At 41.3% G+C, this 135,216-nt stretch overlaps 3 protein-coding genes across 4 annotated transcripts; 2 read left to right on the top strand and 1 right to left on the bottom strand.

Moving 5' to 3' along the window:
* Positions 1–21,293: 21,293 nt before the first annotated feature.
* cahz (carbonic anhydrase) lies at positions 21,294–29,749 on the bottom strand. The gene is made up of 7 exons (XM_069684895.1): positions 29,315–29,749; positions 28,685–28,882; positions 27,493–27,611; positions 26,936–27,028; positions 26,697–26,759; positions 26,365–26,520; positions 21,294–23,495 (listed from the first exon to the last, which is right to left on the bottom strand). The coding sequence occupies exons 1-7, from the start codon at positions 29,346–29,348 to the stop codon at positions 23,376–23,378; spliced, it is 783 nt and encodes a 260-aa protein (XP_069540996.1). The 5' UTR covers positions 29,349–29,749; the 3' UTR covers positions 21,294–23,375.
* A 7,523-nt stretch (positions 29,750–37,272) lies between these two features.
* LOC138611065 (disks large-associated protein 1-like) lies at positions 37,273–120,158 on the top strand. 2 transcript variants are annotated; one of them, XM_069683966.1, is made up of 16 exons: positions 37,273–37,482; positions 57,413–57,497; positions 73,223–74,600; positions 87,266–87,480; positions 89,378–89,573; positions 92,414–92,696; positions 100,157–100,281; positions 102,190–102,315; positions 102,488–102,643; positions 103,016–103,098; positions 104,694–104,739; positions 106,211–106,489; positions 107,440–107,572; positions 108,882–108,973; positions 109,339–109,491; positions 112,805–120,158. In XM_069683966.1, exons 3-16 carry the CDS (start codon positions 73,338–73,340, stop codon positions 113,027–113,029), a joined length of 3,375 nt encoding a protein of 1,124 aa, XP_069540067.1. In that variant the 5' UTR covers positions 37,273–37,482; positions 57,413–57,497; positions 73,223–73,337; the 3' UTR covers positions 113,030–120,158. The 2 variants fall into 2 exon arrangements, with proteins under 2 accessions (XP_069540067.1, XP_069540066.1); XM_069683965.1 differs by having other exon boundaries at positions 73,223–74,747.
* An 11,181-nt stretch (positions 120,159–131,339) lies between these two features.
* ptf1a (pancreas associated transcription factor 1a) lies at positions 131,340–132,341 on the top strand. The gene is made up of 2 exons (XM_069685550.1): positions 131,340–131,949; positions 132,139–132,341. Exons 1-2 carry the CDS (start codon positions 131,340–131,342, stop codon positions 132,339–132,341), a joined length of 813 nt encoding a protein of 270 aa, XP_069541651.1.
* Positions 132,342–135,216: the final 2,875 nt, after the last annotated feature.

Below are 135,216 nucleotides of genomic sequence, written 5' to 3'. Positions count from 1 at the left end.
GAGGAGCTCAGAAAGCGATGAGGCGCATTATTTAAAGCACCATCAGACACAGCAAGAGTTTCACACACATTTTCGCTAACTGATAAGTTATTACATATCTAATGTTTCCAGAGGAATGAAGTAAACTAAACCAGTAAACATTTTGCTATGTATGCTTGTTTCTTGAAGTAGTTTTTTCCTTGTATGTTTTAGTATGTTTGTAGGATGAGGGTTACGTTGTTAAGGTCAACTAATGCAAATTTATATTAAAATGTTTGAGTCTTATTTTTGCCTTTTAGATGTAATCGATCATTTTAATGGATCGTCTGGAAAATTGTTTCCTGATTTCTTCCGATTAACGTCCATCCCTTTCACTGAAGCATGTTTATATGGTTCAACACAAGTTTTCTTCTCCTCTTGAGGACAGACCTGACAAAGCTTGAATTTTTACTTCTTACAAATCTGCATCATGATGTTGAAATTTCAGCAAATGTAAGACCCGCCGATGGGAAGTCTATTATCTCTTACCGCCCGGCACATTCACCGGTGTCCCCAGAGGCTATATCGTCTCAGACTGTAGCCGATGGGATCTGAGAGAGTGATACCAGACTCACCACTCCTGACATTGAGACATCTGGTCAGAGACCTTTCAGGTAACATGGTTTTACGAATCTATTCAGTTTGCAGACTCTTCTGGGTTGGCTTCATAATTACAATCAGCTTTTATTTAAGAACTTTAAATCTGCATGTCTTCATTGGTACTTTCCAAGCAGAACAGCCAATCAGAAGCCTACAGGTCACAAAGCCGCTGATGCAATTTATTGTCAGCAGATGAGTTAATGTCTCCAATTCTCACAGAAGTAAAGACAAAATGCGAAGATGTACATTGTGTTGTGCCAAACATTTTTTCAAACAGACATGTTAAGCCTCCTGCTTTTGTTTCAAACTGCAAAGCATCACTACAGTATTTGTTATACTCCATTTTCTGTACATCAGCTTTCCAGTGACATCGTACAAGATCACATTAGATTGTACGTTTCTCTCTCAAGCATATGTGATGACCTTAAAAAGGTATCGTGTGGTGACTGATGCATCTTTTTCTTATCCTGTAGTGTGTGCTTGTTTTAGATTAGAGACTCAAGTTTTCCCTTACGTTTGTGAAGCAGCCACATTTCAAAATGTACAAGGGTTTTAAAACTCCTGTAGTCTGAGCTCAGTCTTAATCTGTCTCTCTGGAAAAACAGAAGACAGGAAACCTGGAGAACATTTTAAAATGTATTTATTAATTTATGATTTTAAACTTGACAATTTTTTGACTTTTAAAACTTCAAGAAAGTCTTGATATTGAAGACGGATACAAACATTTATTATTTAATAGTTTAATTTTAAATTTATTTAATATTAAATTGACTTAAAAACAAGTGTTTTCTTGTAGAATGTGATCAGTGCTCAGTACCGCGGATTCCTTCCATTTCCTCCTGCAAGAAGCAACAAACTGTATTAAGAACATATCTAATGCATCAGAACGAGTCTGCTTTCATCCGTTAAGTCACTCATACATTGTGCAACATCAGAAACCAACATTTTAATCTGGAGGCATTTTCACGATAAAGCTGCTGTGTGGGATCTGAACGTGTGTAGAGTCATTCATAGATTAAACAAGCATGTTGTTTAGACAAATACATGGCTCTGCTTTTTAACACTTTTAACAATTAATTCCTTGATTTAGCAGCCAAAACTTTGCAATTAATGTCTATGCATTTGACATTGAGGCTTTACAATGAACTAATATGCCCCACTAGATCACCCCCCCTCCTGAGACAAGTATGGATGAAGTTCTCACCTCTGGATCTCCCAGGTTTGCTGTAGTATCCGTTGTAGGTGTCCCGCTGGCCGTTCTGCTTTTCTGTATTCAGAAGACAACATTTAGAGGAGAGGGTGGATACACATCGCTACACCTTTATCCTGGTTCACAGGTCAGCATTGTAGTGATTTGTTTACAACAGGTAGCCACGCTCATAAGCATACTCTGCTTTATGGTCTTTGTGACGCTAAGAGGGCGCATCATTTATAACTGAACATCATGCTGTTTTGAAGAAGACTTGAAACTAGGGATTGAGACCATACACTCATTAGGAAAATGGTAATTCAAGTGAGCAGTAGTGTTATTTCCTCATAAGATTCCTTTTTGCAACCAGTGGTGTCGCCCCTGCTGGCCATTAGAAATAATGCAGGTGCAAAGAGCCTCTTCAACTTTCTCAGTTTTAGACCAGAAACTACAAACAATCAGTGATTTTTCTGTGCTCCTCAGAGCGGTTTAAGTGTGCGGGTTCAGGTGGAAAAAAGTTGTACTTGTTGCAAAATTCTGACCGATGCACTATTTGAATCAAAAGGTTTACTTTGTCACCATTTTGAGAACTGGTGTCCCAAAGCAAAGGTCATTGCATTATAAAACGAGTAAAATAAACAATTCTCTGGTCATTTCTCAAAGTTTCTAGTTTCCAGCTGTGCACAAAAAATGAGTAGATGAAAGAAGTTCAAGGGTCATTTTTGTATTTTAATTATGCTTGTTTTTACCATCTTTAAAAACAGGTGAACAAAAGTGTTTCATTATCACAGTAGTGTTCAGACAAAAAGAACAACTTAGCTGTTTCACAGATGGAAAAGAGGAAGGGTATGAGGGCAATAACTTCTTATTTCACCTCTTTAGACAAAACTTTTTCCTCACTTGCATGCATTTTTTCATAAAAACAATTAAAAATTTGGATTGCATGTTGTATTGCCTACATCAATGTTAGATAACATGGATTACCTTGACCTCTGTTCCTCCACGGGAAATTTCTTCTCTGGTGTTTTTGCATCTGTCCATCCGGACAGAATCCTTCCGCCTTGCAATCGTTTCCTTTTTTCACATCTATGGAGATAAACAGTTAAAGGACATCACATTCTAGTCTAAAGAGGTAAAAAGTTACAGTGAGTCCGTTAATGAAGTAGCAGACCACCTGAATATTTAAAAGGCCTTTTCTCTGGTCCCATGCTGCTTTTCGCCCCACAGTCACACCCGTGTTCCTGTAATACAGTACACTGGACGCCACAATCAACTCCTTGTCTCCTTGATGGAGACACGTCAGCCATCGTCTGGTCAGCCACTGGGACACACAGCTGCTCATTTCTTAGGTGACTGATGTCATTATTCCTACATGCTCCCTCATCTGCCTCCATTGCCACTCCATCGTGGAGAATCAGTGGGCACAGAGGGGAAATTTTCTCCTTTTCTGCAGATTTGGAGAGAGGAGTTTCTTCCCTCTCAGGGGAGCAGGGGCTTTTCTCCTTTTGCTCATTTACAATAAAAGATTCCTGGTTTGGGCTTTGATGAGCCTCTGGTTCAGAAGACCTGTGTTCATCTGCATTCTCTTTAGTAGGGGGGGATACATTACCACTCTGCCACTGAGTTGGGGAAGCTAAAGGAACTTTCTCTGAAGCAGTCATGCTCTGGCCTTGCTCTGGTTCCCTCATTTCAGAAACCACAATTTCACTCTCCATTTCTGGCTTCTTTGAGCGACTTAGCTTTGCAGCAGGAGTGCTGAAAACGAGCCAGCTGTCTGACATTGGCATAGAGTCAGAGGAGGAAAACCTGCAACTCTGCCTCCTTTCTTTACAGGTTTTGGCAATCAAGTTGTCATTTTGGGAGACCAGTCCACCATTTTCATCTTGTTCCATCATCTCAATGATTACTTCAGGCTCAGAGATGGCGTTCTGCTGCAGCCACTCCTTAGGTATGTATGGGGCGAGAGACTCCACAGACCAAACAGACTCATTCATTTTTTTCTTCATCTGAAAGCTATTTAAGGACATTTGATAGGGAATGATCTCTGTAGTTTCTGCATGCGAATTTGTCTCATTGCCCTTTTCTTGCTCATTGTCAGGGAGCCTCTGGGATTCATCAAGGGAATGCAGCAGTTCATCTGTGGAGGGCAGACCGACCAATCCTGAAGGATCACTTTCTCTTTTAGACTCTGAGAGAAGCTCATGAAGAGTGGAGGGCAGTTTGAGGACCTCAAGCTGCCCTTTGTCAATGTCCTTTGACCTTAGGATGCCCTCAATATCAACATTATTATCGGCCACCACTGGACCATTCTTGCTCCCAGCTGGACTCTGGTAAACTGACTTTTCATTTTCTGCTTCAGTTTCAGACGACAGCATCTTGTGGTCTTTCTTAGGTAGCACCTTGTCAGCCATTTTCAGCATCATTGCCTGTGGCGTGCCACCTCCCCAACTCATGAGAATGTCCGGAACTGAGACACGTCTCTCTTTGATCACTTCATCCTCTTGTTGAGAGGAGCTGCACACAGGAACCATGCTGTCTGGAGAGTCCACGGACCACATATTGCAGTGACCGTTTCTGCAGAGGGGAACGTTCTCCTGACCAACACTTTTTCTGTGGCTCTTCTGTGTTTCTGGAGTTGCTCCGATGCATGATCGGACCGTCTTTGTTCCTGCAGGATGAGGAATGTTAAAGCCGTGTGTGACTGTGGCACTCTCACAGCTCCTTTTAACCTGGGATTCTTTGCTACAGTTCTCTGCCTGTGATGAGCCTTGTTTTTGGGAGCTGGTGCTGGAGGAGGATGGAGAGTTTGAGGTGGTTCCATGCCCAGAATCTGAGCTGATGAGTGGGCTTCCATCACCATAACCACCTACGCCTCTCTGTGTGGGTTCTGTTTGGACCTCTGAATTCACAGTTTCTCTAACAGGGACGGTATGAGGAGGACGGACTCTGCGAGTTTGGTTTGGGTGCTGGTAGGGTGCGCTAGGAGCGTGGACCAGGGGTTGGAGCAAGCGTCTGTAGTCTACTGGTTGGATGTGGGGGTGGGGCAAAACGTAGGCTGGAGCCTCCATGTAGGGGGGGGGGAGGGGGGAATGGGGGCATGACCATACCATAGCCTGGGGGGTAAAAAATAAATTGTCCAATTGAACAGAAATTATGATTCAGGTTTAACATTGTATGTACAAATGCTAGAATGCCTAAACAGTTACCACAGCAACAGCGTCATCATATAAATCACCCACAATTAACTTCACGCCCTACATCTACATTTATTACCAACATTCACTGAATTTATCAGAACATGACAAATCAAACTCAATATTAATAAATTATTTCTAAACATGAGAATGTTTTCTATCCAACAAGAACATAAAGCCAGCAACAGCACAAAGACTCGAAAATACTGAAAATTTCAATAGAAAAACTAAATCCACCATATTTGCAGTGGCCATTTTCCTCTGACATACCGAGAGTGGGAGGCTCAAAGGCTGTTATATTGTTGTACTGCTGCTTCTGTTTTGCAAAACCAAAAAATGTGAAACTCAAAACATTTCACCAGTTCTAGAATGACAAGCAACCGACAGGACAGATAACGGCTCACTGGGTACTCACAGCTAACTGAACTTTGCTTACGTTAGCCTTTAAGGCTAGCTTACATGCTAACATGTCCATTAGTTAGCCAACATGACCATATCTAGGAACAAACAGCATATCGTTTAACTCACTGTTTTGCTAATTGGGAGTGGTAGCAAGCTAAGGGGAGATAATGGCTTATGGTGCATGTTTAAACTTAAATATGGCCCAGTGTCTCCAGATTTTCACTGCCAATTAATTTTTTTAGTTAGTGATCAATCAGAAAGCTATAAACGAAAATCTAAGATTCCCTCAGTTTATACCATTGACAAACCTTGAACTAAGCAGTACATTAGAGCATTAGATCTTCTTAGCATCAAAAGACATGGCTACCGCTAGAGTATGGTGAATTCTACCATCATACAATAGATACATGTGACAGCATTTATTTTGTTCAAATTCCTGTAAACCACTCTTTAGTTTTGTTGAATTGAATGTGTGCAGAGACTCTGAAACTTAAAGACTTATCTTTACATTTAATGTGTAGGAGCAGAAACTGAAGGGGACAGAACTGCTGCAGTAAAACTGCTGCTAGTGATCAACAAACAATCCAACATGGCCTCTGGTTCAAATGTGGACCAAGTACATACACATGGATGGTGTATTTTACATAACTTCAGTCAACTGTTCAATATTTCAAAACTGCTCAGCTTTAAATTTGATTTAGAGGCTTTATCTATTTACAGTTTAAGGTTTCAGTTCTTAAGCATTTGTAAATAAAGGATCCATCATTTTGCCATTTGGTAAACTGGTAGGTAAATCAGAGTGAAGCATTCAGTAAAGCTTTATTTGGCAGCTTATAGAGGACAAACATGACTTGTGTTAATTTGCATCCACAGCAGACGGATGATGTGCTGATGTCTTTAGACTTGAAAATGTTTCCACACATGGCCATCAGTCAATGTGCCTTACAATATAAACACCCACATTCATACAGGAATTGTAAAGAGTTTCACATTTTGAATATTTAAGGGCTTCTGTATTGGACCAAATGTTGATCTCGTTCAGTGCACCTCAGCAGTAGATGTCATTTAGCCCTCACTTTAGGGTTGTAGAAAAAAAAAAAAAAGAGAATCGATGTCTACAGCCTGAATTGAACAAATCACCTTCAACATTTCAAAAGGAAAAGACTCACCCATGCCTGGGAAGCCAGTGAAGGGGTTATAGGAGAAGGGCATGGGCCACTGGTAGTGAAGGAAAGGAGGTGGAGGTGGAACAGGGACGTAGAAGACGGGCCGAGCAGAAACGTGGGGGTGTTGGGGTCCTGGGTCCTGGCTGGTGCCATGCAGTCCTTGATCCTGTAGTCCAGAGTTTGGTATCCCACTGTTGGGGTGCGAGTTGAGGTTCCCAATGATTGGTCCTGGATGAGCTGGTGGAGGTCTGTTAACAGCTGCTGTAGCTGCCATATTCAATCTACAGAGGTGGAGAAAGAACTGTTTAACATTTAAACAGCAGTGCGGATGCAAGAAACTTTGTTGTAGGCGAGATTCTGGGACGTTTTGTGTCATCAGAATGTTTGGATTGTGCCGATGTTTGCTCTGAGCGAGAACTACTGCTGGAGTTTTGGTCTAACCAACGTGTATCGTGCGACATGTATGAAGAGTTTTGGAGGCGAGATTCACAGTTTTGCAAGATGCATGATGAAGCAGACAGTAATAAGACTTTTAAAAAGGTGGCATCAATATGGACTGTTGGTTCTTGGAATCTTCTGACAATATCGTCTCTGGGAGGACAGCCCATCTTTTAGGCTTCCAGTGCAGCCAGCGTTTACATTCGGTAAGCAGTAACACATTTCTGGGCCAAAACTTCCTTTTCCGTGTGCTCGTCATTACTGACAGTCTGACCAGCACTTTGAGAAGTGGAGAGATGACTAATCGTCAGCTGCACATATAAGATGATGTCAGTTTACAGATTCAGAAAAATAAACTAAATATTTCAGACGATAACATACGTCAGATAACAGCTGATGGGTTCCAGAACTACATCAAGGACAATTCGTTCTGCCTCTTTTGGTCTCCACACAGGCAGTTTTCCTACTTACAACCAAAGCCCACGGAAACACTGTTGGACAAACTACTTGTACTACAAATGGAAACAAGAATGCTTCTAACACTAACTATCTTCTCCCTGATATACAGATTCTGTATTCACATGCAACATTTATTGAAAGGATTTAACTGATGCTTGATGGCAATTAAAAACTAAACCTCCGGCCTCCTTCATAAACCCAGAGAAGGGACTGAATACAGTAATGGCTGCGGTCTGCATTTCCCACTTCAAAGTCCTCGCAGTGCCTCGTTCCCTTTTCCCTTATAAAAGAGCAAAGACAACAAAAGAGCCTCATTCCTCGTCTAACTGCTGTGACAAATCTAAACATGTCGCATACATAAATCTTATTAGGCTTATGTGGCCGGTGACTTGCAGCTACATGCTTGGATTCAAAAGACCCATTTTTATCATTCTTTGTCTTTAATAACATCACAAAACTTTTCTACCAGAAGCAGCTGAAATGAACACCAAACAGGAGTCCAAGCATGTACATTATTCATTAATGGTGCAACAACATTTCACCATGCATTTGTCTAACCCTCTCATGTCCTGTTCAATAGTTCTGTTAATATAGTTTAGGTTTTAACTGTCGCTGTGAACTTTAAGCAGATGATTGATTCCCAAACTCATATATAAACTGCATGAAGCTGTGATCTAACTTTAGGAGCAAACACAAAAACATCTAACCCAATGACAACTATGGAGTAAAGCATGTGACATTTAACAAACTCAGCTGAATCACTAAAGAGGCAATCTACATTAAAATAGCATCAAAAAAGCTCAGAATCCACTGCCACCACCCAGAAACAAAGCTTACATATCGTTCACAGGAATGAGCCTGTTGTGTTGGAGACAAAGTCTTTACCTTGCAGAGACACAGAGCAGCACACAAAGTGATTAAAAGTGTGCTGTACACACACCTGAGCTTAAGTAGCTGCTGATCAGACAAGTGTGTGCTCCACCAGCTCATTGTGAAGCACTGAGCAGCACTGAGGCCTCCTGCTGGACTGTACTTCACTGTGACTTCACATCACTCAACACCAGATGGAGCCAAAGTACAGTGAGACCATGATGTCACTACTTCCCTTCTCTCAGAGATTGATCTAGATATGTGTGAAGTTTTTTGATTGCCATCAGCTTCTCTATCTGTTTGTTAAATGTACCTACTCCTGAAACTCTCCAGTCTCTTTCTGTTTCGCCAGGCAGAGAGTTTTAAAGCAAACTTACAGGAGAATATTATAATTAACACCTAACAGAGGTTTGCATGGGGTCAGGAAAGAAACAATATCCCATTTTGTTACCTTTGTAGTCATAACTTCATGAATTAAATCAAGATTTAATCAAGTGTCCAGCAAAGAATAAAAGGAAGGAAAGGTCATCACCTTATCTGTATTTTTTCGTTGGTGCCACTCTTATTTAAATGAATGGCTCAGATTACCCATCATGCTGTTTCATGTTTGACCTCAATATACCTCCACAAATCAATAAATGTTGAGGGATGTTTCTCATCTGAATGTTTCTCCAAACAGATCATTGCTCCGTCCAACAGATGCCAATATGAAACATAACTGTCAGACCTATTATTACTGACCAGACCGCAATAACAATCAGATCATTTTACCAAACACTCACTAATCTGCCTGCCTGTCATATTCTGTCCTACATTTCAGGTGTTTCCTCCGTTAAGAGATTTGGCTACGGTGATCAATTCAATGTTAAAGTGGAACCTACATTTAAGTAACTTCTCCCCCAGGGTGAGCCTTACTCTACTCACTGCATTATTTTGAATATGCTTTAAAAATGGTAGAGAGGCTACACAATTAAACACTAAACAATTCAACAACTACAAAACACTTGTTGCTTGTGCACACAAGAATTTAATCTTTTAACCCGCAAACATTAATTTGAGATGTTCCGAGCCTGCCCTGCAGAGCTTCCATTCAGAGGGCAAATCTATATTTTCACTACAGATTTACAGTCCGCGAGTCTTGTGATGACATGTATGTTTGTGTTTGCTGTGCTATCTAAGAATAAATATTGGCACTATAAACACATCCATAAGGCAAAAAGATTACAGCATCAGTTTGACCTTTGGCAGTGAGCGTGAGCCATGACAGAAACAAAACACCTGAGGACACATCAGCACTCATCCGAGCACAAAGCGGTGGAAGTGACGTACTGCAGGTAAGGTGGCACGTGCTTTTGGCTTATCTGTTTCCAACCAGGAAAAAGCTCTGTGTCGAAAAGCAACAGTCGGATCCAACACCTCTGTTACTGCTGTCACCGCACCATCTGCTTGATATCACACTCCCTTTAACCCTCACTAGTGAACAAAACTGAGATACTTGAACCCCTTCATATTGGACAACAACTTACTCACAACGTGGAGAAAGAAATCCATCATTTTCCACCAGTCTTAAAAACAGACTCAAAGACACTGACTGTCATCCCAACCCCTTTACACTTAATATCCCAGCAAACACAACGAAGGTCAGATGAAGCAAGCAGAGCCACATTAGACCAGAGAGGCATTTCTGAGTCCTGTAAAAGATACACTCTCTTCCCCGTGACTGTGTTTTTAATTATTCCGATAAAAGACATAAATTGAATCAGGGACAAGGAAGCCACGCTTCATACAGGTGCCCAGATGTCACATCTGTTTTCTTCCTGTCATACACATGGTTCACGTAAAATGGTCTGGTTAGGTTTTAGTTTAAAAATCTACATGGTTAAGGTTAAGGACAACATTATGGGGTTGATTAAATAACACTTCACACAGGGCTGAAACTCGACAACAAGTCTTTATATGAAGCCTTTGAAATGAGAATAATCCGGACACCCTGATGATCAGAGAACACCCTCCTGTTCCTCTGTACCAAAATGCCATCAAAAGGCTTGAAGACCACAATATACCAACATTGTCCAGTGCTTTTAGATGCTAAGAGCGAATCTCATCCACACCTGGATGAGATTCGTAATGACTTCAGAGACCTCTGCCAGGGGTATGGGGGAGGCTTCCCCCGAGCCTGTAGGTAGAGTTCAGGGTCAGGGTCTCCTCCCTGCCTGAGCCCAGCCCAGCTCTCCCGTTCTGTCTATAGCACTGTTTGCTCAGTTTGGAATGATGGCCCCGACAACGGGGGAGAGTTATCTAAAAGTAGCGCTAGCTGCACTGCTAACAGAAGCTACACATAGCAGCGGGTACTTTAGCAAAGCCTGTGTCGATCAGGAGCCATTTCTTAACAAAAGCTGGGATTTCTTTGCTCATGTTATAAAGTTGTGTTCTTGCACAGCAGTCAGTGGCACATGAACAAAGACATTCTGCTCCAGCAGCATCTTAGGCTACATTCAACGTAAATTCACTGTCTCGTCTTCCTCTCTCTCTCTCTCTCCCATCAATAATAAACCTGCTGCTGGCCACCGGAAATGCACACGCTAGAATCAGTTGCGACCTGATTGGACAGTGCAGCTTCCTCTGACTGGATGGTCAGTGGATAACGTGGAGGCATTTGTTTACATAATTCCATTTGAAATGATCTTAAATGAAACCATAATAGCTAAACCATTAATCACATCATGTTGTACAGATTTTAGGCACATGAACCGTAAGAAGACATCACAATAACCAAAAATACAGTATTTCTACTGCAGATGAAACATCTTTACACTTAAAAAATCTGAAAACCTAAAAAGACGTAAGCAGTTTAACTAACTTATGACGTGCTCAGATATATTCTGATAATTCAGAATAGTTTTGGATCATGATGTTTTGTGTGTTTAGTTGGCAAAATTTGATGTAAAAAGTCTCTGACATTTGTATATTTTTAATAAATGATACAATTTAACAGAAATAGTGGTAATCTTTTGCTTGTCTTCTCGTGTGATTGGTCAGTCTCAGAACAGGTCCAAGCTAAAAGGTTGCAACGCCAACACGACAGCTAAGAGAGGCCAGACATAACAGATCCACCCAGGAAAATCATATATGAATGTGACTTCACAAATTCTAAACATTAAAAATTGACAGCCATGCCTTTCCCAGCAGCAGGTGTATGAATGCAGCTGAGGAGACAAAAGGACTGTACTGTGTGAAGTGTAAAACTGCCTGCTGATTTACAGCCACTCTGTGACTCCTCTTAGTTTGCATAAATGGTTGCAGCAGTGAGGATCACTCCTTAGTACCTGGATGTCCTTTTTTCATTCTTTGAAGAGGGAGTGGGTGGAGGTCACGCTCAGTTTTAGAGCAGTACTAAGGCAGACAGAGAGAAACCCCTGTCCATTACTGATATACAAACACTGGTTTGTGTTGGTGTTTGTTGTGAGATAGTTTCGCAATAAAAAGGTAGGGCCCTTTAAGGAATCAATCTGCCATCTAGTGTTGGTGCTGGGATAATGTTTGCTCTCATTGTGCCTTGACCTCTGCAAATATCAAGCTTTTGTAACTTACCGGTGAGGTTATTCAACAGATGAGAAATGACATGCTGCCTGCCTTGTTGATGCTATACCTGAGGAACACCTGGAGGGAGTGTCTTTAAATCTGTCACAAACATCCTCTTGTGCTCAAGGTTGAGCTTATGAGGTTTTAGTGGTCAAAGGTCAAGTACATTACTGATCGTTATTATGGCACATTTTCACACTAAAGTCTAATAGGATAAAATGATAAGCAATCACATTTTGTACCCAAAATGTCAAAGGTCAACTTCACTGAGACATCATAATCCATCAATTCATCCATTATCTATACTGCTTATCCTGTTAAGGGTCGCGGGACGCTGGAGCCGATCCCAGCTTTCATTAAGTGTAAGACTTATCATGGACTGATCAGGCAGCCAATGACAAACCTGCATGTCTTTGGACTGGGGGGGAAGCAAGAGTTTTTATATTATTATTTCTCTCATTTGTCAGAGAGAGCACAACCATCCACCATCCACAATTACTGATTGATGTTAGCTGAGACTTGGCTGGTTGGCAGAGGCCTAAAACAATGAGGCGGTAATTCTAGTTGCATACTCAGTAATGTTTTCATATTCTGTCAAGCTAAATCTTGGCCCATTGTATTCTGACCAAGTATTTATTCTTGAACACATTACTGTTTTGTTCAAAATTTCTCTGTAGTTCAGAGAAAGTGTCATTTGAGCCAACAAAACTGCCAAACGTATTTGTTCCAAAGAGTTTTGTCAGCTTTATAGATTCCATAACTGTGCTGTACATGTCCTCCACTTTGGGCAACTTTGGTGCACATTTGAAAATGATATCTCATAAAACAATTTTGAATGAACTCTTGCAGAATAATACACATAACGCAGGTCAGCCTGAAAACGGTTCCAGTGAAAAGCTGTTTCTACACCCCCCCCCACCTTTTCTATATTTTATGATATGAGCGTGCAGTTGCCATGGTTACTTATGTCACTCAGTCGTGGGGAAAGTAGCATTGTACATAACCGTGTGATGGGGGAGGGTTGGTTTAGAAACAGAGAGAAAGTTGGTGGGGGGATCCTTTCATTATGTAATATTTGGAGTAAACACAGAGGATTAGTCATGCATCTCTCCATCAAGGCAGAACAGAATCTGCAGAGCAGCAGATTAACAAAAAACCTGTTTATAATCACAACACAACCTTCACATTCATACAGTCCATCCTCAGTGAGTATCCCATCTTTGTCTCTCTTTCTAAAACCGTGTGCTCGTGAAGCAGAGAGCCCTTTGAGATTCATCAAAGCGTCTTTCATATCCTAACAGCCACACACACACAAACACACACACACACACACACACACACACACACACACACACACACACACACATAAACAAGAAAGCTCTCCAGTTTGCCTTTGATGTGGACATAGCATTGTTAGCCATTATTTGGGCTCCATGGTGCTGCTGCCAAGTCCGGGTCATCTTCCCTCTCATTAATATCCTTCCATATTTATCAGGCCAGAGACAGAGGACAAGGACATGAAGGGCTGCAGAGGATTGACCATGACCAGGGCCAAAAAGAAGAGTATTAAATATTAAAGGATAATTCCAGTAAAAGTATTTCAGTTTCTTCATTACTTCTCCATCATAATAGGGGTTTTTCCAGGTCTGGGACCAGCAAACATGGCTGTTAAAGGAGTTGACGTGTAACTTTAAATTTTTGTCTTTCCTATGGGTAATGCCAGCATAAAGCGCAAGAAAGCAGCTCTGTCCCTGTGTCCTTCCAAGCATCTGCCAGTGTGGTGGCTGCATCTATTGAAGGAGGAACTTATCACTACTCTGACATTTTTGTCTGCTGGCCACCAGCCTTCACTCTATTCTGCTAGCCTTCATCCCTCCAGCCTCAGTATGTTTTTCAGCCAACTCGCATCCAGTTCCCAGCTTCCAGTCTGCATCTTTGCCAGCTAGCCATCAGCCTTATTCCTGGCTTGCTAGTTTTTAGCATGCTAGTTTCCAGCCTTTATCCAAGCAGGATTACCTCTGACCAGCCTGTCTGGCTACCTGCATGTTCCCCTGCTCAATACCACTCAACACCTGCTACCTCCAGTAAACCATGACAGTCTTTCTCTTTGCAACCCTCCCCAGCCAGCTCAGCTATTGCTCTCTGAGATCCTGTCTAACCTTAACCCATGCCTTGTATTATCACAGCTTCCTCCTGCAATAAATCTTCTTCATTCACCAGAGTTTGTCCATGTGGTAGCGGTGGTGCAAGACTGTCCATCGGTTGCACCTGGTGACTAAAAAAATTGGGGAAGACATGTGGCAAATCTAACCACAGCATCATGTGATGTTACACTAGCTGGTGACTCATCACTACTTCCTTTTATTCAATGAAAAATTAAGCAGTAAAGTGATTGTGTACAATTTTAGTTTAAAACAAAACTTAATCTGGTTGTTTCCAGATGACTCATATGTGCCTTCTGCAGAAGATGGGGTATTTATCAAGGCTGTGAGTTGTAACAAGAAGCAGCCTGATGTTAACACCTGTGAAGGAGAGTGTGGTGACTGATGACGAACACTTGTTAGTATAATCCAAGCTGGCCTGATTTTCCATGAGACATAAAAGATTCCATTTCAGATTTTTAATACTAAACGATGCATTCTCACAAGTTGAGGTTCACAAGGGCGTGTTTCAGGCAGTCGGTGAAAAACAAACAGCTATCAATCAACCTACTATTCATACCCACCAGCACTTCTTTAAGGTTACAAAGGAAGTAAAAAAAACCATCAAATGTCGCAGTAACTCAACCAGGAATGTAATGCTGTCCAGTTTAATCTCTCTTTTGTGAGAAATATATAATCCTATTTTATATTACAACACAAAGGATGGATATATAACAGGGATAAGGTAAGTTACACACTCTGCTTCCATCTGGAGAAAAACCTCTGGAAGTAACGGCCGTTTCTGCAGGGCTTTCAGTGTGGCCAGAAGATATCCAGATAATTAATAAGGGATATTGTGGTCATGTCTAGCCCAAGACTTCCTCAACAGTGGGCTGGCCGTCGTTTACAGTGTAACCTGCAACTTGAGACAAGAGGAAATTGATTCTTATCTGCTTTCAAATGGAGAGTGTTACACCCAATGGAATGACTGGTGACTGAAATGCACAACTCACAAAAAGCAGGCAGAGTTAAAAAACAGGCAAAGGTCTATAATGACTCAGGAGCACAAGGAACAAGAAAGGACGAGTGACACGAAAGAACACACAACAAACGACACAGACAGGATATCCAAAAACAATCAGGGGAAGATGAGACACAGGTGGAGCCAATTAGGGCGGGGTGGTGGGAAACACAGGGGAAAAAGCTCCTCCATACTACATACTACCGCCGAACACAGTATGCAGTATATAGCATGTAGTATGTAGTATATAGTACGCAGTATGCAGTATATAGCACTTAGTATGTAGTATATAGTATGGCATTTCGAACACAGTTAGAGACACAGGTCGGTTTCAAAATAAAACAGGAAATGACTAAATGAAAATATATGAGACAAAGACATGACCTTAGGTAGCTTGACGAGAAGTGTTAGAGACATCCTAATCCGGTTTCTAATCAGGTGTCTTTCATGTTTCATTAAAAGATAGTGACAGTCAGAGTCTCTGTGTCTGTGTCTGATAAAAGTTCAGTGTATAGGGTTCTGAGAAAATGTCCTCCCTCTGCACACCAGTCTGTGGCTGTAGCCTGATAACAATGAGCAGACCCACCTGCCCATCCTAACCCATTTCAAGTGCACACGTTTACAAGTGGACAGACTCACGAAGGACAATACACAAAGTTGGTGAAAATAGTGGTAGCTGTGTGGTCCAAACAATTGATGCTACAACCTTAAAACTAAGAGCTCACCACTTACACTGTAAACAGTTACCTTGCATATTAACAGTGATGTACTGGCAGCACGGTCGCCAGCCAGCTACTGTATCTCAATTTACAGCAACTACTGTAATTATAATGTAATACATTTAACAGCATGTGAAATCTGAATTAACACAACACTCTGTTTCTTCAGTTCATTAAGACCCCCTTTCTTGCTCTTATTTTACCTCACATCCCTGTTGCAACTACAGCAGTGATCTTACACTGAGGGCTCTCTAAGTCAACTCTGTGTGTCGTATTTGTGTGTCTCCTTTTAACATGTATTCTCATTTTCCCTTTGCTGTGCTCCAGATCACCTCTCACCAGCTTGTCTGTCTCCCTGCATGTTCCCTTGTTCAAAACCACTCACCACCTGCTACATCTAGCACACCACAGCAGTCTTCCTCGTCCTGCTACACTGCCATCCTGTCCTCCGCTCAGCCAGCAACCTCCTCTCTCATCCCATCTCCATGTTTTGCTCATCTCCCAAAATTATCCTCTTAATTTACCCAGATTTATTATTATTATTATACAATACAATCCTACACTGTTTTGTTTAATTATTTTTTTTTTGGCATTTGCCTTGATCTGATAGGACAGTGAAGAGAGACCGGAAATATGGGGAAGAGAGAGTGGGGATCACGAGCAAAGGGCTGACGAGGGCTTGAGTACAAGCCTCTGTATATGAGGCACATGCTCTACCAACTGAGGCACCTAGAGCTCTATTGATCTGACAAAGTTTAAACTCATTCAGCATTTTATATAGGGCTGAGACAAAATATCAATACAGCAATATATCGTCGTCCTGACTTACGCAATACAATTATCGTTCGGCTAGCAATTTACAAATATAAACAGATTTCTCTGCGATTTTGACTCACCGCATCACTACTTCATGACTCCTCGCACTGGCGCTTATGAGTAGATAATCAGATATCGTGATGTATCATTATATGATGTGCAATATATTAATTATTACAGAATCGCTGTATCGTGATATTCATTTGGTATGCACCAAGTTAGTTAGTTAGTTTTTTTTCATCGCACATTTTTATGCCTCTCTGCGATTACAGCTATGGTCACTCCCATACTTGAGCAGGAGCATGATATCTCAGGGATTTTTTAAATTTGGCCATATCTAGGTCCACTTCAACTCAAGGATCTACCAATTGAATTTGGAGTTCAAAGGGTAAGGTAACTGTCATCTCTCAAATAAAAATATCTGTTTTTGCTATGATTCAAACAGTCATAAGATCATTATGATGATCTTGTGTAAAATAATGAAGGCATATTTGTACCAAAAAAGTCAAAGGTCAACTTCACTATGACATCACAATGTCTTAGATAAAGTTTTCTGGTCATTATTCCTGTCCCATTCCTGTGAACAAGATATCTCTGGAACCCCTGGAGAGAATTTCTTCAAATTGAGCCCAGTCATCCATTTGACCTTAATGTTTGAACTGATAAGAATTTGGTGTTCAAAGGTCAATGGTCACCATGACCTCAAACAGACAACAATCACATGGTCTGCAGAGAAACAGAAAGACACTCTCTGGTCAAATTTCCCTCCTGTGAATGACTGTGGTGTGACCGTTTCATGTATGTCTACTTATCCTGTTGTTTGCTTTTAGGATAATGTAGTCTTTCAGATAATTTCAATATGCAAGTATATATCCCGTCCTGGCCACAGTTACACTGTCAGTCTGTGGGAAACACTGATGGAGGTTAACTGCACCTTGACTGGTTGGCTGAGGGATACAACTGTGAGGCTGTAAATGTAGTTTAACTTGTTTCTGTCTTTGAATTTCTCTCTTTTCTTTCGCTCATCAATCAACCCTCACATCCATCACTCCAGCTGAGACACTGAGGGAGACAGACAGAGTGGTTGTTTAATGGCCAAATGACCGACAAAGACCATCCAGCTAATGGTTTGTGATGATGACAAAGGACTGTTGGTGGAGATGCCAACAAACAGCCAAACAGTGTTATGTAATGCAATCACTAGCCAACATCAATCAGCCCCTGCCAAATGCAGCAGCACTGTTTGTGCTTCTATTTGTATAAAAAACTACACTTCGTAAAGTCTTAATGTGAAAAATGTATCATTTATCTAAATTAGAACATAACATCCAGTACACGTAAAATCAAGTCAAATTTGAGTCTCAGGTCTGAACACTTGCAATAGCTTCATGGCAATCCATTTAATGGTTGTTGAGATATTCAATATATGATATGAATGACGGACAAGCAGACAGACCACTATAGCTAAATGCTACGCTGCTAGCATGACTAAAAATACAATTTCTGTGGGAAACATATGACACAGTTGGCCAAAGTGCTGTACACACACATAAAAACACAAAAACAGTTAAAACAATAGAAGACAATAAAAGCCAGCATCTCAAACAAAGCCAAAGAGAAAAAATGTGTTTTAAGCGAGGATTTAAACACAGGAAGTGAGTCCACCTGCCTAATGTGCAAAGACAACTCATTCCAGAGTTTTGGGCCAGCAACTGAAAAGGCTCGGTCCCCTCTCGACTTCCTCTTTGTCTTTGGGACGACAACAATGACTGATCTGCTGACCTGAGGGAGCGTGAGGGGGTGTGAGGGAGCGTACGGCAGAAGCAGGTCAGACATATACTGAGGGGCAATTTACACTGAACAAAAACATAAATGCAAAATTGGTAACACTTTACATTAAGGGTACAATTTATATACTTAAGTAATGCTTAACTAATGCATGACTCATGATGATTAAATGCATGAATTCATGCATCATGAATTCCAGTTGCTCACCATTAAGAAATGATGAAGTCACTGTGACTTTATGTGATTAGTTTACACTGAATAGATCAATTAAGGAATGTTAACGCACAGTTACTTCATACATTGATTGATATGCAACCACTTACAAAGATGTATTACGACGTCACTTTACTTGGGGGGGCACAAGTCAAGGAAGTAATGGGGACCTCGTGTGAAGTGATGATTTAGTTACAATGAACTCAATTAGCAAATACTGCCTTTTAGTGAATGTTCATGGAGAAATCATTTACAATGAGTATTAATCCATGAGCAATTCAACAGCATCCACCACAGACAGAACTTTATTTTCTAACTTGCACATTTTCTAACATGCTACCCAATGTTAGCATGCAATGCTAGCTAACGTTAACCCACAATAGGCTTTGCTGGGTTAGCCTATGTATTGTGTCATTTGTGTCATATTTGCAGTAGAACAAGTGTGAGTTTATTTGTCATATGCTTCACAACACAACAAGTGTCCACCGCAAATACAACAAAAATGACACGATACATTGGCTAACCCAGCAAAGCTAATCTGTACTGGGATAATGTTAGCTAGCTTTACATGCTAACATTGGATAGCACGTTAGAAAACGAGAAAGTTAGAAAACAAACTTACCGAGTTCTGTCTGTGGTGGATGCTGTTGCATTGCTCAAAGCCTGAATTAAAGCCAAAACAGCCCTTCCAGTGTTTTGGGATAATTAGCTGGCAACAGATTGAGGAACGCGAGTAATACAGGCTTCAGTCATTGTTGGTTAGAGGCGGCTTGGGCTAGAGCTTTTATTTTGGTGTACTTCTAACCGGCAGTGTGATTTGCATATTAGCTAAATATTTAGTTTTATCAAGCACATTTATATATAACATTCTAAATATTATATCTAAATCTAAATGTTAAATGTTACTTGTTGTGTAAGCATTTGACAAATAAACTCAAACTTCTACTACCTATTCTTTTATATGACACAAATAACACAATACATAGTGTAACCCATCAAAGCTTGAGTTAACGTTAGCTACCGAGCAACTCACGCCTTAATACTCATTTGAAAATGATTACTTCATGAACATCACTAAAAGGCAGTATTTGCTAATTGAGTTCATTGTCACTAAATCATTACTTCAAAAACTCCAAGTAAAGTGACGTCGTAATACATCTTTGTAAATGGTTGCATATCAATCAATGTATGAAGTAACTGTGAGTTAACATTCCTTAATTGATGATCTATTCAGTGTAAACTAATCACATAAAGTCACAGAGACTTAATAATTTCTTAATGATGAGCAACAGGAATTCATGATGCATTAATTCATGCATTAAATCATCATGAGTCATGCATTAGTTAAGCATTACTTAAGTATATAAATTGTACCCTTAATGTAAAATGTTACCCAAAATTGTTTTTGCTCCTTTTTCATTAGTTTAAATAAAAGATCTCAAACTTTTTCTGAAAGCGCTGCTGACAAATAACTTTGAATCTGTTTAAGGAATTCTTCTTTGCTAAGATAATCCATCAATCAGATAATCTTGTTACTGCAAGATGGCGGCGCCCGTACTCAGCACTCCTCGAGTTGGTGTCCATTTATCAGTTGTCTTCCTCTTCTTCGGCCGTCACGAGGTGGAGAGGACAGAGTATGTAATGACCACTGCTCCAGCCTCAGCTTCCAACAGCCAGGCATTCATCATACAGACAGCTGAGGTCACACACGCACTCTGTAACATCAATGTACAGAAAGCAGCTGGCCCTGTTCCAGGTCGAGTTCTCAGGGACTGCTGAGTTAACTGAGGTATTCACAAACAAGTATAACCAATACAGCAATAACCAGTCTAAACACAGGCCAATAGCATGGACACCTGGTATCATTAATAGCCTTGAGAGACCAGTCTTCTAGCACACCAAGGCTGCTCTCCCACCCACCCTGGACCCACACCAATATGCTTACAGAGCCAACAGGTAAATGACTGTCGCCATCTCCACTGCCCTCCACACTGTACTGCTCCAGTTAGTACAACAAGAAGCATAGCATAGCACACGGCTGCTCTTTGTGGGATAAAGTTCTGTATTTAACACAATCATCCCCAGCAGACTGGTCTCCAAGCAGTCTGATCTATAGGCTTCAACAACATCTGCCTTTAGATAAAGGACTTCCTTACAGAGCGGCTGCAGGCAGTCAGGATGGGCCCCATCACTCTTCCCTCTGTCACTCAGCACAGGGGCCCCACACGGCTGTGTGCTGAGCCCCCGTCCGATACTCTCTGTATACTTATGACTGTGCACCAACCCATCACATAAACACAGTCATAAAATTTCCAGACGACACGACAGTGGTGGGGCTAGGAGATAGAGCATGATTATGAAACAGGTTTTCCATGGGCAAAAAACGGATGTGCACTTTTATGGGAAAACGTGAAAAAAATCGAAATTGTACAGAATGTTTTTGTTCGCCCTCGTCCTAGAGTTGAAATCTAAAATGCGTTGGTGTCTGAAAACAAACCCCATGGTTTACAGAAACACTACAGAAAGCTTCATGCTCGAGTCATAAAATGCACATTACCTTTCATGTATGATCTGCTCTGCTCCTTTTCAGTTCTCCACCCTCTTATAATTGTTCATGTGTGATGAGGAGTTGTAAGAAAGAAGGAACATTTTACACATAATGAATTTATGAGCCCCCTAATGAGTTTTTATTGACAAAATGATTTATTGATTAATGGCATATTTTCACACAAAACATTTTTTCATCTGTAATGTGACTATGAGTTGTGACACACACTTTAAAGGGTTACTGCTGTTTTCACAATAGCCACAATCTGAGAGCCGTTTTTCATAGCATCTGTATGACATTGATATAAAAGCTAAAAAGTAGCATTGCAGTAGTCTCTTATGAATACATCATCATACATTATTTTCATTCTTTCCAACATTTAAATTCTTTCTAACATGAGTCAACATCGTTTAATGCACTGTGGTGGTAGGCAGGTCTTGTTTTCATAAAAACAGTGACACTTGTACTGTAGGGCCACTGGAAAATGGAGTACATGACAAAAGCAAGAAACATCTCAGTTGACTCAGAATTGATGAAGCCCAGCGCAGAGAAAAAAAGTTCCCACTCACAACTTGACAAATACACAGCTTGGTCAGCTGTGCTTCAAACAGCCCCGAGCATCCATTTTGCAGGTGCAGGTTGAAGTCAGCACTAATAAAAATGCAACGTCCCATTAGACATTATTGAAGCTAGCGATAATAATGAAGCAACATGAGTCTGGATGTGCAACAATAATGAATAAGTGGTTCATATTGGAAAATGGGGGCAGTTTGGTGATGTTTAGGTTCCAATTATTTGCAGATAACGATCATGGTTTGGGTTTACAAAAGGACTAACATATGTGTAAGTAATGTAACTAACATCTGTACGTTAAAAACATACAATTAATGTATGCTTATATAAGAAATCTTACTTACCTAACTCATGTAACTAACACACTACGTTATAAGATTAATATTCCATGTCATGTAAATTACAACGAAGGCGCCTTTGATAAAGAAGTCAACATTAACTATTGGTTTCACGAGGGAAACTAACCCCGGTCTCCTTTGTTAGTTTGACCCATCCATCACCCCTGACCGCCAACCCAAAGTGGACATTCAAGTGCTTCATTCTGTCACCTGATTTCAACATCAAGACCATAAGCTAGAGGACAGCGGCATGAAATGACAGCATCATCTGGCAGTTTGGGGCCTCTGACGAAGCTGCTATATTTGACGTGTTGGGAGTGAGAACAGACTGAAAAAAACAAACAAACCTTCTACTGGACACTAGTGTGGACACCGCTTCAGGTAAGATTGTCCTTCACAACATACTGGAACCTTCCATAGCATTGCCATCATGAGGTGATTTTAATTCCAACAATCTACTTGCATAGGAGTGCCAGCTGCTGGGTGGTGGCCACAGTGGACGACTCAACAGCCACCACTGTAAAATGTCCAATCTCAGTAAGATCACTTTGTTTCAAACTAAAAGAACGAGGCATCAATGAAACATGAGCTTACACAATCTGAGCAGCTGTCTGGTGCACAATGTACAATACAATTAAATGCATAGAAGAAGCTTCAGGAGGTCGATCAAGGCATTCAGTGTCAAACACAGTAAAACCTATTTATGTTTTTATATGGATTCATAAACTATTATTATTAGAAATATTCCTGTTGACTGAAAGTCCTTATTTTCATTTACTCTCTGCAACTTTTGCAATAGATTAAACAAACAAAAAAACATTTCCAAGGAGACTAATGGTGTCAGGTTGAGCTGTAGCTTGGGTTGGAAATAAAGTATAAGATAAGAGCATGGATATGTGTGGTTGAGGGAGCACCATGGAGAGCTGAGAAAACCATAAAACACTGCCATACTCATAGTTCAAAGAGAAGAGTTTCTGTGTGAATGAAATTGTCAATTGTATCATCAAGACTTGATATGAATGGTTATTTAGTCACTGGATATGAGACAGACTCTGCACAGGGCCTATGTCTCAATAGTGTCAAAGCTTAAAAATCACTTTTGAACTGTTTATGTATAAAGATACATCCATGTTGTCTATGTCGCAGAAAGCTTAAGCAGGTGGGTGTTTTCCTTCCACTTTAAAGGTGTACGTTTTTGCTAAGGAAACACTGCATATGGAGAATAATTAAAGTAAGAAGGTCTGGGAAATGAGGGACGGATAAGTAAAGGCGCAAGTAAGCTTTGAAGGTTAGGCTGGGTTTATTTGAAGGAGGCACGGACCTGTCGGCCCTTCAGAGGCTGAGGAGGCCGGTAGTTGTCCACCATGCAGCATGGAGTTTCTCCATCTCCACTGAACAGGAGGCCGCGGAACTTGGCCATCTAATGTGGAGGAAAGGACAAGAGAAGGATAATTAAAGTCTCATTCTCTGTGATGAAATGCATTTGCACTAACTGAAATATGATATGTTGTTTAACTCCATTATCACCTTTGTTTCCATCACCACCTGCACCGACTGTTTACTGAGGTTCACTTAAGTTGCTGTTCGTCAGCCCTGAACAACTGATCTCTTAATAAAGCCGTTAAGTGCTTTCATTTATTTAGATATTCGTAGGAGGAGGGCCTCAATTAGCCAGTGTTCTGCTTTTATACTGGGCTCAGAAGCTGCTATCACAGTTTTTGTGGTCACATGCAGGCTACCTGGAGAGCATAGCTTTGCAAGCTACCAATTATTTCTCACTGAAGTCGAGCTAAATCAAAACTACCAAAGGGGGAACTCTGGTTAAGTAACTAAAGCAACAAAGAAAATAAGATCAATCTAGTTAGATCTTTACAAGGATGTGCCTTACCAGTATCTTGTTTGTGGTGCTGAACCAAAGACATACTGTACAATACAACTGTAGAATACCTAAAGGTAAACGCACACACACTCTGTACTGAACTGGGACAAACGCTGTTCACGCAGGCGGCTCCCTCTTCTTGGAATAGTCGCTAAATTATCTGAATCTGTGAAGCTGGTCTCACTGGACACATTTAAAGCGATTCTTATTGCCTCTGATGCCAGGACGTAGACGTAGACATCTGGCTGTAGATGTTTTTAATGCTGATCTTTGTGTTATTTCTAAATTTTTTGTTTTTAAATTGTTAAATGTTGCGATTTATGTCTGAAGCTGTGTATTTGTCGTGCTGCCTGTTTTGGTAAAATATTTTGAATCTTAATTAAACGTTGCTCCTGTTTAATTAAAAGTTTTGTAACATGAGAAACAAATAATTTGTGTGGCTGGAGAAGAAATGTCAAATGTCAAACAGAGTGCTTGTTGCCAAGAAACATTCCCATGAGCTCTTGTATCCCCAGAAGACATCAAGTGCATAGGAGGAAACAGGCACGCAACAGTACAGTAGTGTTCGCTTTACCGCTGCACAGTCCCTGACACTGAGATTAACATCAACTTCAATGTTTGCCGACCATCAGCAATTTGATTTTTAATTAAATTAGCTGCTTCACTTTGTCAAGTTCATCTTCAGTCCAGTGTTGTACAGGGCAGCAGCACCCCCTCCCTGAGGTGGTTATCTCCCATGTGCATATGGTGATACAGAACACAGCCTTCCTAGTTCCATAATGCCCACAGCAGCATTACCCCTCTCATACATTGCCATTTGATCTTATTGTAATGTCATATCTTGGATTATTTTAATTTCCCTAAAGGTTAACTAAGTCAATACACAATAATAACTAATCAAAATAAAAATCTGACATATTGTATTATAAAATTAAGCTAAATTAACATTAATTAATTAAACATATTGACCCAAGACAATCCAAAAAGTACAAACTTAATCTCAACGCTTCACCCCAAAAACTATGTGCATCTTTTAATTCTGAGATATGCTCATTTTTAAGAGTTGACTGCAAAGGTCTTTCGTTTGCTAAAGAAATACACTGTCTACATTGGTATGTGTGCTTTTTGTGATGTTGATTGCTTGAGTATCTTCAATGCTTGAAATCCCAAAAATGGTTTTGTAAGTTATGCTCGATCTACTATTGGATATAATTATACAACACTTATGTGGTGTCACATTTTAGCCCACACGTTACAAAATGTACTGAAGTAATCAAGTGTGTGTGTGTGTGTGTGTGTGTGTATGTGTGTGTGTGTATGTGTGAGTGTGTGTGTGTGTGTGTGTGTGTGTGTGTGTGTGTGTGTGTGTGTGTGTGTGTGTGTGTCTGTGTGTGTGTGTGAAACCATAAAAGAAGCAGTGTAGCATAAACAACATCTCCTCTGGGAGCCGATTAGCCTTTAACCAGCTGATGAATTTCTAGCTCCCACTCAGCTGTCCTTGCAGTTCTCTGTCACAACAAAGGATGTGTCGCACTGTTTGAAATGCATTGATTTATTCATTTCTACATTGAAGATCGAAAAATATCCTCTATATAATCACATCTTATTCATACCCAGGCTTTTTGCAGGGAGAGAAAACTAAGCCTTAAAGCTTAAGAGGGAAAAGCTCATCACCTACTCCATCTACGTCATATGAAGATACAGTGCAGTAACGTAAATTATGTACAGAGATAGTGAGCAAACTGGCCACAGGAGATACAGGCAGTCAGAGTAATCTGAGTGGAACATAAGGCACTCCGGGCTCAGACACGCCCTGCTCTACAGCTTCATCTGTCTTCTTACATTCTTGACCTTGACGATTATTAGACGGACATTCTTACAGAAACCCTACATGAGATGGTCGACAGGTTGAAGACTACAGAGTGTATAAGTCTTCATTAAAGCAATGTAAGACACAGACAGCTCTCTTGATTCTGCAGTAACTGCCTTTCCTTTTTTATTTCTCAGAGTTTCTGAGGCTGAACTATTTTCTTTTCTCATTTTTCAGCTTCCACTGGAGAATTCAGCAGCTCACACAGCTCAGTCAACATAATTGAAAAACTGTACTAAAGCAACATGGTCAACCCACAACAGATGGGCTGCCAAGACAAATGTCTGTATTTAGGACTGCCACAAATACACACATGCTATTGTGAGCACATTCAAGTACACAGACACTTTGCTACATACTTACACTGAAGCACCCATATGACCCACATACCTATATTTAAATTTGATAGAGCTGTGGCTTTGGTTCAGTAGCAGTGTGACCTTCCAAGTAAAGTTCAGCGATACATGTATTTGCTACTTTGTACTGTGTTGCCCAAAAAATCTCCCTTTCTCTATCTAAAGCTTTGTCACGTTTCGGTACCTGTGCAGGGCTGACACTGATCGGCTCCTTGAGGACGATCCAGGTGACACTCTCAAACAGGGGGGGCGTGGTCAGAGAGCCATCATAGGTCCAATAATCCAGAGAACCAGGAAGAAGAGTCTTCGAGTCAAAGTTTGCAAAATTGGTCTGCTTCCCCTGCAGGCACCAAGGAAGGAAGGAAGGAGAGAAGGGAGGGAGTGGCAAAGGAAAGAAGGACGGAAAGAAAGACATTGTTGCTCATTGTTAACAATAACAGAAGAGATGTTAATATTTCCAATGTATCTCTGACAGTATGAACACATGTGTCTTTACATGTGTCTATGTGTTTTTACCTTGGACTTAATGGCATCTAAGGCATCCAGAACTTTCTGCAGCCTGGGGTTGGCAGCACCAATCTGCAGCACAACACAGATACACACAATTAGACCACTAACACTTTTTTCAATAGCATGTTCATTATTTGGCTTTTCACTTACTCTTACGTATAGTCCCACGCAGGGCATGAATACTTAAAGCATGCTCCCTCCTCTTGTCTGTAATACAGTGACAGATACATTTTCTGGTGACTCACCTTGAGGAAGACCCCGACCACAGCGAGTCCATCAGGCTGGCTGGCTGCCTCTCCAAAGCTCGGGTACTTTGTGTTCCAGTGCACCAGGTGAAGCTAACAAGAAAACAGGCCATGTTTGATTTCGAAGGCACAGGATACAGACAGTGTGTCATCCAAAGGCTAATGTGACAATGATGACATTGCATTTTTTCCAAGCCTGTGTGTGTTCAGAAAGTCTTTGTGAAAAATCATACAAAAACATAGGCTGGTAACTTTGATGGGTAGCTGCCTCCATGACTTACTGTCCTCGTCCTAATCTGCTGTGATACTGAAAAATACTTACCATACATGAAAGTAATAAAAACTATTATAAACAGCTTCAACTACTTTTCAAAAACTCCTACCTCAACCAAAGTTTTCCTCCTCCCCAATACAGACATTTATACATTTATTTCCTTCACTCAACGTATTATCAAATCATAAAGGCATTTACTCAATAAAACACACTGAGGATCTGTTACTGTATGTGACTGTGCCAAGTGTAAATGTCCAGTGAGAAGCTCCAGCAGCTTTAGTACCTCACAGGGGAACTTGATGCCGTTGACAGTGTGCTCGGAGCCTCTGTCATCACTGGCTCCCCAGTGGAAATGAAACTGCTTCAGACGGTATGTTCCAGAAATAGGACCTCCAGTCAAGGCTGGAAGGAAGAAAGCAACAGAACAGAAGAAGAAATAAATCATCCACATAAGTTAAGCTGCATATGTAGCCTGTACACTATCCTACAGATTCTTCTTTGTTGTCCAATCTCATTTTTTATCCAACACTAACTGTTTTGTTGCTGTCGTCCTGCCCCTTTACACAGTTCTCTCAGACAGTGTCCAGTTTGAACAACAGACCAAATATATGGAGGTGTATTAGGGTGAAGCAAACGTTCAAGTTATTAGAGGAGGATCATTTTTCTTTTATTATTATGCAATTCTTGAGTAAAGTCCAAATGTCAAGAATAAAATAATTAAAATGTTAAGGATGTAGATACCGACTTTATTCTCAACATTTCAACTTAATTCTCAGAATTAAAAAAATATCTTCCTCTTCTGATATCTCGTCTTATTACCGGCAGCATACTTAGAGTTGAACTTTTCTTTCAGGCTTCCTGTAAAGCCTTATGCCTCTAATACTGACAACCCCAATACTCTTCTGTAGTTCTGTTAAGCATTGTTTTCCACCTCTGTCAGTGAAACTATTACCACAACCTCTGTGCCATAAGAAGTGTAAAGAGGCACTTCACAAAATGAACACAGTCAGTCGTCACAACAGTCATGGTCAGCACTCCTGTGAAAACAATGTTTTCAATGCAATGATAAACTCATAAAGCGTGTATCGTATGCATTAAGAATTATTTGGATTTATGATGGATTTAATTCACATTGATATGTTTTGTTTTTTATCAGTTGCCCTGCTGGATTCATGCAGAGGACACCGCGTGCCGCACAGTGAGGTTAACTGAGCGCTGACATGATCAGATGCTCTTATCTGCATTAAACAGACAGCATGGGTGGAGGCATAAACAACAGACAGATAAAGCTTACTAATACTATTACTTACTGAAACCTATATGTGTTATTTTATTAGACATCATATTTTACTGTTGCATCATAAATAAACGTTGTTGCAGAGATTGTCCAGCTGTACAAAGAGAGTACAAATGTTACTAAGATTACAGCTGAGCTAATATTTATGTAACAACAGAAGGAGCCGAGCTGAGCTTACTGGAACTGTCTGTGTCATCCACAAAGTCCACCATGAAGGAGTGTCCGTTGTTGAGGATGCCCTTGGCGTTGGACGGGTCATACCGGAGTTTCAAAGCCTTCAGAGAGGAGTCATACTGGGCCTCCCTCGGGACGATGTTGATGGGAGACTGTCTTGACCCGTTTCCTACAGGATATTCTTCTCCCCATGTGTCAGGTCCTACAAATAATAATCAAAGAATAAGTAAGATCTGTCAGTGTTAAGTCCTGTTCTAGTATGTTCTTTGATTGGATTAGACACTACAGAAAATCATTATCAATTTCTCTCCCTTTAGAAATACACTACCGGTCAAAGGTTTGGACACAAAGTTAAAGAAGTTGAATTTCATATTATCACTTGTATTCGCCTACTTTTTAAGCAGTTATTTCCATCTAAATCTCCATATTGAATTTAAATACTAAAATAGGCTGTTGAGAACTATTTTTTATGCAATGACATTGTTATTAAAGCATGACAGTTTGGTTAACTGTAATTAAGTGTCTGCACTTCTGCAAACAAAATAGAGGTGAGTGTGGCAGCATGTTCTTAACCTGTTACAGGGAAACCTGAACATCCAGCACCTGGAAGCCGGCTGGATGCTGTGAGCCTCACCGTTAGTTGGTCCGTATCCCCATCCATGAGACATGGCTGCTCCCTCTGTTTGCTATCCTGGTAACACAACACAATGGTTAATCCAAGTCAGTGCAGGTCTTAGAGCGCCAGAAAAGGCGGATGATGCTGATCTGCTAACAGAGTCGCGCTGAAACGCCGCCCCGGGCTTTATAGCTGTCACACCGGTGGGTTTGGCTTGCCGGTGCCTCAGCGGGCCGGTCGGCAGGAGGACGCTGCAGCCATACACAGATGCGATGGCGTCCTCTCCTTGACCTTCCGCTCCTCTTTTTATTCAGAATATTCAGAGGCAGGTTGTTGAATTGTATCCCTGAGTCTCTCCTCTCCTAGCAGGTGATCCGCGCAAATCACCCACACACATCCATCATCCCCACGCTTCAGCCCGCGCTGCTCTGTGTTACATGAGCACAGGTTCAGTGTTCGCGCTGTGAAGATCATTCAGTCCGGCGGATTTTACCGCAATATCCTGAGGTCGACATTTTCTTGCCATCTCTTGCCAGCATTAGCTGATCTTGGTAATCCAGCTCCTGATGTGCTGCTCTATGAAAGATGCATGCGGGGATGTGCATGCCTGTGGCTCTCTGCAGGGCCGGACGGAGCCTTTTTGGGGGCTTTAAGAAGAATCTTTTAACCCAGCCCCCAACCCCCCATTTTCAAGCCATGTTCCTCCAAAAGCAAATTGATTGTTAAGTGATGACACAGCACCTCCGCATTGAGCTGTTTCCTGGTCCAAGCTGCTACAGCGTCACAATAAGCCGCCGTGCTGTTTTCCTCGCAGCTTTAACTATCTGAGTTTTAAAAAGACGTTCAAGTGTCTTTTTATTTATTCCCATGTGTGTGTTACCTGTCTCTGACCTGTATGTTATCCCTGGCCCTCACAGCCAGAAGCTCCCTCATCTCGTCATCTCTCCAATTTGCATGATCCTGTGAATGTTCCTGGGCTATTACCTGCTGCGTTCACACATCAGCTCACCCCGTGAATAGCCATAGCTAGCAAAAAAGATCAGGTACGTCCTCACCCCCGTACACAACAAGACCGATTTCTGTTTGTTCCTCACCCATGTTTACTCTGCGCCATACGGGACACACTACGAGATGCAGGGGTTTTCTACCCTGAGGTGATTTAAACAAACATTGTGATTCATACCATATCCATTTTACAGGTTTACTGTCAAATATTGCACGGCTACTTTCAAGTATTATCAAAGTGGTCAAAACACAATAAAGGCAACAATTAGACAGTTACTGGAAGATCACTACTTACTCTTTGTCCTCAGATGTCTCTTGTGAACAAACACACAAAAACACACTGAAATATCATAAGAAACAGGCTACTTATAACATAAACTGTTGTATCAGAGACAAAATGAAACCTTTCTTTAGTAGTCAGAAATCTGGTTGACGGTATCCATGGCAACAGAAGAGGAACTACAAAAGTTGACAGACTGTGGCATCACCAACATCTAACAAATGAAGACATAACACAGATGTGGCAGGTTGTAAAAGAGTTAAAGAAAAAGAAAAGGTCCAGTTTTTTTTATCTCACACTACACACATCAATTATGTGACAGTTCTGGGACAAAGAATCTTTAATCATACAGATACAGACATCTGCCTGTACCTGTCGTAGAATAGTTTATAGAACCAATTTTAAACCAAATCGTGACATGTCTGAGTTGCAGTCTTGAAAACTCATAGTCATCATAGAATAGCTGAAAATATAATTTCAACATCATTTACAAAGAACCTTTTTGTGTCACTTATTAACATGCCTGCAGCCTTCCGGGCTTTCTGCCAGAGAGCTCTGTCTCTACAGAACAGTCCATAATGATGTATTACCAAGATATTTTCCCAAACCTGACCAAGTAGTAATATCTGATGTTTAGGCACCAAAACAACTTGGTAAGAAAAAAGAAAAGAAAAGCAGGAAGTTAATTCACTTAACATGCATTAGTTTACTTATCTCAGTAAAAACATTTCAACTTCAACTTTTGGTCTTGCACAGGACAGGTGTGATCAGGACGCTGTCTGTCATATATCCAAAACAATCAGAAGAGCCTCGTGAAGCAGGCTGCATCATAGTTCCTCAGACATCTCGGAAAACTATGAGCATGTCTGTTGTTCAGATAGCTTAATAAGCATTAAGACTAGTTATGTTTTTGTAGTGTGAAGCTAATCCGCTACATTTAGAAGGCAAGGAGCCATCAGCGTTATGGCCCCCTTAGCTTGCTGACTCTTTTACTTTTTAAAGTATCGGAAATGTAAAAATGACATTAGATTTTTATAGATAGTAATACATTATACATTATGAGTGTTCTTGGTTTCATTTGTCCCCATTAATGCAGGGCAGGGTGAGGAGCATTTGCCACTTTTCAGGTAACATCTGGTTAAATGATGGGTACGATGTAACATTGGCTTTCCTATGCCAGGTCCACAGTCGCCAAAGATCATGTCACAGTTTTTCCTCTGAAGATGTTTCATGGTATCCCAACCCTCCCTCTAAAGAGGCAACAGATTCAGTTGTCCAATTTAACTCTAATAATTAAGCTGCATGTCCAGAATAACACAAAACCTGGTACATGGAACAAACTCCAGAGGAGGTTTAGGTTTATCCATCAATTATCTATACCACTTATCCTGTAGAGGGGGGTTTACAGTCAATCAAAGCTGACACAACTTCACGCTCACATTCACACCTACGGGCAATTTAGAGTCACCAATGAACCTAACGAGCATGTCTTTGGACTGTGGGAGGAAGCCGGAGTACCCGGAGGGAACCCACGCATGCACGGGGAGAACATGCAAACTCTACATAGAAAGGCCCACTACGTCTGAACCGGGATTCAAACCAGGAACCTTCCAGCTATGAGGCAGCGCGCTAACCACTGAACCACTGTGCAGGTGTTTAGGTTTATTGTGTAGACCAGTGGTTTTGTGTTAGGTGCACCTCCCCTAGGGGGCGCCAGAGTACTTAAGGGGAGGCATGAGAAAAAAAAAAGCAGAAAAAATAACTTTAAACATCTTTAAACATTCACATGATGTGTGGGGAAAAGTATATCGATTTATAGTAACTACAGATAGAGAGAGAGAGAGAGAGAGAGTTTCATCATAGAGCCTGCACCCCTCATCTTACTGGGTACTTACAGAGTAGGTACAGGGGAACAGTGGAGATACTTAAAGTAACGACTTTCTCCTTTCCTCTAAAGTAACCCGTGAGTACCTGTACTTACAAAATAATGGGTATAAATAATTTCTCATTTCTTTAAATTACACTGTCAGTACTCAGTACTGACAAAATACTTAGAGTGTACTGTTTTTCTCCATGCCTCTAAAATTCCTAATTGTTGCTCCCTTATTCCACTATAACACAGGCAATCGCAGTTAATCGCTTTGTTTGACACCCCCCCGCCAGCAGTTCCAGGCATTCAAAATAACTATATAGAAATAATCAGCCTTTGTAGGTCATAAAGAGTCATCAGAATTAATTTCAATCTGTTTCATAACCAGTGAAAAACTCCTCACAGGAGCTTTAACTTTGTTAATACATGTTTGTAATCCCACTTTGTAATGTATTGAAACCCTGATGATGGACATGTGGAAGGAGGAGTGTGGTTACATTCGGTGTTCTCATCTTTTTTTTCATTTTTATGATGGAAAATCTACATTAATAATTTTGGTGTCATAGGGATGATTTGTTAAACATTAGAAGCATAAAACACACTAACGTTTATCTTGAGTTTCTAATATATTTAGGTGTGAATGGAAAACACTGACATCAACACAGCTGTTGTTTGCTGCCATCTTGTGGCTCAGTCAGAGAAAGCTGTGACACACACTGCTTCACATTTCGGATCATGGATCACATACACAGAAGGTGTTGTAAGCCAGGAATGAATTTAAAAAAAAAATCTGAATCAGCCAAATGAGGTTAACTGACTGATTATTCATTTTTTATTGGCTCAAATGTCCAATAAGTTTGTTTCGTTGGCTGTTTGTCTTTGTCTTGTCTCCGCTTTGTATTAACATAGGAACCCAAATGGAGGAGAAGTCATGAACCTTTTAAGTATTATAACACATAAAACAAATGTTGCAATTTTTAATCCATATGACAGCAAATCTAATAAAAACATATGAGAGAGTATTCATACCCAGCAGTCCCAGTGCTGGGACAGTGGTCACATGACCACAAACACCACTTCCTGCTGGTCCTCGCTCAGTCAGAGGTGTCTGTCCTGGGTTTAAGTTTCATCATCCACTCTGTGGCCCTGAGTGCTCCTCAAACATTGTGCAGTTCACCCTCCTCCGTTTATTCACTCGGAATCTTTAGAAACTTGTAGGTTTGATTATTTTGCTGCAAAACCTTTTTTTTCCCACTGTTCATTTAATCTGTTGTGTGATGGCCCCACCTGCTGCCACACAGCTGGCCTTTTTATAATCCCACCTGCAACCGTCCTGCCTTACCATTCACTGAGGCCGACTCAGGCTACAGGGGGTTTGGACTGGTTTTGGCCAGTATTGATGTTCGGCCATAAATATCTGGTAAAGCGAGAGCTTCACAAATCCAGTCTTTTTCTCCCAAACTGCCCCAATAACTTTGATAAATAGGGTTTAAAATGGATGAATATTTACTTTACAAACTGGATCTCAAAAGCTGCAATATAATAAGAGAACAACTTTACAAGGAGCCCTGAGGCTCATGTCAGCGTTCACTATCGTGTTAACAGATGTTAAAACTAACGCTTACCATCTCATCTGCATTTCTCACTGAAGTATTAAGTTGACAGCATTGGTCACATCGCTCTGACCAGTTTCTCATCCACAAAGTCTTCAGTTTGTTGGATGGCCTCAGTCTGCTTTACATCTGCTCTCCCATGAGGTCACATGAGATCATACAAGATCCCAAGAGCTCATACACAGTTTCCTTTTGTGCATGATGCTACCCATTTCAAAATGGTTTGAGATTTAAAACTCCTGAGCCTGCTCTCACACTCACAACTCATCACTCACACTTCTGCCTTGCTCGGATGGTTTAAGGCTTCCACTGCAAATACTGCAAAGATCTCAGTAATCCCACTGATCCCTCACTAGCAGAATTCAGAGCATGATGGGAAATTCCTTTACAAGCATTAAACAAACTTGAACAAATGTGCATATGTGTGCACTGTGGTAGGACATGCTGACAACTGAGGAGCTTCTGGCACAGCAGCCAATGGATGGACTGATTTCAGGGGAGAAAAATGTGACATTTTTTCTAGTGAAGTGAAGTGAATCAATACGCTAAACCTTCTGAGCCATATGATATATAAGCATGTATATTATATAAAAAACATAGACAGAGATTACAGAACAACGTTCAAATAAAAACAAAACATGAAATGACATTTCATACAATCCAAATTTCATTTTAACACTGTGTTGTGCAAATTGAACATTTTAGAGCATTTGTTATCAGAATGCAACAATAAAAAAAACTTTGATAAACAAATAAGAAAGTGCGAGCAGAGGAAGTAGTCAGAAGTAGGCGATAAGTAAACAACTGTCAATAAAAGTGCTGGATTTAAATCATTGATCAATCATTCATCATTGACTATATACTTCTATAGGTAGGCCTACGCTTTTTTGATCTCTGTAACTTTACTGTTGTCTTGGCTGCAACTAGACCTCTTGCAGATTTACGAACAAAACATGCTGAAAAAAGTTGAAACACATGTATTAAAAAATGTGCTGCAAATACAGAAACAATTCAAAGTCGAAAACACACAAACCCAGAAAACACATGCAAAAGAAAAACGCTGTAAATACAGGCATCACAGCGGAAGTGCTCCAGGCCTGTAGGGGGCGCTCTGTGTAACAGATTTATTATTGATGGGCGCAAGAGGGAGACGAGGCAGTGACTTTTATAATGATCAGACTCTGTAATGTTAAAGGCCAGAGCAGAGTGTCTCTGTAGTCTATGTACGTCTGAGTGCTGTGCAAAAACATAACTTTTAACATGAGCAAAGAAATCACAGCTTTTGTTGAGAAAAGGCTCCTGATAGACAGATAGCTTTGCTAACTCAATAGTGCTTGAATGCATTAGCATTTAAATAAACTAAATATAAAGAAAAAACGCTTTGATGGAGTTCAGCTCACGCTAACGTGCCCTGATACGTCGAGTCCAAGCTTGTAACATGGCTGAGGGCACAAGGAGAGGAGTCTGTATTATTATCATTATTATTATTATTAAGGAGAGGCGTCTGTATCGTTACAGATAATCATTGCAACAACTTGTAGAGTTTGAACATCTGAGATTTATGTACATGTCATATCACTTCAAAACCAGAGGTAGGGTCAAAGGCAGAATCTGGACTGGGCCTTTGACTTGAGATTATTTAAAAAAAAAACCCCAACAACAACTGGAAAGACTTTTCATGTCCCCGAAAGGTTTTTTTATTTAATGAATTTATTTTTAAAAGCATTTATTAATTGTATTTATATAGTGTCTGTCACTCAAAGCTCTTTACTGACATGTCAGCATTCACAGTTTCACATGCCGATGTCGCAGCCTTTTGGAGAAATATTTGGGTTCAGTATCTTCTCCATGGAGCCCTTTAGCTGGAGGAGCTGGGTACTGAACTGATAACTGATTAGTGGGCAATCCACTTTACCTCCTTACCCACAGATGCCCCAATCAGAAAAAAACATGCCTTTAATAATGCAGTCACACCACAGCACTGAGAAGTTAGGAGGATAAAACCTGAATGCAGGGAGGAGCAGGCATTGAGAAGCATTACACTCTACAATACATCAAATCACAGAGATATTGTTGCATGTTTTGATTCTTGTTCCCTCCTCCTGGAGACAGCATTATGCCAGGAGGATAAATGTGCCCCTTGCTGCAAATTGTGCAAGTTAATGGTGGGATTTTATGATTTACAGTTTGTCTCAAATACTTGTCATTTGGATTTTCCCCCGTCTATCCTACTCATGCAAATGTATGCATGAAATCATAAGATGATTCCATGTCTCGTCGAGCAAGCGACACGTAGATGAAGCGTCGTTTCGTCTCTCTACCTCTCTCTGTCAGTTGTATGAATCAGCTACAGTGAAGTCCTAGGCAGTAACACAATTACACAGTTGTCAGTTCTTCAAAATAAAGGCATGAATCAGTACTGTATATATTGATAGAGTGAACCACGACACACCTTACAGGGCGGAGGGTCAGTGCGTGATATGTGACCATTTAATTTTCCTTTATTTGCAAATGTGTTTTGTAATCTCATTCTGAAGGACGATATTGTAATTTCAAATGTTATTGTTCTCTGATGGAAACATACAGTACCCTGATACTTGGCTTACACGGTGTACAGTAACCTTGTGAAACCACTTTCAATGCTGTGTAAAGGTTTGGAAAAAAGTCTTGTTGTTTATATGCTCTTGGGAATATATATACATCAAACAAATAAATCTGCACTTGGTACTGTTAAAAGGTTAGCCTACATGAAGATATCTCATGCATGTTAGAGGACTGACTCTGCAGAGAGCAGCAGGGAGGCAGGCAGGTAGACAATCAGGTCATTAATCCAGTCTTGTTACAGCCCATCGACCATGTTTCTGGCTGTTTCACTATGGATGTCTGCATGCTAAATAAATTGCCTTTCCTAACTCACTGAACTCGAGCTGTGGTAATCCATGCTATCCTACATGAAGCAAATGTGATATGTGGGAGGATTTGTCTTGCAGAACCACACCCTTGTCAACACTAGACTATATCAGATGACCACTTTTATTTTTCATCCCTTGTTTCGTTTTTTGTTTCGTACAACAAACGCTCGTGGGCTTTTATTTTTTAGAAAATAATTGACTGTCTTCCGGTGTCATTGTAGCTAACTTGGCGCAATTCACGGACCGCAGGCTTGCGCCACTTGATGCCCCCACATTCACTCACGCGCACACACAACCACGCTCACACACACAGTCACAGACACACACACACACACACACACACACACAAACATACACACGCACACAAACATACACACGCACACACACACTCACACACACATTCCACCAGTGACTCTGTTGTGGTCGCCTCGCCTCCAGTAACGGACGTGCTTTTGGATTTAGCAGCCGGTGCCTCCGTTCAGCGATGGAGTGATGAGCTGCTAGAGGTAAGCGGGGCTTCCAGCCGTGTATTGATAAGATTCAGGTTCGAGCGCGTGACGGGCTCGGGATTCAACAGCTTATCAGAACCACCGCTGCTTGTTTGGAGAATGACTCACACCGGTAAGACCGAGCACGGGGTGACATGTCTGTGTGAAACGGTGCGTTCTGGAACGGTACAGCTTTCATTAACGGTCGTCTGCTTCATGTTGCTCTCAGCTGCATTGGCGTTAATGGAAGCTCCAACAGCAGCTCTCATACGTGCCACTCTCGCGCGTGGGGGGATTCACGCTGCTGTCGCCTTTCAAATTTCTGTCAATCCAATGTGTCCGTGTTAAATGAATAAACCAAGTGTAACGACAGGTATTGTCCGTAAAATGTATCGGAAAACCGAAGCGTGCATTCTGGGAAATTCGTTATTATCATTTTCTGTTTATTTCAATACAAGTCAAAGTTTGTGGAATGATTGGCACCGCGACAGCAGAACATTTTGTATTGAATAAATGTGTCGTCAAGCAGCCAAAGCACCATCACGGTGCGCTGCTCGTGGTAAGGAGACATTAGGACCAAGGACTAACAGAATCACCTAGGAGACGGGTTTGGGTGAGAAGCTTAAAAAGCGTAAATGGTCAGAAATGTGACGTGACATTCGCTCCGTGTGATGCAGACAGTGACAGGGGGTCCCAGCGCATGCGGTAATGCCTCCTTCATGCTGCCGGTTGAGAGGTGCATGCAGACGGTGCGAGCACAGCTGGATGCTGGGTTGCTATGGAGGCAAGAAGACTCTGAAGCTCATGCGGGTGCTTTACTGGCCGATTATCTGCCGAGCTCAAGCTGAGATAGGCGCGTGTGATGTCAGAAGTGCTGTGTGGTGCAGAAATGTTCGGTGGGGGTGAGCGCTCGGTATCTTCCGCCTCAGTGAGAACTTTTGCGCTCAGAGGAAGCAGCGTCAGCTGTCGCCTGTGGCTGAGGATGAGAGGACGAGCAGACCCCGCGTGTCTCTTACATTCAACAAGACCGACCAGTGAGGATGATAAAAAGAGATGATTTAATTCACACTTGGAAGGTGAAAAAGTTCAAAGTGCACCACTTCAAAAATAGTTTTACTCACAGGACGGACGGTCCCGTATAATGCTTTTTATTTTCAATATTCATTCAATGAAATACAATGTTAATCCACTTCTATGCAGTGATGTCATATTTATCAAGCCTCTGAGCTCTGCGGTGGAGAAGGTCTACCAGTGCCTTCTTCTGTGTTAATGCTTATTTAAAAATGCTTCATAAGCATCTGTACAACCTACGCTACAAGCCCGTGTCAATAAAGTCAAAAAAACATAATTTTTAATGAAAGTAATATTGCTCATAATTTAAAAACTACTAAAGTCCATTCATTATTTTCCCACTAAATTTAGCAAAATAAACACAAAACACTTCTGAATATAGTAACATAACGAAAACATTCAATTTGGTACATTTCTTTAGATATCCTCAGTGTTAAAAGCAGAGTGCAATGACTTTGAAAGAAAGTGCCTACATTGTTTTGTTGTTGTTGTTTTGAGATGATGTTATTTTTTGTTATAAATCAGAGCCTGAAGAGCAATGAACCTATGTCCTCTACAGTTAGGTAACAACGATATATTTCTATAACAATATAATGTATATCTATGTATACTTCTCTGTTATAGAAATTAATGTTGTAGATCAGTGTTGCCCAAAGTGTGAGCCGTGGCCCCATGATGGGCCCTTAAAGTACTGTGGTGGGTCATCTATAATTTTTACAATTGACACTTATCTTGTTGCTTATGAATTGTTTGGATGGATGTGTTTTTGCACTGTATTGCTGTTGGCCAACTCTGACACAGAGTGTTTCTGTTTATGACATAAAATATTTTGGGTAATACTTCCCTTTAGTCTCAGGGGTTGAGCTGCTTGATTAAACGTTTGGGTAGGCCCCACAATGTTTGAACATTTCAAGTTGTGCCTCTGCATTCTTGGGTTTGGAACTGACTGTTGTCGATCATATTTCATTGTCTCTCTGATCCTTCAAATAACTCCGCTTTAATAAGTGAGTTCTGGCCTGAAGGTGAGGATATCCCACGTGAGAGCTTGTATGTGTGACAGAACAAAAGCAAATGGAAGAGTACATGTTTTTTTGAGTCAAACATAAAAACCTGCTCTCTGTACCGTGTCGGGGCTGGACTGGAGTCAGAGTGTTTGTTCAATTAGAAACTGTTTCTTCCTCTTTTTTAATTTTGGGGGGTGGGGGGTTGGTGTGGCATTAATCCGACAGAGTAGTAACACAGACAAATCGTCGTCTGTGTCGGGGGGTGGGGGGGTTGGTTGGTAACTTTGGGGTTAAACTATACCTAACAATATTACATCAGCATATGTAGGGTTAAACTTGAACACCTTGCTTCAGTCTCAGGGTCTGAAGCATTTATTTCTTATATTATTATTTCTTATTGTAACGATCTGAGCCTGTCAGTAGCAAAAACAAGCGCTTTTAGTGGCTGTATATGGGCGTACGCGCAGTGCCCCGTTTAGTTACAGTGCATCTCATTTGGCGGCTGCCGGCCGGTGCTCCCTCCCTGAATACTGGATCGATTTCAATAGTCGTTGTGTCTACTAGTCACTTACACACAGACACGTGGGAAAATAGGGTCCAGGTTGAAAAATCCCGAAGTTATCCTTTAAAGTTGTGTTGTTTGGTTGCACATTGTCATTCTACACAACAGCAGAAACAGTTTCAGTGACAAAGTGAGATGATGAAGAAACTTGATGCTTTTAAAACAAAGTGATGAAAATCAACCATGTCTAAAAATAGGTCATTAAAAATATCAATATCCACTGGAAGTGAATTTTTCTTACCCTGATTCATTTTTCATTTTTCCATCAGCCAGCCGTTATCGCTAAATGTTGTTAAATGTTGGTTATCAGAAGCAGCTCTTAAGTCACAGCACTGACTGTCAGGCTTGTTATGTTCCTCAGCATTCTGCCTTTATAGCTGTGTTTCTGTCATTACGAAAGAAGATAAAGTCACAGATGCTTTTAAGGACTTGTGCATGAAGGAAAAGGTTGAGAGGAAATAGACGTGCTGATTAATCTGCTCTGTGTTTGAGCCTTTTGGCTGTTTTTTTCTTTCGCTGCTTCCTGGAGTGCAGCTTGAGGGAACAGTTTGTCTCTTTCTTCAAACTATTTCAATACATTAGCTAGTTGGTGAGTCACTCATAGTGTCGGAGTCAATCCATGTTTGTACTTTCACAGGTCCTGCTTCTGATGTGCTGCCTAGACAACACATCTCGTGTGAACACAATGCTTGACACTTAGAAGATGACATGACAAGTTCTGTCTGCACGGCCTGTTACTCCTCCACTGTTAGTTTGACTCAGTGTGTGATGTTCACTGCACTTCCCAACTTCCCAGGAAGCTTTTCACTTCTCCCTACTTCAACTTCAGACGGCTGGAGAGGCAGAGACACATTAAGCTAATGGCTAATACTTTATTCAGGATGAACATGCATTATCGAAAGGTTGGAAAATTGTGGATAGTGAAATTTTAGAGTAAGTCTGAAAAACACCGGACAGAAAAAGTTCTTCAATTCTACAACAGCCACCTACTGAGCGGACTGCACACGGGAAAGGTCATTGGTTGTTTTATGAGTGAGAATCTTTGAAAGAGAGGGAGATCATTGTGAATGGACTACAGTGCTGCGTTGCATTCCAGGTTCCTTTATTGTAGGGGCAGGACTCAGCTAAAACATTGGATGATAGGTTTCATTGATATATGGAAAGAACACCATGAAAGGTGAATAAGATATTTTTTTCATTTTGAATGTCAGTTACTGTTAATAGTTGTCAGTTGCAGAGGTGTGTGTGTGTGTGTGTGTGTGTGTGTGTGTGTGTGTGTGTGTTTTGGGAGAACACATTTTCCTCCATTGAACATTGTGAGACATGGTAGTAGGCAGTATACAGTCATTGACAAAAGTCTTGTCGCATAAGGATATAGTAACTTAAAATGGCATATAATTGATTTTCAATCAATCAATTGTTACAATAAATGGTTCATTTTAATGTCAAGGGCTTTCACATTAATAACTGGGTGCAAAATTAAACTGTTAAAAAGTGTCCTGATGTTCACAGCTTGGTAAAGCCCATAACATCCGTTTTTCCAAGGACAAAAGTCTTGTTGTGTCTTTAAATGATTCAACCAATCACAGATTAGAGCTTCACCTGTGACAAATACTGTAATTAACACATTCCCAGTTGTGTATAAAAAGAACCCCAGCACACCAGACCTTCATGTGAAGTGCAACCTTACCTCTGACAACATGCCAAAGATTCAACCACTGACCAAAGTGCTGATCATCAAGAGCCTGAAGACCAAGTCTGCTGCTGAGGTGGCAGACACCTTTAATGTATCCAAACGTCAAGCGGAGAGGATAAGAAAAAGATTAGAAGAAGCTGGTGGCGTTCATGACAAGCCCAGGTTAGGCAGACCACGTAAGACAACTGTTTGAGAGGACTGTTTGTTGCTTGGACAGTCCAGGGCCAGCCCTTTTTCAACTGCAGCGGAGCTACATGGGAAATGGTCAACAGAAACCCCTGTATCAACAAGAACAGTTTGTCGAATTCTCTCACGCAGTGGTCTTCATGGAAGAATTAGTGCTCAGAAACCAGCATTAAACAGAAGACAACAAAAAAATCGTGTTGCATTTGCCAAGGTCCACAGCTTGCAGAAAGGATGGACAGTGGAAAAGTGGCAGAAGGTTGATTTTTCTGATGAATTATCTGTTGAACTGCATCCCAATCGCCGCAAATACTGCAGAAGACCTGTTGGAACCCGCATGGACCCAAGATTCACCCAGAAAACAGTCAAGTTTGGTGGAGGAAAAATCATGGTTTGGGGCTACATGCAGTATGGGGGTGTGCGAGAGATCCGCAGAGTGGATGGCAACATCAACAACCTGAAATATCAAGACATTCTTGCTGCCCATTACATTCCCAACCACCAGAGAGGGCAAACTCTACAGCAGGATGGCGCTCCTTCTCATACTTCAGCCTCCACATTGACGTTCCTGAAAGCGAAGAAGGTCAAGGTGCTCCAGGATTGGCCAGCCCAGTCACCAGACATGAACATTATTGAGCATGTCTGGGGTAAGATGAGGGAGGAGGTTTGGAAGATGAAACCTAAGAATCTTGATGAACTCTGGGAGTCCTGCAAGACTGCTTTCTTTGCCATGCCAGAGGACTTTGTTAATAACTTATTTGAGTCAGTGCCGAGACGTATGGATGCAGTCCTCCAAGCTCACGGGAGTCATACAAGATATTAATTCTTTTTCCCAAGGCACCATGACTTTATGTTCTGATGTTATTGTAGCATGTTTGTGTATTCAAAATAAAGTATATGTTTAATTTCTACATTATTTTAGTATGCGACAAGACTTTTGTCCAAGCAAAATCTGACCTTTCTGTCCTAATTAAATGAAAAAACTCAATGAATGATAAAAAACTTTATTCTGGTATAATAAGCATAATTTAGAGGGCTTTGCCTTTCATATAAGCCATTTCTGATTCCAATTGATCAACTACAATTAAAGTTGCTATTTGTTGTTCCTACAACTTGGATAAGCGACAAGACTTTTGTCAGGGACTGTACAGTGTACCTACTATATCTTACAATGTTTGACACCACACCAGACTGATTTCCTGAAAGAGTGGGAATTTTTGATTGGTTCTTCATCAATAAGTGTTTAAGTGATGAAGCTTTGCAATTACTTGGATGAATGGATTTGGAGTTAATGTTAATAATATGAGTTTCACCTTTCACAGGCTGAAATGAAAAGTCACCATGACACAGACGGAAAAGTAAAGAAAAAATTCTGCTTCTGTTTTTCATGATTCAGGTTGTCACAGCTCTAATATTAATTTCATGATGTATATTGTTTAAGTTTCAGGGCTAACAAACAATGAGAAAAGCAAATAATGAAGTCAAATTTCATCAGTAAAAATAAACCGCAAGCAGACTGAACATTTAACACTGTTACAACATAACATCGCCCCTCCCCTGCCCCTTCCAACTTTGCACGAGTGGTGCTAGCACCAAATAGGCAAGATACAGTCAATCCTCCCTGATACTAAGAGCTCTGTAACCTGGCCTGGGTAGTTGAAAGACCTGTGGTTCTTCTTTAGCCTAGCTCGTACCTGGAAACTAAGTAGCTCATTAACTAACAAGTGAGGAAATTGCAATGTGCAAAAGCCTGCTGCTATCAGGACCCCGCTGGGTACAGGGAACTAAATGGATGGATGGATGGATGTATATTCAAACAATGGATTGTGACTATATTTTGATATTGTATAAGTAAATCATGAATAATAAAAATAAAATTCGACCCAAACAAAAATAGACTCTCAGGATCGATTAACAAAACTACTTAAATACTTAAACAATCAACAGGTAAGTGTCAGGCAGGTTAATGGGTGTTACACTGTATTTTGTGACCGGTGGGATTCTGTCACTGATTAGGAATCTCCTCTGTAAGTCATGTTCTGAAATGGCTAAAATCCCAAATGTTCCCACACCGGAGCTGTGGAGAGCTGTGGAGTGCATCTACTAAACCTATTTCTGTATTTTCCAAAGTTTCTGCCTGGAACAGAAAAAACACCTATAAGCCTCGAGTAACGTGTTATCTTCACTTCACCTGCTTCACTGCTGTGTGTGTGTGTGTGTGTGTGTGTGTGTGTGTGTGGAGCTGCCTGAACTGTGAAGCTCTGACACAAAGCGGCACCACCAAAAAAAACCGTTAAACTTGTTTCACCACAGTTTTTTCTGTTGGTATGGCTTGAACTTAAACTGAAAAGAGCATAAAAGGACTTTAAGAGAAAAAGTTTGACTTCCTCGAACATCTGAAGACATCAGACATCCAAGTCACAGACTATGACAATGAAAAGGATGAAGAGGAATCTCTTTGTGTCTTTTGTGGATCTTAAAGCTCAATCGAGGAGTGTTTACATTTCGCATTTTCCACATCTTATTGTCTTGTCTTGGACTCATTACACTCTGGTCCTAGTCAAGGTTGACCACCACACCAGGTTCATTATGGTGCAGTTATGAGTGTGTGGTTGTTCCGTGTCTTTGGATGATGGTTTCCCGACACATTACACAGACTTCTAAAGAAAAAAACAGGTGGACTCATGATCACTCTCGAGTATGAATGGATTTCCTTTCATCCTTATTCAAGACTTCACTTGTTTTCTATAATAAGCACAGTAGTAAAAGCACAGAGGCTTTTACATCAGAAGAGTTTCACACTGTCTTGTTCTAATGTCACAATGCATTAGCTGCACAGTGAACACCAGAGATGTTCCTAGAAGTGCCGAGCATGCAGGGGAAGTGTAATGACTCCCATGTCATTATGTGAAACAGTTGGTTACCATCATTGTCTTTTTCAGAATGCTTCAACTGTGGAATCTGAGTGAAAAGAAAAGCAATAAGTGATCTTATCTACTTCCTTCCAACTAACAGAGGTTTCTGTTGTCCATTGAAACACAGTCGGCTGGTAAAATGTCGTTCCCACTGTTCTTGAATCATCGTTAAAGCCCAGACAAACAGTCAAACTCACACCAATCCGTTGTACTGTAGCACTCAAGAAAATCCCTGACTGCTGCCTCACTGTTCGTCTGTAGCCACCTCCCCTGTGCCACCCTGTGTCCTAGCTTAAGTGGGAATATTTGAACGTATTTGGACAAATTATACATAAAATCTGGCTGTGTGGACCTGCATTTTATATTCCTGCCATGAGATGGACTCTTCTGCCCTCTCTGCTGCCCTGCTCTCTGCTGCACTGGAGCCTCCACCCTCTTTTCCCAGCTGGTTGTGATACGTGAAGTATAAAAGCTGGAGCTTCACCAATTCTATTTGACAGCTCTCTCGGATTCAGTTTTGGGAGCTTTGAAGCTGTAGTGAGAATTAAGACAACAGCCAAAATGATTAGTGACACTGCCCTGGCACCCAAATCAATCTAACTGGCTACACCAGGCATGGAAGCAGCGTGTCTATGTGACACAACGATCCCCTCTACAGATGTGAATATAAGAACATTACAAAAACTGAACACACATCACTGATTGTCTATCTATGGCACCAGTGTAGCCAGTAAACAGATGGAACAAATGGTCCGAATATGTCACATGCACTATTGCCAAAGAAAGTCAGCTTAGAAAAATAGGGTTAATCGACATCCTGACAATTCAACTCAGGAGGTTGATGAGTGCAACAGTAGTCAGCAACAAAACACGGTCCACAAAAAGCTACATTTGAGAATCTGGTGTTTTCTCTCCATTAGGCCCATTGAGACATTAGCACAGTGTGACGACAAAGCTTCCTCACCTCCAATTTCAGTTGGATTAAAATTCAGTCAAATTTAATGTTTTCTTCCCAGCCATAAAATTCATTATAATGACCACCGTATTAGTCATCTGTGAATGATCCCACTCTAATATCAGTATTGTATCAGTCTTAATATCCCATATCAGCTTGTCTCTACTCTAAATATTTGCAGAGCAAAGTTGTATGTAGCATGTGTCTACAAGGGTCTTTGCTGATGGAGAAGCAGTGAGTGAGTGACAGTGATATTAAACACGTGGGATGAGTAGCACAAGTTGTACAGACGCATTAGGCTGCTGCTCTACCTGAAGGGTGCTGGAGCTCACCTGTAAATCTGAGATGGATGCAGTCGGGTTTCTGTTGGTGATGAAAGGTGCATTTGTATGTTATTATTTCAATTTATACAGTTTTATCTGGAAACATTAAAGTTGGCATAGTCCATGATGTATTTATGTTTTGTTGTAGTTCTGTATTGATTTCTGCATAACTGTACTCACTGAATTACCTTGTGCAATTTTTGAAATGCTTTGTTTGTGTGTGTGTGTGTGTGTGTGTGTGTGTGTGTGTGTGTGTGTGTGCCTGTGTGTTTGGTGTGTTTGTGCAGGGTAAACAATGAGCTAATCCTGCTTTAAACTGATTATTGGAAAAGTGCCTACTATGGAAAGTGGGACAAGTGAATCGTGGGGATAGCCCAGCCAGATGGAATCACTTTGATGGATGATAGTGTATTCTGTGTGTGTGTGTGTGTGAGAGAGAGGCAGAGAGAGAGAGAGGGAGGATTCCCCATTTCCCAGCTGGTGCTTGTGTTGCCTGCTGACCTTGGGGAAAGGAGGAGTACCCTGTCTGAAGAGCAGCCTGTCGCAGCGACAAACAGTTGTACATGAACCTGTGAAGACGTCAAGATCTCCTCTAATGCAAGAGTAAATTTTTTAACAACCACACTAAGGCCTGCTGAATACACCAAATAACATCAGATAGATGATGCGTTTCTTAGAGGAAGTATTTTTCAGACCAGCATGGGATGAGATGAGAAGGATATTTTAAGGGAGGTGAGAGTAGTGCTGATGTTTCATGCTGTTTGTGTTTAAATGAGCTCGGCTGCACCTGAGTGAAGACACAACACACGACAAACTGTTGGTCCCACTGGGAGGACTGAGCCAGCAGAAGACAGGAGATACAGGAAGTTGTTCCTCTGGGAGTCATTTTCTGTGTGTGTGTGTGTGTGTGTTAGCAACATTTAGTTAAAGCAGACAGGCTTAAAGGAATCACTGTGAAGAAATTGCCGTGGTCACTGCTGTAGATCAGAATGAATCAAGCACATGGTGATGAGTGTTTAAATGTAGGACATGGTTGATCTTTGATCTGTATGCAGGCCAGGCACAACATTTTTGGCGTTGGAAGAGATCTGGATCTCATTTGTAGTCTGAAGTAGTATTGACCAGTGGCATCGTTAGAGGCAAACATCCGGGGCTTTAGCCCCGAATGTTTTGATCCTAGCCCCGAAGGTTTTTGGTCCGGAGTTGATTTTAATGCACTGCAGTGGAACGGAACTTTAGTTGTAGTTTCAATTGTTATGGGGGCGCGATAGAGCTCGTCGACAGCGTTGTCATGACAATGGTTGTTTTCAGTGCTGACGACGATACATCCTCTGGTGAACAGGTGAACAGTGAACATGCCTTGCGTGTAGCCAGTGGTTAGCGATAAACTACTTCTCATCAAGACTTCCTTGTTTACAGAAAAAGAACCGGTTTTTCTTGTGATTGACTTTAATTAACGGGTCTTAACTTTGCTAAAATTTCTACATCATGACGCAGATTTGTAAAAAGTAAAATTTCAAGCTTTGTCAGGTCTGTCTTCAAGAGGAGAAGAAAGCTACTTTTAAAATACTCACCTGTTGAACGGAATCAATCACTTCTGATGCATTCAAGGGAGTCTGGAAATCTGAATACTGAACAGCTGTTGCAAACTAATGTTGTTTCTGTCCGTTTTGGCTCTTGTTTGTGGTGTTCTCATGTGTTTTGCACTTCAATCTGGCCTAAGACCGCAGCTCTCTGGGCCATGCCCATAGTCGTCATTTAATGATAATCACTTGCTATTTGACTTCTGCAAGATGTCTGCAATGGAATACTATGAATACAGTAGTGATACAGCCTTGAGGTAATGAGAGGCAATACATCTTGTCGAGCTCTTTCTTCTGAGTTTTTATCTCTTGATGTACATCAAAGGAAACATGTCTTTATCTCCCTGATTTAACCGTGCTCAGATTAATCCTGGGTGAGTTTAACCCTGGCTCATCTCTAAAATCCCCCATAATGATTCTGTTTCATCCCGGGCTTTAACTGAACCTTAGTTACTGTGTGGTGGAGCTGTCCAGCCTGTCATGGTGCTGATTCTTGTTACAGCTGCCTTCTTTGCTTCTAGCACTAAACATGCATTCTCAGGTTTTGTAAAGGGTTATATTGTAAGTGTATGCTTTGCTCCAGTTTTTGTGGATGTTACACATGTAATCCAGATGTTTACAGTGGTTTGTTGTAACCACTAAAAATGTACTTTTTTGTTGCAGGATGTTTCAGTCAAGACGCCTTCACCGAGTAGTCTGGTCTGATTTCAAAATGACACGCTGAAGAGGGCGTGTATGAGCCGTAGTATGGATACACACCTCCAGTGCTGTTCAGTATACAGCCTAGTTGAGTTGTGATTTCCATGGATGGAGTCTGATGTCAGCCAATCTCACAGCCTACAAGGCTTCACTTCAATGCTGTAGTTGACCACAGTACTGTTGACGCTGACAACATCAGTGTATGAAGGTTGTGAAGTCACAGTGGAGGGCTGCAGCACAACTCGTAATTACAGACAACATTTGAATGTTGCACATGTGGGTAATATTCACTCTCATGGATGTGATGAGCACATGGAATTCATCTATAGGGGTAAAACATGTTTTCATGAAAAGTTAAGATTGTATCTATTTACACAAAAGGAATAGGGTGGAACACGTTAGATTATACTTTAGATGATGTGGAAGATATGAAATGGACCTTTCTTTTCTCTACCATCAAAGACATGAATTATTCTGGAGAGCTGCTGTATGTATAAGACCGTGTTTGAGCTTGTGTTGATTGTTGTGTGATGTAGTTATTTTTGTTGTACAGTAAGTATGGACGTTGTGGATTTATGTTTATGTTTTTGTTGTGTCTTTGTTGTATTGTGAGCATGTTATGAATGTATGTAATCCAACTAATGAAATGTGTTGATGAAATAATGCAGAACCCAGGAAGAGAAGCTGTTTAAGACAGAAGCTGTTGGACATCTTAATAAATAAACAAATAAACATCCAACATGAAAATTTGAGGTAAAGGGCAAAGCACAGTGCTGCAAAACTTTGTGTGGTATTTATCTTTCCTGAGTGGATCACCAGGGTGCATACGCATCCTGCTCTTAAGCCACCAACCAGTTTATGTTGCTGACTTTTCTTACAGTTGGTATGTGAATGCTTTACCTACCAATTTCTCGCCCCTCTGTTTCACAGATTAATTTGTTAATCGTCTCAAATTTGTCCCACAGCTCATGATGGGAAATGACACCCGGGGGCCCTATTAAGGTTGTTTTTTTCTCTGGTGGAAACCTGATGAAGTTGTTGCCTGGAAACAGGCTCATTAAAAACATGCAGCTTTTGCAGAGCGACAGAGTCTGAATGGCAGCCGTGTGTTGAGCCTATCTGAGCCTATACTCTGTGTGATAAAAGCATCAGAGGGGCTGCTGCATTTCAAATAGCTGTCTGTTAGCAAGCAGCACCATACACTGCTTATTTACATATCAAAGCCAAGCTTTGCTATTTAAAAATACATTGTGGTTTTCTAAAGACTTCATTTACTGCAATGTAGGCTACAAATGTGACCCACAATCTGCCGGAAAAAACTAAATATCTGCATCTCTGCACAGAGGTGCAGTGGTTAGCGGTGCTACCTCACAGCTCGAAGGTTTCTGGGTCAAATCCTGGTTTGGACCTGTGTGGAGTTTGCATGTTCTCCTCTTGTCTGCGTCGGTCTATTCCGGCTTCCTCCCACAGTCCAAAGACATGCTTGTAAGGTTAACTGGTGACTCTAAATTGCCCGTAGGTGTGAAAGTGAGTGTGAATGGTTGTGTGTCTACGTGTCAGTGATTGACTGATGATCAGACCAGGGTGTACCCACCCCTCACACAAAGCTTCAGCCCCCCGCGACCTTGAACAGCATAAGCGGTATAGATACTGGACCTAAGCATCTTTGCGAGGGAGTATCCTGTCCCACCACCGAAGCGGGCTCTGTCTGAGAGCCTTGTCCTCCTGGTGGACAACAGCTCCTGTGCTAAAGATGTGAACACCAGGCAGTCAGCTGATGAGACATGGCTAACTGAGCAATGGAGCTACAGCAGCTGTTACTCTGACAGAGCTTAAGCTGTCCATGTTGGAACTCACAGAGAGTTTCCGCTCGCTGATACTGTTTACCTCATATCACATGCATTTGCCTGGTTTATGTGTGGCAGTATACAGAATACTCCCAGCTCATAGGTCAGAATACTTGTTTACTTGTGTTTTATGCTTCAAAAGGCTGATAACATTTTAATGATATTTATTATCAGCTTTCATGAACTGGAGGGGGGGCTTTAACTTGTAGACTTGATGAATGGTTTGTGTTAGAACTATGTCAGAGATACGAGCTCCACTCATGAGAAGAATGAACAGTTTAGAGTCTCTCCATCTGGACTGACAGCTCTGTTTTAGCTTTGCACTCTCTTTATGGAATATGCTGTGTGAAGTTACGTCTGTGGTGCATCATCTCTCCGCTGTGTGTATCTCACAAGACTCGAAGAGCAACCAACACATTAGACAGAGAAGCATAACCTCAGATGTTATACAAGATGCAGTAGGTCTGAGTTACCTGAAGCACCAAAACAAGCCGTCAAAACTCTGATTCATTTAGCTGTTAGCTAGCTTCACACTTACAGTGGAGGACATTCTTATGGTACATGTTATGTGGAAGAAAGAGTGGAGGTAACGTGAAGCTTCAGTTGTCACCTTTTAGCGTAAAATCTGAAAAGGAAATAATTTTTTTATTTATACACTACCAGTCAAAAGTTTGGACACACATTTTTGACTGTCACTTGTATGAGAAAATGTGTCCAAACTTTTGACTTGTTGTGTATGTGCAATTATATAAGACAATTCTTAATATGGATTGAAGAAAAATGACAAACTACTACTGCTATGACCTGGTGACTATGTCTAAACCTCATGCGATTGTTGGAGCTGCTTTTATACAAATACAGCTTGTTGAGTGAAACGTGGCAGAAAGTCTGCACAATGTTTCTGATATTTTTAAGTTGATTTCTGTTCCATGTTATTTATGAGTAGGTGAGGGCTGCTGCACTTCTGAGAGCTAATCATTTCAGTGCTTTAAATGATAATCCATTAAAACCATTTTAATCCCTGCCCTCAGCCAAAACCACTCAACACACACCAGAGCTCATCCTGAAACAGACAAAACAGTGTCAGCCTCTAAAAGAAGTCTTCACTGTGTAGACCAAAACAATCATTCAAGGACTGAAGTGGCCTGCAGGTTACGCAAGATCATACACATTCTCCTGCCGTGCTTCTAATAAGAGGCTTTAATGGAATCCTGACTGAGGATGCACACAAGCACAAACACACATTATTGAACATTGCAGTCATTTTCTGCTTGTTGCTTTCTGTGACCTCAGCCTGCAGTTATATTCAGTCACAAAACTGTGAACTGTTATGACTTTTTTACATGAGACCTTTGCATTGATGATTAAATGAAATATAAATAGGGCAGAGGATTCAACTGCAGTATTTTATTGGGAGGCTGCCGACCGATGTTTCTGACTTTCACAGACTCTGGAGAAAGATTCCTTGATGCTTGTTTTAAACGATTGGACAGATTTTTCTCGGCTTCAATTTGGTTTTCCCCTACAAATAGATCATTGCCAACCACAAAAGAATTGTTTTCAAGCACAGTGTGCAACCAAAGAGTGCAAACTACTGTATCATATTTTTTACCCCTGCTGATAATCAATCAAATGTTACAAATCCACAAGTTGAAACACACCAAGCGCAGTAGAGATTTCTTTGATGCCTCAGCAGGAGAACATTGCTGGTAAACACTGAAGAAAATATTGGTTCATTGTTTTACACATGTAGACATCACTGATATTAAAGCCTATTCGTTTTTATTAAAGACTTCACAACTCAAGGATCAAGAGGAATCCAGATGGATTCTAAACGTTTAAAACTCTGAGGAGTTTTGTCTGGTTATGAAACAGACTGAAATTCATTCTGATGCCTCAGTATGTGCTACAAAAGCAAACAAGACTGTTAGCCAGAAGATCGGTGTCAGCCGAGGAGATTAACAGCATGCTGCGGCTTTGTTTAACACTTTCCACGATGAGTGATATGTTCGACTGTTAAAAGGAGGCAGGTCTGGGATTTTCAACAGAACACATGTGCAGGACAAGATCAGCAAAAACATGTACAGCTTTGTCCCAGGGTTTGCCAAGATCGAAAGAAAGAAAGTTCCACACAGTAGCTTTAACTGAGGCAGCTAACGGTAATGTTACCATGGCAACTAGCAACGACAAGGTGGCTGAGAATGTTAGCTGGCGTTAGTGAACGCTTGCGCACTATACATTATTCGTGAACCCTCATCTACCAGCATATGAAACATCCAAGGACTACCAGCTGGGGTCCTGAGAATACAAAGAACTAAATAGTGTCTCTTATTTCCTCTCAAAGCATTATTTTTTAGTTGAAGTTATCTAAAAACATTTTTATTTAAGAAGATGGCCCCTGTCCCACAAGAGTGTCTCATACATTAAAATAGAAAAGAAATGCATGAGTGCTTTGGTCTAATCACTGTTTTCTGTCTCTCATCTGTAAGCAGTGACACGAGCTTGGCTCAGACATTCTGTCTTTCTGAACTTTCTTTACCGTGTTAGAGATGTGTCATGAGCTCCTCTGTGATTCAGGTTCTCAGAACCCTAAAAGTGTTCACCTGCTCCTCCTCAGCCTCACTGATGTAGACACATTTGTTACATTTGGGAGATCTTCTCTCATGTAGGTGTTGTTATTTTAGTGTGTGAACACTGAGTGGAGGATAGTGAAGAAAGCATCCTTTCTGGATCTGCTGCCTTTCACTGCAAGCTGTTCCAGGATGGCTGGGATGTTGTGTTGGATTATTTTTTACTGGTGATGGCTTTAAATGCTGTTTTTTTAGCCTGATTAAATCCCTGTTGTAGTTCAACTTTTACACAGTTGTGTTTATTCAAAAAGATTTAATGCAGAGTGCAGTCAACTCTCTGTCTCTCCTCCACTCCGCTGAGCTCCATCTGTGTAAGAGCAGGGGCTATAGTTGCAGAGTGTGGGACTGTTTATGTATGTGATTTACCTTATTCATGTTCAACATTTTTACATCTGGCTTGTATGAGTTTTACCTGAGTTTTGCTAATGAGAGCCACACACCGCAACTGCACACACTGCAAATACAACATAGACATAGACATATTCAGATTGAAGCTGGAAAAGATGGGGCGGGTATGTCAACAAGAGGAAGTCGTAAGGTGTATTAAGGCTGTGGCTCAGGCTAAGCAGGGACAGGGGATGAACTGGGAAAGTGTTGAGAAGAGGAAGCTTAGCTGGAGGGACCTGTGGAGTATGGAGGATAGTCATATCAAATCCCTGATAGGGGCTACTTACGATGTGCTGCCATCACCCCGGAACCTAAAACGTTAGGTAGAGGGGGACCCATTGTGCCCGTTGTGTTCAGAGACAGCCACCTTGAGGCATATTCTGTCAGGTTGTAAGATTAGTCTGCTGAAAGATCGGTAAACATGGCGACTTAACCAGGTTTTGAAAAGTTTAGGAATTGAAAGTAGAAGACGACAGGTGAACTCAGGATGTGATCAGGAAAAGAGTGCAGCCATTTGTCCTTGGGGGGGAGAAATGTAGAGGAGGTAGGGGTTTAAGCAGGCAAGAGTCAGGACAGCTAAAAGGTGCTAATGATGGAGATGCAGGTAGACTTGGGAGGAAAACTTGTTGTCCCACAGGAAATAGTTTGCTCTAACCTGAGGCCTGACATGGTGTTATGATCTGTGAGTCAGAAGAACGTTTTTTTTTTACAGTAGAACTGACGGTGCCCTGGGAGGACTCAGTGGAGGAAGCGTATTATTAGTTCTGTGCTCATTGTTCTACACCAAAACACCAGAACAAATTCCTTGTATGTGTAAACCTACTTGGCAATTAACCCCGATTCTGATTCTGGTATGAAAGAAAAAAGCTTAGATTTGGCAGCAGAAGCTGGATGTAGAGGGTTCATAGCACAATCAACAATCTCATAACACTAGCAACAGGAACTGTTGTGTTTTAAGGATATGATAGCATAAAGAAGTTCTCATGTGGGTGTGACAGGCTGTGGGAGCTAGCATGGAGGGGGTGGTTCTGGGACGCCATAGCTAACTTTTGAGCCTCCCTGTGGTGTTGTGGGCCTGCTTGACCATCTAACTACAAGTTTGGGTTGTGGGGGGCAATTGGGGCCATGTGGTTGGGTAGGTAGTATCGGCGTTGTCAATAACTGGAGCTCGCATGAACAGAGCCTGGGTCTGTTGAAGGTGAGGTGGGGCAAGGGCACTGAGTTCTTATCCTTTTCATTGTGTTTAACTAAAAAATACAATTATAAACGTGCCAGGTCGAGAAACTTCGCAATATTAATCCAAAAATGTTGAATCATTTATGTTGGAGGAAAGAAGTACAAGTATGTGAAATCAGTGTGTGGCACAGTGTAAAGTTCCTCACACATGATTAAACACAATCAGATGTGCAGAACTGATCTGATCACTACCATTCATATCCTCTTCAAGCAAATTGGAAGGATCCTCATGTTAGTGACCTTTATGCTCTTCAGTAAAGGTCGTTGTGTTTGAAGTTCAGCACAAGTCAACACTGAGAGAGGAGATCTCACAGAGTTCAAAGCTCTGTGTTCATCCTTCATTAGTAGCCATCCTTCATTAGTGCCTAGTGACTGAACTGATTAACAATTACAAAATAACAGAAAATAGGGAAAAATAAAAAACCCATCAGCTATAGTCTGATGGTAATATCGCCTCTGGGAGTGTCGGTGAGCTTTTCGGGCATTCCCGTGCGGCGTTTAGTGATAAGGACTTTCCCGTGCGCTGCATTGTTCACAGTCCAGTTAGCGACTTGAGAAGCGACCGGGTGTTCAGATCAAAGTGAAGGTAAATTCTCCCTCCAGATGTGTCTGCTAAATAAACGCTGTCATCTCTTGGTTCGTCCCATCCCCCAGAGGAGCGCCCGTTCATCTGTCTGTGCTGAGTCTCAGTCTCACTGTAAACAGTAAGTTACACAGAGGCTGCACTCTGGCTTACTGCAGCGGGATGAAGCCCAAACAGAAACAGATTTTCTTGTGAGTGACTTTAATTAACGGCTCTTCAGTTTGCTGAAATAACAACATCATGATGCAGATTAGGAACAAGTCAACATGAAGCTTTGTCAGGTCTGTCCTCAAGAGGAGAAGGAAACGACTTTAACATGAGACGGAGGGCGGAGCCATCATTTATGATGCATTCAGGGAAGGCAGATTGTTAGCTGAATTTACATGCAGATGCCTGTTTATAGATATTAATAAACGGTCGTCAGATGACCGCTGATAGGAGCTGGGAAGTCATCATGGAGGATGACATTCTGCCTGCTTTCTCTCTCCACAAACTGTTTTTCCGGCATACACTAAATACTAATACTACTCGGACTACAAGTGTACTACAAACGGAAACCAGAACACTTCCCGTGCTAAAATCCAGTCCCACGCCAACATTACTATGCAGAATCTGTAAATAGAGATTACCACCACTGAAAATATGTATGATAGGATGCAGCGAAATGTTGCTTCCAAGTTAATATTGATTTGTTCTTGTGACCTGCCGCTTCAGTCACATAAGGTCTATTTCCAAAGATCTCACAGCTCTTCATATGGAGATGAAAACTTTATACACTTTATAAAATGAGTTCTGATCTCAGATAAAATATTGTGCGTCAGAAATGAATGTCATTACCCAGTAAGAACCGCTGAACAGAGATGCCAGTGTGCTCCACAAGTACAGAAACCATCCTACGTCTGCTAGAATGACGCAGAAAATCCCAAAATTCCAAACTGAGAGTCTCGTCTCGGTTGACTTGATAGCTTCTGTTGAGAGGGATATTTGAATGGCTTACCATGTATGCATGAAGATGAATGAATGAATGAAGAGCGTTTTCTTTCAGCTGTCAGAGTAATTCATCAGGAAACACAGGTCTTGGAATACAGCAGGATTTAATGTATGCACATGCAGTTGTGGGCGGTATGATAGCATATATTAAACAACAGTACAAATGTGATTATTTTTCAATGTTTGTATTCTACACAGGAAGCTATTATAATACATTCACTGTTTATAGAAGTTGATGAAGCCAGTTTGTTGTATCCCATTGTTTTCTGAACCCTGTGTCAAAGTTTGCCATTTGGCCGTCGCCATCTTGATTTTTGGATAAAAATGACCATATTTGGAAGACAATCAAGATAATCATTGATATGTCTCTATCCAGGTTGATGGGCCAACGTGTTTGCAATTTTCATTAACATGTCACGGCCGAAAGCTTGCCCTGCTTTATCCTTGATGTTGCCCTAAATTTGATCATAGTTTATCATACATCATCATACAGTTTAAACTAATTAGAAAAAAGTTAACTGAGATCATAAATCCATTAAAAAGTAGTCTCATATTCAACTATCATACTTCTTTTGCACACAGTGGAGTCGCCCCCTGCTGGCCCTTAATTTGAATGCAGGTTTAAGGTGCTTCTGCTTTGGCTTTACTTTGTTAACTACAAGGCCACGTCCTTATATAGTGGCGTCAGACCATCATCTCTCTCAACTCCAACTCAGCAGTTTTGTTTTTTTTTTAAGATAATTTTTTTGGCCTTTCATGCCTTTAATGAGAGAGGACAGTGGATAGTGTTGGAAACAGGAAGAGAGAGAGAATCCAGGACCGCCGCATCAAAGTCTAGCCTCTGCACATGGCTGTCGATTTAACCGCTTAGCTAAACCGGCGCCCTGACTCAGCAGTTTTAGTGACATAAACTTAACCACAGCTCAGACAAATTGAGTTGTGTATACTGTAAGTAAAATGCCCATTTAATTTCTGAAAGAGACACATGGGTTGCTTTAAACAACTGATTTTGTCTATAACCAGGTTGTGTTCAGAGGCCCCACAGGGACATTGTTTATGTAAGTGGATGATATTTTCTAAAGTCATCACCAGTCAAACGGTCGCCAAAGACACTCCATGTTTCTGTAACCTGATATTTATGTGATCATGCGCGGGCCAGAGTAAGGGACTGGACTGCAAGTAACTGTTTATGTTTCTTTGTGTGTGTGTGTCTGTGTGTCTGTGTGTGTGTGTGTGTGTGTGTGTGTGTGTGTGTCTGTGCACATTGTGTCTTTTTCTACACAGCTGGAGTTAATGTGAGACCAGTTAAACAGAGATGTCTATCCCTTCCAGTTAGCGACAACTCTACAATGATGGGGATTTAAAGGAGGTGAGTGATGATGGTTCTAACTTGCATATTACTACATTTTATTTAATTGTTTCTGTCATCATGTGGCTTTGACCCACTCCATTTACTTAGACACTACCCACATTTGACTCGAACCCAGAAATAAAACACACTCTTGGTTTTGTTAATTACATGCGGGGCAGAGCAGTGCATATTAAACAGCACATGGGCTTAAACTTAATATTACAGCACAAGTCTCTGTCTTTGATAAAGCGATACATTTATTTATAGGAAAATAGCAGAAATGTCAGCTCAGGTTTTGTATACAGCGTGCATCAGTCAGACACCCGCCCTCCAGAGAGACAAATGCAGGTATGGGGGTTGCAAGCATGACCTTTCATAGTCAGGATGGAGGAGAAAGGGCCGGGCTTCAACTACAATAGAGTAGCATTAGTAAAATAAAAACATTAAAAATATATATTCCTTTCCTTATATGGCCAAATGTCTGAGTTTTACTTGTCATCCCCGACTCCACGAGGGCAACTGTCTACTTGCAGCGGAGGACGTTTTTTGCCTCCATGTCGGAGGGCATTATTGTGAACTAATTCCACATTTACTGTTGGCCGCAGCCTGAAGCAGAGAGTTAAACAGTGAATGGGATGTGAGTTAATCATTAATGTGATTGATAGTATTAGTTCAGAGGGGAAACTTGTGTGTTGCAGGCGCCATCCTGTGGTGTTGAGAGGAGGAGGTGTTAAAGGTCTGCACTCACTCAAAACGTTGCATCCTCTGTACCTCAGTTTGTCCTCGATCACAACTCTCTGTCATGCAGTGTGTTTGTGAAGGTTCGTCCCACCACAATCCTCCAGAGAACTCTGCTTTAAGTATTCTACTGTTTTATGTTTCCACACTCTATTATATGTTTGTTTTCCCCCTTACATTTTTCCCCAGTACTTACAGGGGTCAGTGCTGGCTTACAACTGCTCCTTTAAAGCCAGAACTGGTGAAACAGACTAGTTCACCAACCCTCAGCTGCAGAACTCGACTTTCTTAGTTGACTGTTGATTTAACGTTTAATGTCATTGGTTATACTGATGCCGGTAAAATAACCAACCGTCTAAAGTAATCTGTCTAATATATTTTGTGAGGAATATGACAGCAGAAGATAGGCGTTAGAGATATGATTCACGCTTCTCTCACAGTCAGTTGGTCGTTTCGGTCCCCACCTCCTTCACACATCCCACTACTGAGCTGTTCCTTTCTATCTGTCTGTATATTTTAGGCTTCACAGGCATGCACAAGCCCAGGATTTAATTTCTGAGTAAAAGAGAGCAGCTCTGCAGCTCTGTGCAGAGGAGAGAAGCAGGTACTAAGATAGAGAGAGAGAGAGAGAGAGAGAGAGAGAGAGAGAGAGGGAGAAGCAGGGTAAGCCCACGCTCTTCTCTTCTCTTCTCAACCTTGCTCTAAAGGCTGAGTTGAATCATAACTGTCAGTGGGCGAAAAGAAAGAGAAAAAAAATCCTTTCCACGCAGATTCTGACGTACATCTCTAGTCGACTGGGGGTCGTATGGAAAGGATGAAGCTAGAAAAGGGGAAAAGAAGGAGTTGTTGACAGCCTCCAGCAGTGCTTAGTCTCTCAATCTCTCTCTCTCTATGAGATTTTAATCGTTGTTTAGTGCCTTCATAACATTTAATCCAGCTGGACGACTTTCATTAGCACAGAAGTAGAGTCAGTCACAAATACTGGCGTTGAGTAATTAACTGTTTGTAGCAAATAGATTTGTCAGTAATGTGAGTTTAAATGAAAGGAACCTCTCAAGGGATCCAATCAGCAAGAGACACAAACGTCACTGAACGCCCAACAACAACTGTACTTCTCCAAGAAAAACTAATGTGAATAGCTCACAACTGTTTTCTACTGTTCCTCGTACTTTGATTATCTCTCTACATTTACCCAGTGGCTATACTTCATTCCATCAGCACTGCAAACCAGCCTGCTCCAAAACCAGCAGTTTAGCTTTGCTATGACAAACTCTTAAAGTGAACCTCTGCTGTGATCTGCTGTCATGGTTGTTAACTTTGAACGCAACTTTAGATGTAAAATATCTCAGCAACTTAGAAACTAAAACCTTTAGCTGAAGCTGGTATACTTAACTCTAGGTCCTGTCATATGTTGACAGGAGCACGGGTTGAACAGTATGCACAAAGCTTATTCATTAGCCAGCTATTAGGATAGTTAACAACAGCATTTCCCACAGAATGAGATTGTATCGGTGGTAGCTGGCTCGAGTTATTTTGACTGGAGGAACTCGGCGGGAGAGTGAGGTAACCAAAACTAACTGGGTTTTGCCGATCTGTCTGTACAATTAGCCACTTAGCAGGTCTAATAATAACTATATATCTAAAATATCTAAAAATTATATCCGTCCGATATGTGCATGAATAATCTGAAAGGCAACAACTTGGCAAACATGTGACTTTCTGGCGCTAACGAGTTGTCACTTAGCAGGACAGACAAGGGAACCCCCTTGTCACTGAAAACAGCCACATCCATAACTCTAAGCCTGACTATAATCTGAACAGGTGAGTTATACCCTGTATACAGGTGTCATTAATAGACAATCAAGCTTTAGAAGGCCATATTCTTCTTTTTCCAGGTTGTTTATTTCTGCTGTAGAGTTAATATGGGGCTCTATGAGGATAGACTCTTTTTTGGAGCGAGCCTCAAGTGGCTTTTTTAGGGACTGCAGTTTTTGGCACTTCTGCATTGATATCATTCTCAGCCCCCGAGGTTGACACTTGATGACTGTCAGTGCTTTTCCATCATGCAAGTTCTCAGGTAAAGGTTTTCTGACTAGATTGAACATTACAGAACTGTCAACTGCTTTTGTCCTCCATTAAGTCTGACACAAGTCACACAGAAAAGCTCAATAATGTATCTGTCAAACAATCTTAACTAAGCTCCGCTCAATATTTATCATCCTATAAAGGGAATAAAGTAGAATTAAAAGGCCTACTTACAGTAGATCAAGTAAAGTCATGCCAAGCCTTCTCAGTTGAAGGTTACATGTTTTTTTTTATGTCCAAAGGTTCTCCAGAGAGTTTTTCACGCAGAGACATCTGAGTCAGGCTGAGTCAAACAGGAATCCTGCGGGAGGGTAGATGAGTGTACAGTGGAGTGAAGTGCTGACACCGAAGATGCAATCAGACCTAAATTCCTTCCCAAGTCATTTCAAAGAGTACAGTAAAAGAGATCTTCACTGTCAATTAAAAATGACCCTGCCTTTTCCCAGGGTTCAGTCTGGATATGTGCTCATAATGGAACAAAAGCAATCCCCAAAGTTACATCAGATCCCAGATGGTAAATGAAAAACCACAGAACCATTGACAGAGCGCTAAGACACCAGAAGAATGCCAGAGACCGACTGAAATGGAGGAACTTTGGCCCTGTTTACACCTGGCATTTGAATGCGTCTCCACATGCATCCGGAGTGATCGCTTGTAATCGGATCTCACTTCCTCGCTCTTAACGGCTACATCATGACGGTGACACAGACCTGGAGCAGTGAAGAGAGAGGGAGCAGGTGATTATTCAGAGAGGTTTCAAAGTGACACAAAAACTTGAAGCCTAGCGTGACTCTACAGTTGTGTTTACTGGTGAATGTAACTACACTGCAGACAGGAGTCTGTGTAAGCAGTGACAAGCAGACAGATAGATCAGTGTTATATAAAGATCTGTTTCTTCACAGCACTGCATTATTATAAACTATGATGACCTGCTCATGGGTCATATTTCTCTTTCACTGTGCCATCCTCTTCTCTGTATTGGATTGTCCAGCTTTGAAAAATAAAATGCACTGTCCCTGTCTGAGTCATTTCTTGCACCCCCTAGGCTTGCTCAGTAGTTGTGTTACCAGTGTTGCAGTGTTTGGACATATAAGGAAAACATTTCTTGCCCACCATCATTTTGCTTTTTTAAACCATTTAAAAATATTTTAGCATAAAAGAGATGCTACAATTATAGACTTAAAGTTTCTGCTCCATACAGCAGCTGCTGCACAGAGAAGCAGGAGTCAGATTTCACTTACCACATGATGAAAGTAAGGAAAGTTGATCAGAGCAACGTAAACAGGCAGTTCATTTAGAAATATTGTGGTCAAGTATCTTTCAATAAAGATCAAAGTCATGGCACATTTACCTAAACATAGGACGATTGCAACACTTTCTGGATGGCACGACAAAAATGAACAGTCCAACAGAAAGGCAGGTTGACAAAATGATGAGCTTCTCGTTGTCTAGATTTGATCTAGAAATGTTCTCACCATGGCATCCCTAGCATCTCAAATACATTTTTAATTTGCTTGGAATGAGATATAAAATAGACAACCTCCAAATGTGGTCCGAACAACAGGATTTCATGCGTCAAGGTGTCTGTACTTACGATCAGATCACCCTGGAAGCATGTTGAAGTTGTCATTCACAGGACTGACTGCTGTATCTGAAAATGCCAGACACAGAGCTGTAACGTTGCATGCATTGTCAATACACAGCCTGTTTGAGAGAGGGTATGGGACCTACCTCATTCAGAAAATATGTATGTGTTTTGTATGCTGAGCAGGAGCCCAGAAAGAGGCCAAGGAAGTGAAGAGTGATATAAGAACACTGCCAAATTATTTATGGCTGTAGGCATGAATGTTCCAGCCTTTTGTCTGGGTTCATCAAACACTCTCACTGGCCACTGCTCGTTAACGCAAATATCTAATCAGCCATCACATGGCAGCAACTCATTGTATTTAGGCATGTAGACAAGGTCAAAACGATCTGCAGAAGTTCAAACAGAGCATCAGGATGGGGAAGAGAGTTGATTTCAGTGACTTTGATGGTTGTTGGTGCCAGACGGGCTGGTCTGAGTATTTTAGAAACTGGTGATCTTCTGGGATTTTCACGCGCAACCATCTCAAGGGTTTACAGAGAATGGTCCGAAAAAGAGAAAATATCCAGTGAGCGGCAGTTCTCTGAGCAAAAATGCCTTGTTGATGGCAGAGGGGAATGGCCAGACTGGTTCGAGCTGATAGAAAGGCAACAGTTACTCAAATAACTACTCGATACAACCAAGGCATGCAGAAGAGCATCTCTGAATGCACGTCGAACCTTGAAGCAGATGGGCTACAGCAGCACAAGACCACGCCGATGCCACTCCTGTCAGCTAAGAACAGGAAACTGAGACAATTCTCACAGGCTCACCAAAGATGGACAATAGAAACGTTGCCTGGTCTGATTCGTCTCGATTTCTGCTGCGACATTCGGATGGTAGGGTCACAATTTGGTTTAAACAACATGAAAGCATTGATCCATCCTGCCTTGTATCAACGGTTCAGGCTGCTGGTGGTGTAATGGTGTGGGGGATATTTTCCTTGGCATCTCAAACTGGTTTCTTGAACATGACAATGGGTTAACCGTACTCAAATTGCCGCCATAGTCCCCAGATCTCCAACAGAGCACCTTTGGGATGTGGGGGAACGGGAGATTCGTATCATGTATGTGCAGCTGATAAATCTGCAGCAACTGCGTGATGCTATCATGTCAATATGGACCAAAATCTTTAAGAAATGTTTCCAGCACCGTGTCGAATATGCCATGAAGAATTAAGGCAGTTCTGAAGGCAAAAGGGGGTCCAACCCAGTACTAGCAAGGTGTACCCACAAAAGTGGCCGGTGAGTGTATATCTCAAAAGGCAAATAATGGTCCATCCAATGGAACGATGAATCTACAGCAATTTTTATATGACTCAGGACATGTGCTGTTAGGTGTACACATCTAATAATAGTAACTTTGTGAGGTGCAACAGGAACATCTTATTTTGTTTTTGCATCTGAGCTTTGATTGTCTGGCAGCAGAGCTCAGCATGCTTCCATCTCCTAATCCAAAGAGTGGTAAATAACCAATTAACTCAAGCCAGGTTTCAATCCCTGCAAGCAGTTTTTCACACTGAAATGAACGTAAAACAAAAAATCAGATTTCATGCTGTGTAAAACTGTAAGCAGTAGATTATGTAAGGCAGTAATTTAAAGTGAATGTTATTTGTAGGACAAGAACATAAAAGCAGCACTACTGGATTTGATCCTTATCATTACTGTAAAAACACAGTATCAATCTGTGGGGACAAAAAGTGGAACAGTAAAATTCTCTAGAGGATGACAGTATTCATACTTAATCTGTTTAGCTTGTGAGTGTCCTGTCCGTATGATACAACATTATATGCATTAGCTTCATCTCAGCCATTGGCAATGTCTTACTGATCTTAATCTGGTGTTAAATGCAAAATGACTGAACTCGTGCAACAAAAAGGTGCATGTGTAGTTCTCCAATCTGGCAGCTGGGTAATACCTTGGTCCATCTAAACTTTATGAACAGACATCTGCATGTGTCTGTCAAATCTGTAGGCTAAGGACAATATATTTTCTACTTGTGTTTCAGTGGGCTTTGATTGCATGCAGGAAAATATTTATATATAATATTAACATAAAATATAATAGTTTGTGCTGATAGCAAAAGAGGCTGAACACAATAACTATAATGCATTTCTGGAACCCCTTAAGCTATAGTCTGACAACAATTTTGCACTTTATTAATATATATTACTATATAAACAAACTTCATATAAGCATAGATAACGACCTGGTCGTAGATGTGGTCTCTCCCTCCAACTTTATACTTGGAACTTCATGTTTTAAGTTGCGAGCTGAAAAATGGCCTTCACATAGAAAAGGAAGTCTTGGCCTGGATATCCTTTATTGCTTATTTGATCTGCTGGCTGCACCTGAAGTCGCTCCCAGAGGCTATATCATCCTGAGACCATAGCCAGTATTAGGGCTGAATGGTAGTGCCAGTTATCTGCAGAAGTTTCTTACTAACTGAAAAAATGAGCACATACTGTAAATTCTGAGTGTGAGGAATGGACTTGTTTTCAGCTAGCGACAGAGAGAAAGTGAGTAAACCCAGTGAGATATGCATCTCTCCACAGTATTTAAAAGCTGTATGACATAAGTATCATGAATCAGTGTCATGGCTCATATTCAAACACATTCTGGCTGTGGTAGGAAAAAGCCTCCTGCCTTTGCTGTTTATAGACAGCAGTTTCTATGGTGCTGACTGAATATATATTTATAGCATCCAAAGTACAATACATTGTGTGTGTGTGTGTGTGTGTGTGTGTGTGAGTGAGCGTGTGGTTATGTAGGTCTTACTTGAAGGAGAGTGCTAAATGATGTGGAATGCAGCAGATTTCTGTTCACTTATGTCTGTTTCACATAATGCTGCGGTTACCATGGTGACACATCCTTTCTCTTTTTAATAATGTGTGAGTCAAGGAGAGCCAGAGAAAGAGAGACAAGTGAAAGGGAGAGAAAATCTCTCTCTCTCTCTCTCTCTCTTACACACACACACACACACACACACACACACACTTATATGTTTAAGTGACATTAGCTTTTTATGTTTTCCCTCCAAGAAGGGTTTGTTAAATGTTGCAACTGGTGTGGGAAACCCTGAAATCAACTCAAACTGAGATGGTGTGATAAAACCATAGGCTGTATATAAGAAGTGATTTGTGAAATATTGTTTTTAGGCTGGACTGGTTGTTTGTTTTGGTCAGAAATGACCATATTTGGACAAGAGGGTGGAGCCAAAGAGCGTGGATACGAAACTGGGCGACTTAAAGTTATCAGCTAACTCCAGTGCTGTCATGGTAGTAAGGTGCATCTGTACTTTACTGTAACTGACTGATAATATTTAGGATGTCAATTTTAGGCAAAAACTATTTACTTAAAAAAAGAAAAGGCAACTCCTCAATGGGTCTTTTACTACAACTGAACCCTGAGCGAGGCATTTGTCAGGTGGCTGTGGTTGCGACTTGTCAATCAAAATGTATTTTTCTCCAAATGGAATCATAATTTGTAGTGCTGTACATAAGGCTGTATTGAAGAAGACTTAAAACTAGCAATTAAGACCATTGACTCTTCAGGAAATGTTAGTGAGGTAATAACTCATTAAGAAAGAGAATCATAGTCTTTCATACAATCAGACTCTTCCTTGCCACACAAAAAACTATCCAATAAAGGCAGACGTACACCTGTCAGTTCAGTTTGGCAAAGAGAGTGAAGTAACAGCTACTCACATTGGCTTTGCCATACTTGCTGATGACATAAATAAAGTAGGACTGCATGCAGGTAAAGCATAACTCTCCATTGTTCAGAGATAAGCACTGAAGCACAGGACAATCACAATACTTCAAGGTAGGGTTTAGGAAAAAGAAAGGAAACATCAGAAGGATAGAGGAGAAGAATATCAATATGTTGCATCAGGCTCCCATCTGATCTTTACAATGGCTTCTGGTCCCATTTTGGTATTGATTGTTCTCCGCATGCTGTCTAAGCAGTGACTGGTGACAGTCCTCCAAGTGTAGTCCAAGTCTGGAGATCATTATGTCACACAGGCATGTGACACCAGACATTTTACTTTTATCTTCAATTTCACATCGTTTTGGACCTTTGTTACCATATCTATCAAAAGTTGAAAAGCTAGAGCAGATAATAATTAAACACCTAAAAAGCTTCAAGACAAAACTCTCTGAAGAAGTCCCCTGGGGACCAAATACAATAAGACCAGTAACAAAGTACTATTACTTTGTTACATTACACCATGGATAATAGCCATAAAGAATTGAAAGTTTTATTTAGTTTTAATATATATATGTTTGTATATAATAAGTGGACACAAGCATTTTTAGTAACATATTCTATCCATAAAGACATTGAAACGTCCCCTCTGTGGAACCTCCTCTATGGAACAACTATAGTGGGATGTGACATGGCTGGAAACATAAACCTGTAAAGATTTTGAGCCCAAGTTCCCATTTGCCTTCCTTTCAGAGGACGGATGAGTTGGAGGAGAGAGGGAGGACCATAGACTGTATATATAATGGACGGTGGTTTCTGGAGCCTCAAGTGGCTTGTGCAGTTTTTTGCACTTCCACATTTGCTTCAACACCGGAGGTTGCCTCTTGAAAAATACCCAATGACAGTTTTCCTGTCAGTTGGGTAGCAGCCAGGTGACCACCATAGATGAGCTGGTTAAAATTGGGCAGAAACTGGGAAAGGATTGGGAAAAACAGTTACATCTACAGCAGCAGAAAAAGTACCTTCCTGTCACCAACAAGCCCCCAGCATCTGACACGCCCAGTCTACCCTCAACCACCCTCCAGCCAGGTTTCAGCAAAACCCCCTCCGGCTTTCTGCGAGAGATGTAAGGGCTCCCAGACACCCTCCGTCCACAATGTAAGAGCGAGGTACCTACAGGAAGCATTTCTACATTTCTACAACTTCAAACTAAAAATTGTTAGTTGTAACACCGGCTGATATGTTTAAACTGCTACAATCTTATATGATGTTAGCATTTCTATCCACATACCACTTTCAGAGTTGATTTATAACACTGCCACAGTGCGAGCAACACTGCTGAGGCGCAGCTCACACAGGCTGTGTGACTGCTCTAACCTGTAACATAGATTTTCTGCAATGCAAGCATGCTGCTTAGGCACGTGTCCAGGCATTAGGTTGTACAGATTTTAGGCATATGAAGCATTTGAAGTTACAAGATGTAATTACATCACAATAAGCAAAAACACTAATTGAGATGGAACTCTTCAAACACCCTGCATTCTGCTCCTAAAAATGAGCATATCTACTGTTAAAAAAATGTATTGGTGGAATATATGAATTGTTTTGCAGTATGTTTTCTTGTGTCTGGTGTGTGAAGCATTTGACAGAAACTGTACATTTACATGGTAGGCACCATTTCTGTATGTTGCCAAATATCAAACGTTTTCATGGTTCTTATCCTCGTATCACCTTCATCATAAAAATGCCTGGCTAATATGTGGAGCTGTATGAAAAGTCAAAGTCCTCTGAGTACAAACAGTACTGGATGCTTTCAGAATACAGCCATTCTTTAAGAAGCGCAAAATTGGTACTGAATTTGATATTGAGGTATATCCCATGTGTGTGTAATAGTGTGCGTGGGTGTGCCCTGGTATGGAAGAAATTACCAATGGAGCTATATGAAATGAGTATCCTGTCTGCCTGCGGTGCTGGTATCCACCCTCAGAGCATGACTCAAAGCCTTTTTGTTTGCCTGCTTCCATTTAGCCCAAAATAACTTGATCTCAGCCCTATTTTCATTTCTCCTTCCGCCTACACACACAGCATTAACCCAGCCTGCTTGGCACATATGGCTCTTTGAAAAATGCAGTAGGAGGTGGTGGTAAGAGACGGGTGGGGGTCTCTTCTATATAATCTTGAGATGTTTGTTTCCGTCAGCTTCCTCCACTCCTCTTCTCGCATAACTTCTCTTTTTCACATCTTCTAGAATTGTTTTTTCAGGTATCAGTTGTACAACTCGGCAAAACTCAGTGAAGAGACAGCTGTGTTCGTGCTCTTCCTGATGTTAAGAAAAAAAATAAAAAAATCTGAGTTGACTCTTAGCTATTAAAACAGCTGACCAACAATAAGGTGGTGGCAAATTTAATTTAAATACTGAATTCATGCTGCATTCACAGTGATTCAGGCATATGGCACTCGAACGACACTTTCTGGATGGCTCCGGATAAGCAAACGGTCTGACAGAATGGCCACAAAAAATGATTAGCTTTTCCTGGATCACCAGTGTGTGAGGGCGCTTTGTAACATTCAGTTGTACATTTTGTCATGGATGACAGTTTATGTAAATCACCCAAGATATTGATGCTGTCTGCCAAGACTCTTGCACGTATTCTCTGCTGGCCACTACTATCATCGTGCTGTAGCCACTAAATTGATATCTGGTTTGCTGTCTGCCTTTATCCACGTAAATGAAACCCATACAGTGAAAGGTATTTTGAAGTTGTTGCTTCCTCACTATGGCATGACATCCCAGCTACAAATGATTTGTTTTAATGTTAACATTGAGCAAATGTTTTATAAAAGGCATTCTGACATCCCAGGCCTCAAAAATATCCTGAAAATATCTTTAGAATGTTGCAGTTATAACGTTTTGTCTTTGTTTAAGTTTTAACCATAGACTGTATCAATAATGGACGTGGTCTCAGTGATGTCACCCATTGGTTTCTGAAGAAGCGTTTGGAAGCCTGAATTGCGCCGGCGCTTGGGGTCGCCATATTGGAAATGCAAGAGCCGGCTAATCCAGAGAGACGGGCAAAGAGGCGGAGCGCGACCGAGCTACAGCCTATGACTGAGAACTATGGGCGGGCCGCATGAATCAACCAGCTACGGCTATGAAGCTAGGCTATATGCTCCTCAGCGTAGCTAGCGGTTATTAGCCATAGACTGTATAAATAATGAATGAGCTAGTTTGACTTTGCCAGAAGGAGATTCTGTCGGTGACTGACTGCAGGTGTTTAGTTATCAGAGTAAAGAAGTAGCGGACTCGCTGCTCGCTCGCCCGTTGAGAGAGGGGCGAGCCGACACGTAAAGGGAAACGTAAAATAACCGATCTTCTCATCACTGCAGCCCGCTGTAATCTTTCCTGGGAAAAGCCAACAACTCCTGACTCCTATTTACTGGCCGACGATTAAATAAATAAACACTGCACAGGCTAACAAGCAGCTAAAGGGAGCACAGTATACCTGCTACTTAGTGCTAAAAATATTTCAGTACAGTAACACTATCATTTAACTCACCGTAAAGCTGGAGCTCAGACTTCTTGCGCAGCCATAAAGTTCCATAAATCCCACAGAGAGATTATTTGTCCAAACTTTGAATGAAAAAATCCCCAAAAGTCTCCAACAACACAAACAGGTGAAGTTAAGCTCAGTGTCTGTGTCTGTGTTGACGTCTAGCAGACAGCCAGCAGGATCCACCTGTCAATCAAGTGATCCGGCCCCTATAATTTAAGGCTTAATAAAATTAAAACGGATGTGTTCTAAAAACATTCACCCCCCGTACAGTTATCTTGAACAATAAAATAAGCTATTTATAACAAAACCAATTTTTGTAAAGGCTGTAAACATGTTTATTTCTGCTGTAAAAATGGCAATTTTCTTTTTTTCTGGAGCCAGCCTCAAGTGGCCACTCGAGGAACTGCAGTTTTTTGCACTTCCGCATTGGCTTCATTTTTCAACACCGGAGGTTACTGCTTGGTTTTAACGTTACAAGAAGTTTATTTGAAATGATAAACATCCTTAAAACGTTCTTTGAATATCAGATTAAAATGTTTTCTTTCAAACATAATTAGAACATGTAGGTAATGTTAGCCAATGTTATGGGAAAGTTCCATGCTACCTGAGATCCAGGCACCCTGCCAGCATTATTCTTGTCTATTTGATGTGTTTGATGTTCTTTTGAGGTCAGGTGACCTAGTATGAAGAGCATAAAACTCTGCATTGGGTGACTAATGTAGACAATGAATGGGTCAAACACACGTCTGACTTTCATCGAGGAGACGGAGGTTTGATTTCAATGTTAAACAGTCATCGTGTACCTCTTTTAGAAGCCAGCTTTATATCAAGCCCGACGTTGACTCTACTTGACAGCAGAGCCCTGCATATGCAGAACTTATTCTAGAAGGGTACCTAGATCGTCATATTTTGCAGCCGTTATTTGATAAGCTGGGAGTGAGAATGCGTTTCCAGGAACCTACAGTGTTTGGACTGCAGATAACTAAAGGAGAAGAAACAAACTCTGACTGTTGGGCGAAAAATTGTTCTTTCCGGAATGTAATGATTTGGACAAAAACATAAAAGTTAGTTTAAGTCAAGGCCAGAAGGATTTTCATTCAGTTCATAACATCTACGTAAAACTTATGACTTATTGTGCTGCCCACAAACATGTTATATAAATCTCAAGTCTGTGCTCACCTGTCCGGGCCTCTTCATGCAAGTTGCGGACCAAGACAACAAGACAATGTCACAGCAGTTTAAAGTTTAATCCGAAAGTCAACTGGACTTGGTTGAAGTTTTGTGGTTGAAGACGTTTTGCCTCTCATCCGAAAGACTTCTTCAGTAAGAACAACAACAAAGGAGATCCAGCTCGTCAGGTCAGGACTTAACTGTCCACCTACATCTAAAGCACAAAGACACTCCTTTGAAGGTTCACATCCTGGCCAGAGAAGATCGCTGGTTTGAAAAAGGTGTCAAGAAAGCCATCTATGTTAAGCCTGAACAACCATCCCCTAACAGAGGTGGTGGCCTATCACCCACTTACAATGCAGTGTTTAATTCTCTGCCCACAACAGCTGAGATCACACTCACACTTTAGACCATGTGAACCCAACGTACCAGGGTGCTAACGACTCTCAGGGAGAGTAGGTCAACAGCCCAGGTTAACGACTCTTACTTGATTACACATTTTTATAGCATACTAATGACCTACAGAGGCTTATATCTCTGGCCCCGTCCACCAGTCAGTTTAGAACTGCAGAAGCCTTTTGGATAAGAGGTGAAACGTCTTCAAGAACTTCAACCAAGTCCACTTGCCTTTTGGATTAGGCTTCAATTGATGACTGAGAACCTTCAAAGACATCGCAGCAGCTCACATCACAACAGCAACTACATATATGCTAATAGGATAAAATAAATAAAAATAACCTTCAACTACATCATTATACATTGTACACATGGTAATATGTGTACGAACAGCAGGTTTTATCCAACATAAAGAACTCATGTCCTGATATAGATACTGTATCTGTTTCCATGGTTATGGTACATAAATATCTGATATTTATATATAGATTATATATTTAGTCTATGTTACATATTGTGTTGTTTATAAGTTAAAGTTTAACATCACAGTATGTTGTATTTTACAGATTTTATGTGATCAGAATGATCTTGGAAATAATGAAAAATAGCTGGAGCCTTCGTTCTTTTATGCTGCCCATCGTTTGTGTCACTTTGAACGTTCACTCAAGGGGGGAGACTATATCAGTTGTTGATTTGGCTGCACACCATCAGTAATAATAATGATTTAATTTAGAAAGACATTTTTCAAAGAAGGTACAGAATCTCAAAGTTTTTCTGTGATATCAGAAACATTTATTCTGATGGAAGTCCAGAGAGAGAGAGAGTGGGGGATTTGCAGCTCTCGGTGTGTGTATGTGCGTGGCTTATCCCAGCTCACTGCGAGTTACTGTAGCTTGTTAGCAGTCCTTCTACCAGTGGAGCTGTCAGGTCGTATTAAGCAGTTTTGTCATGGGCCAAGTAGGACAGAGGAATCAAATGCACACGCACACACATACCTATCCCACAAGTCCACCACAAATGCATGAGTGCAAGTACACACACATGCCCTGCCCTGCATTGAGCACACACACCCACACTGTGGCCCTGCATGGCTGTTCATCTGTGATGAAACTGCCTTGTGAGCAGTCTGATCCCTGGAGCCTTTTTCCCAGAGTCGCCTCGGATGCGAACTCACTGTTATGTAAGGTCAGAGAGAGAGGACTTCTTACAATGCTGTTACCTGCACTAATAAGTGCCGGCTGAAGTGATGTGTTTGTGTTAGTACACTGAGTACAAATGAAATAGACATGCCCGAAATGGAAAAAATGAATCCACTTTTTATCCTTTGCATCTCTGCTGCTTGTGTTTGAATTAATAGGATTGATGCGTTTGTATAGACGCGGCTTTACTTGGCCGCTTCCAGTCCTGAATTAACCACCCGCTTTTTCAATTTCATCCATTGATTTTGAGCTTTGGTGTTGCCTCAAGCTAAAGCTTGTTCTTGCCCCTGTTAAGAACAACTTTACACTATAATACTACAGTTGACTTCAGTTGAGTTTCAATGATACATAGATTTTATTGGGTCTGTACCGTGACCATGAGTAAATATCTCATTATCCTTTTTTTCCTTTTGAAGAAAGTCAGATTTTACATAAAAATGAGTTGGTTTTTTTTACAAATGTAAAAAGTACATAGATACATGTTAATTCATATTTATTAGGATGGTCTCCTTTGGAACACAACTACACAAGTCACATAAAAACATATTTAACAGTATTTTCATGTGGTAATATAATGCAACATAGCTATTGTAGTTTAACTTACAGTAAAAGAAGGGTAGCCCCAAAGTAAGCACTGTGACTGGATATGTCCCTCACCCCCCTGTCAGGAGTTTGTCATTTCTCCATGTTTATATGGGCTCCTTGTGGGTGTTCTGGTTTCTTCCTACAGGCTACAGATGTGCAGGTTATATTAATGCTAAATTTCAAGTGTGAGTGTGGAAAGATTAATTAGTGCATGTCTGAAAGTCTGGCAACCTGTTTTCAGTGTACCTGCCTCTAACTGAATGTATTCTCGTAAATGCAGCAGCCCCCAGATGCTACATAGCTCAAATAACTAAACTATGTTCAGAAATATTTAGTTGTCTTCATCCAGTTTACTTGCTATTAATGTTTAGTGTGTTTTTTCAGGAAAATTTGATTCAAAGAAAGATGTCTAATTATTGTGTTAATTTTATTTATGACACGATTTCAATAATTAGATCAATCTGTGTCATTGACTTACATAACCTCTCAGCTTAGGTTTGACAAACAATGGATGTTAAGCATTTAAAGATACTCCTCAAAATTGCATAAATAAAGCATAAATACCAATGTAGGCACTGGTTAACCATTTTTGATAAATGCATTTATGGTAATTTCATTGTAAGGCTTGTTTTTTCTCTTGCACTGACTTTTTGCCTTATTGCTTCCTCTCTCTTCCTGTTTTCCAGAGTCTGCAGCTCTCCTCTCAGGGACCGTCTTCTGCAGCCCTTCTCTGGTCAAGGGCTTGCCTGGCATCTCTCATCCATATCATTCCTCTTGCCATCCACCCATCCTTCCCCTGTCATGAAAGGCCTGTCCAGTAGTCGGAGTCACCATCACGTGATCTCCTATGAGCCATCATATGATCCACTCGGTCACCATGTTGACCGCAAGCCATATTTGATCAGTCAGAATGACATGCATGTGCCCATTCCCATGCCGCATCCAGCTGAGCTGTCCTACTACAACGCTCAGCGAACCTCATACCCCTCTGACAGCAACAGCATCGTCCCATACGGAACCTTCCCAAGGAGGTGCCACTCCACTTCCTCATCTCACCATCCTGAGGTAAAGGATGAGTGTATGGCCATGGTACCATATATAGGAGGAGGAGGTGGAGGAGGAGGAGGAGGTGGAGGAGGCTATGGAGGTAAAACGCCCACCCGGGTACCAGCAAACTTTGCGGACCCGTTTGAGCGTCAGCCATCATTTTCCAGAGATGGCTACCATACTCTGCAGTACAAACGAGGAGTGCTGGCCCACAGTGGGGGGGCGGGGGCCAACAACAACAACAATGACAGTCCAGGGAGAATTCGCCACCTGGTCCACTCAGTCCAGAAACTCTTCACCAAGTCACATTCACTGGAGGGGCCACACACACAGTCCTCCAAGGGGGCCAATAATGGAAGCGTTAATGGTGGTGGTGGTGGTGGAGCAGGTGGTGGTGGTGGTTCAAGGGCCAGCCCAGAAGGTGAAACTCCACCTGGAGTGCGCCACCGGAAGCGCAGCAAGAGCCGTGAGCGCTGTCGATCAGCAGAGCCCAAACATCGTAGCCACCACCACCACCACCACCAGCTTCACGGCTCAGCATCTGCTCCGGGCTCCGGATACTGGAGCTCAGATGACAACCTGGAACGGGAGCTGTGTCTCTACCACCCTCATCACCACCAACCTCCACCCTCACCCTCACCCTCCATTTCCCCCTCGCCCATCGCCATGACAATGGGCCGGTACCCCGGCAACAACCCCGACAAGTTCCCCCAGACTCCCATCCCAGTACTCTCCTCCTCGCAGTCCCAGCAGTACTTCATGATGGACCCTTACGGCACACTCAATGAGCACACACACACCCATGCACACCATGGCCACACACACCACCATTCTGCACTCAAAGTCTCCCGGAGCAACAACGATGTGAAGTATGCAGCGTCGTCAGCATGTGTGCCAGTTAGTGGCAGCAGCAATAACAGCGGTGGCGGTATCGTTGGAGGAAGTGGCCCCTTGCTACCAATGGGGCTAGTGGACGGGCCCGTTGTGAAGAAAGGGGCATGGTCGTCGAGCCTAACGGTGAGCAGGGCCCGAGAGGTCTACACCAACAACAGCAGCCACAACCAGCTACGAGCCAGCGCAGGATCCGGTAACCTAAACCTAGATAGAGCTCTAGTCAAATCTAAGGGCAGTCAGCAGCAGGAGCGCTCTTGCCATTTCTTACAGGTAAATAATTTCTCCCTGACTCCCATCCAAAGCCAGTCGATTCACCCTTCTCCCCTTTGTTGCCTCCCTTTTCTCCACAACTTACTTTCCTCACCAATGTTTCCACTAAGTCAGTAGTGTCCAGTCCTGTTAAACATCAGGTTTTCAGTCCTATCAAACACTGTCACCCTCTCTGACCATGCTGAAGAACAACTTTGGTTATAGAAAGACAAACCCATCACTATTTGAGTGTGGCCTTTCCAAAGTTTTCCAGCAATGAGTTCTAAAAGGTGCACAGCTGTTGTCCTTACACATTCTGTTTGTTTTAGTCACATTGGTCATGAAGTACTAGTTTAGCAGGAATGATTTGTAAAAGATGAAGGTCTGCCAATGCCAAACGCATTTCAGAACCCTGGATGTTAGCTCCTGTGAAAGTTTCCATAATGATTTGTAGTTTACAGTGACGATCACTTCTTCTGGTAATTACACCAAATGCAGCACTCATCTAAAAAGAAAAATAATACCAGACATAAAATACCAGTAGAGCAGAAATGTGTGTGATCTAATCTATTTATATAATTGATTGATGGTCTTTAGAAGTAAAAGTAGAAGTCAATGGTACTCAAATGCACTTTTTGCTGCTTGTCAGCTAAAGTGAGACATCACACTGCACATGGGCATTTAAAATGTATGCATCTGGAAAACAGTACATTGTGGTTAAAAAGAAATATCTTGAGTGTGCAATCTTTGAACTTCGATCAGACTAGAGCTTCTTTTCTGTGTTCATCAAATGCTTAAAGGTTTCTGTCTCAGTACAAAGATAACAATAGATTTACAAGGGTGGTGACTGCATTCAAGGCATCTCATGTTTTTCTACATCAGCATTTTTAGTAAATGAAGCTTTACCTGACAGCCCTGCCCGGGAACAGTGGATCTGCATCCCAGTCTGGCGGGCTGCTCTAGGTCAGAGTCCATGTTCTGTTCTAACAAACTCATTGCTGAAGTGTTTGGTAGGAATGATAACAACAGATTTCCAGTAGCTGGATAGTGCTGACTAAGGCTGGGGACACACTAGAGCTGGTAGAATAATTGCTGTTAGCATGACAGAGAGATAAAAAAAAAATCCTATATTAAAAACATCTTCAGGGTCCAATCCGTCCCTGTTCTGTGTGTGCTTTGATCACTGACCACAAATGGCTGCTTGGATCTACTAAATGTTTAAACAGATATATTTAAATTCTTGGCATGATTTTGCATTAGGGATAAAACAATTGTTTCTATTATTGATTATTCGTTTTGTTTCCAAAATGTCAGAACACATTTAAACATTGTCCATCACACCCCACCTGTCAAAGGCCAAGATGATGTCATCAGAATCCCAACAAACAATCCAAAACTCAAAGTTTGTCCATTTATAATCAAAGTAAAAGAAAAGCAACAAATACTTCAGAAAAAGGGAATGTTTTAGTCATTCACCAACTTTTAAAATAGTTGATCTTTTTTGTTGACCTACCTTAACAATTAATCAACTTTTTTCCCCCCAGCAGATTTGCATAACCGTGAATTAAATTAGTTTAACAGACATATTGGAGTTACAATGGATGGCTAGCTCTCTGATTTTGTTTTGATTTCCAGTTTTGTCTTTAAAAAGAGCTCTTGCTTTATTCTTTAATTCTTTAAACAGGCTCAGATTGTGATTGTAAGTGTCTGACAACAGGAAGGATCCCTACAGAGATAGACCTTTTTCTGAGGTTAAGAAGCAGCTAAAACAAACTTGTAGAGAAGAAAATAACCAGAATCAGCCTCTAAATTAACCCTTAGTTGAGGTTTTTGGTTTCACTACATCCACCAAAGATGTTGGAGTAAAAAGATGATCTTTGGCTCAAAGTCACCTCTGGCTTTCAGTAACTTATAACTACTACAACTAGCTTACACAACAAGTAAAGCTTACAGCTGTCAAACCATCTCATGAATGCCCTCCAGTAAAAGGAATTTTACACTCCAGTGGTTAATATGTGGAGTTTAAGTTTAAAAACGGTTCTCAGCATAGAGATGTTGTAGTGTGTCCCCAGCCTTAGTGGGAACATTGATCCCTACCACCAGTATATTATTCTGATCTCCTAAAACCCCACGCCACTCCCTCCCTCTTTTCCACCACTCCTTCCGTCCTGCCTTTCCTCCACTCACCCGACTCACCCCCACGCTTCTTACCCACAACCCACCTCCACCTCCTTTACTTCCTCTTCGTTTGGAGAGCCTTCCTCTTCCTTCTCCTCTTCCTCCTCTTTCCTCCTTTTGAGTTGACGAGAGAAGTAAGTGCAGAGCCAGTAGCAGCCTTACTCTCTGAATGCTAGGCAATGACATGAACTCATGAAGACCGACATCCTTTCCTGCTTGTAGAGCTCATTTTTAATTTAGTAGTTCTTCCCTTCCTGCTTCTCTGCTAGTTATCTTGCCTTTCCTCACTGTTGTTGTCGTGTTGTGGTGTGCCGTTCTTTGATGTGCTGTACTGTGTTGAGCTGTGCTGGGGAGGTGTTCAACTACATATAGACAGTAGAAGAGTTATAAAATACCATAATGATCTTTTAGGTGCTAGAAGGCTTTCAATCTGAGCATCTGAACAGGATGTGTAGACTTTTATTGACAGGACCTTAATTCTGCTATTTTTTTACCAATTTTTGGGGCCCAGTTTGGGAAGCGTAGTGCTGCGTAAGTCAGCAGCCACACACACAGGCTAGAGTTGGCCCTCTAAAAGTGCTTATTTTTTCCACTGACAGGCTTAGGGTGTAATTGTGTGTCTGACAGCATTACAGACATAGCAGTGTTAGATCAGGAACTCTGGTGTTCGACAAGGTCAAATTGTACAACAATTTATTTTTTGTGAAAATCAATTTGCAAAACAATACCAAAAGCAGAAGAGCCAATTACTCATTGATTATTGTGATAATGCAGGTAGCGTATGTAAAAAAACAAGGCTATAGATATCTCAGTTTACACTCTAAATATGAGCTATAATGTTTTTAAACCATCAATTATAATCAAAAGCTTTATGGGATGCATTAGGTGCTAAAAAATGAATATTTGTACATTTACAGTTACCTGCTGTATCGAATCTGATACACACATTCTCGACACCATAATCCACTACATATTCCTCTTGATCAAAAACCATTGTGGGACAAACTGGCGACCTCCATTCTTGATGTCTCATCCAAAGGTCTTCTGGGTCTGATATTTTCCCCACTCACTACATGTGTCTGGTTGTATTAAACAGGTTTTTCAGGGAAAAGATGATCACACTGATGATGTAGAGGTCTCAAAAACGTATCACATGTGATATGCTTGGTCACATCAGGTTGCGTGAATGCACTGTGATCAGGCTCATTTCCCTTAAGGATTACACTGCAGCCATGACAGCCTGTTTCATAGCTAAAGCTGAAGCAATTTACCTGAGCAACTCTAAAAGTTTTTACACCCGACAGTGACTTGGACCAAAAATTACATAAAATAGGACCCAGGATTAGTACCACAATTACCCTTGTAGTCAAATAATTACTCACGATAATTACTCACGATCTGCTCATGTAGTGCACATGTAAGTTCATGTTTGTCCCAACATTTACCCAATACTGCTGGGCTGTGATTGGCTGCAACTCAGGAAGCTCTTTCACCCAGGAGTACAGGAAGCGGCTGCTCATGTAACGTGTAAAGGTGCATGTTGACTTATTGTTTAAGCCAGCGACCTAACCAAACAGGCACCGTTCGATCATCGTATGAGTTGAAATATTAAGTCAAATTTGTCATTAAGAGCGGAAACAGTGGATTCATATAAATGTCCTGTGGTGAGCTTTGTCATTTTCACTAGCCAATCACAGCACAGTATGGCGGGAACAGGCCAAACTCTAGTTGGAAAATAATAAAGCTTCCTCCACTGTGTCACTGCCTTGTTCTCACTCCTTCAACATTCCTCTCAATGCAGAAAAATCTCAAACTAACTGTCAATGTAAAATGGCAACCATCACCAGCAGCAGATTATGTCGGCTGTGGCTAATTTACATTAATTCCACCAGTAACGTGTCGTAAAGTTCTACATGGAGTCTGCCAAAGATTGTTTGTTAGACGAGGAGACGGCCTGCTTCTATAATTGAGAGTGGACTGTCGTTTTTGTATTTTAGACAAACTAATTGTAACTACTCTTTAGTGAAATGCTCAGCTTGTTAACCCAATCCAAGCTTATCTTCCATCCTCACTTTGCAATGTAATAAAAAGTTATGGTCTTTATAGTTCTGACTGCCACTATCTGAATCTGGATTAGTATAGTATGTAGTATGTAATAAACTTTTGATAGCTTTTGTTTCTCATCTCATAAGGTAGTGAGAATAACCGAGCTGCTCCTCGAACGCTGTTTCTCCCATCTCAGTGAACAAAATGTTGTTACAAGTCTCAGCTGAACCTTTGACTTCAGTTATTTTTAGCTGATCTTGCAAATGTTGAAAACAGAAGTGAGATGGATTCAGTTGGGGATTGGAAAGGATTTGGATTTAAGACACAGATTTAATACTCGGTTCACATCAGATAAAATGAACCTGAACTCACAGAATAAAGGAAAGAATTAAAAAGGATCTCAAATCTAAAGGATTTCACTTTCCTGTAGCTTTTTAGCAGCAACAATAACAGACCAACATTTCTACACTGACAGTTTAAACAGTACCTGCTTCAGTGGCCACCTTAAACAGTTATGTATGTGGGCAACAATAAGAAGGATGTTTGTAGTTCTACTTGTTTATGTGTAGCAACCTGTAACTGCCTCCCCAGCAGCTGCTGCTGTGTCTTGTGTGTGGACTGTGCTGTGCTGTGTGGGATAATCTGGTGCTGAATGTGTGTTAGGAACTGTTGGGAATTCTTGTGTGGTTGGTGGATGCTTACTGCACTACACATGTAAGACATTCATTGTAAAACAAGTGTGAGCATTCACATGAACAACATAAACACTGAAACACTTCAGGGCCTTTTGTTAAGCACAGCTGCAGGGAGAAGCTGGTTTATATTAGTGTCAGGTAATTAACCTCACTTTTCTCTGATATCTTCATCTGCCTGATCTGCACCCATTCACTGAGTTCACGGTTTGCTCTGAATGCACACTAACTCTGCACACTTTCCTCCATGTTTACCTGCTGTCTTGATTAAATGTCATACTCTCCACTCTGCACATTCACCGATGGAGACTTTTGTGACCCAAGTGTATTCTAATACATGAGATGCCTAAACTTGGGCTACTGTGACGCCAGCTCCCGGGAGGAATCACAGGAAGGGCAGTGTATTTCGGAACCCATGAGACCTGAGAGGGCAGGACACAGAAAGATCATGTCTGAGACTTTCACATCCACCCTCTGCTCTTTCTCTTTGCCGTCTATCGGTCTCAACAAGCTGAAGTGTGACTCATATAAAAATACAGCAGCAAGGAAGAAAAGCCCAGATTCAGGTGGTCAACACTTTCACCTGAAGACGACCGCTGAGTCGAAACAGTGAGATCAGCCTATTAAATGTTTTGTGGGACGTGTGCGGGCTTTTCTTCTGTTCCTTGCTGCTGTTTTTTTAATTGACCTGCACCTTCATATAAACACACACAATACTGTAAGAGGGATAAGACTGTTTTAGTTCTCAGTTCTCAATGTCTTTTAGAATCAGATATTTTGTATAGCACTTTTGATACAACAGTAATGTAACACAAGGTGCTTCTCATGAAGAGAAAATAAAGACAATATGATCACGACCCCACCCCACAATCCATGCACAAGGTAAGAAAAAAAAAGGATTTATAATGATATGATAAACTGATGACTTGAGGAAACACAGGAGGTAGCATAAAAATGTTAAAAGTCAAGACAGCAACATAAGACAAATATAAAGAGGAAGAAATAAATAAGCTAATGAAACACTAAAAGGTAATCCAGAAATATAAAATAGAATAACACAATACATAAAAATCAATAAAGCGGACTAAAATGTAAATTAAATAAGTAAATAAATAAAGTTTCATAGGTTTAAAAATGAAAAAAGGTAGGTCTTGAGTTTGCTTTTAATAACCCTGACAACGCCATAGGCCCACTGTTCGTGGTAAATATGAGAAAATTCCACCTTTATAAGAGGAATTCCAATATTTCAAGCCTTGGCCCAATTTTAGATATTATATTTTATTATAATGTTAAAGAGGTGCAAAGTAACAAACAGGCTGTAATAGCTGAAACATTATCATTTAGGAAATGTGCCTAATCTTTGTTGTGCCGGATCAAAGTCTACCGACAGGCTCACATTGTTACTCTACCTGTCTGACTTCATGGAAAGGATCGCTACAGAGACAGATTGTTTTTGTAAACCAGAAAGCTGTTATTTTGCAGCTGTTAAATCGCTGTTTCTGTCAATAAAGTCTGGTGGCTTTGAAGAGAGCAACAGCTGTTTCTGGTTCAATAAAAGGATCTTACCTGACCTACTCTCTCTGATGGGATTGTTTCTGTCATGCTGTTTGACACTTAGAATAACAATCTGAGTCTTTAATCTCAGAAGATGAGAGTATTTCCCATTTATCTGACATGCACTTCAATCTGTTTTAGCGTCCTTAATTGTGGATAATGCACAGACGAGTGTATGTGATAAGATATACACATTTTGTTATCATAAAGTACAAAAAAGAAACTGAAATAGTCTTCTTATTTACAGTGGACAAAAAGAACAGAGTCCTTTCAGATATCAGTGTAATCAAAGCAGCAGCTATCACTCTTTATTTAGACGAAGTTTAAACTCCAACACGGAAAGAAAAAAACACAATTACATGATAATATCCATGAGTCAACCAACTGGCTCTCGTAGATCATTACGTGACAGTTAGTACTGCGATGTGCTACTGTTCCATTATGTTATTTTCACAGCGACCGCTGTCCAGGAAACATTAGCCTTTTTAAAGAAAACATTGTAGATTAAATTTAGTAAAGATGGAGATCATGAAAAACACACCGCTGACTGTTGGAAGGAGATGGGATGAGAAAAAGTCCAGTTACACTCTCTGTGTCCCAGACGTCCTCTTAGAGGTCCTTATACACCGAAGTGGACACCGATCGGGCAACGTTTTTTTTCTTGCTTTTTGTTTTTTGGCTTTTGGCGGTGGAATGTGAAAACCCCTTTAAACTCTGGTTTAAATGCCAAACAGAGAATTATTTTGAAGCGATTGTTGCCTGAACTGTAGATTATAACATGTCCATATTCGTCTTTAGTAAACAGCACAAGTATCCATTCAGAGAGCTGCAGGATTGTCTTAAAGACCTGAGGCACAAAGACAAGTCTAAAACAAGATAAAAAAGGAAACAAATTCAAAAGCTGAGCATGAAAAAGGCAGCAGAGGAAAACATTTAAGCATTCTTTGATTGTGGCAAAAAATCTGCTGCAAGCAGCACAGCTGAGCTTCTGCATCGAGTGTGTAAAGAGAAAACATTAAAGCTCCCCTCGGCTATGTATGTGTTCAATCTGCAAATTATCATCTTCAGCATCTCAACAGCACGGCTGCTGGCTGCACTCTTACACTGCCTGTTACTTCCAATGCTGCTGCCTTAAGCCTTTAAAATAGCTTAGTGTTGCCACGGAAACAATCTACAGGCTATAATATAAAATACACAGTAAATATCTGTGCATAGTGTGAATGTCACATAGAGTCTTTAAGCATTGACACACAGATAGAGTAATAGAGAAAGAAACAGCAGCAGCAGCTCTAATGACAGTGTGCAGCATAGAAAGTGGTGTTCACTGCTGCTCGGCCATTACAGGAGAGAGACGATGGAGCTGCAGTGGAAGTGAGGCCTGTGCGTGGGTGAGAGGCGCTGCTGATGCTACTGCAGCTGGTCCTTTCCTCGCTTTCTCTTTTTATAGCCAAACTGCTCATTTGTGTCTCTTTGACGTCACACACACACGCACAGACACACACACTTACACACACAAATACAGTACATTTAGCCCAGCAGATCTCTTGTGCCTCTTTCCCTCAGTGATTCATATATAATTAGTCAGAGGAGCGGTGCTGTCTGTCTCTGTTGTTGTCTGTCAAATTCTCAATCTGGCCTGTAGTCTGAAGGCGGTAAATGCTCACAAGTTCGACAAACAGTGCTTCAATTGCTCCAGCTGGCACAAAAAAGGCGTGGCTAATTAAAAATAATGAGCTGTGTGTGTATATGGACTACATTTACAGACATTATGAAGCTTAATCACAGCTTAACACACTATTATTGTCATGAATGTTTCAGGTCAGCTGCCTTCAGCAGACAGACAAAAGAGATTACATGTATCGAAGGCTAAAGGCTTCATGAAGGTCTGAGCCTAAACAGGATTGGTCTTGCGTATTAATCCACTTCTTAGAGCAACGTAACTCTGCATTAGACGGCCACTGACATGCTCACTTCACATATCAGAAAAGCCCAGGGTTTAAACACACAGGACTTGCACCCAGGAGACCAGAGTCCCATGCAAGCCCAAAAGTCAACAAAAGTTATGAAAGAAATGAAACGTGACTTAACTTTAAGCTTTTATAGTTTCCTTGATGTCTTGTATTTCTACCGTTACCACATTATCAAAGTAGTTTTGAAGTCCTTCCTTCCATCCATCCATCCATCCATTATCTTCCGCTTATCCGGGGCCAGGTCACGGTGGCAACTTACTCAGTAAAGTGACCCAGACATCCCTCTCCCCAGCAACATTTTCCAGTTCCTCCTGGGGGATTCCTAGGCATTCCCAGTCCAGATGGGATATATAATCCTTCCAGCGAGCTGTGGGTCTGCTCCGGGGTCTCCTCCCAGTTGGATGTGCCCGGAAAACCTCCAAAGGGAGGCGCCCAGGAGGCATCCTAAGCAGATGCCCAAACCACCTCAATTGGCTCCTTTTGATGCGAAGGAGAAGCAGCTCTACTCTGAGCTCCCCCCGGATCTCTGAGCTCCTCACCCTATCTCTAAGGCTGAGCCCAGACACCCTCTGAAGGAAACTCATTTCGGCCCGCTATCTCATTCTTTCGGTCACTACCCAAAGCTTGTGACCATAGGTGAGGTTTGGACCGTAGATCGACTGGTAGACAGAAAGCTTTGCCTTCAGGCTCAGCTCCCTCTTCACCACCACAGTCCGGTACAACGCCTGCATTACTGCTGATGCTGCACCAATCCGCCTGTCAATCTCACAATCCATTTTACCCTCACTCGTGAACAAGACCCCGAGATACTTAAACTCTTTCGCTTGAGGCAAAGACTCACTCCCCACCCAGAGGGGGCAATCCTTCGGTTTCCGGCCTCAGACTTGGAGGTGATGACTCTCATCCCAACCGCGTCACACTTGGCTGAAAACTGCCCCAATGCCTGCTGGAGGTCCCAGCTTCATGAAGCCAACAGGACATCATCTGCAAAAAGCAGAGATGAAATCCTGAGGTCCCCAAACTGGAAACCCTCCCCCCCCCAGCTGCGCCTTGAGATCCTGTCCATGAAAATCACAAACAGCATCGGTGACAAGGGACAGCCCTGGCGGAGGCCAACACGCACTGGGAACGTGTTTGACTTTGTGCCAAGGATGCGACACGGCTCTCACTTTGGTTATACAGCGACCGGGTGGCCGGTACCCCATACTCCCGCAGTACCCCCCACAGGACCATCTGGGGGACACGATCATAGGCCTTCTCCAAGTCCACAAAGCACATGTAGACCCCCTTATGCAGCCCTGCCAGGGTAAAGAGCTGGTCCACTGTTCCACGGCCAGGTCGGAATCTGCATTGTTCCTCCTGTATCCGAGGTTCAATAATCAGCTGGAGCCTCCTTTCAAGCACCCTGGAATAAACTTTACCCAGGAGCTGAGTAGTGTTATAGTCCGATAGTTGGGACACACCCTCCGGTCCCCCTTTTTAAAAATGGGAACCACCACCCCGGTCTACCATTCCACAGGTACAGTCCCAGACCTGCACACGACATTGAAGAGGCGTCCCAGCCACGACAGCCCAACAATGTCCAGAGCCTTTAGCATCTCTGGGCGAATCTCATCTACACCTCAGCGACCTCTGCCACGGATATAGACAAGACTAACCCTGGACTTTCTGATCTGCTTCCTCATCAGAGGACATTTTGGCTGGGTTCAGGAGTTCCTCAAGGTGTTCCTTCCACCACCCAACAATATCCTCAGTCCGGGTCAGCAGTTCTCCACCCCTGCTGAAAACAGCTTCAGCCAATCCCTGCTTCCCCTTCCTGAGTCGTCCAACGGTTTGCCAGAACTTCTTTGAGGCCAACCAAAAGTCCTTCTCCATAGCCTCCCCGAACTCCTCCCACACCCGGGTTTTTGCTTCCACAACCACAGAAGCTGCAGCCCTTTTGGCCACTCGGTACCCGTCTGCTGCCTCTGGAGACCCCTGGGCTAACCAAGTCCGAAAGGCCTCCTTCTTCAGCCTGACGGCTTCCCTCACCGTCGGTGTCCACCAACGGGTTCTCAGGTTGCCGCCACGACAAATTTGGAAGTCTGTTCAAGACTAAATTGCTGTTTAGACATCAAAACTACGCAAAAGGATTAGGTTAGAGTACAGATCATTGTTTGGGCTTGCAATCAACTAGTTCAATTGTTAACTGTGAACATGTGCCAGGAGAAGAGTCAAAGAACTGCTGTTACACATGAACCAGAATCAATCAATATTATAGGAGAGTGAGTATAACTACTGAATGTGTTACACACAGGTGTCAGCACAGTAACAATATTTATTAATGCTGTATTAAAATGAAGGGCGGCACAGTGTAGCAGTGGTTAGCCCTGTTGGCTCACAGGAGGAAGGTTCTGGTTCTAAGAGGTTCAATGCCCGTGTACGTTTCCTCCAGGTACTGATTCCTCACACCGTCCTGACATGCAGGTTAGGTTAAATGGCGATTCTATAAGTTGCCTAAATATGAGCGTGAATAGTTGCCCATCTCCCTGCCCCTGTTTATCATGGCATTAACATGCAACCTGGCTGATCTGATCACTCGAGGACAGCTCTAATTACGGCAGTTCACACCTGGAATTAACATGGGTCTCCACATGCGTCTCCAATAACCACCACCATAACACTTTCTGCTTTGTATGCAAACACATACAGCATTCTTATTTTAATAACCATCAATTGATAAAAAGTATGTTACAAACTACAGGCAGTGAGAGAGAGAGACAGAGCGAAAGAGAGAGAGAGAGAGAAAGTGAGTGTGTGAAAATAGACAGACTTTTGATTATTAATCTCAACATTTTGGTGTTTCCTGTCACGGTTTCAGTTGAACAAAAAGGTGTGGACCCAGAAGCAGACTTCGATAATGGTTTTAATTAAATAAAAGGCAAAAATCAAACAAAATCTAACTCCAACAAAAGACAAAAAGGAAAATCAAAAGGCACAGCAATAAACTCAAACAAAACCAGGAACAGATAATCCAAGAGACACGAGGGGTCAGGGGAAGCACAAAGAATATCCAGGGAAAGGTCATGGACATAGACTAACACACGTTGGATGACATAGACTCACGTACGATGGATGACAATGAACAGGCAACAAGACAGGGGAGCACAAAGACTAAATAAACTTAGGAGGTGAGGCTAATCAGACACAGGTGAGACAATCAAGGGGCAGGTGAAAACAATCAGGGCAGAGCACACAATCAAACAGGCGGGAAAACACACAAAGGCAGGAAGTGGACCAACACGAGAGACAAGGTGACAAAGTAAAACAGGAAATGATCTAACCAAAGAGACACAAGTGAAATACTTAACTAAACAAGACTAAACACTGACAAGAACACAGAATAAACTAAATACAAAACTAAACGATGAAAACTCATGACATTTCCCACCTATTAGAGACAGACACCTGAAATTGTGCTGTTGAACCTATAAACATCTGACATGATATCTTTAGAGGGTACGTTAGAAAAAAAGTGAAACCTTTAACACCTTATTTAACTCTTTGTGTCTAATTTTTTTGTATTTATCTTTCTGCAGTTGTTGTCAGTAAAACATAAGTCGACCCATATAACAAGACTCTCTCAGATAACAAGCAGAGCCTCAGGTCAGATCAGTGTAGACACGTACAAACACACACGAGTGCACATACATCAAACACTCTCCTATGCTCAAGTAATGACACAGTTCCGTGCTGGTGAACTGAGCCGACTCCTGGAAAGCAGATGTATGAGTTAGTGAGAAACTAATTAGACAGCAGTGTCAGCTGTGTGCATGAATGCATGTGTGTAAGAGAAATATGTCAGCCATCAGATTAGTCCAGTTTGTGTGAGTGTGTGTGTGTGTGTGTGTGTGTGTGTGTGTGTGTGTGTGTGTGTGTGTGTGTGTGATAGATCTTCCTCTGTATGCTGATAATTGTTGTACTGCATGTCAGCTTGGTGTTTAACGGTTCCATGTACCATCAGCACGGTTTAGTTTGCCAGGTCGGTGGCTGGGACTCAGACAGCAGCAGGGTGGATCCTCCTGACTGTGTCTCTGTGTCCTCTCTGCCCGGTCATCAGGTACCTCAGGATGAGTGGAGCGGCTTCTCTCCTCTGGGGAAGGAGGACGACATTCCCTGTCGGAGGATGAGGAGCGGCAGCTATGTCAAAGCCATGGCGGAGGATGACAGTGGAGACTCTGATGGGAGTCCCAAACCCTCGCCAAAGATCCAGGCACGCCGGGCCAGCTACCTGAAAGCCACACAGCCATCACTGACTGAGATGACCACTTTACAGTAAGCTGTCATGATCTCTGACCTTCTGTTTCTTACAGTTTAGATTTACCACATCCTGGTTCCTGTCCACTCACAAGATTACTTTTTCTATTTTAGTTTATTCTTACTCTAACCCCAGTTATAAACCAGTTACAACAGACCTCCTGCTGCGGCCACCTGAGATCGTTGTTTGCATCAGTTTTTGAGCATAGAAACTACAGACGCTTGGGCCTTTATCGTTTTTGCAGCAGAAAGCAAAAAGTTCTGTCTTTCACTCCATTATGTTGTATGTCCAGTGATTGGGTCAGTACATTCTGTAATGTCCTTGTCGAACTAGATGAAAATGGACTTGCACACATGAATTGGTCATATGAGATCATGTTTGCATAAACCTGTTTAAGTTGATTTAAAATGAAACTATAATTGTTATTTTTGCTTTAGAAAGCTACGGCTTTGGTCATTTGCATCATTGCATTGTTTGTGTGTTGATGACATAATTATGTCACGTTATGCTGGTGTTAAATTTGGTGAACACGTGCAGACGGCAGAGGCAGTCGTGATCTGGCTGGAGGAGATCAGTTTGATCTAAAACATAAAACAAGATAGCGAGAGAACAATTTACAGAACTTATTAACTTATGGCTGCATGGCTTTTAGGAAACTGAAGCAAGTCTTACACAAAACGCAGACAGTGTATGATGTCACAGCCTCTAACAGCCGCCCTACTGGGCAGGTAAAAACATCTTATTCTCCTTCCTGCCAGAATTTTACTTTTACTGACTGCTGAGGTTCACAGAAGATAGTTTAATCAAAGAAATGCTCCACTGTGACAAACAACAGTGTGTACAAAGAACTACAGTAAGTGGCAAACAGAGTTGAGTTTTTGAATATGTTAAGATGTTTACAACCAGAGGAAGTGGTGTTTGCCCGCACATTACACTGAGTAGCTCATTGAGAAACAGATGGGGCTCGATGAACCTGAACATATACCAGTAATTACCAGAAGAGAACATGACACTGTAAACAGAATATATTCTACTTGATGGATGAAATATAAAGAAATTAAACATTTTTAGCACAACTCAGTGGATGCAGCCCTGACACAGCTGCTCAAGGTATGCTCGGTTAGTCTGTCCCTGAGAGAGGTGTAATCTTTAGTCTGATCGACAGCAGGAAGCCAGAAATATCAGCTTTGTATAATTAAGCTTTCACAGCTCTGGAAATAGAAAGAGAGTAATTACAGTGAGTAGTTGAGGGAGTCAGACTGCTGCTCTGCTTCTTCTGTGTCTTTTCACTGTACACATCCTCTCTCTCTGTCTGTTCATGAATGGACTAGCCGCCATTGTCTTTACATTGGCAGGCATATAGCTAAATATAGACAATTTCTAGGAGCAGGTCTTTTTTTCTATAAACAACTCAGTTTACAGTGTGGGATTCGATTTAAATTATAGTTATATATGTATATATGTCAGGTTTTTGGATTCATTCATTTTGTAAGCAGATTTTTGGGGCTCTCACATGAAACATTCCTCTGATTGAGACTTAAATTTAGGAGGATTTGATTTGATGTATTTTAAAGGACCATCTAGGGACGGGCCTTGTGTGGCATTGGTTTACTTGCTTTACGCTGCTCCCTATACAGATACACATTCAATCTTTGCAGCCTTGAAACATGATGTTGTAAAAACACTTAGTTTTTGCTTAAAAATGGCTTGTTTATTAAGAAAACTTGACAGCCACATTAATCTAAATTAATAATAAACCATCCAGTGAAAACACTTAATGGAAGACTTTTTTTTCACTGTACAACAACATATATATTCGTATATGGTTGATCACTGCTCTGTCTGAGTATAAAATGTGGACCATGCTCAGAGATAAACTTGTTTGTAACTCTACATCTCTGTCCTCCATGTCAGGATTTCCACAGAGCACTCCCCCAAGCTGCAGATCAGGAGCCACAGTTACCTGCGTGCGGTGAGTGAGGTTTCAATCAATAGAAGCCTGGATACCCTGGACCCCAAAACCCTCCTCGACCCCAAATCGCTGCTGTCCTCACCCCAATACCGCTCACGCAATGAAAGCTACATGCGGGCCATGAGCACCATCAGTCAGGTTGGTTGCCAGCACTGCTGCCTTTACATTCACAGTGTGCCCCTCTGAATGATTTCAGCACAGATACACAGAGGCTTAAGACAGACGTGATAGGGTTTGAACTCTGGGGCTCAGGTGGGGCTTGGAGGTGCAGTAAACAAACTTAACAAACAGAGAAGATTTAGCCACGAAGATGAGGAGGGGGAATGAGGTCACTGAGGACGAGTTGAAAGCTTACACTCTGAAATGTAGTTTTGTACTTCAGTCTGTACATGACCAAGTATTACACTGAGGTTTAGTTATTTGCGTAGCTAGCTGAAGTTAGTAGCAACAGTAGTAACAATAAGTAAGTAAATGTAGAGTAGCTACACTACACTGTCTACGTAGCACAAATTTAGCTAACATTGGAATAAATCTTATTTTACTTAATAACCGCACGGCAGCAGTTGTTAAAGGGTTATTCTATTATTTTTAAAAACCTGCCCCTAATTTGACATATTTTGGGGTCTAAATGACAAACACGAGGAAACATTTTTAGAAAGGATGGACCTTTTTATGGTCCTTTTTGTTAACAGCCTTTACAATGCTCTCTTCAAAGCCACCATTGATAAAAACACATGTTATGGTCTTTTTAGCTCTAAAACTATGGGAGTTGGTGGTCTACCACTGACTCCAACAGTTAGGGTTAGGGTTGTGTTTTTATCTAATGTTGCTGTTTTTTAAAAGTTAGTTAGTTCAGCTCCCGTACAATATGGCTGACAAACAACACCACAAAAACCCATTTGTCAGTGGAGGTTGGTTTCTTTAGAGAGAGCGATGTAACGTCTGTTTCCGTCATCAATCATCTTCCTCAAAAAAGTCTGTCTCTGTAGGGATCCTTTCTGTAATGCTGTCACAATCTGAGCCTGTCAATGGCAAACAAGAACTTTAAATGGACATACTACAGACTCCAAATTATGTCAAAATACGATTTAAAAATACAGACTTTCCCTTTTATGGCTCCTCCCTACTGTGCATATCATGATTTTGCTCTACGTCTCCTGCTGGCCTGCTGTTAAAGCTCTAATTGAAGCTACAGCACATGAAACAAAGCTGTGCCCAATAAGCCTTCATTTGTCCCACCTTAACCTTACCTTGAACCTCCACTTGCATTACTCCCCCTGAACCTAGCCCTAATTACCATTAACAGACCAAATTGCCCTATTAACTCCTCTAAGAGCAGTTTTAATGTCCTCCTCTGCATGAATGTAACCATAAACCCCCCTTCAAATACCTCTGACAGTATTGTCTTTTTTTGGTCTTGCCACTGAGATCCATTTAATTACTCTCTTCTTGGTTGACAGGTCACCATCACCATGGTAGCAAATCACAGATAGCCCTGCCCTAAACCATACTCAATGTTCTATTTGACTCTAAATGGGGTCATTATTAACTAAATGAACTGCTGTTGAAAAAACTTGGTTTCCTAGAGAAATAAAGAGTCTGAATATTATATTCAGAATCTCTTTTTGCAACCAGTGGAGTCGTTCCCCGCTGCCTATGAATGCAGGTTCAAAGCACTGCCGTATTGGCTTCACTACTGAAATGAAAAGGGTAAATCCACTTCTTATATACTGTCTATGTCAAGGTTTCGATGTTCACAAAAAGGTGAGGACCAAGATGCAGACTTAGATTAATATATATATACATATATATATATATATATATGATTTAATTAACAAAAGGCAAAAACAAAGTAATAAGACCAACAAAAGATAAAAGGGAACCAAAGTCAGAGCAAAGTCAGAGCAAAAAGCTTACTTCCACAGAACCCCGGAAAACAAAAGTCCAACTGAAAAATCCAACAAAAACAGGGAGCCGGGTATTCCAAAATCCAAAATAATACACAGGCAAACACGGGTATCCAAACTGAAGACGTACCTAGAGTTTTACAGACAAAGACCAAGACAATGGACTGGCAACGAGACCGGGGAGCACAAAGACTAAATAAACTTAGGAGGTGAGGCTAATCAGACACAGGTGAGACAATCAAGGGCAGGTGAAAACAATCAGGGCAGAGCACACAATCAAACAAGCGGGAAACACAAAGGCAGGAAGTGGATCAACACAAGAGTCAGGTGACAAAGTAAAACAGGAAATTATCTAACCAATGAGACGCAAATGAAATACGAAACAAGACTAAATTGTGACCCGAACATGGAATACACTATACACAAAACAAAACAATGAGAGCTCATGACAGGGAGACAAAGCGACAAGGTAAAACAAGAAATATTATCTGAGCCCCGAAATACAAGTCAAAAACATAACTAAACTAGAAGAACTCATTACAGTCTATGGTGTGGTTGCATTCTGTGATTTCTGGTTAGGAGGAAGCTGCTCAAAGTCAGTGTGTGTCAATGACACACAAGTCAACAGTTTTAAAAGGAGAACTCTTATCGACCAAAAAAACATCTATGAATGTGAGCTGCAAAGTTATGACCAAACCCTCCTCCGGTCTGCAGCAGTGTTCGCGTTAGTCTTTAGACGAAAATGCTCATCAGGTCCCATCACATTTTAGTCATTTTAAGTTCTAGGCAGCAACAACTGAAAACATTTAAGTCCAGTTTTAATCAATAAAAAGTCGTTACATTTTATTCAAAAAGTTTTTTCTCTTGAGAAAATATGCCACATAGTCCCACAGGCCGCTAGCAAGCAAACCCTTATTAAACAAATCTTTTGCATCTTCAACTCTGACAAACAATTGTGTGCCTTTTTTAAAAATGAACTATTTTGACATTTTCAGCAGCACCCACCTCCTGTTTTCCCCTCCTCTCTCTCTGTCTGATCTTCCTCTGATGTCCTCACCTGTCCTCCTGCAGCTGAGTGAGCTGGAGCTCAACGGGCAGATCGAGCAGGTGTGTGAGCAGGTCTACAGTGCGTTGCAATCCCAGGCCATGGAGGCTGCCATGGACAGCATGGAAACCATGGACACACTGCCTATGCCGGGATGCTTCCGGATGCGAAGCCACAGCTATGTGAGGGCGATCGACCAGGGCTGTGCGGGGGAGGAGGAAGGAGAGGGAGGGAGACCACTGCTCCTGCTGCCATCCTCCCCACCACGCACATCTGCCACCACCGTGAGAACCATCCAGAGCAGCACAGGTAGGGCACCACAAAACGAGGATGGATGCTCAATCTGAGTGTTTTATTTCTTATTCACTTTAGGTGGGGCAAAACTTTCCTGCCACGAGCCACATAGAGGGCTTCTACCAAAGAGATTATGTGAAAGGGATGTTCAGATTTTTGGTGCAAAACAGCCAGTTTGTTTGTCTCATGTGGCGTAAAAGAGTCTTCTGGATATCATCAGGGTGACACTGATATGCGATACCTTTATACTGAGTACAGCACTGCTGTGTGCTCGGGGGCAGTTTGACAGTCCAACACAACGTCATGCAGAAAGAATTATGAAACGCTTCGGGTCACAGTTACATGCTTAACTGCACTCTGCTGTGTACTGTGACAATGAAGCAGAAATCTCATAAAGATAATCTTGTAAAAACCAAAAAAGGCGGCCTTTCTTCATGATACTGAGACGAGAACATGCCAGAGAGGATGCCGTAGGGGGACTGGCTGCTTACTGTAGAGTGTTGGCGGTCTGGTATTAGGATTGTCTCTCTTTTTAAAAGTGCTCAGCTGCTGATGACCTACATTTTCTGCTCCTCCGAGGATTCTTATATGGTTAGTCAAGAGGATACATGGAGGCACACATAAGAACAAATGTGTATGTATATTTTACAGTCATGCACACTGCACTCACAAAGTACAGTAAATGGTTAGCTCCACATGATTGAAAATAGCGCTGGTAGATATTTGTCCAATGCCCAATGAACTGAATTATCCACTCATGCCTATTGTGCATCTCTACCACCACAGGACTGTCACAGTACATTTGCACACATGTTTATTTAATTGGTTTATCCAATAAAATCTAAGACACACGGCTCAAAAACACAAAGGAAAAAATGACCTGAAAAGTGTCATTACTGTTCTGGTTCTTGTTGCTACCAAGAGCAAATGTTATTGACCGAGCCCCATCGAGCCCCTGCAGTTAAATCATGTACTGTGGATTGACGTCCGCCGGTTATTCATAAAATCATGCAGTTATGTTTTACCAAAAAAAGGGGTCTTGGAAGAGTCTTGTGTTTACTCATCTTAGACGTATTTATGACAATAAGTGAAAAAGTTAAAAGGGAGCACAGTGGCTTTGGAGACTTGCCTCAGCCTGGGCAACATAGACTGGATAAAAAGATGGACGAAGCTTCTCCACCACCTCTCATTGTACTTATTTGAAGCCAAAATACTTGTGAGTGGGCTCTGCCATCTTTCGCTGGTGACGTTATTCGGAGCCAGAGACGGTGCAGTAGAGATCGGTGGGTGGAGCCACAATAACGATGTCCCGCCCCTTCCTCTACCCAAATCACACATTTACCTCGTGGCCCTGACGTGTTGGAGCCCTCAGGTGGGCTCAGTCTGCAGCAGAACAGCTTCTTGTGTCGGTTTGAAGAAGATATTCACGCTTATGGAAAGTTCAATGAGTCTTGTGTTAGTGTTAGTTATGTCTCCTCTCCTCTGTGCTCGCCCTTCCTCCTCTACTCTGCTGCTCAGGAACAGAACGCTGCATTTCACCCTCTTTTTATAGCATCAAATTGTCAAAAAAAATGAACACTTGGACATAAATCAGCATGACTAGAACTAGCTATAATGACAGAAACCATGTTTGAGAAAAATGTATTTGACATGTATTTTGATTTTATAGTTTGAGCCATGTCCCATCTGTTAACATGGAGGAGGCAACCTATACTGTAGCCAGTCAGCAGGGTGCTGCACACCATGAGACTCGCTGCCTTTAATCCTTAAATTAAATCCTGCCTTAAATACAAATAAACACAGGAGGAAAACGAGGAAACAATTTTCATTCATCTCATCAACACATTCAAATGTTAACTTGTTGTATACCAGAAAATATTACAAGAAGTATGACAGATAAAAATGCTAAGCTATAGGGACAGTGAGTATATAAATGAATAATTCATTATTGACCCGATTACGGATATAGCGACTCATCATGAATTTTTGAGCTGGAATGAAAATAGATATGGATGTTGCACCTATATGACTACGCACAGATACTAATAGTTTGATTAAAGAACATCTAACATTTTTATACATTTTCAAGCAGTTGTAGTGCTGACCACCATCTGGACAAACTACATGATACTACATGAAAGTGGTCATTAGCTGGAAACATTAACTGCAAATCAGCTCACATAAAACTACAAGGTGTTGTTTTACACTTGCTTCACAAAACAGGAAAAAATATAATAAACTTTGTACATAAACATTTTAAACATTTTTTTATTGTCGCACCTTTAATTTGCATTGATTTTCTCTTGTTGCTGTGGAAAAAGCAAGTTAAAACATAGTCCAACACAGGGTTTTCCTTTCAATTGTTTGTCAAAATGAGTTTTAAATCAGATGATTTGACTTCAGTGTTGCCAGAACTTTTGGACTGATTCAGTGGAGTCTGGCCCACCTTGCATTTAAAGAAAGGTTTCCTGCTGTAGCTGTCTGCTCATTATATAAATGCACACATTAAAGCTGTGATAAAACCATATATATAAACCATAATAGAGTTATGTGAAAATAAAGACATATGTCAAGTGGACATAAGAATATAATTTAGATGAGTTTCAGAGTTCTTGATGGGAGAGGGCAGTGTAACGGGTGAAGCAGAATGATGTCATGGTTAATGAGGGAGAAGAGAGACAGATTGAATGTATGCAGAAGGCTCAAAAAAGGGTCAAAAACCAAAGACAGAAAATGACACAGAGACACAGAAATGGGGGTGAAATAATAAATATCTACGTGACTCAAAGAGTGACAGAGGGTTCAGTAGTAAAATGTGTGTAAAAGCAGAGCAGGCTGATGAGCCATGTAAGCTCAGTTAATCACCTCCTCTCATTGTGCCTCCTCACAGATCAGCTCTCTGTGTTCTGCTTTCAGCCGCCGAGGGCACACTTGACATCAGCCATATAACTTTCACATAAAGAAAAGACTTTGAGAGATTGGCCTTCATGCAGTACACTCTAAAAAGCCTCTCTGGAATGCTTTCACTAGCGATGTCTGACCTTTGTTGAATGTGTTTCTATGAAACTATGAATAGCTAGGTTGTTGACAAAGTTCATTCAGGTTTTCTCGCATATTTATAAAAAAAACCTCTCCTTTGTTCATATCCACTCAGCTGCAGGGAATAGATTCCTAAAACACGTGCAGATACCTGCAGGAGCTACGCACAGCTGCCTTCATTTCAGGTTGAACTGGTAGAGGAGTCTAATCTAATAACTTTTTGTCAAATTCAAGGAATATCTCCCAACGGTCTCCTGGCTGACCGCTCTGTGTGCGCTGAATAACTCAGGTACCCTGCTGGCTCTGTAAAAGGGAAACACAAAGTTGCTGATTGATCCACACAACATGACTTCACACAATTAGCAACACGTAGCAAAAGATCTTTCACTGCACTCCGAATGCTGCTGGCTTCTCTTCCTCTTCCCATCCTTGCCCACAAAGAATGGAGTTACACCCTCATAGCGATAAAAATGACCACTTATTGAGGCTTATTTAGCAGACGCTTAAGATTCCAACATATCGCTTGTAATAATTCGTTTTTAAAGTTGTTTCCTTGGCAATGTGCGTCTGTGAATTTGGGGGTTGGAGCTCTAAGGAGCACTGAGGGGAGGTTGCTATTTTTTTGCAGTGGGGTTCAAATATCAACCAATTTTCTCCAGAGATGCACACCCCACCTTTTCACATGTAAATATATATGACAAATATACAATGTTATAACAATAGAACATTTTTGTGTGGGCTGGTAGTGGCTACTTAACTGCAGTTGGAGGTGGTGGAGCAGCTGACATTGGTCTGACATTGATGGTGGTGGTCATGCAGGCCAGGCCAGCTGATGGCACTTGGCCAAGTTAGAGATAAATGTATCTGAGCAGTGGAGAGGCCACTGAGTGCAGCTGTTACTGATGCCCACTGGACAAGGTTGTGCCCAAAAACGTCATGCGAGTCAGGAAAGGGAAAAAGTTTTTGCATAATTTAAAGCCGTTACTTCATATATGTAAAGTCATCAAGTTCACGCTCCCTTGTGTGGGAGTCATGCAAATGTTTGGCGGCTGCTGAAGCTTGAGAGAAGAGAGGCGATGGGAAAGTTATATTTAGGTAAGACCTATGGAAAGGAAAAAGCTTAGCAAGCAGCGACAGCATCAGCATAAAATCACCACCTTCTAAGTCATCAATGCTCATTGAAAGTAGGTTCACCCTTCATGGATTCAACTCATAGAACACATTAGAGGTAGACTATAGTTTCTCATTACAGGATATGACTTGTCTGTGTCAGCTGTGTGTTGCTGCTGAAACATGTCGGAGTCTAGTGCTTACGGTCCCGCACACTGTATGAAGGATTTGAAGATTGGTGGGGAAGTCAGTTGATGCCGAAAGGATAGAGAGTACGAGGGCACCTGGTGGATGTTTACAGGATGGCAGGTTTGGGAAGTCAGAGGAAAGAACATTATGGTAGATGTGAGCAGGACCTGAGACAGGGACAGCGAGAGAGAGCAATGAAGACAGCTGGATATGAGAGAGAGGCTGAAGGGAGTGGCTGAGGCAGACAATAAAGCAGCCAAGCAGTTTCTTTACACACTTTATGTCAGTCAAAGTAGCTGACATCACAGAGCAAGAGGCTAAAGATCCCTCTTTCAAAGGAGGCCCCAGTGAACCTTTACCATTCTGCTGATGCATCAAAAGCCAAGTGACGCGCTGCCCTGACCCTGTCCAAAAGCAAGCAGAGCATTCTGCTGAAACACTTGAAATACAACAAGCGGGCAGAGGCGCAGAGACATGGATGAGGAGGAAGGCTTTACTCCCTGCTAATTTACCTCCCTCTATGAGGATTTATTCATATTCCAAGTCTCGTCCTCAGGCACCCCTACAGCCAACACTCAAAGTTTGGACCTAAGTCTTAGTATTACAGATGGAGGAGGCTGAAGATACATGTGGCCAATTACAGAGAAGAGATTCTGGTGGAGTCACCATATCTCCTAGAAATCATGTTTTATCCAACTAATCTGCAGAGGCAAATATGTTCCAAAGCAACCTTAATGCTAACTGATTTACGTTTAACTGATACTAAACATATCACAGAAACATCAATGTTTTTCATGTGTAGCATTATCAGCATGACCAGGATGTTTAAGCAGCTCTTGGTTAAAGAGGGATCATGGTCTGCAGAGATACAGAACACAATATTAACATCGACATTTAACTGAAATCACACTTTTCCCCAGAACTTCCCGCACACCTGAGTCGGGATGTGAATCATGATCACACTACTGCACTTTGTACACCACCTTTCACTCCGACCATCTTCCCTACAATCTCTTATATCTCTCTCTTGTACTCAAACATGTTGCTCGATCATAATCAAGGTTGCCATTACGTTGGTCACTTAAACAACTGGGGAAGCTATTTAATACTACATGAACATAAACAGGGTTAAACACAGACGTTGCCAGTTATGACTTTCTTATTTAACTTCTGGTCTTCTCATAATTGGCTTTGCACAGTTATCCGGGCAGAACGTAGGAGATACAGGTGGATGCTCTCGATGGTTCCAATGGTGTAAGTTCTCCTCTTCTGAATCTGAGGAGACAGACTTTCTTCAATGTCCCCAGGAAGAAGAGACATTGGTGTTCCTTTCTGACCAGGGTTTAATTGTTAAGGGGCCAAGAGTGGTCATTCTGGATGTGCACTCTGTGGCACTTAAAGCCCATTTAGGGCTGTAACTAACAACTATTTTGCTTATTGATGCATCTGCCAAATATTTTAATGATGAATCGATTACTCGTTTAGTTTATTAAATGTCAGAAAGTTTTGAGAAATGCTCAAACGTCTTCAAAAATGCTTCTTTTGTCAAACAAACAGTTCACACCAAAGACTTCTCAAGACGACACAAAGCAGGAAGTCATTACATTTAAGAATCTGGAACCATTGAATGTTTTTTCTTTAAAAATGATCAAAATGAGTCACAGATTTTTTAAATCTTCAGGGATGAATCATCACAGCTCTCCCACCTATCTCACTGAGACCGGTCTGTGCACACTTCTTTGCTATTTGGATGTTTTAACACTTGTTCCAATCAGCAGCTACTTTTTGTGCGTTAGCATTAATAAAAGGTTAATATTTGAGCGACTGAGCTAGAAGCATTGTATTGTGGCAGTGTATTGTGGCATTGTATTTGTCGCTGTTCCTTCTAGCAGAGCATTGATATTTAGATATATCAGCTGCTAGCTGCATAGCTAACAAGGTGCTTTATCCCCCTCAGGCTTCATGTTATTTATGGACACACAAGCATGAATAAATGTCATTACACATCTATTTTTAAACTTTCTGGAGCCACTGGCTAAATGAAAAGCATGGTTATAACAATGCAGATAAGGATTACATGATCAGAGCTGTGAACAGCAGAGACTGAGATGGAAGCAGATATTGTGCTGCCGAGTAACAGCTCCACCCGTGGATCTGCAGAGACAAACTCTAGTTTACTCCAACAGTTCACTCATCCATCCTAAAGGCATTAGAGTTCAATTGATTGGGCTTAATGAATATTATTTTATTATCAATATAACATGATCGTACTGTGTTATCCTCCTATAGTGACAGTCCTCTGCCTTGTGTAATCTAAGGTTACTACGGTGGAATTTCATTTTACACTTCTGTTTCTCTAAATTCAGAAATAGCTTCTGAAAAAAACTGCAGTGATGTGCTGCTTATAAACTCAGATTGCTAGTTGTAGCCTCTTCCAAAGGTTCCAAACATTTCCCAAAGAAGTCTTAACTCAAGGTCATCTTACCAGCTTTTTCCAGTTTTAACCTAATCCCAGGGTCTTCCCATTAAAAGATAGAGTGTGCGCACTCCTTGTGTGGCAGGTTTTAGCCTCTCTTATAGACCTGGGTTCATCCTCCAAACATGCAGAAAGTGCTTTAATGATGCCAGGAGATGGAGAAACGAAAACTCTCTGTCCCCTCACATGTCCCTGTTTATGTAGCAAGCAGAGTGTTGTGAACGCGTCTATTACGTTGCATCTCACTATCTGAATAAAGTGCCCTTTAAATAGCGAGAAATACTGAGCCGTAGACTTTGGACCAGGTTGTTGTTGGTCTATGGTGTAATTACTTCTGTAATGCTGCTGAAGATAGCAACCCGCCACCAATGCCTCAGACCACAGCTCATTTATAGACCAACATGTCCATGTTACATTTTAGTTAAGTTACATTTATGAATAAACGTTCCCATGTTTAATTAAACACAAGCTGATAATCAAAAGAAGAGTCTATAGCCCGGAAACACAGGGGTGGAGCTGACTAAGAATTATAAAGTGAGATGTGGTTGTAGCAGTTAACACTGGAGCTGTTTGTCGAACAGATGGCTGCATTGTCTGCAAATCCATCTTATCAGAATTCGAACACATCTTTTTTCCTCTCCATCTCTGACTTTCTTTGTAGTCTCATCCTGCATCACCACCTATAAGAAAACGCCTCCACCGGTGCCGCCCCGAACCACCACCTGCTCCACAGCCTCCAAGCCCTACATCTCCATCACAGCCCAGAGCAGCACAGAGTCCGCACAGGTACTGCACTACTTTAATCCATCCCTCCTGTAGTTACAGACCACAACACCTCTCTGTGAAGTCACGCACATTATTAGTAAGGCTGAATCTACCCTGAGGGCTTATTCACACATATGGAAGCAAACACTTTGAAATGTGGAGAGCTTCTCTGCAGTTGGACTAAAAAGAATAACACCAAGTCAACGTTGTCAACCATGATTACTTTAACCCAAACTAGATTTTTCAAGCTCTTTCAACACTCTCTCTCTATTACAAATATCAAGTTGAATTCATAAGCTGTAGAACTCACTTTCCTTCAGTTTAAAGTCGAGGTGAAATGAAAAATGTCATTTTAATCCTTTTAGATCACATCCCCGGTAATATTGTGCATCTATTTGACAATATCGGCCAAAAAAAATACAGAAAATCCATTTTTTCATATTCTAATATCAAAATCTGATCTTTTTTTCTTCCTGTAAAAAAAAAATATCACGTGTGCTTACGTAGGCTAGAACCAACCAATTTCAACCAATCAATCTGCAACATTTAGCCGCAGAGCACCAAGAACGCTCGGTCAGTTAGCTAGCTACTGCGCTGTGGAGAACGTCTGTCTACGCCCACTTCTCAAAGATCAAATCAAATCCCTCTAATGATATGTCCCGCCTGCACGTCCTGTTTCACTCGGAAATACGTCACGATACGGAAGCTAGATACTCTCGAAATGCCGTTTCAGCTCAACTTTAATACACTTTGGGAAGAAGAGCACCATGAAAATAAGATTAGATAAGATAAGATTAGATAGACTTTATTGATCGCCCATTGGGGGAAATTCACTTGTAAAGGACAGGGTAAAACAAGTGATAGACAAAAAAATGCAAGGACGAAAAAACTAATAAAATACAAATATAATATTAATAATAAATAAATACACTATGTAAACCTTTCACTTATTGTTGATGGTTAAGTTTTTGTACAAAGACACACACGGTGTGTAACTTGCCCTTGTTATGAGCATGACACCCTTTAAGATTGCGCGGCCTCCTTGCAGTGAGGTTAATTTTCATAAAGAGGGGTCAAATTTGCGCCAAATGAACGCATTTAACTTTATTTAAATATTTATATAAAAGCACCCAGAGGCTCTGCTTATTAGCAGTGGTGATTAACTATTGAGACAAGACTAGAAAAAGGTGCAAGATGTAAATGATAAAAAGTTGCTTGGTGCGCCTAAAACGTTGCCAGTTGTCCTTCATATTTTTAAAGTGAAACATCATAACCCATTATGTTGCTTCCTAGAGTGAACCACTGGTTTTGTTGGCTTCTTTGCTCAAGATTGAGAGGGTGCAACTATGAGTAGCATAAAAAGCAGCAGTAACAATGCTGCAGTAGTAAAAGCTTTACTGCTGAAGCCCTGCTAGGCTAAGAGAGCTGACAGTTTAAACAGCTCTGAATTACTGTACAACAGGACAACAGCTTGGCAGACTTCAATAATCTCGTCTAAGATGTTCTTTCAATGATCTTTCTTCACTCGGAGCTCGTTTATCCATAGAGGGCTCCTCCCTCAAACAAACATTCCCAGTGAATGTTTACAGTAAACTGAGTCGACACAGGACGTCAGCTGCAGATAGCTTGTTTGTAGGTGCTGAGCTTGTTTTTTGGTTTTGATTCCTTCAGTCCTTCCAAGGTTTTCACAGGAAGCAGATTAAATCATCTCCTTCTCAAAACAAAGACACTGTCATTAAAACTGAAATTTGAAACTGAAAGTTGTATTTGCTTCCTTCACACATGTACACTATGTACTTGTTGTGATGTAATAGCTGGGGTGAGACTGACACACACAAAAAACAATAATACACAAAACGAGCTGTTTACTTTGGCTGACTCTCTGTGTCTTAAAAGCAATGTATAATGTTTTTTTTTAACATTAACCAGGATGCATATATGGAAGAGGAGGGGCCCAGAGGCGACATGACCATTCAGTCAGGGCTCAGTAACTCAACAGAAAGCATTGACAGCATGAAGGCCTTGACAGCTGCCATAGAAGCGGCTAATGCACAGGTAAGAGCTTCTATATTGTGTTTCATTGTTATTTTTGAATGGATTATAAATGTTCAATTCAATATTTGCTTTCTGCATTCATTCATAATTTAGGGAAGCAACTCTTTTAATTGGCTTTCAGAATATTGTGTTCACAATGTACATTTTGTCTGTTCTCATTATTCACATGTAGGTCCACGGACCAGCCAGTCAGCATGTCAGTAATAGCACCATGACAGCCAGTACCCCCACACCTGTCCTGAGCAGGGGGCCAGTTCATGAAGGCCACCGGGATGACTACAGGAAAGAAGCTTTCCGGAAGGGCAAATGTCTCTCCATAGGCATCCAGGTATTAATGAGACTGAAGTGTGGGTGGAGCAACGCAGAGGAGCAGGCTAGAGGATATCATTTGCTTAATTTGTGTTACTTACACATTAAGGAGAGCATGTATATCTGTAGTTATGCATAGTTTATGCCCACAAGTCACTACTACCTCCCATATAAAGAGACCTTTGACTTTTCACACACAGTAAAACTTGGTTTTCACTTGAATTCATCAGAATTTTCCTTTTCGTGATGTGACTGATGTCAATCACTGAGTTGTAATTAGAGCCCTCAGCCCCCTTTCACAAAAAGAAGTACAGATAAATGAAAGAAATACTATGCTTTAATATCATCAATAGTCGTGATTATCAGGGATTTATCCTGTTGTCTCCTACAGGTGGATGGACCAGAGGAGGTTCCAGATCTAGAGGACCCATCTAAGTTCACCTCTGTAGGGGTCCAAGTGGAGGATGACAGAGGGTACTTATTGTTTTTTCTTTGACTTTTATGACCTTTTGGAGCATTTATTTGACCATAAAATATCTACAGGGTATATAAAAAATACAGGGCGTTTGGTTCCATCCATACATCCATCATGCACACATCTTTACAGCTTATTCTGTTCAGGGTTTGGGGGGGGAGGGGCTTCACCAAACAGTGACCTCAAGCAAGCACAGGGGCAGTTTGCAGTCGAGTGGGAAGCAATTGTGTTAAAAGTCAGCACCTCCAAGTCTGAGGCCGTGGTTCTCTGGCAGAAAGCAGCGGATCGCTCCCTTGGGAGTGAATTACTGCCTTAAGCAAAGTAATTCAGGGTTAAATGGATGATGAGATTGGTTGGGCAGCATCAACAGAGTAATGTAGGCCGTTGTACTGTAGTGAAGAGGGAGATGACCCGGAAGGCAAAGCAAAGTAACGCTGTGAGTTATCTGGATGTAACTCCAGTTCTGTAAGTCTGGAAGTGAATAAAATAATGTAAACACATATACTTTGGGGAATATAAAGAACAATATAGCCTGATCATTTATAAAACAAGGCTCTAGTGTAGCTGGGGTGCTCTCAGCAAAATCAAAACCTAATTTTACCATCTTCATTGAATTAAATATGAAATCAAGGTAACTGGCTCATATTTAAGGCTTTAAGAGAGTCACAGATTTTCTAAGACCATAGAATCAGTCCTGTTACATATGTTGTATTTTCCTTCAGACTTTGATTTGAGACAGATTTAGAAGTCTAGCTGAGTCATCTCCGGCTGCCATGTAATTATTTCTCTCTCTGGTCACAAACAAACACCCACACACTCCTCTGCCAAGGTTATCCTCTGTTATAAACTCAAAAAAAAAACAGTGGCTGAGGACACTTTCCACTGCCTTCTAAACACAATGCAGTTTTCTTTACAGCCCTGTCTGTTAAATGGAGTGTGCTTTTCTAGTCTTTTCGACCACTCAAAGCTGCTTTTACACTACATGTCACATTCACCCATTCACACACACACACTGATGACAGAGGCTGCTACGTAAAGTGACCAACTGTCAATCAGTTATCACATTCATACCCGTTGGCTATGCCACCGGGAGCAATCTGGGGCTCAGTGCCTTGTGCAAGGACACTTTGACATGTGGGGATCGAACCTCCAACCTTCCGACTGAAAGACTCTACCACTGAGCCACAGTGGCCCAATTCAAGCTACTTATCAACCCCCCTGTGCTAAAATATGGTGATTGTTAAATAAGTCCAATAACATAGGAACCCCTCTGGTTCTAACTGGGCATGACGTTCTCCAAATCCTCTCCCTCCACATTGTTTCATTGCTGTGACCTTTTAAGTCCTCAGCAGAACTCCGGACTCCCTTTCCAGATCCCCACTAACTCTGAGAAGGTCAAATACTCAATGCTGCCGAGGGAGAGCACCATGTTTTTTCATGCTGGCTCAGAGCAGGCCTGGTGGAGGGCCGGATAACAGACTCTCCCCAGTCTGGTTAAACACTGAAATAGGACTATGTGACAAATGTTTGAATTTTGCAATAGTTTGGGAGAAGAGGAGGGAAATCTTGACTGTTTTCTCCCTCTTGTGGTCAGGTATCGTCGGTTCCAGCGCTCCAACAGTGTGACAGCTGCTGTACAGGTAAGTTTCCACTACTGTTGTTGCTCAGCTCAAATAGCAAAATGATTTTGTCATCAATAAATTTACTTTTACAAGTTGGGAAAATAAAACGTTTTAAGAGATCACATATTTGTTGAGAGTTGTTGATTTAACTGGTATCCACCTGCAAGTGTGTATGAGTCTTTAGAGACCATCGAACTTTAGTGTTACCTGTCATTCTAAGACATGATTTATTCATGTGTTTGTTTTAGCTTATGGAGAGAAGCCAGCTCATTCTTGCTTAACTTTCATTGCTCTAACTAATTTGCCATTGTACTGAAGTTGGCATTCTGAAATAGCTTGAAGTTCATTCTGCCCTTCTGTGCTATAGGGTGGACCCTGATATGTAGCCCAGAAAAAAACAGTTTTAGAAGTAGGAAATCAAGCTTCTAACTTTGTAATGTAAGCATGCTCGTCTCTATATAGGCACATGCAGCATCACTATGTTCAGGATTGCAGTGAAAGTTTGTTTCTTGAAGAGAGCCCTGAGGTGGGGGTCCTCATGGGTCCAGACCAGAACCCTGACGGATCCAGGAAATCTGTTTCGAAAAATCTGTTACGACCTGGCTTTAAAAATATATATATGCCCCGACAAGTTTATTACAGCAGCGGGAGATATTACAGACCTGACTTGCTGCATGAGAGAGAGATTACTCCTGCTTTGGGTGTGGTTTATTGATTCCACAAGCTGGCAATAAAAATTTCGATTAAAAATGCTGTTAGACTGCTAAAAAAACTTTTAATTGCTCTATAAATGAAGTTTATTATTATTATTATTATTATTATTATTATTATTATTATTATTATTATTATTATTAAATAATGTCAAATAGTAAATAATTTCTAACGAATGTGATTAAACATGATGTTAATGATGTTTCACTTTGTCATTTAAAAAAAAAAAAAGTTATTCTATTGTCACCTGGCTCTCAGATCCATAACAGTCTGCAACAACAAATAGGCTTTACTTAAAAGCTCTACGTTCCCTTACTTGTCATCTTTATCCACAGTTTGCATTAATGAGAGCCAGACACAGGAGATGCTGCTGGTCATGTGCCTTTTCTGATCCACTGGGTTTTACACATAGACCTGCAACCTGGTGTAATGGAATGTGACCCAACTAAACATAATAAGACATGGACATGAACCTGTAGGACTGAGATTGGATCCTGGGGTCCAAGTACACCCGTATAGACCTCCACCCCGAGATACACCAAGGTTCTGATGATGGCTGTCTTGTTGATTCTCACCTGTTCAGAGAGTCTGCTTTGATCAGCTTGAGAATCAAACACATTGACAGACAGACCTGAGATCCATGCCAATAAAATTAAGCTGTACTCATCCCAGTTAGACTGATTATTATACAAAGCTAGTGGACCTGTAATGGTCATACATAACAGACATGCACCCCTCATTGAGCAAGGTATTGAGATGTATTTGTTGTTGCCTCCAGGCAGATCTGGACATGCCGGACCATCTGGACACCCCTCTAGATTCAGACACTGACATTGAAGTCCTGTCATCCGGTATCCTCTCTCGACAATACTCTCGCGATGCTGCCACCTCCACCGTCAGCATCCAGGGCTCAGGGAACCACTACCACGCCTGTGCCTCTGATGACTATGAGGATGTTGGTTTTGACCCATCCATCCTCCCACCTCCAGACCCCTGGATAGACAGTGTAACAGATGACCCACTTGATGTCAACTTCAACAGCTCTTCTATTCTCGAGGTATGGAGGAGCCCACTCAGTGAGAACAGACCGAGGGGTTTTCAAGACAAGATAAACTCAGCATTATTTTCATCCTTTGTTCGTGCCTTCCTGATGCTAAGCCGTTGTTTAGCTGCAAAGTGAATGTTTTTGTGTGAAAAATGTAAGAAACTATGTGCAATGTAAAAGAACAGCTTGTGGTGATCAACCAACAGAGAACTACCACTGACTCTGGACTTCCCGTTGTCTGTGTGGGGTTGTAGCCTCCCACAAATCAGTCAACCTAGTTTTGAGCAACAGCAGGCACCTGTTGTCATTTAAAACACTCTGAGAATCCAATTACCCACAAGCCCCGGCACCAAACAGCTTTCAGACAGACTTGGAGACCTTCTGGTATATTTTCTTGTTTATTGTCTGAGGAGATTCACAGCGTAGATGTGTTCTGACTTGATACCACATACATGTTATGTCACACCTGGGGGCATAATGGGAGCGATAATTTCAGTTAATTTTCTAGAATTGATTGATCAAAATTACACTGTATTTTCTTGCTAACTATATGTTCTTGTTCTACTGATACAGGCGCCCATTTGTTTCCATTCATTGTTTTAAAAAAACACCTAAAGTAGCCATAAACTCAGAGACCATAGGGGAAAATGTTAATAGAGATAATATTTCAAAGCAAAAAACATCATTCTCATTCTCTCTCATAGACTTCTATAGACTTCGTCTTGCAACCAGTGGCAAGTTGTTTTGCTTGTTGGACCATTACTGTAACCTACTGTGCATTTAATGAAGTAGCACTACACTGGCAGTGGGGCTGTGCATCCCAATGCCTTCATGTTCCACTGTGTCCTCGTGCATGAGCATGAGATAAAAACCACTGCTCCACATTATTGGCTTTGAGACACAGTTGTGCCTCTGCAGGTGTGTCTCTAAATGTTCTAAACGTCTGAATATGGAAATGGCAGGTGGTGCAGCGGTCCGTGTGTCAAAGAGATGGACGCTGGTTTCTGAAGCTGTTGCAGGCAGAGACTGACCGCCTTGAGGGCTGGTGTCGACAGATGGAGCTCGACCAGCGGGAGAACGACCTGCCGGAAGAAAGTAGGTCTTTGTGTGTGTGTGTTTGCCATGTCTTGACTTAAAGGTGAATTTCTGAAATGTAAATGAGTCGTTCATGCAGTTTTGGTATTGTTATAGTAGATTGCTTCCAACAGGCTTCAATGGCTGCAACACAAACCTTTCGCTCTCTTCCATGCCACCAGACTCTGTTGATCTGATAGCTAAATGGAGTCATCAAACTCTGCTGAGCTTCAAACCATATTCCACAAATATTGTGTTGGATGTAATCTTACTATTTAAAATACCAAAGTTACATGTTAAAACAAATTACCTAACCAGCTGTTCCCATGTTCTGAGAGGTTAAATTACTGGTGGATTAGAAGAGAGCGATGTCACAAACCCTAACAAAAGGAAAATCTCTGCAGGGATGTCATGTTGTAATGTTTCTGTTATGTTGTCAGACATCTGAAATCCCCTTTAGGTATCTATGTCACTCTTTATGGAAGGCTCATTTGATTGTCTCTAAAATCTGTAATTATAAGTTAAAAATATGAGTCTGCCTTTTTCCATGACATAAGTGGCTTCATCACATAATGTCAACTTCTTTTCTCTTTCCCAACCACTGTTCTATTTGCTTGTGACCTTATTGTCTACCTTTAACCCCTTGTCACAAGGTCTGTGTCTGCTTCATTTACTCATAATTGTAAAAGTGTTCTTGGAGGCCTGAAAATGTGAATCTTCAAAGGTTTCACAAGAACAGAGTAAATATGACAAAAAAGTAAAAAACAACAACAAAAACAAAGTACAAGTACAAAAAGTACATCAGTCAAACACTGATGTAGAGCCTTCAGCATTGTTTCTTATTTATTAGATTTAAAGCAGTTAAAGGGCAGTTTGTTAAGAAACCAAGGTGTTATAATTAAATATGATGGAAGCCTCTTAACATCCCAATAACATCAATAAAGCAAAATAAAATATAAAATACACTATAATGTGTCACAGAATGAAATGATTGGACTGCCTGCCTGCACACAATAGCTGCTCACTTGCTGTGTATGAGCGAAGTCTTCAAGAAGCTAAAGCTAGCAGGTTAGTTGCTCAAGAAAGGCAAAGAAAGGTATTGGATAGAGTTAGCAGTAAAAACTCTGCAGAGGCTGCTATGTAAAGTGCCCAACTGTCAATCAGTAATCACATTCAAACCCGTTGGCTATTCCACCGGGAGCAATTTGGGGTTCAATGTCTTGCCCAAGGACATGTCGATATGTAGCCTTAGAGAGCTGGGGATCGAACCTCCGACAGACTCTACCACTGCGCCACAGCCCCCATTAATAAATGATGTTTCTGCCCATAGTCCTCGGAAAGATGCGGAGTGCTGTAGGAAGTGCTCAACTGCTCATATCCCAGAAGTTTCAGCAGTTCAGGGAGCTGTGTGAAGAGAACCTGGTGAGTCTGACACATCCCAATGACACATGTGGTCAGTGACTAACCATATCACACCTGTCGCTGTGTAATAGACCACAATTTGATTTACAAACAAAGTACATTTCTTGAAACTGTGATTACTGTTACATTTTTTACTCTTTCAATTTTCTTTTGGCTTCCTCTGCTGCAGTGTATGTGCTATCAACACATTCAATTATGAACACAGTTAAAGTTATATTAATGTTATTTGTTAAGGGGATGGAGCAGATGAACTGTCACTTCCAGTTATAAGAAAAGCTCAACACTGATATTGAAAACCAGATTTTAACTTGTGCTGAAGTTTCCTTTGATAATATTCTTTCTCCATCATTTCCTCCCTGTGATAGAACCCCAATGCCCACCCTCGTCCTGTGGCCTCAGACCTGGCTGGCTTTTGGGACATGCTTCAGCTGTCTATCGAGAACGTAAGCCTCAAGTTTGATGAGCTTCACCAGCTCAGAGCCAACGGCTGGAGACCCCTGGATCCCCCTGAGAGAAAGGTACGCACACATAAGCTTCCAATATGCTGCCATGCTGATCAGGAAGAACAGCGTCATCTGAAAGGAATTCACTGATGTGCTACATTCCCTCCTTGGCTATGATGAATGTGATTCATATACGAGTTGGTACCTAAGGGATATCTTACTGCTCCACTGAACGACTCTTTACTTTCAACTGAGTTTGCCTTTGCCCCAAATACTACTCAAGAACTGTTCAAGTCTGATCAGGTCATCACACAATGGAATTGCAAACTTGTCTGTCTCAGAACAAAAGCTAAGTTTTCACCACAGGATAATTAGTATTGATTCATGTTTTTTAAACACAAACCATGATTATTGTCCTTCCCCATACATTGTGAAACCAAATGCTGTCGTCTTGTCTAAAAACATCTCCTGGAGGCACTCACAGCTCTGTTGAGTTCACCGCCTTCTGCAGGAACTGTGTCTGGATTAACTTTTCTGCCACTTGAGCTACTTGAGGCTGATCAGTTCCAGTTTGATGCCATGTAAACTAGGTCAGGGCCTGCTCTCTACCAGGATTTCTCATATAGACAACAACAGGGTTCTGTGTCAGCAGAGTGCCTGTCTATCTGTCTCCACTGAGTGGCAGTTTAACTGTAACAAGCAACTCACAATCCGCCGTAATCCATTTCTTTTTTAAGATTGTGTTTTTGGCCTTTATTCGATAGGACAGTGAAGATAGACAGGAAATGTAAGGAACAGAGTGGAGATGACACGCACCAGAGGGCTGAGGGCCGGAGTTGAACCTGTGGACAGTGCAGTCATATGTTTAACTACAATTGTTTTAACCCAAAATAAACAGATTGCTGTGATTTCATTCAAAAAAATGTGTCTAAAGGATGAGGAAATAACTTCATAACGATGCAGATTTTTTAAAAGTAAATGTTTTTCAGTCTGTCTGCAAGATGAGACACACAAACAACTTTTAAAAATGCTTGCAGTTTGGACCATGACCTGCAACATCGGGATTTTGTGAGAATCTCATCTCTCTGTCAGGATTTTACGACACAGCATTACGCACATTTCCTGCAAATTGAAAAAAAAAACTTGCCTCATTAAGCAGATGACATGATTCAGGTGATTCTCTAAATTCACGTCACCCAGTACAATGTTGCATTTCTGCATTGACTTTTAATGTAATTACGCCACACAAAAAAATAGCTTTTTATATGTACCTAAACCCATGTTATTCAAATATTCTAAAATATAAATGCCTATAAAACTCATTTCCAGTCAAATTGTAACAGATATAATCAGTCATGACACCCTGAGGTGACTGAGCCAAAACTGAAGTTAACAGGACCCTTACAGCACATTTGGATGGGTTGTACAATACTTAAAAATGATGGCTGACATTTTGTATTGATAGCGTCATGGTATAAACTCTTCACAAAGGTTGTACGCATCAGCTTGTTTGTGGGTTAGCAAGCCGTGGCTACAGTTGCTTCTGCAAAGCCAACATGCAGAGAGGACAGAAGTCTTCCCAAAACCAGCACACTAACACCAGACAGCAAAAATCACAGCTCATGCTCACCTTTAACAAACGTTTCATCAATGAAAAATGAAAATCCGAAATACAGGAGCACTCAGCCTTGGTTCATTGTGCAAAGTTAGTGTATGGTTGCCTGACTTGGTCTCCATGGCAATACAGATACTCTTCTTCTGCAAAGCAAAGTGTATCTGCGTCTTTTACGTTGCCTGCTCCGTCAGCATCTGTGTTTGGATCTGTATCATTGTGAATATTGAATCTGCTGGCTTCTTCATTTGCTCTCATTGTTGTGTTTTTCTTTCTTGTCCTTTTTTGTGTTGACAGTGAAGGCGCTTGCAAACAGCCACGCATCAATCAGCATAACTGCAATGCCAACAGCACCACGGGGCCTTGACACCTCTGGGCCACCGTAGATCCATATGTCTGTCTTTCCATCCATCTCTCCATGCTTCCTACTGCCCTTCCTTCCTTTCTACCATCCTGCAGCCGCCTCACCACAAGTGTTTTGATGAGAGATGAGAGAAGAGTGTAGCTAAATACATTTTACAGTATGCACAGTAGTCTCAGAGGAGCTAGGTTAGATAATAAGATAATATAAAGTAAAGTGCAGAGACTGCAAAGAAAAAAACTAACAAATGCAATATTACAATATGAAAAAGGGATGTATAACTATTAGTGTGGGAACAGGCAAGTCTGATCTATTCACTCAATACTGCTTTCCATATTCTTTGGATAGCTTTGTCTTTCCATATTATAAAGATCAGGATGCTATTGTGAGGATGAAGTCCAGTCAGTAAAGCTAACGTGAGCAGTACCTGACAATGGAAATGCTCTGTAAATGATCAGGTAGACCCTTCCATCGATGTATCCCATTGCTCGGACTTGTGCGGACAAAAGTGTGGCCACAGCGTGTGATTTCCAACACAGCAATAACTAAGTGAATCCAGGATTTCACAGAGAGCTCGGAAGAAAGGCTGAAATCAGAGCATCTAGTCTCTTGGCTCTCATGAGGAACCTGGCTGCTGCATGTTGAACTCGCTGCAATGTGCAGTTGTTTCATGTGTTCAAACTGTATAAACAAAACTAAAGTAAAAAAATGACGCAACATGCTTTTTAAAGCACTTTAACAACAACTCTGATCAGGTGCATTTACCTTCAGGTATCACATTGCAGCCATTACAGCTGTGTCAATTACACACCAAAACATGTCAAAATAGTGCACAGGTCAAATAATACAGGAAGCGCCATAAAGGACATCTGTGATATTAGTTAAAAGATAGAGCATTGTATCAAGTGCATAGAAACTGATGCTATCTGCATGAGCAGATCCTGCAATAAGATAGACATACACATAACTACCTAAATGTACCTGTTATAATACTTATAAATACCTTGCATGCATATGAAAGTCTTTTGATGGGAATGTACAGGAGGTACGATTTTAGATTTCTCCATGCAGATTGTTCTACAGAAATACCTTTTATAATAGAGATACAAAAATGTATTCAGTCACAAAAGGTTGAATCATCACATGGAGGGTAGTTAAGAATTATATTACTGAAACACTGAGTGATGCAGCGTGTTAGAACACGTGGAAGATGAGCAGAACAGACTTTCTGCTGTGAGTAAATGGCCAGGTACAGATGCACAGACATACATTAAACCAAAAGCATTTAAAGAGCATCACAGGCACATGCTGTGCACACACCTTTACACACATACACACATACACACACACACACAAACATGTATGTCCTTTTCCTGAAATGTTCTCCCCTCCCCCCCACCGTACTCTCCCACTAGGAGAGGCGACTTCCTCCTCCAGTGCCAAAAAAACCACCCAAGGGCCCCCACCACCACCCCCCTCTGGCCCGAGACCGCTCTCTGGAGAGCTCAGAGAAACAGCGGCAGGAGGCCAGGAAGCGCCTAATGGCCGCCAAGAGAGCCGCATCCGTACGACAGAACTCAGCCACGGAGAGCGCTGACAGCATCGAAATCTACATCCCCGAGGCTCAGACACGGCTATGAGGACACTAGCAGGGTGGACATGCAGTTTGCACTCACAGACACACACACACACAGACACGCACACACAGACACACACACACACACACACACACACACACACACACACTGGTGTGTACGGTTGTCCTCACCAAGGTAAAGTACAGGGGTGTAACTGGATATGAACACTTTATTTGGCTATGCACAGGATCTGCAGACACTAAAACATTCAAATTCAGCTTTCATTCTATTTTTGCCTTCGGTTTCCACCTGGACCCTTTGCTTTATGTAGACTCACTCTGAACTTACGTTGTTGTTGTTTTTAAGTAGGACTCAAACACAAATCATGTTTTACGATTTCATAAATAGAAGTACATGGTTTGATATAATATTATTTTATTGGCAGCTTAATTCAGTAAAGTCTGTTAAGTGGCTATCTTTTGCCAAAGGAGTGAACATAATGCTAATTGATCTAATGGCTCAATGATAAAATGCCTCAGTGTTTGCAGTATTCTTTGGTATTACCAACTAGTTGTCAAGTTGATGTTCCCAGAGAGTAGACAGGAGTGGTGTCTTTCTGGTTTCTGCATTAAACAAAGAAAGAAAAGTTTGATGTCTACGGATGATAAAACTTTCAAAACAAGTGCAATTGCAAAGAAAATAAACTCATTTGATGAACAAATGAAGACAAACAGTCAAAACCATCAACTAGGGAGCTGAAGACACCTGTCTATCTTTACTCTATCTTCCACTGTGGAACAAGTAGAAGCAACTTGAATGGATCTTTGGATCGACCCAGTGGTTATCGTCTGATGATGATTCAAACTCTGAGGTTTATGGTGAATATTTTAGGACTTCTGGTGTAGCCAGAAGTACCTCCTTTGTTCTCCCCGTGGATTCTTTTCCTGCATACAACTGAAGCCTGCTCAAATTCTATTGTTCATTATTACTCTGATTACTGATGAAACCAGAATGCTTCTCACACCAACAATCCAGTCCCTTGCCTTCAGATTCTGCTCTCATATTCAGATATGTGTTTATAGAGGCTTTGGGTGGACAAGCTAGTTCATTTGAAGCACATTCAACTCTTCAGTCTGACAGACACAAACTTTTACTGGTACTAGAACTCAAGATGCTGTTGAGTTTTGGTGGATGATGAAGGTTTTGTCAGTGAGTCTGTCTTTAATAAAACATACCTGTACAGAGCTGATGGACAATCTTACACACACACGTTATTCAGACACAGTCATTAAACACGTGTCATATGAAACACTTGGATGCACACTGGTTCACACTCGCATACACTGAACACATCTGCACTCACAGGTGATTCCTTCAGGTCCTGTGGTTGTTTAACTTCTGCAGGCTGTTGTAAAATACAAACAGTGTCTATCTCTTCCCTCTGAAGAAGAGAACGCCATGATCACTGTTTATCTCCATCTTCCACTCTGTCTCCACACGACATTAGTTATTGAACTGGTATTTTTTACCTCTATGGTAAGGAAATTTGTTAAAGGAAATTCTGTTATTCTTTACAAGTACATAGTTTGGACACCATTAATTAGGCTGTGATCATTTTTACATAGCAGTCTCACAGCTTTATTATTCGGACTTCACCGGGCACCAAAATACAGGAGCCACCAGGTTAAACAGTTTATCTGAAGCCAAATGGGATTTTATTTCAAACCTGTCTGGTGGCTTGTATTGATGCACCTGTATTTTAGCAATCCAACTTTTAATGACCAAAACTACAAAAGAAAGTAAATAAACAGACTTTTATTTGAACCATGCTTGTGTAACATAGAAAGCCATCAAGTGAATGACTGTAAAGTGCTGGTACTCTCTGAGACACAGTGTAAGGGGGACAGAGCCAAATAATGTTTCTGGAAATGAATCTATTTGAATGATTGTTTGATCAGCGCCTGTGCACAGGTCACACATTTTCTCCCTCTTTGGTTCCATCCTCACATTCCTTTCCTTCTTTTCACACTTAGACACGTATATGTACAATTAAGCAATACTTAGTGGAGATAGTGAAGTTAATTGTAAAGTGCTCAGAGATGAACACAGAACCCTATAATTGGTAAGATGGAGAATGAATCAAATATGCAGTGTGGTATTAATCTCTTCTCATCTCTTCAGTTCTTCGAGTTGTGCATATTTGGACAAAAGGATGGAAGTGGAGGAAGCAAAGGGTTCAAAACATTCAGTCATCAGCTAATGCTAGCGTTAGCTTGGTTAGCAACTGTGGTATTGATGCTAATTCTAATTAGCAAAACAGGCTCTAAAGAAAACTTTTACTTACTGCAAAAACAAACCACCTCCTCAGTCTTTTTAAGTCAAACTGACCGCTAACGTGGTATTTGTTTAGGTGCCTTTGTCGTGACTTGATGTGACTATTTTACTCTAACTTTAGGGATTGAGGCCATAAACTCATAAGGTAAAAGTTTACTGAGGTAATAAATCAAGAAGAAGTAGGATCACTGTTTCATCTGCTTCCTTAGAATCTGACTTCTTTCTGCAATCAGTGGAGTCGCCCCTGCTGGCCCTTAGAAAGAATGCAGAATTTACTATTTTTCCATTTGCTTCTCTTTTCAGACCCAGAGGCTCTGGCCACTTCTTATATACTGTGTATGGTAGAAAATGACAAATAAGTACTGTAACAATTTGTCAACAGTAGACACACATAAGACAACAGTTCAATAGAGCACTGAGCTGCACAGAGATGAGACTGTTTTAATTTACACTGCATCTTTGACTGTGTTTAAACAGTAATAGAGAGTCATTACGGGGTGATATGATGATGTCTGTGATGATCTGACATTATTATCAATTGTCTGTTTTACTATTTTTCTACATTGCTGTGATAGTGTTTGCTTCAGAAAGCAGTTTGGCTATAATACTGAGCTCCAATGTTCCTGATTGGTAACTGAAGTCTGTTGACAGCGGGCCTGGTTACATTGAAAAAATGTTTATATTTCTTCACATGTCATTGTGATCACAGGCAGTGCGAGAGGTTAACTATCCAACAGGTTCACTCTCCACTTCACTAATTGGGAGTGCAAAAGACTGCACAAGCAGTCAGTAGATGGTGAGCTAGTTATCTCCCAACTAAAGCTCCACCATTGAACTTTATAGAGCCTGCAGAGCTAAAAGGGTGACAGCAGCATCCTCAGAGGACAGGAGAGCCAGTGTGCTACTTGTTTATGGAGCTGTTTCACATATCAGAGTCTCATCAAGAACTTGATGAGAAAACCATTGGCCATTACAATTTCCAATGCCCGTGTGATCAGGCTGTCAGTTACACAGCAGTCCTGTGAAGGGTGATGAAAGTCAGCTTCTCAGTGTGTGTTGATGGATGACCTTCACTGGTTTCTACGTACCATTTAGACTCTACTCTTCAAGGAGTAGAAGTCAATAAGTCCTCTTTTCCTGTGCATGCCATTTGAAAGAATGGGAGAGCTGCACAATCAGCAGTTTCATCCAGAGGAGGTTCTGATGAAGTTTGGACTTGTTGCTTTTTGTACGGAGACCTCTCCCACACTGAACACAACGACAGAGGTGAACCAGCACTCACTCACAAATGAGAAGCTTCTGTCTGCTACTGAGCAGAATGCTGAAGTGCCATAAGAAGACGTTTAATCCATCTGGATTTCATAATCCACAGCTGGAATCCAAAGCTGGATCAGACCTGCTGACTCAGAAAACATCTTTGGGGCCAGGATGATGTTCTCACAAACACTTCATGTTGTTTACATGTGACGTTGCCATTTATACTTCTACTACAATTAATGCCATTTACAATTATTGTGACGACCTCTATAACTGCCATTTATTTCTCCAGAGCAACTATCTGCTATCAAAAGAAGGAGTCACAGACTATTCTCTGATGATGATGAAGATGTGTTGATGAAAGTATTCTGTATTTATTTTCTTCTTTTGTAAAGACTAGTTGTGGGCGTGTGGGCGTGTACATGTGTGCGTGTGTGTGTGTGTGTGCGTGTGTGTGTGTGTGTGTGTGTGTGCATGTGTGTGGGTGTGTGTGTGTGTGTGTTGGGGGGTGTAATTTTGTACAGGTACTGATTACCTCTGTGTTCATATGATGATGATAGTGACAATGACAGTGAGCCATATTCAATGTGAAATACCCTTTTTATTTAGAGGAAAGGGCCATACAGATCCTGCAAGGTTTTCTTTTCCCATTTACTGAATTGTTTCTTTCGTGTTCCAGTAGCAAGCTTTCTGTCTGTGTGTTTGGGAGGAACAGGAGAGCAGGAACAGCAGAACACTCATGTGAACTGGTGCCAAACTGGAAGACTCAAATGAAAATCTGGAGGATCTTTCAGACATGATGACTCGCATTAGATCCCCTGGCTTCCGAGTAGGAGATGCAAAATGGCTGCCAAAGATTGGCCAGACTTTGAAGCCGTCGTGTTAAAACAGACAGATGTCAGACAAAGAACTAAGAGGTTGAAGACTGTGGAAGATCAGGGCTGCGTATCGTCAAACAAACATCTTTGACAAACTGTTTGTTTCTCCTTTCTTTGCACTTGAAGTTAAAAAGAACATGACTGAAACTGCTGCAAAACTGAAGGAATTAAAATAACTCCTCTGACTAATAGTTCCAGTTACAATTCAGTGAAATATGGAATGGACTTTTACATTTGCCACCAAAATTAAATTGCAAAGCAGATGTCAGTTTGCTGAGTTAAGCTCTATTAAAAAAGATAAAGATGCAGGACTATTTACTCTGCCTGAAACCAACAACAAACTATAACATGCATTTCAACAGACAGGAATAAAACATGATGCAGCATCAATCAATGGATAACATATCGACACCCTCTTAAAATAATGGTCTAAGTCATTTTTTCAAGTTTTTCAGAAAACACAAAAAACTGAACTAAATATTGAATATATGATATTTAATAATAATTTCACTCAAAAAGTTTATGACAATAGATGACTATTGACATATAACAATGTCTGTCAATTATGTAACATAAGAGGAATAAATGTCTTAGGCAAATTTTTGAACATGCCTTTATGACTTAAGCAGTTTTAAACCTTAAACTGTGTCAACAATAAAGCCTAACTAACAAACTAACTAAACATAATGCTGAGGAGGCGTGTGCTCCTCACTTCTCCCCCAGCTCTTCTTTGCCGGGTTCTTGACTGATGCCTATTATGTGGCAAATTGTCAAAGAAGTGATGACACTCGGCGGGCATGACATGTTTTATTGACTGGAGGTCCTGGAACTTTCTCTACTTGATTGGCAGAGCACATGGAGACATTCTTATCCATGCTATCAGATATCAGCAATGATTTGGGCACGAGGGACGTTTTCAAGGGCCCAATTTAACCCCAGTGTCCGGGAAGTTAACAAAGAAAGAATGGCAATAACTCAAGTATGGATTAAAACTCATTTCTAAAACTTTTGGATGCTTACATCTAATGTACATCTATGTACATAAGACCCTAGATTACATAATTAGAAGGATTTTGTGGATTTGGGTTTACAGGGGCTTTAAGCTACATCAGGGATTCCCAAAGTGGGCATAGGCATGCACAAGCTGCATGTAGACACTGCACAACAGGCATACTATAATACCAGTCACATGATGTTATGACTACTAATATTATGTTTAAGTGAGATTTTCATTGAATAAAAACACAAAAGTAAACAGGGTCTTTGTGATTGTTATAGTTATAGTTAAACACATCATTTCTAGCTGTTAGATTACAATACGGTATATTTAAATCTCTCTTACTTAGATCATGTAACATGGAAAAAATGAGACAAAAACTGTGAAATATAATATATATAGTTTGAAAAGACAGAAATGAGTTCACAGAAAGCCGATCACTTGTAACAGCCACAGATTCTGGAGCCTTTCCACTCTTTGCTAAATGCTAGCTTCGTGGACTTAGCTATTTTGCTGACTAAAAAGACTGAATAACTGCAATATTTATAGCCTAGCCTATATTATAGTAAACCTCATCACTTACCAATAGGGGACGAGCCCTGAGTCATGGAAATAACTTCAGTTCTTCTTGAAGCAGCCAACATCTTGAAAAGCTTGTAAAAGTCACATTGTCTTTTGCCTTAGGCCAAATAAAACGACCTTAGTCACACTCTTGACATAGGCCATTATACTACAGCGGTAGAGTCGCATGATCTGTTCAACTGAGGATGTAGGCCATTTTACCAGAGGTGGCCAGCACCATGAGCAGATGATTTAGGCCAAAAAAAATCATTTCTGTCAAAAAATGACATAGGCCATTATTTTAGGAAGGTGACGATATAGACAACATATACAGATATGAAAAGTAAGAAGGGAGGTTTGAATATTTGAAATTAAATTTAAAGTTTAGATGTTGTCATGCATGATGCACAATGAAATTACAATTACTTTATGATTTTATAAGCTGGCAGTGATGGTCTTCCATAGAGGAAAACCTTGGATGTATCACTGCTGAAGAAACATGATGACCAACAGATGTGTGCTTGAGCTTTAAGTGCTGTTTTTTCCTCAGGAAGAGATGAAAGGAAATGTGGTCTCTTAAATCAGGGTCTCCCAGACATGTTAGTCTGTTACTCAAAGTGTGTGTGTGTGTGTGTGTGTGTGTGTGTGTGTGTGTGTGTGTGTGTGTGTGTGTGTGTGTGTGCGTGCATTCGTGAATGCATGCGTGTGGGTGTGAGCGAAAGTCTATGTGTTCTAAAGTTTGTATGCATATCATATGTAAATATGATCATTATGGAAGATGCACTGTGCGTGTGTGAGGTCTCTTTAAAGTGCTTCCTTGTTTTCTATGTCGGGCCTTTCCTCAGTACGGTCTAGTAGCCTCATAGAGTCATCCTGTATATTAACCCTCCTCTCCTACCTGCCACAGATCTCTTGTATTTGTACAGAAATGGTTGAGGGTGTTTCATGACGCATGCAGACACAATATTAGTACTTATCAATCTATATCTAATTTGAAAACATGTATTTGGTTTATTTATGGTATTATTTATTGATTTTTTTTAAACTATGAGATTCTGTTGAAGTGGTCTGTCATGCTCTTCTAATCTTCTGTTGTATTGTAAAGAGATGATTATATGTCCATAACTATTGATGAATCCATAATAAAATAATATATCAGCTCTTCTTCAAGACTTACACTTGCTTTTCATGGGCTGGTTTCCATGGTGAAGTAGATGTGTCCTGTTATCACTTGAAAGGATTAATGAAGAAAGCAAGGTTTATTTGTGCTGTAACACATAATAAATAATCATAATTATAACAGCAGAACATATCTGCATTATAGTTTTACTTTAACAAAACTATTGAATCAGTTTATCAAACTTTTCATCTAGGTAAATATTAGATATTACATTATAAATCACATTATATGAGGCTGCATATGAGAACCCTGTTTCAGCCTTACATGGTATCACAGATTCGTCATATTTATTTACTTACACTTGCTGTTCACCAGAGGGCGCTGCAAGCTTTCAGTTCAAAGGGAAAGAGGAATGCAGAGGTGCAGAATTGTGTGTTTGTGATCTTTCCAACCCAGCATGCCTTGTAATGTTCCAGTAAGAAAAGTGAGATGAACTGCAGCACAAAAGCAAAATGTGACACTGTCCTGCAAACTACAGTTTCAAATAAAACAATATTACAATAAAAAATGTCCATGTTTACTCCAGGGCTATTGTAATCCTTTATAGAACCTCTTTTTAAGTAAAAACACATTTCCCATGTTTTCCACATGGTGTGGGTTATATTTTTGCTGTGTCCACTATGAAAACATGTATCGCTCCTGACAGAGGTTTTGTTTTTTATGTGAAATAGCATTTTGCATGTTGTTGTGTCAGATAAAAGGTCACATTCTTCTGTCATTATTCTTGGTGTTTTGGCGAAAGCGTCTGAGGTTTCAGTTAAAATCAGTATTTCTTCATTGTTGAGGTGGGATATTGATTCACTTCTTGGGGTGCAGACTTTAAAGGACTTTACCCTTCAGTTCGTTACAATACACACCAAGGTAGATTTTTTTATCGCCGACTAAAAGAAAAACAAAAGTCATGTCTGGATGTGTAAAAGAATTATGTTATTCAAATGTTATTTGAATCACGTTAGCCAGAAATTATTTAAACCACATCATGACATGACATATGGAAGTAAGGGCCATAGAGGCAATACAAATGCATTCACTCTTTCACTCACACATTAACACATTGATGGCAGAGGCAACTGACAGAAATCTACATCTGTTTGTCTGACTCTGTGACATCATGAAACAACACTGTGGCCAGCAAGAGCTTCCAGGTGGACACTGTGGCAGCTTCGTCTTGTGAAAACATCACTTTAAAGAAAAACAGCTGGAATCAGAAAGTCCTCGTCATTGGAGTCCTAATAGAGCAGGTGTCATAATGTCAGTACAGAGCTGGTGTGGTACGAGTGATGCATCCAGAATCGGAATGTGTTTTTCCCTGTAAGCACATGGCGGCAGTCGAGCATTTGGGATAAAATATATCCCACATCTGCAGCAGGATTACACAGATTGACCTCTAGAGTGACCCTTACACCAAAAAGACAACAAATGGCTTCTTCACTTGGAGGTTCCTTAGAGGAGAACAAGCATTCATTTATTTTTATTTTTATTTAATTTGCATCGTTTGTTTTGTTTTTATTCCACAATAATTAGTTAAACTGCAGAGACAAATAAAAAAAACTAAAGACTACTTTGTAAGTGCATTAGGTCTGTATCTCTTAACTTTCAGACACAATTAACTTAAAAAAAAACAAAGAAAGAAATACAGATTATTCAAATGTTTTTACCTAAAAAAATATGGTGGGCACAAGTGTTTATAAGCCCTGAATAGTGTCTGCAGGTATTCCCCTCAGGCTGCATACAGCCAACAACCTTAACTAATAAGGTAGAGCTGCCAGTGTTTGGCCTGAGAAGTGAACCCATAGACTGTATAAAAAGATGGACGACATGACAGCTCCCTAAAAGTGAAGCCAAAACATTTCGGGCGCCCCCTGCTGACTGGTTGCAGTATAGGTCATAAAGCCCGCCTCCTCTATGTTAACAGATGGGACATGAGTCAAACTATAAAATCAAAATACACGCCAGATAAATGTTTCTGAAACATGGTTTCTGTCATTATAGTTAGTTATTATCATGCTGATTCACGTCCAAGTGTTCATTTTTCTGACAAGTTTATTTTTAATTAGTTATTTGATGCTGTCAAAATGATGATTGACAGCTCTGTTGACAAATTCCTGCAGCCAGTCAGTTCCGGGTGAGCAGAGTGGAGGACGATCCGCGAGTGGAAACGTAACTAAAACAGTAGTCACTGCAGTCATTGAAGTTTTAAAACCTCCTCTCTGCTCACCGTGTGGAAGGGACGCAGGGTGTCAGAGAAGGGTCGAGGCCAGTTATAGTCTAAAAGAGACGTACATGCCTGTGCTTGGAGCTAACACACACCAGTAATGGACAGAATTATGACACCAGACATGCTGACCCTTCACATAACCTTTCCTGTAATGTGCGGGGCTGTGTTAAACAGGCACAGTCTAACACTTAACCCAGATCACTAATGAGATGAGTTTAAAAGGAAATTACACTGAACAATTGTAAGGAAAGACATTAATGAGGCAACATGTGATATTCTGTTTGTGAATATGTTGCTTTAAGTTAACTAATAGTATTGCACCATCTTTATCTAAGTTGGCTAACTAGGCCTACTGCTTAAGCCATTAACTGAGGATACCCCGTGAACAAGGGAGCAACGTTTTTCTGATGATGTTGAGGATTGTCATTCTGTCATGTTTGAATGTCTTGTACAATTTGGTTTTGTGTGAACTCCAGGAAGAATAGTTGCTCCTGCAGTAATGACTCATGGGGATCCTGAGTAAATAAAAAAAAAAAACAGGTTTGAAAGATGCTGCAAACACGGTAATCCTCATACCTGTCTGACAAGCAGAGGCACAGACTGCCTCTTATTTACAGCATAATACTCGGATTACATTCTTTAACTCAGATTCAAGTCAGAGACCAGACAGACAGGCGGTGACAAATTGTTGTTACTAATACCCCTTTCCCACTAAAATTATCACGTTGACTCAGGGAAGACCCGCTAATAAATGTCGATTGTCTCTTTGCCCATCACCAGTGGAGAATACTCCTTTCGGTCTCTATTCTGCTGTGTCACCGTCTGACGTCACAAACGCCGGGAAACAGGCTTAGTAAACAATAGTACGCACAAAGAACTTTATGACATTAGCCGTGCATGTCATAGCATCATGCCGGAAAGGAGGGGAGTAGCGTGTCAACTCAGGTTTTGTGTTCCCATCAATGCAGATCGGGTCCGAGGCGATACTTCCCCAGGTCTACTGCAGAGTCATTTGACCCGGGTCTGAATGCCGATTGTAACCTTCCCCACCATGCAAAAAAGCCAGGTGTTAGCAGGTTTTTTGACCAGTGGGAAAAGGGCTTTGGATACATTTTGACTATGATAAAGAATTCCAAGACAGGCATCATAAAGCTATGTAACTAATGTATAATGTAGTGTTACATCAACATTAGCTTAACGGTACTGGTCTGGTCTTGGTCTTGCCTCGGTCTGGATCGTTCTTGGTTATTACTTGGTCTCAGTTAAGGTGTAGAACAGAAAACAGGACCTCATGTTCAACTCAGGAAGCAGTAGATTCTCTATGGGCTGCTAGAAACACAATACAGTCAAAGTCCCAAGATCCAAGTTCAGGACGACAGACTCTGTCGAGAACTGTCCCCCAGGATCCACAGTATAATACCTACTAAAAGTCAGTAAAAGACCCTTATGGAGACACATCCAGAACCTCCTCAGTGGAGCCCCAGAAGCCCCCCCGAAGCCCAAAGTTTCCCCAAAAACCTGTCAAGAGCAGTCAGTCCATAATATAAATGTATCCATATTTGCATGCAGGACACTGAGCCCATCTTGTCTAAAGAAAAGCAGACAAACAGCTCATCTGAGTTGTTCCTGCAGGATGCTCAGAAAGCTCTTTTAATCTTCTCCAATCCTCCTCGTGACTGTCAACAGCCCCGGGCAGGGCTGGACTCTCTCCAGTCTCCTCTCATATTAGCCCGGCTCTAAGTCTGCGGCCACCAGATTAACGCCCGAATCAATTAGAGCCAGCAACAGATGAGTCAATTACCCCCCCATCCCCCGCCACACCCATCCAGTGAGAACCCTTAAGGACTTCTGAGGATTATAATACAGACTTCAGTGGTGTTTATGTTTGACATCTTGAAGGGGAAAGGAAATGGGAGGGGTGTTGGTGTCTTCATGAGGGAGGTGTTTGTTTAGAAGTAAAAGAGCCCTAATAGCAACTTTAATTAACAACATTGCCTTTGAGTGGAGTGTCTGGAAGGAAGGTCAAAGACCCCACCAGCCCCACCCCCTCCTCAAACAGCTACGGTGAAGGTGCTCTAATGTCCAAAAGGGCTGGAAAAGATGAGACATGTTGTAAAAGGTAACGTGTTATAAGTTTTCTTGCGGCTTATGTTCAGACATCTCTTCAAAACTGTTGAAATAACTGTTTTTGAAACTGTGTTTGAAATAACTGTTTAAGCAAAATTCCAAACTGGCCAACAGATCTAGGCCTGTTGTGTCTGACTCTTGATCACATTCAGGAGGTTTCCAGTGGGGTTCAGATCTGGATTGGGCCGGCCATGACATGTAGAGAGAGAGAGGCTGATTTAGGGAGAATTTGAAGTAGTCTCTTATTTTACCGGAGCTGTATAAGCCACAGTCAAACAACATATGTGTTGTTATAATTAACAAAAGTTACAAGAATAACATTTGATGATGTTTCTCACATTGCTCATTTCTGTCTCATGATCTGCTGTAAAATATCGACTAATGCTGCCAACAGGTATGAAGTCAGCAGAATGAAGTAGAAGGTGAAGCAAATCCATCATGTCATGTTACTGTATGAGGACACAAGGTTGACAGGGATACAAAACACTGAACGATCTGTGAGACTTATGAAGCTGTCAAAATTACATTTGGTTGACCAAAACAGTCTCACCAACAGATCAGTGACTTAAGTTTGTTGGCACAACAATTTTATTACATTTCAAGGCATGAAAGAGCAAAAGACCCTCTCAGGTCCTTCTCTCAGTCTCAAAGTCTTTTCTCTGTTTTTACTTTGCACAAGAAAATAAATCACTCAAATAATGTGCATCCATGATTGTGTACTTTAAACTATATACCTAAGTAAATCAGTAATTAATATAGCTTACCTTAGATGACATATACGTTGCTAACAAAACAACACAAACGTAGCAAATAACAAAGAAACACTATACAAGACTTAAGATGTAAATCAGACTTAAATATATGTTAATATATGTGTTATATTCTTGCTGAATTTGAATGTATAAGGACCACTCAAAGACTGAGGACTAGATCCTCCCACAGACTGTAATAGATCTGGAAGTAGCCTCTTGGTTTCAAGTCTCAGGTTTACACATAAACCCATTTTTCCAATAGCCAGCAGGGGGCGACTCCACTGGTTGCAAATATAGTATGACTATACAGCATGATGTTCATTAAGTAATTATGCTCCCATTTAGTTAAACAATAACAAAGTCTTGTTCAGCCTTTGGTTCTATTAAAACACTCTGGGGACTGGGTTTGTTTGCTAACCCCTCATTCCTCTCTAGCTCCACCCTGTCGTCCAATCATGGTCACTTCTGACTCCTAAAAAACATGATTGAGAAGACAGAAATGTAAAACTTAAAACAAAAAAGTAGCCCACAAACCAATGTTCATGTCATTGTGGCTACATCCACTCACAGTCTGTGGAGCCTCCTCACTGACGCAAAAACCACCTGTGGACTAGAACTACCAAATCATAGATCACTTACCTTCAGAGCCGCCACCATTTAAGAAATCAAGAGCACAGCACAAACCAAACTAGCAAAGAAACTTTCATCACAAACCAAATGCTATAATAATGTGCTAGTGTTTTTTAAAAAGTAAAGTACACCTTTTTTTTATTGATCACATTTTCTGTAAATGCTCCCTACACACTCACAACACTGCCATATCAGGGAGAGAATACCAAACCCCTTTTATTTCAGCTTTATGTATTTAGATTTAAAGCATCACGTGTTAAATATATCATAAAGCATTGGATGGGCCGGAAATGGGATAGAAGGAGATGCAGGATAGAGACAGGCAAAGAGAGAAACAACAACATATGTCCTTGTTAACAACAACAACAACAACAACAGATGATACTTACTTATGGTTACAATGTCAATAATAGTGTTACACTAGTGTAAAGATTAGCAAATAATAAATTTGCAAGAGAAGCAAAGTAATGATAAAGGCTGTAGTAATGATAAAAACTATATTTATTCATTCATTTTTAGAACATGGCACCGGCCTTAAAATAACTTTTATGTACCTCCGACCTTAAATCAGAGGCACTGAGGAGCCATTTAGTTCTCACAGTTAGAAAAACATTTCACCATTTCAGAATGTCACATGGGACCAGCTCAAATTGTTTGGCTTTTAACAGGAACTTCAGTGATAAATCGTATTGCATGTAAAATGCAGTTCTTGATATCTGAAATGCAACTTGTCAAAAACAATGAATGTGTTGACTTGGAATTATCGCATGCCAAAATTAATTCAGATATATACTGTATGTAATTGAGTTTTGATAAAAGGCAATGGTAAAAGTTGACTTTTTTTATTATTATTATTAATGTACAGATATCTACAATAATTATTTTCATTATTAATTTTGCCATTTATATCTTTCAATTGCTACTGCTCAAAATAAGAGATTAGATTTGCTGGCTTTGAATAACTACTGGTCAGAAAGCAATTGTTTTTCTGCTTCTGATTATGTTTTTATTATTTTATATTATCAATGTTTAAAGACTGAGATCTGTAAAGAATGACAACTAAAACTTCTGAAAGCAGCCACTCAAGTGGCCGACAGGGAAATGTAACAGAGGGTTTCATGGTCGACACATTAAATGAAGTTGTTAAATTACTTTTCATTGAATCCCTTTAATTAGTTTGAGTAATCTAGAGGGATAATCCCCTGTAGCCAGAGATTAAAGGGATTACCAATGAATCACAGTGAGTGAGGATTAGTTCCAGCACTAATTCTGCACATTTGTCTGCTATAGTTCACTTTCTGGATTTCCTTTTTCAGTCACTGACAGGCGAGGTGCTCATGGGAGCTGTGGCAGCAGAACTCATGGCTACCTGACTTTCAGAAGACTCCATGATGCTGTGGATCACAGCTTAACAAATACAAAAATACAAAATATAATTTGTATTTGTGTGAGACAGGAGAGATCGAGATATCACAAAAAGAAAGAGAAATGCTATTTCACAAATGTAACTTTGATGGTAGACCAGGTGTGCCATAATAAAAATGTGTCCTTTTATTTCTGAGTAGTATATTTAAACGCTGATTAGCTGCAAATTGTTTACTTAACTTAAAATATGTTGCCTGAATTGGAGCAAATCCCCCTTTTCAGTGAGCCTGTGAAATCAGTTAATACATGAAAAATATTGAAAACAGTAAACAAAGTAATTGTGGATTCTTTATGAGATTAGAGCAGACATTTAAATAGGTAAAGTAAAGTTGTATTATATTATATTATATTATATTATATTATGTTATATCTTATTATGGGCTGCACGGTGGTGCAGTGGTTAGCGTTGTTGCCTCACAGCTAGAAGGTTACTGGCCTTTCTGTGTGGAGTCTGCGTGTTCTCCCTGTGCATGCGTGGGTTCCCTCCGGGTACTCCGGCTTCCTCCCACAGTCCAAAGACATTCTCGTTAGGTTCATTGGTGACTCTAAATTGCCCAAAGGTGTGGGTGTGAGTGCGAAAGTTTGTCTGTCTCTGTGTGTCAGCCCTGTGATTGACAGGCGACCAGTCCAGGGATTACCCCGCCTTTAGCCCAGTACTGGGATAGGCTCCAGCCCGCGACCGAGAACAGGATAAGCGATATAGATAATGGATGGATATCATGTTATATTATAATATGTCATATTATATTATATTATTTTATATTATAATACGTCATATTATATTATATCATATTATATTATATTATAATATGTCATATTATATTATATTATATTATATTATATCATGTCATATCATTTTTTCTTATTTACAAGTTGTTTTATTATCGAGTTTCTTAACTTTTTTATAGACTATAAAATGAGGTACGTGCCAAAGCTACAATATAACCCCAGCTGTGTGTTTGCGTGTTGGTGGGGGGGTGGGCTGCTCTACACCCGCCACCACCACCACCCCTGGCGTGCACCGCGACAGGTGAGGCCGGTTTTAATGCACCGTCCAGCCGGCTGCATGCTGCAGACCGAGGGGCAGCATGGGAACCGAAACACTTGCTCCGCTCGCGCAGGTCGGTCCGTTCAGAAAGGCAGCACGTTCATCAATGAGACGCCGTGGAGCGCGCGGTCACAGCGAATTAAAAACCTGCACGGTTCGAATTATCATCTGTTTTTTAGCAAAGGGAGGTGACACACACACACACACACACACACACACACACACACACACACACACACACACACACACACGCACACACACACACTTTTTAACATGTCACTGCAACACGCAGACGCTTCTGTTTGACCCTGGAAGAGGGTCGCTTACAAATAATAAAATAAATAAATAAAATATTCTGAAAATATTCAGATTGACAGCATTCAAAGAGCATTCAAAGAGAGTCTGCATGTCAAACAAGAGTGATTTAGTGATTATATGATTATATGTAGTGATTATATGAAAAATGATTATATGTGGTAATGATTCGGGGGCATTTAATATCTTAGAATAAATAATAATAATATAACAGGAACTCGTGAAGATAAAAGAAAATGAGTCAACAGTCAGACCAAACAGAAACATTCAACAAAAGGCAAGAACACAAGGCCAACGCGAAAGGTCAACAAGCATACATGCAAATGAAAACAACAACAGCGATAAAAGGCACTTAAAGCAATAATGCAATGCAAAAAGATAAATCAAAGCAATAACAGATTATTAGAAGACGCCGCTGTGCGCCCATTTCAAGGCTTGAATATCATGTGTAAATGAAAACAATATGAGGACTGATGAATCACCCTTACAGGATCATGCTGGACATTTTAAAAACAGATAGGCTACTGTGGGCTTCGTATTTAATACAATATGTTGTTTGTTTTATTATGGTGACTTTCCTGTCAGTAGATTTATTTTCTGTTTACTTATTTTTTATTCTGTCTTTGGTTATTTTTTTTGCATCTAAACAAAAACACTCCTTTTGTAAACTTACTCGGCGATGAAACTGATTCTAATTCTGATTTCGACACAATCAAAACTATTTGACACACAAAACAAACAAATATGATCATTGAGCAGAAGCGCAAGAGAAAGCCCACCATGACATATTTTTCTTTTTTACACTTAAAACCTAAACCTCGCTTTAAATGTTATATCTGTTATTATTATTATTTTCGCATTGACTCCTTGTAACGAAATTATTTGCAGACTTCGCCTGATGAATATGTTTATGGTGGCTGCGGTGCGGGGCTTTAAGTGCAGGAGTGCAGGCTCCTGTCAGTGGTTCCTGTCAGTGGTTGGTGTTGTGTTCAGCACCTGGTTGGTACTGGGATTTGCGTGTATTGTGTCTTCCTTAATGCACGCGGGCTCCCAGCTACAGCTTCATTATGTTGACAGCAACACAAGCGTCATTTATTACCCGACATGTTGCATTGACTGGCGATAGGGACGCAAATGGCCTTCTTCCCACGGCCACGGCCCGTGTTGCAGCTTTCTGTCTCACCACTACTACCCGCACACGTGGTGCGCGCGCACCCTGCCAGCGCCTGCAAAAGGTTCATTTTGTTTGCAGAACAAAGTGATTCCTTTCACTGAATGCTCTGAATAGATGCGTACTTACAGACCCCAGACCGGTGGGCAGTCTCTTTCGATACACCGGGGAGCATTAATATGTCGCGTGAGGTGTCAGAGAGGCGTGCGCTCCGAGGCCCACCACTGTGCTTTTATTTGTCTACCAGTTCTCCCAATCAAATCCGCACTGGCTGGCACAAGTGGCGCATCGGCCACTTCACTGGTGCAGCTATTTATGGCAGCAACGCTGCCCACTTACTGCTAAATAAATGAGCGAGCTGAGGGGTCTTCGACAGACCACCAGGCGGACTTCCACCCTTCAGGTTGAGAGCAGCACTCAGGGTTCATGTCCATATTCTGCGCTGCTCAATGCCTGATACTATTCGTGTCCATTTAGGAGAAGTACTGATCAATATATCTTCATTTTCCTTAACTTGCTAATCGAATCTACCGGAAAGCTAAAAATCAAAATCTGCTCCAAGAAGGAGCAGCAGCTGTAATCTAACGTTTAGATAAGATTGACCTTTTACAGCTTAATTAGCCAGTGTTATATGTAGGTAACAGATGGACACGTAAGCGTTCTTAACACTTATAAAACGTATAAAAGCACGTTTGCAGGGTCTTACACCTTCTGCCCCTCCGCTCCCACACAGGGCCTTTCTGTTACGTGCTTCTTTTGCTGTAGTAGCCTAAATGCAGCATCTTATTGTGTTTAATTTTTTATAGCCTATAATTATAAAATAAGTTATACAACAAAAGTATGGCCATCAAGGCCTTTTATGTTTGAATCATCAGTGAACACGTGTTTTATGTCACCTGGTGCTGCTTACCTGCTTCAGAGTTTTCAACATGTCCTGCAACATTTGACCTTGTGAGCCACCTGTGAAGAGAAACTGTGATGATATAAACCCGGGGGTATTAAAGAGGCCACGTTCACTCGTTTTAATCTAAACGGTTTACAGCTGTTTGAAGCAACAGAAGAAATACAGGAGAAACATACTTCAATTAGATTAGATTTTTGGGTTTCTAAAATGTAGTGAAAAAAAAAACAAAATATATATATATATGAATCATGATTCTGACCCGTGAGAGGAAAAAACAAGTGTTTTGTGAAACAGGTCTGGTGTGGCAGAGCAGCCGGTGTCAGTGCAGAGTTGAGATGTTAGTTCTGGGGGACAGGGGGCGTGGCGTTCAGGGGGATTATCTCGAGGTGCGCCTCGCGGACCGAGCTGTGATTGGTTGGCGTTCCTGGCAAACGGCACGCGACTATGGATGTCGCTATAAAGAACCATCGCGTGCCGGTTCATCTAAAACTAACTGTTGGCTGTGAGCAGCGAACACAGAGTTGATAAAAGAAGAAGCATCATTGTTTCAACAACAGGAGAAAGACAGAGACAAAGATGGACAGCGTGCTGGACCCGTTCTCCGGACTCGACTCTTTCTCCTCCCCTCCTTACTTCGACGATGACGAATTTTTCACCGACCAGTCCTCGAGGGACGGACACTTTGACACTGACGACTTTCTAGATGACGACGTCGACTTCCTCACGAGTCACTTCCAAGACTACTACAGCAAAGACGGCAGCAGCAGAGCAGCGCTGCACGATGGAGACTACGACATCGGCAACTTGTCCTTCTCCTCGTCTTCCTCCACCTTCTCGTATGGCTGCGCGGACAGCAACCCGGACCTGTCCCCGCATCACGGCGGGCCGCTGCTGAAGCGGAGGAGGAGGATGAGATCGGAGATGGAGATGCAGCAGCTGAGGCAGGCGGCCAACGTCAGGGAGCGGCGGCGCATGCAGTCCATCAATGACGCGTTCGAGGGGCTCCGCTCCCACATCCCGACCCTGCCCTACGAGAAAAGACTCTCTAAGGTGGACACTCTGAGGCTAGCCATTGGCTACATCAACTTCCTTGCCGAGCTCGTGCAGTCTGATCTACCCATTAGAAACTCCAGCAGCGAGACGCACGCGCAGCCCAAGAAGGTCATCATCTGTCACAGAGGAACAAGTAGGTCCATTTCAAGATCATTCACCTAAATTCATTTGTAAGGAGAGATGCATTGGTGCAGGCTGTTCTAAGCCTCTCCCTTCCACACATTTTAGCATGTAATCATTTGGATTTATGCATGTATGCATGTTGATAAAGAAAATAAAAATCCTGATTAATGTTCTCTTGTTGTTTTTTTTCTCTCCCCAGGGTCTCCCTCCCCCAGCGACCCGGACTACGGCCTCCCTCCCCTGGCCGGCCACTCTCTGTCCTGGTCGGATGAAAAGCAACTCCGGGAGCAGAATATCATCCGCACCGCCAAAGTCTGGACACCGGAAGACCCCCGAAAACTGCACAGCAAAGCGGGCCTGACGGACATTGAAAACGAGCCTCCTTTCGGCCTGGTGGCCTAAACGGACTGTTTGTGACTCTTCTGTAAAACGCACATTGTGAATGTGACGATATGAAGCGGGTTATGTTAATGTATGTTAATGTGCCCTGAGGCGCACTGTAACAGTGTGGACACCATGTGAGCTGACTGTACAGTTTCCAATATTGCATTCAATGTTGTAAATAGTTTTATCACGTTGATAATTTAATTTTTGTAATTCAGGCAGCTGGCAATCATGTATTTATTTTTTTCACGAGTATTAATATATGTTTTAATTTAATTTCAATGAATGAGAAAATATATTGTTGCGCAACGATTTATATTTATATTCACTCTGCAAATAAAAGCACTTATAAAAATGATTCATTATTGTTGTTGTTCGATCAAATATGAAATAAGGAGTTCACTGAGAAATCTTAGCCTGAAGGTTTATTCATCTTACAACAAATGGTTCAATGGATAGAAGCTCTGCAGAAAGCAAACGTTATTATCCCAGCAGCTGTGCGCTGTTATCAGGAGGAGAACAGATCAAAACCTGCATGCAGTGGGGTCCAAATGTCTGTGACCACTTTTTAAAACCCTTTGCATGTTTCAGATGGAAGACTATACTTTTAATTAAAGTGATTTTTTTTGTTTATATAATTCACATCATGCTGAGTTAACACCGGTCATCGGGAACAAATGATGCAGACCATGCCAGCTCAATAAAGCACAAGCAGAAGATATTCCGAAATGTGTGCAGTTTCAAATATTCACCTTTCATTCTGATTGTTGAGCTGATGAGATCACGCTTGATGAAAACATCACGAATGCAAAGTGTCTTGACTTGTGGTTTCAGATTTTCTGACCACTGAATGTAAAAAAAAGATCTTCAAATAATCGATGTCCATAAACCACGCATCTGTGTGCAGCACGTGAGAGTGAAGCGTCTCATACTAACATGATAATAACGTGTTAGTGCACGCAGGGCGTGTACGTGAGCCCTTCACTCAAAGTCTGATTAAGTAAGATCAGCTAACTCAACCTAATGCAACCAAATATTGTGACATAAATATGCAAATGATATGCTAACGAGCAGACACTGTATACCCACAACAGCTGAAGGTGTTTAAAGCGCACGCGGGCGTGCAGCAGCATGGTGAGAGGCTGTTGAATGCGGCTCTGTGCTGCCAGGTGCTGCCGGGACAGATTTTCCCGTGGTAGCGGCATCCCTCCAACATGTGTCCCCCACGGCCTCCTCTGCGGCCGCCCCCTCAGCACCAACACTCCGCCGCCGCATATATGAACCATGTGGGCACGAAAGCTGCAAACACATGGCTGAGGCGACATGCAAAGCAGTGGGGGAAAGCCGGATTAGGGTTGTGAAAGTTTGGATTATAAAAACCTCCAGCAACAGCTAACCAGGTGGGTTAGCTCATATTTCTATTCATCCGTTATAACTTTTATTGAATGTTTCCCATGTGTTTTAACTTTTTTTGGAAAAAATAAATTCCTCCTTAAATACTCCAAACATTTCTGATTTTTAACCTCTCTTTATGACAGTTCACAGAGTTGTAGACTCTCTGTGAGTCCGTCGGCTCCTCATTACCAACGCGACAGATCCATGTAATTCCATTACAGCCATTAGAAAGTCAAATGTTAGCCAGTCAATGCTGGGCCGGTTCCACTTTGTTTGCGCGGCAGGCAGCAGAGCCCTGCGTTAAAACACTGGTAGCATTGTACTTTCTCGCACCTTAGCGCCTTTGTGCTGTTGATGGTTTTTAGTGTGCGCAGCGCAGAGCGTCTTTGGTGCGGCCGCAGCCAAGCGGAAGGGACATGCTGAAATACTCCGGCTATCTTGTCACTCCGGCTACGGGCTTGGCAAGGCTTAAAAGGACTCGGCCATTCTTACTGTCAGACAGGTTTTATTCTCTTTGGTGCTCAGCGGGCCTGGGCATTAGAGGGCCACGCCAAGCGGTAATTTGGTTGAGAAAGGCTCAAAGGCCGCTGATTCACCATATAGACACGCAGCGTGCTTTAACACCTACAGTAAGCGGTCCTGGGCACACAGCCACAGAGAGCTACACGCCGCGGAGTGCGGACATGTACTATTTCTTAAATAAGTCGGAGTAAAAAGGGACAACAGATTGTAGGCAGAGGTGTTACATTAAACTCTGAATGTTGTCATATTTCAGAAAGTGAAACAGTTCAGAAAGCAAAGAATGTTTGACTTTCTGACAAAAAACAACAACAATACTTCATCCGTACTCCATCCACTTTATACTCATGTCGAAAACAGTTGATCATAAAAAGTTCAAAAAAAGCGTTTAATACTTTTGCACATTTCATACTTTTCTACTGAACAAGCTGTAAGATTTAATAAACACAGGCTTTTTGTATACTGACGCTGTGGATATTTTTTCAGCGCACCAGATTTTCTTTAAAAACGGCTCCAACATATAAATAACACGACAGCTAATTTACTGTCTATTGAAATGTAGTTCGGTTACTACTTCTCTCGTGTCTCTGTAGTTTTAAAGAGCTCCTCAAAAATTCTGACGACATATTGTAGTTTTCCTTGATTTGTTAATTAATTATAAGAGCTGAACTTAAAATAATTTCACCTCATTTGTAAGATGAGACTTTTGAAGGGTTTCAATCATTAGAATAAATATCTCCCCCACAGTTTCCGGAGTGACTTGTACTCACTCACTACATAATAAACAGAAACGATTTCTAGGCCACTTTTGAACGAGCAAAGAGTCCATCCCGCCTCAACACGGAGGGAGGCGGGGGTTTTAAAGGGCACAAGACCAGAGAACATATCAGTGTTCCTGCTGTCATGCAGAGACATTTGTTGCTTTTTGGATTTTGATGCCGGGGCTTTTGGGCGAGTCAGTCCCACTGTTAGAGGACAT

The sequence above is a fragment of the Semicossyphus pulcher genome, unplaced genomic scaffold, assembly GCF_022749685.1.
Source record: "Semicossyphus pulcher isolate SPU_LCO1_2020_fin unplaced genomic scaffold, fSemPul1.0.p SCAF_7, whole genome shotgun sequence".
NCBI lineage: Eukaryota > Metazoa > Chordata > Actinopteri > Labriformes > Labridae > Semicossyphus > Semicossyphus pulcher.
Note: the sequence above shows the minus strand (reverse complement) of the source record. Positions and strands in the feature narration are given on the sequence as shown.

What these genes read in the sequence shown, in the direction of transcription:
- cahz (XM_069684895.1), bottom strand. Translation starts at nt 29,348, where the DNA reads ATGTCTCATGGATGGGGATACGGACCAACTAACG. An exon ending in GGATGACACAGACAGTTCCA is followed by an intron (nt 27,612 to 28,684) that starts GTAAGCTCAGCT and finishes TCTTCCTTCCAG; the next exon opens with CCTTGACTGGAGGTCCTATT. An exon ending in TGGTCGGGGTCTTCCTCAAG is followed by an intron (nt 26,760 to 26,935) that starts GTGAGTCACCAG and finishes GTTGTGCTGCAG; the next exon opens with ATTGGTGCTGCCAACCCCAG.
- LOC138611065 (XM_069683965.1), top strand. Translation starts at nt 73,338, where the DNA reads ATGAAAGGCCTGTCCAGTAGTCGGAGTCACCATCACGTGATCTCCTAT. An exon ending in ACTGAGATGACCACTTTACA is followed by an intron (nt 87,481 to 89,377) that starts GTAAGCTGTCAT and finishes CCTCCATGTCAG; the next exon opens with GATTTCCACAGAGCACTCCC. An exon ending in TAGAAGCGGCTAATGCACAG is followed by an intron (nt 102,316 to 102,487) that starts GTAAGAGCTTCT and finishes ATTCACATGTAG; the next exon opens with GTCCACGGACCAGCCAGTCA.
- ptf1a (XM_069685550.1), top strand. Translation starts at nt 131,340, where the DNA reads ATGGACAGCGTGCTGGACCCGTTCTCCGGACTCGACTCTTTCTCCTCC. An exon ending in CATCTGTCACAGAGGAACAA is followed by an intron (nt 131,950 to 132,138) that starts GTAGGTCCATTT and finishes TTCTCTCCCCAG; the next exon opens with GGTCTCCCTCCCCCAGCGAC.